At 51.1% G+C, this 144,179-nt stretch overlaps 1 protein-coding gene across 1 annotated transcript; it reads right to left on the bottom strand.

Moving 5' to 3' along the window:
• Nucleotides 1–76,803: 76,803 nt before the first annotated feature.
• Nucleotides 76,804–140,746, bottom strand: LOC144806542 (uncharacterized). Its single transcript, XM_078672881.1, has 4 exons — nucleotides 140,663–140,746; nucleotides 87,955–88,019; nucleotides 86,894–86,946; nucleotides 76,804–83,821 (listed from the first exon to the last, which is right to left on the bottom strand). Exon 4 carries the CDS (start codon nucleotides 82,653–82,655, stop codon nucleotides 80,496–80,498), a length of 2,160 nt encoding a protein of 719 aa, XP_078529007.1. The 5' UTR covers nucleotides 82,656–83,821; nucleotides 86,894–86,946; nucleotides 87,955–88,019; nucleotides 140,663–140,746; the 3' UTR covers nucleotides 76,804–80,495.
• Nucleotides 140,747–144,179: the final 3,433 nt, after the last annotated feature.

Genomic DNA, 144,179 nt, shown 5'->3' with positions numbered 1-144,179 from the left:
GAGTACTTGAATGTAGGAGTGAGGATTTGTAGAATTTTCAACATTTTATTAAGCTCACAAAGGATACCTGTACCCTATGGACTTGTAATATAGAATCCCAAAAGCAGAAATTAAGGTCATATGGACTGGCACCAAACAGGCTTTAAAAAAGAATACTATTAATTAATTTTTAAAGTAGATTTCTGGGACGGGAATTTCCCCTCCACGGACAACAGGTGTTTTCCCCTGCCCTGAGTTACCACCTACTTGTATCTGGTGACCTGACTTTTGAGTTTGGCCTCTGCTGCACGCAAATCTATTGTGTGTTTTGAGGACTATGCCTAGACCTATCCCTCAACTATGTCCAGAGTATGAATCGAGGGCAATGAAATTAAGGCGTGCTTTCATGTGTTTATTTTCTTCCACCTGATTATGAGTTGTTAGGTTTTTCTGAACCAGGATGAACCGGGTGCAGAAAAACAGGACACCATTTTTTTTCCAGACAGAAAAATTAGACTGAAAAGACCCACAAGACTCTGGGTGCCGCAGAAGCAGCCAAGACCTATGCTATGTTTTTTACTAACTGGGGGAAACACACATTTCTTCCCTCAGTTAGAAAATGCTTTCCTCTTCCCTCCCATGCTTCACCCATCTCCCCCCAACCAACCACATGCATATATCTACCACCTGCTTAAAACAAGTGGTAAATAAAAGCAGAAAAACACTATGAAATAATGAATGGCATGCGGTTTAACAGGCAGAAGAATCTGTTCCTCATGGCAACACCCTAGTCCATGGCGTCAAACTTGTAACTGCACATTATTGGGGTAAATATACCACAAAACAATTACATGAGATTTTTCTGCCACCCCAGTAGTGTGCAACTTCTAACAAGGGACTATGAGAGGTCTTGGAGCGGTCCTGTGACCTGGAGTGTCACACCAAGTGTGCCCTTATTTAAGGCAGACGACTGTCATGGGTTTAACAGCTAGAGCGGTGGTGGCAATGCACCATGTTGTAAGGCTCAATAGCCTGATGAGATCTTTGCATCATGGTCAGTGGAGTGGCTTTCACACCCATGTAATGCTTCATTTCTATGCCTGTGCCCAGACTTTGCGCTAACATCAAGTGCGTGTTTAGGGTGTTGGTGTGCGTGGCATAAATGCAATGTGAGAGTGCGACAGAGTAAACCGCATCTCCTGCCTGCCAGTTGTGTATACAAGTGGGACCATCTATCCCTCTTTTATACCCTAGTTCAAAGTCCTCTGTTACCAAGGAATAATGTGCTCTACAAAGTATTCAGGTGCCTGCTGTGCCGTCAGGGATGGTGTCAGCCTGACAGCCTATCTAAGTTGAATGGACATCACCTGCAGGCTTAATTACTTAATTGAGAAGCTGTGTACCTGTCCTGAAGAGCCTAGACGTCTGCCTAGAAGCCTGCCTGTATGGTAAGAAAGGGAAGGGAGTTTGACTATCCAGCAGGAGGACAAGGCTGTCCTGGAAGAAGCAAGGTCCGACACATCCTCGTTATCTGTAGGGCGGGCCAGAAAGCCATCCAGCAGGACCAGCTAGTCTGAGGGACCCCCCAATCCCCGCCAAGACTCTTCCAACAGTTCAAGGCAGAAAAAAAACCCTATAACAACATGATTGTTGAGGCGCAGTTGGATGATTGTGTGCTGCCAACCGGCCCGTTCAAGGTTGCATTTGCCAAATTCCTAACACAACAGGGTCTGAATCTATTGGCTTCCTGGCGAGCCTGTGTTGGGCTTTTAGCTGCTGAATTTCTGACTACTCTGTGTCAGAGGCTCATGAGGGACTACACCTACTCCAGTGTCGAACACCCTGTCTGAGCTTACGCCTGTGGTCCAGCCGGCCACAGTGTGGGCTCAATTGCTGACAGTCAGGCCTCCAGAGGGGCTGCAGTTACCGACAGGCCAGGTTTGACTGCTACCTTGTGACTGCTGATCTTCAGGCAACTGCAAAGAAAAGACAGAATGGATGCCCTACTGAATGCAGCACTATATACAGGACAAAAGCGCTCCACAAAAGCCTGCTGGTGGGTCACTGCTCTCTCGAGTGTTCGAACGTGCCATTCAAGTGCCGGGAAAGAGACCCACACAAGACTGACTCATCCAGTGAAAGGGTAGGACACTTACGACAGAGCATACACGCATTGGGGTGACTGGAGTGACAGGCGGCCTGTTGAATTAACTTGCGAGCTATAGAATTAATTCAAGGCAGTGATTCAAGACCAGACACAAGCCTTGATTGAGAGAATGTTGAAAGAACGTAAATTGAAGTGCGAGGCTCAGGACAGGGAATGTGCTTTCCTGGAGGCTCGCTTGGCATGTGGGGAATCAGTTTCTCTCCCATTACACCATCAACTGAAGCAGCACACATTAAGAGCACTAATGGAAAATAGCGTGCACTCATGCGCTGGCTACTCAGCATGGTCTCTATGATGTCGTTGATAAAGCCAATAAGTTGCTTACATGGCTAAAAAGACGAGACAAAGGGCGGAAGTGGATCCTTGAGGTTATTGACAACAAGGGGACGGAAATACTGGGAGAGACTTCCTGAAAGACCTGACCCTGCCAATGCTAACGAATGAGGAACGAGACGCACTAGAGCAAGACCTGACAGTAGACTAAATAAATAAGACAATAAGAACCTTGCAAACAGGGCAATCGACAGGGCCTGATGAGCGCCCCTTAGAATTATATAAAAGCATGATGGATAAAATCAGGGAGTACCTCCAGAGTAGGTTTTAGACTTGCTGATAGTGAGTGTTGTGGCTGAAATCTTTGAACTAGGTTTTATATAGCATTTATCCTGATGGGATTGGGATGTGCTAGGGCTGTGGAAGTATTCACTGTTGCCCCTAGATATTGGTGCATTGTAGACGGTTGGAGATGGGATTTGTCTAGATGTACTGAGGATCTCAGACTGTGAAGCAACTGTATTGTCCGGAGTGTGTGTTGAACACAGCTGCTGAGGGAGTTTGCTTTTATGAGAAGTGTGGCTCACTGGTTAGAAGCAGCAGACCCTGAAGCAGAGATCAGGCCCGGGACCAGGGTTCAATTCCCGACGCAGCAGGGTCTTGGGCTCAATCTCCCCAGACCTGATAATTCTCGCCTCGGTGCCTACTCTAATCATGGGTCCCTCTCTGCAACTCTGGGCAATAGCTTGCTTAATCTCCACAACGGCCCCAACAGCGCTGGGATGCCTGACTTCACCTTGGGGGTGCCCTAGAGGGGGCATCTCACAGGGAAAGCCGGAAGGGTTCCACAGCGGTATACAGCGCCATGATGCCCCGAGATGGGGCGACAGTGCGCTTTACAAGTATACACACATTTACATTTACACATTTACATTTACACATTTACATTTACATGAGCCAATTGTCTAGGTAGGGGAAGACATGAATTTGTTATCTTCTGAGATGGGCTGTAACTACCGCAAGGCATTTGGTGAAAACCCTGGGTCCTGTGGTGACTCCGAATGGGAGCACCTTGAACTGGTAGTGTTGACCATCTACTACAAATCTGAGATACTTCCTTTGAGCGAGATGTATTGGAATGTGGAAGTAGGCATCATTTAGATCTATAGTGGAGAGAAATTTGCCTTGCTGTAGTAGTGGAAGCACTTGTTGTAAAGTGACCATGTGGAAGTGATCTGATTGAATGTAAATGTTGAGCGGCCTGAGGTCCAGTATTGGTCTTAGAGAGCCGTCCTTTTTTGGGATTAGGAAAAAAGGGAGTAGACTCCTGCCCCCTGATGAATTAGAGAAACCGGCTTTATTGCATCTTTTTGCAACATTGCTAAGACTTCCTGTTTGAGGAGCGTTAGGTGTTCTAATGACATTGGACACGGTCTTGGAGGAATGTTGGGGGGAGTAGAAGTGAGTTCCAGGCAGTAACACCACTGGATAATTTGTCTTACCCACCTGTCTGTTGTGATGGAATTCCAGACAGGTAGGAACTGTGAGATGCGTACCCCGACCGTAGTGGGCTGATCGGGGGGAAGCACAGGGAAGTCACACTTTATTGTTAGGGGAGATGCAGGTGTTATTACCTCTGCCTCTACCCTTATTGTTGTTACCTCTGTAACCTCCTCTATTGTATCCCCTAGAAAATTAGCCCTGGTTGGGACTTTTATAGGATGATGTGGGTGTATAAAAGGAGCGACGAAAGGAGCCTCTGGCAGATGGTGACTGTAAGGCTCCCATAGACTTTGCTGTGTGTGTATTTTTTAATTTTTTCTAGAGATTCGTCAAATGCAGGTCCAAAGAGGTGCTGTTGATCAAATGGTTGATTTAGGATCGTATTTTGCACCTCTTGCTTAAATCCAGATACCCTGAGCCAGGCGTGTCTATGTAGCAGAACACTCGTTTTTATTGCACGTAAGGCGGTGTCAGCTGTGTCAAGCGCACATTTGATTGAGGTATTGGTTATGAGTTTGCCTTCTTGTATAAGGTCATTGGCTTTGTCTTATATTCTTGGGGCAGATGTTGAATGAGCTTTTCCAGCTCATCATAGTGAGCACTATCGTATCTTGCTGGAAGGGCTTGTGTGTTTGCTATTTTCCAAGAATTAGCAGCTTGAGACGCCATACGTTTACCTGACGCGTCTAATAACTTGGATTCTTTGTCAGGAGGTGGTGTGTCGCCTGACCCTTGGGAGTTTGCACGTTTGCGTGCATTGGCAACTACTAGTGAATCTAAGGGAAGTGGGCCCTTAATGTACATAGGGTCACTGGGAGCTGCCTTGTATTTTTATCTACTCTGGGGTTAAGACCCCTAGCAGCTCTAACTGGGTCTTTGAACACCTCAGGAGCATGCCTAAGGAGGCCTTGTAGCATGGGTACGACATGAGTAGATTTTTGTGGTTAGGAAAAAGTCTCCAATAAAAAAATCTTCTTCTACAGGGTCTCAATGAAGCTTGAGCATGTGATATGTAGCAGCTCTGTTGATTAGTTGGGCAAACCCCAGATTGTCATCCGGTGGGGATGGTTTTGAGGGGTAGAAGTCCGGATCATTTGTTAGATCGGGATCAGTACTATAATCATGCCATGGGTCTGGTTCGTGTGGTGAATCCTCAGGATCTAATGGCATTATGTTTTCATCTAATTGCCCATGCCCTTGTGAATTGTCACTATCCTCTGATTCTGGAGAGTATGGTGGCGAAATAATTAAATTAGGTTTAACTGGTGGTGGAGGTGAAGTGTTAGTCGCTGATCTGGTTTCCTCTTTGTAGGTGGCTTGGTGACTATGTGACCAGTCTTTGGGTGAATAAAGATTGTAGTCTGCTTTGGCTCTGGCAAGAAAAGCTCTTTGTTTTTAAAAACAAAAATAATATGCAGGCTTGGTAGACACAACTAAGCACCCCTGGCCATGCTATCCGACAGCTCCACTGCATACTCAAACCCTTGAGGTACTGCTAACCTATGGAGCGTGTAGACACCTAATTATGCATCTTTACAGAACAATGCGATCAGATACAGTAAGCACTACATATGGACCCAAGACGCCTGGAATTTAGACTTTTACCTTCCAATGGAAGATCAAGACTGGCAGCGGGCCTGTGAACTAATACGCATGGTTTCTAGTAATGCCCATTTACGACTAATACATTATAATTTTCTGCAAAGAACCTACTTAACGCCACAACACCTTCATCAAATGGTTGGGTCTTGCCCATATATATGCTTGCGCTGCAACACTGTGGGGGCAGATTTCTTACATTAGCCATGGTCCTGCGATGAAATACACTCCTTCTGGCAACTAGCTGTCGAAGAAATGGTGCATGCCACACACCTAAGTATTGAGCTGACACCCAAATGATGTTTATTAGGCCTCTTTAGATGCCAGAAGAGCACAAGATAACCTATACATTTGGTCAATTGCCTATGGTACTGGCATGACGTAGAATTGCAATCACATGGCTGCTACAGCATGCCCCAACGATTGCGCTCTGGCATAGAGATGGGCCTCTTCTTCTTCGGCAGACACTTCTATCTCGTCTTGGTCAGATTCTTCCCCGAAGATATCCAAAGTGTGTTGAATGCTTTGACGCAGCCTCTCTCGTTGTCGAGCCTGATGATCGGGTAGAGTCCTCTTGGACAAGCGTCGCAGTCTTCCTCCTTGTGCGCTGGAGAGAGGCACAAGTTACAAAGTTGATGTAGGTCAGTGCGAGGGTACTTGGCGTGCCACCCAGGACAGAAATGGAATGGTGTCCGTTCCATTTGCAGATGGCTGACCCTATGCAGCAAGGCCCGACGGTTGCCCTCGAGGTTTTATATTAAAAATGGGGAGTTTGTTGATCTATTTGAAACGCGGAGAAGAGGTAAACGGGTACTGAAACAATACAGTTGAGGGTAGAGTTGGCTGCGCACTGAGGGGAACCCGAAGAGCAGTTTCAGAGCGCAGCAATACACATCCAAACCTGTTTGGGGTAAAAAACAATCTAACAATGGAGTCGATGCCCATGCACACTATCACCGAAAGGTGGAGTCATCTTACTTCATGACTGGAAAGACTTCTTCAAAGAAAAGCAACTTGCAAACATCCGGACCCAACACAAGATGGCAGGAGTATGCAAAGCATGTGCATCTACAGCACTAATGCCTCGAACAGAGGATTAATGGCCTCAAATCCCTGCTGTGGTATCTTGTCATGTCGTGGCTGAGTGTGCCATGTGATGTGGCAAGCTATAGTGCTTGGTGTGATTTGGTCGTTTTTGACAAGGTGGAGTGCTGAACGGTTAGGCAAATTTTGATTTTCTTTGGTTTTGGGATCATGTGTTATAGTGCGGTACCTACCGTATGATGTAAATAAATTACATTGCTAATATACCATAAGGATGTGGGGTGAGTGTTATTAGGGCCGAAGCCTTGCTGATTATATGCAGAATAGCATGTCCGGGAGGTCACTACTGACTAGAGCAGGTTAGCAGCTGGACAGGCCTTGGGCCTTGATCCTATTGAGGATAATATGTGACGGGCACTGGTGACTGGAGCTGGCTAGCAACAACGCTAGCCTCTGGTATTCATTACAGGCAGGGTAACAATACATGTCAATATTGACAGGAAATGGTTGGCAGTAGAGTTGACCTCTGGTTTTGAATATTTGCAGGATTTAAGGTACAGGGGTCACTACTGACTGGAGTTACTTAGCAGGATAATAGGTCTCAGGGAGCCAATACTGACTGAAGCTGGTTAGTATGATCACTAGTCCCAAGGTGCTACTAATGACTCAAGTTGGCTAGAATGATAACAGGTCCCAGGGGGCAGTACTAACAGGAGCTGGCTAGTAGGCTTACATACAGGTCCAACGGGCCACTACTGACTGGAGCTGGCTAAAAGAATAGCAGGCCCAAGGGTGGTGGGGTGCGAGTGGCACCAGTGAACGGAGTTGGCTAGAAGCATTGACGACCTTTGGTATTGATTAAATACAGGATTCCAGGTCACAGGAGGCACTGCTGAATACAGCTGGATAGCAGCAGTGGTGGCCTCTAGGAAGAAGGAATTGAGGAAGCATAACTGGATATACTGGTTTCTTAAATACCGATAATTGTTTACACATCATACATATCACTGTCACAACGTGCATTGATATATTACATTACCAAATTACAATATTCTTATATTAATTTGATGTGACTGTTCGCCTTAATATGCCTGCAAAGTTACATGATTCTATTAGGGCCCAGAACCCTTTTATTTAGTGATATCCATCTACACACTTTCCTGCATCTTGTAGTAAATTGAACATTGACAAACAGAAGTGTTATTTCCAGAAACAGCGAATTCTGCAGCTTGTCTGTGTATCTTTTATCTGCACCTCACGGACTCCTCACATTCCCCTCGAGAGAAGATCCTGCCTCCTACTCATTAGTGTTGTTTCAGTAACTGTTTCTATCACGTGTTCATGTTTCATTGACTGGTATTAGGAGAAAAGCGTATAAAAATACATTGTGTAGCATTAGCATTATATACTCCAACTTGCTTTCGGGTGGATGCTCTCGTCCATTGCAAAGGCAATTGTCACTTGTTAGTTTGCTTGGCCTTTTGCTATTTTTGCATTAAATGTATGATAGATGTGTTGGCCTCCCGGTGTGTTTTGTTTTATTTTACTTAGCACAAGAGATGCTGAGGAAAATGACAGTCCGGTATACACATTCTTCATATAAATCAACTCACAGTATACTGTTCTGGAGGTTCAGTCCCACAGACATTATCTCTAACTGAACGCAGGCACCCTAGGAAGCATGTGCTTTTCAAACCAGTTGCCCTCTGATGCTGCGTCCTCGCTATTGGATAAGTCAGTATGTCCTGAATTTTAGGAGGGTTACCGTATCTAGTGCACTCTGTTAGACAGCGCTCACCTGTGGTAGTAAGATGTTGTTAGAAATGGGATCCCTGGCTGGCCAGGGCTTGCGCCAAAGCCAGTCAGAGACCACCACTCCGAAGTCAGGGCAAGGGAGTTACACGCCAAGATAACCCCTGCTCACCCTCTAGGTAACGTGGCGCGAGCAGCAAGGCTAAACTTGGAGGCGATATGAGTTAAGTATTTGCGCACGCACCCCAGCAACAACACCCAAGGCCCACCACAAAGGAAACTCCACACAAGGTTATATATAAAAATAGCCTTTGTATTACACCAAAACACATTGGATAAAACACACACTTTACAATGTGCCAACAGGCACAGGCAGAATTTACAGGGGATATGTACAAGACAGGGCCTCATGGACCACTGTCAGGAATCAGCACTTTTAGAACTTAGCACTAGGTAGAATAAACACTTAGAACCTAGAATATAGAATGTAAAATCACTTTAGCACCCAACCAGTAACTACTGGTAACCAGGACCTCACTAGCACCACCTGTACTAGGAGAAAAACCACCTAAGTATCACAATACCTGTAGGGGTATAAGCGCATAGCACATGACGCATTAAAACACATTCAGAGGTGCAGGGGAGGAAGACACATGATGCATCAACAATACATTCAGAGGTGCAGGACAACACAATAGCGCAAGAATCACATTAGCCACCACCTGTGGCAGTCCCTAGGCCAACTGGCCTTGTTGGGGCTAGGACGCCCTGTGTCCCAGTGTCAGGGGGCCTAAACGTGGCAGTTGCCCACAAAGTGCTGGGCAACTGGTGCAACAATGGGGGGCCAACGCTGGGGCCTCGCAGGCTCTGGCCACAAGGAATGCCCCCTAGAGCCTCTCTGGGCTCTCAAAACACAGATGCAGCCTCACTGGGCGGGGGGGTCCCTCACGGGGGACCCAGGAACACTTAGGGCGCCTTGAGCCTCTCGGGCTCGCAAAAGCACTGTGGCGCCGTGAGCCACTCGGGGCTCTCTGAATTTAAAAATGTCCCCAGGAGCCTCGGGGCTCCAAATCACAAAGATGCCGCTGCTGGAGTCCCTCACGGGGGACTCAAGCTCACCATTGCCCCCGGGGCCTCTCAGGGCTCGAAAACCAGCAATGCCCCCGGTCGGAGCCTCTCAGGCTCTTCACACTGGAGGGGAGGGGCGGGCACCGGCAATGTGCCCCGACGCCCTCCTCCCCGATGCTGCACACCAGGACCCCACTCACCGGCTCTCTGCTTCCCTGGCGGCTCTGGCTATGGGCTCCCTTCGACGGGCCTCTTCACCGGCAGCTGGCAGGGGTCAGGGGCTCTCCTCTCACTCGGGAGCCTCGGCAGGACATGCAGGCCACTTCCTGCTTCTCCGGCCTGGCCCCGTCACGCTGCAATCCACCTGACTTCCTCTGGGGCCGCCAATGGCAGCGCAGCCCTGGGGGTATGGAGGCGGGACTTCCGGGTCGCACTAGGCAGCGGCCCGGCCACGGTTTCGATGTCCCTGGGCTGCGGCGGTGATTGTCGAGGGGTGGGCTCCCTCTGCCATTAAATCAAAAAGCGAGGTGGGCACTCGATATGGGCCAAACACAGCGCAAGGTCCCTGGCAGGGTGGGCACCTGCCAGGGGACTTTAAAAATCGGCAATAAGCGGCAAATAAGCGGGGTGAGCTCCCGCGCCGCAAATGGGCAAAAAGGGGGATCCCCACGCCGGGGAATCCCTCGAGGGCCGCAATTAAGCGGCCAAATGCCGGGTGGGCACCGGCAGAGAAGGTACAGCGCTCCCAAGCGCTATCATAGCAAATAAAGCGCTTTCAGCGCTTGAGGGGAACAAACAGTCCAGCCAAGTTCCTCAGATGGGCAGGGGGCAAGGCTGGGCCCAGAGCCAGCTCACTGGGTCTCCAGGCAGGGAGACAGTCCAAGTGGCGGTCCTCTGGCCCAGCAACAGCAGCAGCCCCCTCAGGATCCTGGAAGAGAACAACATCTGTGGGGACACAGCCCCATTTTTATACACCACATTCCTTTGTCTAAGGGTGCAGGGTGGGGGAGAAACTGGTTTTGGAGCACTCTTGATGGCTCAACCACCCATTTCATTCACTGGCAGGGCTAGGGTCATCAGTCGCATCACAGGGGGCGGAGCCAGCATTGTCTGGGGAAAACCCAGCCTCATTCAGGACACAGGTACACTCCTCCCCAGCCATCAGCATGCTAATCTCCCACTCACCACCGGGCAGACCCATCCAACCTTCCTGGAGCCAGGCTCGCCAGCCAGCTCCAGCCAATCACACGCCAGGCATATTTTACACTAATATGCCAACTCCTAGAAGTGGCATTTGTACACAAGACACACTCATGCCACATACATCATTGCGAAGCATTCACTCTCACGAGTTCGCACATACCAGATTCGAACCTGTACACCCCACGCATCAGGAACTACCAGGGACATATACATTCCCCATGCATTCCTATGGGAGGGCAGGCCTATCACATGCACTCAGAGTGCGCACGCACTTTCCTCTGGGACACAGTGAAAGTGCGCAGAACCCAAAAATCACCATCACCAGGTCACCATTAAAAGCAAAAAGTTTAGGGGTGAACCTGCCAGAAGAGCCAAGTCCAACAGATGTTAATAGGCACCTTATCACATATGCACGGTGCAGGGCTTTGAGTTACAGAGCTCTTCACGCTGTGGAGAAGATTAGGTCACATTTACCCATTTTCCCATATTTGGTCCTGATGAAATGCCAACAGATTGCTCCATGACTACACAAGGCATGAAAAACGTTGACCTAAAGTATAGACCCCAGCTTACCAGCAGTTCCATAGGTGATCGACACTTTCACACAGGGGCCATTAGTTCCTCAATTTCTCTGGCACTGTTTTTAATCTCAACATGGACCAGGAAGATCACATTAACTATATTGTGGCAACTGGTCGATAGTTGATCTTATATTCAAACTTCACCAATCTCGCATCTTTTGACACAACATCCTCTGTTGTACTATGCTCACCCGGCGTACTTAATAAAAAATCTGCGACAAAGTGCCCTCTTGTGGTGCCCGCCAGGCATTGTAGCGCCGGCCTGGTGAGGAGTATAGCCCAATGATGAAGCATGTCACCTTCAAGTGAGTGAACGCAACTTGCCTTAAAAGCACATGCTTCCTAGGGTGTCTGCGTTCAGTTACAGATAATGTCTCTGGGACTAAACCTCCGGAACAGTATACTGTGATTTGATTGTGTTTTATTTTAACAAATGTACATAGTAAATATTGGTGCTTGCTTGTTTCACAAAAATGATCGGATACCTGCCTCCGAGCGCACTTCTTACAGATGAGTATGGGGTTATCATGTTGCTGCTACAAGCTCCTTACCTGTGTTAGTTATCAGGATCGACAAATACTGAAGAATTAACAGAGCTTCCAAGCTGGTGACCATTACTTAATTGACCCTGAAAATAAAAGACACGTTTTTAGTATTCTGGTGACTCAGGACCATAAAAAACAAAGGTTATAAATTCAATATTGGGTCAAATACTTAAAAAATGGAACTGGATGTGGTGAATCGGATGTTGTCCCAGGTCATGCGTGACACCTTTCACCACTATTGCTTATGGGACTTGTAGTTTTGTTTTTCTCATTAAAAGGATGGGTTCTAAAGTCCCAGTGTTCTAAGCGATGTTAGTTGAAATCAGTGGCCTGAGTGAGGGTGAAGCATGACACTGCTCTGCTTAGCAGTGAGATGAATGACAGTTCCCCAGCCCTTCCATTCTTTGACAGACAGAGGCTCGTCAGCCGTTCATATTGTTTTGCAATGGGAAAGAAACTTTTATTGCAGCTTGTGCCAACTGAAGAGATAAAACCCCTGGGCGTGTTTAATTAACTACTGACAAACATGAACAATCAAGAACATGAGTTTCTGGAAAACTATCAAGCACCCAATCAGAATCAGCCGCCCTTCACACCCAGGAATTCTTGAGGCTTTGGAGAGGATGAATTGCACGTGGTATAAGAGGAACACTACATCGACTCAAAGCTCACTTCTCAGGGATGTACTGAAATGCCAGCTTCATGGCACACTTAGCCAGCTCTTCACCTCCTCCTCCTCAAACTGTTGACCAGCTATCAGGGCAAATGAGCCTGCAGCAAAGCATTGCTGGCTTGGTTCCACACCGGACCAGGCAAGGTGGTCAACTCCATACTCCTCCAAGTCAGCATTCACTCTGGTCGAGCCAGTCCTAACCCCACATGGATGTTCCCCATCACAACAATGTTAATGGTGCTAAAGACTTGGCTCTTCACTCAACCTCGCTAAACTCCCTCACTTCTAACCTCCAGGTCAACTGTGTTCTTCTAGGTCAACTGTGTTCTTCTAGTGCCGGGACACCTCCTCGTGAGATAGCTGTTCGCGCTTTACAAAATACTGTATTATTATTATTATTATTATGTTTCTGCCAAATGTATGAGTCAAAAAGTGAAAGAGTTTACTAGGAAATGCTGAAAGAGAAATCATGACGTTTTTTAATATTTCTGAGTCTGCCACAGTACACAGGAGCATTATTTCTCTACAGCAGCAAATCATGTATGCGCCCTGTAGAAAGCATGTTTGAATGAAACATGGAATGCATTGCAGCCAACAATCTATGCAACATCATAGCAGAGTGCAAGATAACTTGTGTTATTATTCCAGCAGAACGAAATGCCATTCCTAATGTGTATGTCATTTTAAAGACAAACCCAGGAAAATGTACGGTCAGTGTGTTCTTCTGCCAGTTAAAAGACATTCTCCATTAATGTGTCAGGAAATAAAATACTATGAGAAATCCTACTCTATGGCAGGGTAATGCCTGCCACTATATTGCAGGTTACTTATTTATTTTTTTATTTATTTATTTATTTATTTATTTGTGTATTTTGTAAAGCGCACAGCTGCCCCAACGGGGCGTCCTGGCGCTAATGGATCAGGAAGCAGAGGGCGCAAGTTATGGATTATTGGCCCAAGAGGTAGGTTTTAAGGGACTTACAAAATACGAGTTCTGATTGGCATGCGCGAAGGGATAGCGGAAGTTTATTCCAACGCTGAGATGCGCAGACTTCGAAAGTTTTCCCTCCCTTTCGAGTTCTCTTGAATCTGGGGGTTACCAGCAGAAGTTGGGAGTTGGAGCGCAGTGTCCTAGAATTGTGATAGGGGCGGAGGCTGGTTTTAAGATGGGCAGGGCCTTTACCCTGCGTAGCTCTATATGCCAGTGTCATGGCCTTAAACTCACATCTCTTTGCGATGGGGAGCCAATGTAATGTACGAAGATGCGGGGTGATATGATGTCTGGGGGGGATTCCCTCCACCAGACGTGCCGCCGCATTTTGGACAGTCTGGAGTTTGTGACACTTACTAGCTGTGAGGCCAATATAAAGAGCATTGGCGTAGTTGAGATGGGAGGTTATCAGGGCGTGAACTATTGTTTTTCGGCAGTCTGTGGGCAGATAGTTTATCAGCCTTTTTATAGTTCTAATTTTTGCAAAACAGGATGCTGCTACAGCTTGCACCTGGACATCGAAGGAAAGCTGGTTATCCCAACGGACCCCGAGGTTCCTAACTGAGTCTTTGGGTAAAGGGGCTTGACTCAGGTCATCCGGCCACCGAAGACTAGATTCCAGTGGGGCTGTTGTGTTAAAAAACAGGACCTCTGTTTTCCCTGCGTTAAGTCTCAGGGAATTTGAGTCCATCCATTTCGATATGTTCCTTAGGCAGGATTTCATAAGGTCAAACGCCGTGGCAGTAGGCTCATCAAAGGTGAAGAGGAGCTGAATGTCGTCTGCGTATGAGGTAGTTTTAACCCCAGCCAAAGGGGTGAAAAAAACATTAAAAAGGAGCGGACTCAGGGAGGAGCCCTGAGGCACTCCCCATTTAAGTGGCCTGGCCGAGGATGTGTAGGGGGGTATATACCTGCTTCCAACATAATCTGATTTATACATACATATTCCGGGGTGCTGCCAGCTATCGGGTCTGCACACAGCAGTCTTGAGCCACTCAAGTTCTCAGTTGGCCCTAACATTAAATATTTGGGACAAGGTACTGAGGCATAGAGAGCTGATCATATTCCCTCCCCATACACTCTGCTCCAGTTACCGCGCGCACAATCGTACCTGCTCTCGCCCCAGGAAGCTTCAGGATGCATTGGACGCCGGACGCTTGAAGCCGACGTCTTGGATCTCACGCGCATGCGCTTGTATTCGCGTGTGAGTTCCCTTTTGTCAAGGGGATCCTGTACCTGCACCCGCTCCGTTCTTGCTGAACGCCGAGCGAACGCTGAGCGGTGTAGTATTGTGGGATGCAGTCTAGTGGTTGCGGGGTGGAGTCAGAGGGAGGAGCAGGAACAGGAGGAGCCGGGGAATAGGAACCAGGGGACAGTTAGAGTAGGGACGGGGACCTGTGCAGATGCATGAATAAAGAGCTTATAGATATACAAGTCGGTGTCCGTGTGTAATTGGTATAGGACACGACAGCTGGCGACGAGGGTGGGATAGGCATGATCATGGCCTTCAGAACCCAACCGGAGTGCCCTGTCCCCTGCAGCATCAAGTAAAGAATTTGCTGCCTGGGAGTGCTGCCACCTGAGGAAAGAGATTGCCGGGCAGTGTAAGTTGGTAGACACAAGTACGCACCTAGTACAATAAATTGCTAGGCTGACAAACCATTTGTGTTTAGTCACTTGTATTTTTTTTGAAAAAAGATTAAGAAAGAATGCCTTGGCATCAAAAGGATTCACACCGCATTTACAAAGGTTCACAAGTACATTGTTCCTATGTTCTGCACCATTTGATAAATTAATTTATGTGTATCTAGCGGTGGTAAAAACAAGTAGGCTAGTTTGTCACCTCAGCTGTCCACTTGTTTATTTTCATCCAGGATTGGTGCCTCAACAAAGGGATATTTTTGAGGCATCCCACAGTTGTCTATATTTATTGTTATCACAATTGTTATATGTGTATGTTTTGATTTAATGTACTGTTTATGGTTCTTTCAATGTACTTGTGAACCTTTGTAAATGCGGTGTGAATCCTTTTGATGCCAAGGCATTCTTTCTTAATCTTTTTTCAAAAAAAATACAAGTGACTAAACACAAATGGTTTGTCAGCCTAGCAATTTATTGTACTAGGTGCGTACTTGTGTCTACCAACTTACACTGCCCGGCAATCTGGTTTGTTTGTCTCATAAGAGTGGTCCAGCCGGTCAGAGACAGGACCCAGCCTTTCCCCTTTTTTCCTTGTTTTAGAACGGGTCTTCACCCGTAAGGCTTTAAGTCGCTTTACATTAGCTTATAATCACACATTAAGTGTATCCTGGTCAGGAAAGTAAATGGCAGAGAAGGACACACTTTCATTTAGTGAGGAACACATTGAGAAACTCCTCGCTGACTCAACACTGTTTACAACATTCACATTGAGTGGCACAGCAAAGCAGCAAAACGTAGCAGACAAGCTTCTCAGACTTCAAAAAAAGCATATTAGAACGGAGCTGCACGGCCAGTTCCTACTCGCAAATCTAAGAGCTGGTACAATACCGTGGGGCTTACAGATAAAGAACGTACCAGTGCTCTTTACTGACGACCCAGTGTACAAGAAAGGGTTCAGCTGCATTAGTACGAAGTGCAGCAGAGATCTTATGGTCCATACCATTGAGACAGCCCACAGAATCTGCAAAAAAGAGATTGAGGAGATCGAGGAGCAACTTCAGAATATTAAGGATAATCACACAGAGTCGGAGGCTAAACTACTCCTTGAAAAGATAGAGAAGGAGATTACAACATTTAAAGACAATACAATAAACTTTAAAACAACAAAGTTTGAGAAGGATAAAAAAGCGTTCAATCTGGAAGTTGTATATCCATATTTAAAAGAAGATTTCTACACTCGCTCCGAGTCCACTAGATTTCTCAATTCATACCAAGGGAGATCCAAAAAAAGATTTCTTACATTTTCCGAAACTTCATCCGCTGATTCGTCTGCAGAATCTGACCCAGGGGAAGGATCATCGAATAGAGGCCAACAGAAGAGGCCTTTTTTAGGACAGGGCCAGCAACAGCAGCGGACCAAATTCAAACAACCACAATGGGAAATGTCAACACGCAAGCGGAACTACAAGTCTTGAAAGACTCTTCCATTATTAATATCTCCAATAAAATCTTGACCAAGGCAGAGGAAGAACTATTGCAGCTGGGTCTCTCATTTGTACCAGGCACACACATTGATTTCACTAAAGTCAAACTGGAGGTGATCGAATTTTCCCGAAAAATACGTCTCAGATGGTTTTTTAAAGACTCTACTTATGAACCACAAGCGGAGGTATCTGGTCTCAGAAACAAATCTCTCTTCTGCCCCCCAAACAACAACATGGCAAAGAATATCGTCACCTTCGAGCAGAAAGTCTTATCCTCTTTGAATGATCTTGAAAAGAAAAGAAGATACATACCATTGAACCTTTCCAAAGATCAGAGACAAGCCATAACCACCCTGAAGAGCCAGCAAGAAGCTGTGATCAGACCGGCGGACAAGGGCGGGGCAGTCGTCCTTTGGTCCAAGGACCTCTACAAAGCAGAAGGAAGGAAACACGTGTACAACACCAACTGGTACCGCCTTATAACACAAGATCCCACGATTGAGATCACCCATGAAATCTCACGGATTGTCAAAGATGCAAGAGACAATGGGATCATCGGCCCCAAAGAAGCAGAATTTCTTGTCAAACGCTTCCCACGCACTCCACATTTGTATTTCCTCCCAAAAGTGCACAAAGATTCCAGTGTACCACCAGGCCGCCCGATAGTCTCGGGTTGTGACTCTGTGCTGGAGCCAATCTCAAAGTTTGTAGATGTCTTTCTGAAGGAGTTTACCATCAAAGTCCCGTCTTTCCTCCGCGACACCATGGATTTCTTAACCAAGGTTGAGGGAGTTGAATTCGATCCTAACACCCAAATCTTGGTAACAATGGATGTATCTTCTCTATACACCCAAATTCCACAGCAGGATGGAGTGGATGTGATAGAACTGTACCTCAACTCTAGACCTCGGCCGCATAGAGTGCCCACTGAACTCATTGTCAATCTGGCATCTCTTGCCCTCAAAAAGAACTTCTTCATATTCGAGGATGAAATGTTCCTACAGGTAAAGGGATCGGCGATGGGATGTCCCTTTGCCCCGGAAATGGCTATACTCTATATGGCCCAATATGAGGAGAGATTTGTTTATAATAACAATCCGTACGGAGCCCACATTGGGCAGTGGCTCAGGTACATAGATGATGTGTGGTGCATCTGGAATGGCACATCAGAATCCCTTGAAGAGTTCCATCAGTGGCTGAACAATCGCAGTCCAGACATAAAGTTCAGTCTGGCATATGACTGCAGATCCATGCCTTTCCTTGACGTGGAGATTAAATCTACATCAGAAGGCCTGAAATCCACATTATTCCAGAAAAAAACGGATAGGAATAATGCGCTCCACTACGCAAGTTTCCACCCTAAAAGCTTGAAGAACAATCTTCCGTATGGCCAGTATTTACGGGTGAGAAGGAACTGTTCGAGAACGGAAGACTTCACCATCCACGGAGAAAATCTGACCAATAAGTTGAAGGCACGAGGCTATCCGGCTAAACTGTTGAAACAGTCCATGAAGAGGGCAAGATGGACACCTCGGGAACACCTTCTACAAAAACGAGAGAAATCCAACGTCGAGAGAATGGTCTGTGTCTCCACTTTTGGGCCCCACACTAACCCAGTACAGAAAATAATACAAAATAATTGGCATCTCGTTGAGGAAATCCTACCAGACATTGGCAAACCCCTCTTCGCACTTAAAAAAAACAGAAGCATTGGACAACAGATCTCGTCCACAAGAGGTGTCACGAAAAAAGAAGCACAAGGAACCCTCTTTAACATGGGCCCGGTAATGGGCCATCGCAAATGTGGGACATGCTCAGTGTGCAATTTGACAACAGAAGGGACCCTGTTCACGGATGGCAAAAAACACTGGCGTCATAACAACTTCACTAACTGCAAGACTAAGTATGCAGTATACGCGATCACTCGCCCGTGCGGAAAGGTCTACATTGGCAAAACAACCCAAGAGGCGCGCCAACGCATCATCCAGCATCGTTCAAGGATAAACAACAAAGTCTTGACAGCACCCTTGGTATCCCACTTTTTGCGAAAAGAACATTCATCTAATGATCTGAAATGGACGATCCTGGCGAACATTAAGAACACTCCAGGAGCAGGCGGAGATCCAGATGCACGCCTTGCTCAAAAAGAGGCCTACCTTATTCTGAGGTTCAACACTGCCATGGTGGGACTCAATGACCTTAATGAACTCAGTAATCTGTAGATAGCCTGTCCGCAGCGATTGCTTGTCTGTGCTGCTTGCTGCTCATGTGTCTGTACAACTACGTAGTAAATATGCTCATGTGTCTGAATAACTACTTAGTACATATGCCACTCGTAAACCCTCCATGGGGGTCCCCCAGGGGTGTCCCTTCGGTCTCTGAGCCCCCCTCGAAATACCCGAGTAAATATGCGTATGATCTCTAAAAGGAGATCACATATTCCAACCTGAACTCCCAAGCTTGCCTTCGATCTAATATTTCGTTTTATAATTCTCCTGTTTAGTGTGCTCCACCACTCTACCCAGCGGGCACTCGCACAACAATCATAGTACCTACGGAGTGGACTACATGTCCCATCAGGCCATTTTACACGCCTTGCGCGTTAAATACACTTGGACACGCCCCTTCTGTACCCGCGTTGTCAGTTTCATACCGCCCGGGTGCCTGAAGTACAGCTCCGATTTACTCGCCTAAAATGTAAGTCCTCTTCAAACACTTCTAAACTAATTTGGACAGATTGAGTGAGAGCAATCCCAGCTCCTTGCTAATTTCTGTATCCCCTTTGGTTTTCAGTTGCCGAACAACCGCGGCGGCTGCCGCTCGCGTTCGTGCTTTGAATCCAAATTCTGCAAACAAAGGTAGGACCGATTTGGCATTTTTTAGTTAAGAGCATTTTGCATTACGAACAGTTATGTGCCAAGACGCAAATATAGGCATTCAGTTGGGATTGTAATACTTCGTGTTATTTACTTTCTTTAGGCACATCTATCGACTTTAGGCACATCAGCACCCCTTATACGTGCTCGCATTTCAAACATCAAGGTACGTGCCTAAAAGCGAAATCCCCTTTTTTGTACACGGTGGCTCAGAGTGTATTACATACAACAGAGACTAACTAGGGTTTATATCACCTTTTTCATAGGTAGCATCCTGATATTTCCAGCATAAGGTATTTGCTTACTCCTTCATAGTGTTTGAGTTGAAGTGAGGTAGTAGTCAGCTTTCCATTGACACCATGTTTTTTAACTTAATTCACAGCGACAACGACCTCCCCAATCCTTGTCCTGAGGAGAACCCTTTAAACCACTGAACGGGTTCGAAACGCGTCGGCGTCCTGCACCACCCAGATACTGAACTATCAGGGCACAATAGGAATATAATTTACACACAACTCTACATTGTTGCATAGTCTTGTGTCTTCCTATGTTCTGCACCATTTGATAAATTAATTTATGTGTATCTAGCGGTGGTAAAAACAAGTAGGCTAGTTTGTCACCTCAGCTGTCCACTTGTTTATTTTCATCCAGGATTGGTGCCTCAACAAAGGGATATTTTTGAGGCATCCCACAGTTGTCTATATTTATTGTTATCACAATTGTTATATGTGTATGTTTTGATTTAATGTACTGTTTATGGTTCTTTCAATGTACTTGTGAACCTTTGTAAATGCGGTGTGAATCCTTTTGATGCCAAGGCATTCTTTCTTAATCTTTTTTCAAAAAAAATACAAGTGACTAAACACAAATGGTTTGTCAGCCTAGCAATTTATTGTACTAGGTGCGTACTTGTGTCTACCAACTTACACTGCCCGGCAATCTGGTTTGTTTGTCTCATAAGAGTGGTCCAGCCGGTCAGAGACAGGACCCAGCCTTTCCCCTTTTTACCTGAGGAAAGAGGTCAGCAGCCGGTGACCCTGCTTCCTCCCCAGCGATCGGGGGAGCCCAGAGGGAGCCGCCGGATCGAGCGTTGAAACGCTCAGAAAAAGAAAGCTGTTCGCGCTGAAAGCGCGAGTCCCGCCGGATGCGTGAGAATCGGCATCCTTGAAGAAGCAGGAGGCGGGAGCCCACTCCGACCCTGCCCAGTGCCCCAGAGCAAAACAGAGACACCCTGGCGTGGTGGACATCGCCCCACGAAGGTCGGTTGCCAAGCGTGGCTGAGCGCGCTGAGACTGGTGCCCGCTGGAGACTAGAGGTCGGGAAACCTCACACGCGATGCGTGAGCGTTAGCACGCTGTCGGTGCAGAAAAAAAGCGGGAACCGAAAACAAAGAAGAAGAAGAGATCGGGAGCCTACCCCGATTCTGCCGGATGCTCCGGTGACCAGAAGGCGCTTGAGACACCACGGAGGCCCCGTGAATGTGCCCTGAAGTGAGAGCGCTTTTCGCGCCAAAAGAAACGGAAAGTGCCCGAGTGAGGTGAGGGTTAATGTGGACTGAGCGAGGGATCGGGAGCCCAACCCCGACCCTGCCGTGCTGCCTGAGTGTGAGGACACGGAGCGGAGACTGTGAGAGCGCTGTGAGAGGAAGCGCTGCCCCACCAAAAGAAAGTGTGCTGCCTCGATGGAGAACCTCACCCCGAGGCGTGAGAAATGACATGCGGATGATGAAGAATAATCGGGAGTTTGCCCCGATCCTACCTGAGTGTGCTGGAAGCCCAGGAGTGTGTAAAGGCTCAAGAGGAATTGCTGCCCAGAAGGGAATCGGCTGCCGGTGAGTCCTGTGAGTGTCAGACTGAATGCAAGCACATCTCGCGTGATTTGGGCGGCCATCTTGGAGTCAGGCAGCTGGGAAGGACATCCCCTGTGAAATTTGGCGGCGACCATCTTTAAGTCAGGCGAGCAGTGTCTGGGAATAAGCATTGGTAAAGGACAAACAAACAAACATTGGCAAAGACCAAACAATCATTGGCAAAAGCAAGAGACATACAAACAAGCATTGGCAATTGCATGCAAACAAACATTGGCGGAAGTGAATCAACAAGCATTGGTACATGCAAATAAACAAACATTGATACATGCAAATCAACAAGCATTGGTACATGCAAAGACAAGTATTGGCTGAGAGTAAACAAGCACTGGTACATGCAAATAAACAAGCAGTGATACATGCAATTAGACAAACATTGATACGTGCAAATCAACAAGCACTGGTACGTGCAAAGGAACAAGCACTGATCCATGCAAAGAGACACAAGCATTGATACACGCAGATCAACAAGCATTGGATAAATCGCAGCAAAGAAAGAAAACAAGTATTGCTAAAAACCAAACAAGCACTGGCGAACATAACAGAATCAAGCATTAGCAAAGACCAAGCGAGCACTGGCGAAGGCCAAACAAGCATTGCTAACGTCCCAGCACATGACCAGACCGCAGGTTTCGATTAAATAAAGATCAATTACGAAGACGAGAAGACAAATGAACAGCCCGTGCCCTGCGAACATGATCCATCAAAATCCTCCTCTTATGGCGGGGGGAAGAAATCGCACAACAGTTCAATCCCTGCTTTGAAGCACCACCCCCAGGGATGCAGACGGATACCTGGAGTCTGTGTCTCAAACGGAACCAATGGCTGGCCACATTGAGTGATTTCCTGGATGCCAATGGAGAACAAAGAGAGAGGAAGTGCCTAATGCTGCTCCTCCATTTGGTGGGTCCAGAGGGCCGATGCCCAATCGAAACATTTTCCGAAGAAGACACAGACATCTATAAAAGACTCCAAGAAAAGCTATGTGCCCGTCTCTCCGCACAAACGGAAGTGGATCGAGAGCGCATCGCTTTCAACACAGCTCGGCAGGAACCAGGTGAATCACTGCCAACCTTCATCACTCGGTTAAAAAACCTGGTACAAGGCTGCCACTTCAACACCTTTACGAATGAGGATGCAGTTTGACTCCGGATAATTGAAGGCTGCGCAAACCCCGACACGAAGCTCAAGATCTTGCGAGGAAAGTGGTCACTGGAGGAAATCATCAGGAAGGCTGAAATTGGACTGCACGTCAAGGTAAGAGACAAATCAAAGGCCCCGAATCTGAAGGCAAATTACCAAGACGCCAGGACAGATAAACCTCAGAAAACAAACAGAACTGAAAGGAGAGAGAGGGAAGACAGACCAGCAAAAGGACAACGGGAAAGATAAAGTGACAAAGAAAATAACACGGATTACTCAGAGTCAGATTCCTCAGCATCCGACTACTCAAGGTCAACCAAGGACTGCTCGGAGTCAGATGACCCAGAGTCAACCATCCAAAAGACAATTCCAAAAAGTTATTCACCCCCCAGGAGTTCCTCAAGGAGTCATTCAAAGGATGAAGAAAGAGCATCAAGTGGGACAGATCGCACTCCTGGACAAGAAGGCATCCCACACAGCAAGTGGGAGAGAAAGACTAACCATAGAAGAAGGGGTCGCACTGGTCAACACCGGAAGTCGGCGCAGGGACATCAGTCGACAAGCAGTGAAGACGAGTCCAAGGAAACATCTGGCCGGAGAACACATAAACCCCAAATCAGAGGTGTTGGAGCATCAAGCAATTGGGAAGGAGAACCAGATCACACAAGACGGACTGGTCCCTCACAACAACAACAACCAGCAAGAAAAGATCCATGCATTCATGGGCCCCAAAGCATCCATGGGCCCCGCGACAACGAAGAAACAGAGCGTAGATGGGTAACATCAGACGAGAAGGACGAAGAGGCAAAAGCTCGGGATCAAGCACAAGGAACAAGCACGGAATCTTCAAAAAATCTCCCAAATGAGACAGCATTGAAGATATTCCAACAAAGACACATGGAGAAGCTTTTCAAAAACAATTCCGAGGGGGAAAGCAGCTCGTCACGGACTACCCGGTTCCGAAGACCACCTAGTAGGACATTCCCAAATGAACACTCACAGAGGGAACTGACGGAGCACCCCTCTGATTCAGAAAGCACGTCGGTCCGATCTTTTGAGTCGGCAGAGTCATGGTCCCGACAACGACCACGTGCAACATTCTTAAAGAAACATTCTCAGAGGGAAGTGAGGGAGAACTCCTCTGATTCAGACAGCATTTCGGTCCGATCCTTTGAGTCGACAGAGTCGTGGTCCCGACAACTGCCATGGCGCCAAGCACCTGAACACATCAGCGAACCAAGGGACACTCTTCACGTCGAGAGCGACGTGTCCCACACCAATGTCAATGCACACTCGATCACTCCACCAGACAACCTGTCGCATCGAGCACAGGTGCATCGCGACACTAATACCACACCGTCACCCCGGGTAGGGGCAGCAAGGTTGACTCGAAGGCCCTGGTCCTGGTCCTATAAAATGGAATCCGACATCGTGGCCAATAGCACCCAAATAAAAACGGACCAACCAGTCAATCCGCAAAGGAAGCCAGACATGTCAGGAGAACTAAGTCATCATCGGATGAGAACAAGACACGCTAACATTCAGCCGACCCCAGGGTCTGCCTGTTCCAGGCGCGAGCAGGCGTGGGAGAGACAACCCGAGACAGCAAATCAATCTCCAAGTCATACCAAGCTGACCTCCACCGTTCATACCTCACCGGCCGGCATCCCAGACTCGAAACAGGAAGACAGTGTTGTTCTTGACCTGACGAAGCAAAAGGCGGTAAAAATAAATGCGGTGAATGAATTACTGAACCAAGCCAAGACAGTCTCATCAGATAGCACCATACTGTCTGGCATACATGACCCTGAACTGGAGGACAGTGTTGCCTTCAACCGGACAAGACAAACGGAAGCAAAAGTAGATGCGGGTGCTCGGAAGAGGACCAGAACACCATCCACCCATGAAAGAGATCGAGCACCTGAACCAACAGTAGTTACACCACTGGAAAGAGACATGCTGACTGCGGAATGTGAGAGCAGACAGTTCACACGCAACGTGATCAAGAATGCCCTGATTAAGACAACAGAAAGATTGACCAAAGTCCAGCCCACCGCGGATTCGACACTACTGAGGCTTGAAGAACAGGCTGTCCGCCAACCTGTGTGGCGGATTGAAGAACTGCGAACACTGAGGACATTAAGCTCATTTTGTTAAGAAAGGGGGAGATGTAGTATTGTGGGATGCAGTCTAGTGGTTGCGGGGTGGAGTCAGAGGGAGGAGCAGGAACAGGAGGAGCCGGGGAATAGGAACCAGGGGACAGTTAGAGTAGGGACGGGGACCTGTGCAGATGCATGAATAAAGAGCTTATAGATATACAAGTCGGTGTCCGTGTGTAATTGGTATAGGACACGACAAGCGGAGCGTTGAGTGAATAGAGGATCCAGGGGCCTGTGGCGCACTGCTGGAGGCTGAGAATTGCAGCCGGAGGCCAGGGAGGAGGTCCAGACTTTAGCTAAGAAGCTTGAGGCGGCGAAACACTGGCACCCGGCACATTAACCTTAAAATTAAACTTAAAATAAAACACAGGCCCTAAGAAGTGCTGTAGGCACCAGCTGAGTTAGAGTTGGTGGCAGCACCTGGGCAGACAATTAGCCGACGGTAGCATGGGGCAGGAAGAGCGGAGTGCACAGCGGCAAACCGTGAAACAGAGGTAAGTGAGGAGCAGTTGCCCTACATAGGTTTAAAATATGGCAGGGCTGTAATTGTTTTTCTTAATAATCAAGGACATTAAAACTAACCCAAAAGCGATGGCGCTAGTCACACGGGTACAGGTTATTGAATTGGTATTGGCAAAAGGGGCCTCGTTATCTAATCCCAGCGGAGGATTGGAATAGGGAAGTAGCATTTAAAACAGGCTATAAGATTGGTGATCTGAGACCAGAGTGTGAGTACCGAAGAAGGAAATCTAAAAGATGGCACCGTCCCAAGCAATAACCCGTAAGTCTATAAAAACCGGGAAAAAGTATGAGATGAGCATTCCAGTGGCAGTTGAAGGGAGCGGAGTAGGTAAATCAAAAGGGGCGCTGAGTGAGCCAACTGGAAGTAAAAAACAAGTAGCAAGGAATGTGAATAATAATAATAATAATGTTTACCAGGTTTAGGTCACTGTATTAACAACCAGGATTTATTTCAACAGCTGTTATGTGAAAGTATTTTTGTTATTGATTTGTACTCAACAATTACTGAGGTACTCATATTAGCGAACCATTAATTTGAGAGTTGAAAAACGCTTTTGATTTCATAATTTGGTGGTATTAGTATGCTAAACAAAAAAGTTAATGTAAGCCATTATTTCTTTGACAGATCAATCCCTTGAGAAAGGCTCTAGACGCCGAAATGCATTGGGAGAATATCTACATGAGTTAAACATTGATGTTTATCAAGACAAAAACGGAGATGGGAAATAAATGTTAAACATAAAGATGTGAAGCGAACATCTACATTAATGGAAAGATTTTCAATAAAAGAACTATCACAAACAATCAACTAAGCGTTATCTTTTACATGAAACGAGAGCTGGAGACACAGCACATACTGTGCCCAGGGAGACAGACCAGTAACTCGGGTTCTGCTAAATTCCGGACACTCATAATGATACCACTGAAGCTAATATGAACCATTAGAGATAATGCATTCACAGGTAGTAGAAGTTTAAATAATTGCTTACCAGCAAAAAAAGTGACAGAAATGCTTTCAATGCTAGGTGATGTGTTACTAGAACATTGGATGTTAATGACGCAGAGCTGAAAGCAAGAGACATAAAAATGACCACTGTTTGTAGTTCCAGGAAACCAAATAACAAGTGTTGCTAAGGGCAACCTTCTGTAATTTAAAAATCTTAGCTTTATCGAAAGTAGAGCATACCTGAGGCTATGCGATTAAAATGATAACTCAATATCATCCAGATTCAATAGAATTCCTAAAACGAAAATACGAGGCAGAAGTTGCTATACTGCATATAAAAAATAATAATGTGCTCAAAAGATGTATGTCAACCGACAAAATGCCAATGATACCTTCAATGCTGGGAGCTAGTCTGGGAAGTTTTTCTATGAGAGAAACTTGGCAGGCTGTGCTGCATTTAATTTTGGTGGAATATCTAGTTGAAGTACTGGACAGTGTGACCTGATAAGTATAGGCTGCATTATTTGTCTTTAAATTCTCTCTTAAGTGTCTATGCAGGACTGCACATAAAGACAACTTAAGAGATTATTTTTGATTGCTCCGGGGTCCCCGCACATGAGCGGGACTATTCACTAGATTATGACTATAACAGAGATACCCCTACTACAGAACTGGCGTTACGGGTAAGAAACTACTCCTTCCTCTGCAAACCCTAGACTGGACTCACCTCCTCTGCACCCCCTGGACTGACTCACCTCCTCTGCATCCCCTAGACTGGACTCACCTCATCTGCACCCCTTGGACAGGCCTCACCTCCACTGCACCATTCTGGATAGGCCTCACCTCCTCTGCACCCCTGGACAGGCCACACGTCCTCTGCACCACCCTGGACAGGCCACACCTCCTTTGCACCCTCTGGACAGGCCTCACCTCCTCTGCACCCCTGGACAGGCCTCACCTCCTCCGACCCTTCTCTGGACAGGCCTCACCTCCTTTGCACCCTCTGGACAGGCCTCTCCTCCTCTGCACCTCTGGACAGGCCTCACCTCCTCTGCACCCCTGGACAGGCCTCACCTCCCCTGCACCCTTGGGCAGGCCTCAAGTCCTCTGCACCACCTTGGACAGGCTTGTGCTCTTCCTTTATTTCTGTTGTTTATAAGACTGCTGTCAGGCTTACTAGCAGGTTTACTTGCTCTGAGTAGGCAACGACCAGACGTAGACGCCGGTATCTGCATCTTGGTACATGCTTGTTAGCTGGTACGCTTTGTGCGATCTAATGACGCTCTATCTAATTGATTGGTTTTAATAGGGATGTATATCATTCGTTTGCACTTGCATTTTACGTCAGATCATGGATGATTTGCAAAGTGTAGTAGTTTTTATAGTAGTTTTTATATGAACTGTGCTTATGCACCATTCATGTATGTGCTGTAATTATCAATGTTTTTATTGCTATGGCATAAACTGCTGACAATAAACTTTTGACATCAAGTACCATACCTGCAGGAATGCTCAGTGGGTTGTGCGAGGCTACATTTATCCCAGATTCCCTTACTGATGGTGCACTATACTTCTTGTGCCCGTAGTTTCGGTTCGGAGAGAGGATAAGACAAGACACATCATTTGTCCCTTTAAGGTGACAATGCCAATTATTGTTCCCTTCAGCTCTGTATGGGGGAGGATCAGACTAGATACAACTTGCACCCCCTCAATTTGGCAATACTCTTGTTGTGCCATTTGCTCCTGTACGTAATGAGGCTCAGACTAGACACACCATGAACCCCTAATACTAGACAGGCTTCTCAATGGAACTATTGTATTAGAAGTCACCTCAGTTTGTCGGAGACGGGCTCTGGGAGTGGCCTTCATCCTTGCCCTGCTTATCATGCCTGGGCAAAGCTGTGATACATAATAGCTATTTATCAAAAGAAATTCCTTTCTGTGTATTAATCTTTCATATGGTGACCATGAGGCCTACGCATTCAAATCAATACCTATTGCTTTGTGACTATGGTGTTACATAGATATTGGGTAAATATTAGTACTCCACACTAGAAAATCATTTTTGTTACTCTCAAAAATTTATTATAAGGAAACATTTATATTAAATAAAACCATTGTTAAAATTGCAAACAATTAGTATTATAAATTGGGTGCTCTGGTACAATCTTATATACTGTCTAACAATTCCGATTTACGGTATCTATCTCAGAGTCACTCCAAGTTAAAAATCATACACTTTTGTGCTCACAAATTAAGTACAAAATACAAACAAATCATATACATTAAAAGTCCCACTGTCGACGCGTTTCGGTGCGTTGGTTACAATTATGGCACCTTCCTCAGGACGGACGAGTTTAAAACCAAAGATTATTTACTTCTTTCTAAAAAAGAAATGCATATAATTAATACATTGTTCCTATAGAGAGTTCATGCTAGTTGTGGACTAATCTAGTAAAGTTTACTATTTGCATATTAACTGCCCTTACTTGAAGTATAGGGATTGCGGTCCTTCTATTAATTTTCAGGACGACTGTATCTCCTTATGTAGTTGCAGGTAGAATGACTCACTTCGAGGTCTTTTTAGGTCATTGACTTCTACAGAAAAAGGAGCATGGAATTATATACCATACTATAGAGACTTATGGCCTGTTTTTGCATTTTTAAGGACACTTACTCATAAGAATCTGGTTGACACTATATTCAATGGTGTCTGTCAAAGCAGGTGCATTTTTTGATAAGTACTGTCTATTTTGTCTTGCCGTGCCTGTAAAGTACACAAATGTTACTGTCTACTTTGAATAATGGATTTATGACTAGTAGATATGTATAGGGATAGCAAGCTAATACATACCAATTACTTTTACGTCTAATGCTGACAATCAGGCTGTTCTTCCCTTCACCCTCTCCAGTGGTAACTTTGTACCTATGCCGGAATGACATGACATTCATGATTTGATGCGTATATGTGTAGGAATTATAGACACTCATTTCCCTGTCTACTAACTCATTGTTGGTTTAAAGAGGGTTTTATACATACCGATTGAGGGCTGTAAAGTCCCTCTATCGCCTGATCTGCAGCGTTCTCTCCTTTTCATTAAGCGCTGTAAGTCGCAATGTAGGATGGGGGATATTTTCAATTCAATCTTCTCCCAACCTAAGCGGTAAATAAATCATATTTAGAGTGATATCAAGAACCATTCCCAAGATCAAATTTATTGTTACCCGTACGTATTCTTTTAATTCCACTAGTATACCACGCTTGCTTCTAGCAAGTGTGATGTTGCCTAATACTAGTGTGTAGTGGGTGGGCTAATTCTCTTAACTGAGCTTTTTGCACTAGGTCTCTCTCAAAACCCATGTAGATCTATTGCACATGTTACTCCCTCCTTATCACTCTTGGTTTATTAAAGTTATGCCCCTATAGGTTGGGTCATCACATTTGGTTCTTTAGACAGCCCTCTCTGTTACCCCCATAGCATAATCACAACAAAACGCTAAGGGCAAATTGCCGCGTTTACTCATTTAGAATATCAGTAGCATTGGCATACCTCAGTTGGACCCCTAATCACAACAAGGGCTAAAAACAAAATGCCACATATTACTCATTTAGGATATAAATTAGAGTTTGTTCCAGTGCAGCGTAGGGCTGTTCTTACTGCTGGTTAAACTCACAGAGATTCTATCATCCTCTATAGGATGACCCCCCAAAACACCCAGGTCCTTACCTTCTAGACCGGACACTCGGCGAACCTGCTCCTGACGGCTTCCTGCTTTCACCGCAACTGGTGAGAGCAGTAAAACCCGCGGGCCTTAAATACCCATTCAAATTGATAATTGGATGTTAATTGCCCACTTAATTGGTATTTATGCAATTAATTACAGCGCCCTTATGTCAGCGCCATTTTGGTAGTTTTGGATATTGGTCCTATGTGGACTACAAAAACGCGGGTTCGAACCTTGGGCTGTATACTCTTTGAGTCTCTAAATTATATTCACGTCGTATTCCTATTTGATGTTATTATTCACTGCCTGACCCCTACATATTTCGGCGTTTCGTTAATGTTATCGAGCATTCCCACTTGGTTGCAGCGCCCTTATGTGCGCGCCATTTTAGTAGTTCTGAATATTAGTCCTATGGGGACGGCAGAGACGCGGGTTCCAACCTTGGGCTATATAATCATAAATTCTATAAATTATACTCCCGCCGTTTTGTTGTTTATTGTTTGATTTTACTGCATAACCCCTGCAGGTTTCGGCGTTTCGGCCGTGTTTACTTGTTTGCCGTTTAGATATGCGGTACACGTTTTTTAGGCGCCATTTTAGTAGTTCCATTCTCCCATATTTCTGATTAAAGAACTACGAGATTGTGGGATAAATCCTCGTTCTCTTTTGTATGCGCTATTGATGTTTATTATGTTATTCAAAATGCTGTTCGATATAGATTAAACCCAACATACAAGTGTAAGGCTACAAGCAAAGCGTTAGATTTCAGTTATATATAAATGGCAATATTCAACATTCTTTCCAAACTCAAAGAATATATATCCCTGTGTTTATCCTGCACTGCAATTATAGTAGCTGTATCTCAAATGTCTTATACCATTTTTTTCTTTTTTATACGCGTGAGCAATGGCCTAAATACAGATCAACTATGTGATACAGCTTTTTATATCCAGAAAAGGTTAGATCTTCTCACATTTCTTAATATTACATTTAGCACAATTTTCATTAACATCTTTCTTAACTAGATGAGCATGTACTCAAATCATATTCATGCTGGTACACAGTGGGGGTAGTTCTCAGGCATTTTAGTCGCTTATTCTTTATTTGATGTACATATGGAAGGGATAAGTCGCTATTCATTATTTCAGGTGATATACAAAAAGGCAAGGATATACAATATCATCTGAACTTTCTGTCCCATTCCTCACGACCATTTAGTCCTTGGTAGTATGATTTGAATTTGGACATATAAAACTGTTCTCTCTGCTTCCGTTTTCTATTTAAATCACCTCCTCTTACTGAAATCTTAATCTTTTCCAAAATAAACCACTTGATTTCATCAATGTTGTGGTTTTCGGCTATCCAGTGCTCCACCAAGGGGGCATTCCTTCTTTTGTTTCTTATTGCAGATCGATGTTCAGTAAGACGTAGACGCATTTCGCGTCCCGTCTCTCCAATGTAACATTTGTTACACGGACACAGCAACAGGTACACTACATTGGTAGTACGACAGTTGACGTGTTCGTTCATCCAATGGGTTGTACCATTGATTTCTAATTTGTCGGTCTTAATGATGTTCTTGCAGTGTGAGCAAGAGCCACATGGCAAGTTTCCCCTAATGGGACTGTTGTTCACAACATTTCTTTGTCCCCCGCTTTTGGGTTCTTTAAAGGTATGCACTAGATGATTCCTTATGGTCTTATTTCTCCTATATGCATACGTTGGTTTTGCCATAGATATTGTCCCTGCTTTGTTTAGTATGCCCCAATTTTTGTTTATCAGATTTTTTACTTTGTTGCTGAAACCGTTGTAGTCAGATACCATAATGATTCCATCATCGCGGTCATTTGTTTTTGAGGATCCCTCAAACAGACTATCACGGTTATAATACTTGGCGCGCTTATATGCTTGTTTGATAAGGCGCTTTGGGTATCCTCTCTGAGCAAGCTTGGTTTTTAGGATAGCTGCATGTTTTTCATAGCTAGTTCTATCGCTACAGTTACGCCTCACTCGTAGGAATTGGCTGAAGGGTATCCCATCTTTCTGACATTTGGGGTGGTAACTCGTGTGGTGGAGAAGAGTGTTACGGTCTGTAGGTTTTACAAACAAGTCTACATTGAGAACTCCTTCTTTTTCATGGATCTTAATATCTAGAAAGTCTACAGCTGCTTGGCTTTTGTTAGAGGTAAACTTAAGGTTAGGATCCCCACAATTGATCCATTCTAGAAAGGTGTCTAATTCTCTTTCATGACCATCCCATATGAAGAAGATGTCGTCTATAAATCGAGACCAGCACTTCACATTCTCGAAAAAAGGACACATTTCGTTGTAAATATGCTGGGTCTCGAATCTACCTACATATAGGCATGCCAGGCTGGGAGCACATGTGGCTCCCATACTGGTGCCCTTGATCTGGCAATAATAATCGTGTTTGAATAAGAAGATGTTATTTTTTAAAATTATCTCTATACATTCTAAAATGAAGGTATTTTGTGCAGTTAAATCCCCATTTTCATTACCTAGAATATCCTTCATCATTTTCACAGTATCTTCTTGCGGGATGTTCGTATATAATGCTTCGATATCCAAGCACACCAACCATTGGGTATCTCTATTGAATGCTATCCCTTCTATTTTAGAAATCATGTGGGTAGTATCTTTTATATATGAGGGTAGTTGTGTGACCAAAGGCTGAATGAGATGGTCCACGTATTTGCTAAGGGGCTCAGTCAAAGAGTCAATTCCTGACACTATAGGGCGCATTGGAGGGTCTTCCAAATTTTTATGCACCTTAGGCAACCCATATAGTGCTGGGACCTTAGGGTTCTCATTTAATAGGAATCGATATTCTTCTTCACATATGATGTTGTCTTCTTTAGCGAAATTTACAACATCACTGACCTTTTTCTTAAGACTGTTCCATTCTCGCACATTACTAGATTTATAGTGTGACTCGTTATTCAGGAGTTTTAACATTCTCTTTTCATAATCTTCCGTGGTTAAAACGACTATACTTCCACCCTTGTCTCCTGGTTTTATGGTGATTTCATCACTGGATGACAAGGACTTCAATGCCTCCCTTTCTTGCTTGGATAAATTGTTTTCAGTCCACACCTGTGTGTCTAGTAACTTCTCTAAACCAATGGTCACCGCTTTTTCGAAGGTATCTACCTCTGGCCCTACCATCGCTATATTGGGTGTCCATGTGGACGGTGGTTTGAGGCCTGATTTGTTGGTGGTTTCTCTACTCTCTTTTCCCTCAAAGAACTTTTTAATTCTGATTTTTCTAAATAGGTCCCTCACATCCCTCTCTATATTGAATCTACAGCCTGTTGTACTCGGGGCAAAACCCAAGCCCTTTTCTAAAAACACTAGTTTCGTGTTTAGTGAGAATTTTATTGGAAAGGTTAATTATTGGGGCTTTTAGGGCTTCTACCTCTGTTACCAGTCCTTGTCTCGGGGATATAGAGTGCTCTCCCACTATTCCCAATCTTTGTGGCTGCGGGTCCGCATATAGGGTCTCCTTATCGTTCCCCCTGCTTGCTGGTTGCCCTGACGTCCCCTCCCCCGGGCTCTGAAGCCTCTTTGTTGGCGCCTCTGTTGCTGCCCTAAAAAACTGGTTGATATTCTCTGTTGTTTGTCTGGCCTCCTTCTCTTGTATCAGTTCTATTTCTTGGTTCCTGAAGGCTATCTCCTTTTGAATCGGAGCTGTTGTAGGAGGTATCAGAGAATGTGACATTCTTTTTGTGATACCTATTTCCATTGTAGGTGAAATGTTTACCATTGAATTCAGTTGGTGCTGGTTGCTCATAATAGTCTTTTTGAATATATGGATACACAGATTCATTTTTGTAATTAGCTATATCTTTACGTAGCTTGTTGGTTTTTTATTTATCATATATTCTTGGTATCCACTGATGTCCTCCTTTATCTCCTCTAGTTTTTTCTTTGCGTCTTTTAACGCAGTGCTATCGTTTAGTTGTTTTTCAAGGGTCTCTATTTCTTCCCTTTCTATTATAATGATAGCTTGTGCAGTCTCTATTATGAGCAACATCCAGTCGCGACTGCATCTGTTCGTGATTAATGTCCAGCTTTCCTTAAACTTCTCGTTATACACGAATAATGGTCGTGAGGAATGGGACAGAATGATCAGATGATATTGTATATCCTTGCCTTTTTGTATATCACCTGAAATAATGAATAGCGACTTATCCCTTCCATATGTACATCAAATAAAGAATAAGCGACTAAAATGCCTGAGAACTACCCCCACTGTGTACCAGCATGAATATGATTTGAGTACATGCTCATCTAGTTAAGAAAGATGTTAATGAAAATTGTGCTAAATGTAATAATAAGAAATGTGAGAAGATCTAACCTTTTCTGGATATAAAAAGCTGTATCACATAGTTGATCTGTATTTAGGCCATTGCTCACGCGTATAAAAAAGAAAAAAATGGTATAAGACATTTGAGATACAGCTACTATCATTGCAGTGCAGGATAAACACAGGGATATATATTCTTTGAGTTTGGAAAGAATGTTGAATATTACCATTTATATATAACTGAAATCTAACGCTTTGCTTGTAGCCTTACACTTGTATGTTGGGTTTAATCTATATCGAACAGCATTTTGAATAACATAATAAACATCAATAGCGCATACAAAAAAGAACGAGGATTTATCCCACAATCTCGTAGTTCTTTAATCAGAAATATGGGAGAATGGAACTACTAAAATGGCGCCTAAAAAACGTGTACCGCATATCTAAACGGCAAACAAGTAAACACGGCCGAAACGCCGAAACCTGCAGGGGTTATGCAGTAAAATCAAACAATAAACAACAAAACGGCGGGAGTATAATTTATAGAATTTATGATTATATAGCCCAAGGTTGGAACCCGCGTCTCTGCCGTCCCCATAGGACTAATATTCAGAACTACTAAAATGGCGCGCACATAAGGGCGCTGCAACCAAGTGGGAATGCTCGATAACATTAACGAAACGCCGAAATATGTAGGGGTCAGGCAGTGAATAATAACATCAAATAGGAATACGACGTGAATATAATTTAGAGACACAAAGAGTATACAGCCCAAGGTTCGAACCCGCGTTTTTGTAGTCCACATAGGACCAATATCCAAAACTACCAAAATGGCGCTGACATAAGGGCGCTGTAATTAATTGCATAAATACCAATTAAGTGGGCAATTAACATCCAATTATCAATTTGAATGGGTATTTAAGGCCCGCGGGTTTTACTGCTCTCACCAGTTGCGGTGAAAGCAGGAAGCCGTCAGGAGCAGGTTCGCCGAGTGTCCGGTCTAGAAGGTAAGGACCTGGGTGTTTTGGGGGGTCATCCTATAGAGGATGATAGAATCTCTGTGAGTTTAACCAGCAGTAAGAACAGCCCTACGCTGCACTGGAACAAACTCTAATTTATATCCTAAATGAGTAATATGTGGCATTTTGTTTTTAGCCCTTGTTGTGATTAGGGGTCCAACTGAGGTATGCCAATGCTACTGATATTCTAAATGAGTAAACGCGGCAATTTGCCCTTAGCGTTTTGTTGTGATTATGCTATGGGGGTAACAGAGAGGGCTGTCTAAAGAACCAAATGTGATGACCCAACCTATAGGGGCATAACTTTAATAAACCAAGAGTGATAAGGAGGGAGTAACATGTGCAATAGATCTACATGGGTTTTGAGAGAGACCTAGTGCAAAAAGCTCAGTTAAGAGAATTAGCCCACCCACTACACACTAGTATTAGGCAACATCACACTTGCTAGAAGCAAGCGTGGTATACTAGTGGAATTAAAAGAATACGTACGGGTAACAATAAATTTGATCTTGGGAATGGTTCTTGATATCACTCTAAATATGACTTACTTACCGCTTAGGTTGGGAGAAGATTGAATTGAAAATATCCCCCATCCTACATTGCGACTTACAGCGCTTAATGAAAAGGAGAGAACGCTGCAGATCAGGCGATAGAGGGACTTTACAGCCCTCAATCGGTATGTATAAAACCCTCTTTAAACCAACAATGGGTTAGTAGACAGGGAAATGAGTGTCTATAATTCCTACACATATACGCATCAAATCATGAATGTCATGTCATTCCGGCATAGGTACAAAGTTACCACTGGAGAGGGTGAAGGGAAGAACAGCCTGATTGTCAGCATTAGACGTAAAAGTAATTGGTATATATTAGCTTGCTATCCCTATACATATCTACTAGTCATAAATCCATTATTCAAAGTAGACAGTAACATTTGTGTACTTTACAGGCACGGCAAGACAAAATAGACGGTACTTATCAAAAAATGCACCTGCTTTGACAGACACCATTGAATATAGTGTCAACCAGATTCTTATGAGTAAGTGTCCTTAAAAATGCAAAAACAGGCCTTAAGTCTCTATAGTATGGTATATAATTCCATGCTCCTTTTTCTGTAGAAGTCAATGACCTAAAAAGACCTCGAAGTGAGTCATTCTACCTGCAACTACATAAGGAGATACAGTCATCCTGAAAATGAATAGAAGGACCGCAATCCCTATACTTCAAGTAAGGGCAGTTAATATGCAAATAGTAAACTTTACTAGATTAGTCCACAACTAGCATGAACTCTCTATAGGAACAATGTATTAATTATATGCATTTCTTTTTTTAGAAAGAAGTAAATAATCTTTGGTTTTAAACTCTTCCGTCCTGAGGAAGGTGCCATAATTGTAACCAACGCACCGAAACGCGTCGACAGTGGGACTTTTAATGTATATGATTTGTTTGTATTTTGTACTTAATTTGTGAGCACAAAAGTGTATGATTTTTAACTTGGAGTGACTCTGAGATAGATACCGTAAATCGGAATTGTTAGACAGTCTATAAGATTGTACCAGAGCACCCTATTTATAATACTAATTGTTTGCAATTTTAACAATGGTTTTATTTAATATAAATGTTTCCTTATAATAATTTTTTGAGAGTAGCAAAAATGATTTTCTAGTGTGGAGTACTAATATTTACCCAATATCTATGTAACACCATAGTCACAAAGCAATAGGTATTGATTTGAATGCGTAGGCCTCATGGTCACCATATGAAAGATTAATACAGAGAAAGGAATTTCTTTTGATAAATATTTGATACCCAGTCCTTTCTGGTCCCTGGGAAACTCTCTATTTTTGGAGATACATAATAGCTAAACACCGAGAGAAGGTACGCTGTGCGATCCATCTTAAGCAACTGTTATCATACTGGAATCAAGCTGTGACAGAGAATAGCTAAACACCTATAGAAGGTACGCTGTGCGATCCATCTTAAGCAACTGTTATCATACTGGGGCAAAGCTGTGATAGAGAATAGCTAAACAGAGAGAGAAGGTACGCTGTGCGATCCATCTTAAGCAACTGTTATCATACTGGGGCAAAGCTGTGATAGAGAATAGCTAAACAGAGCAAGAAGGTACGCTGTGCGATCCATCTTAAGAAACTGTTATCATTCTTTGGCAAAGCTGTGATAGAGAAAGCTAAACACAGAGAGAAGGTACGCTGTGCGATCCATCTTAAGCAACTGTTATCATTCTTTGGCAAAGCTGTGATAGACAATAGCTAAACACAGAGAGAAGGTACGCTGTGTGATGGATCTAAAGAAACTGTTATACTCGGGCAAAGCTGTGATAGAGAATAGCTAAACACCGAGAGAATGTACGCTGTGCGAAACTATTATCATACTGGGGCAAAGCTGTGACAGAGAATAGCTAAAAAGACAGAGAAGGTACGCTGTGCGATCCATCTTAAGCAACTGTTATCATACTGGGGCAAAGCTGTGACAGAGAATAGCTAAAAAGACAGAGAAGGTACGCTGTGCGATCCATCTTAAGCAACTGTTATCATACTGGGGCAAAGCTGTGATAGAGAATAGCTAAACAGATCAAGAAGGTACGCTGTGCGATCCATCTTAAGAAACTGTTATCATTCTGTGGCAAAGCTGTGATAGAGAATAGCTAAACAGAGCAAGAAGGTACGCTGTGCGATCCATCTTAAGCAACTGTTATCATACCAGGGCAAAGCTGTGATAGAGAATAGCTAAACACCGACAGAAGGTAAGCTGTGCGATCCATCGCAAGAAACTGTTAGCATACCAGGGCAAAGCTGTGATAGAGAATAGCTAAACAGAGACAGAAGGTACGCTGTGTGATCGATCTTGAAAAACTGTTATCATACTGGCGCAAAGCTGTGACAGAGAATAGCTAAAAAGACAGAGAAGGTACGCTGTGCGATCCATCTTAAGCAACTGTTATCATACTGGCGCAAAGCTGTGACAGAGAATAGCTAAAAAGACAGAGAAGGTACGCTGTGCGATCCATCTTAAGCAACTGTTATCATACTGGGGCAAAGCTGTGATAGAGAATAGCTAAACAGATCAAGAAGGTACGCTGTGCGATCCATCTTAAGAAACTGTTATCATTCTGTGGCAAAGCTGTGACAGAGAAAGCTAAACACAGAGAGAAGGTACGCTGTGCGATCCATCTTAAGCAACTGTTATCATACTGGGGCAAAGCTGTGATAGAGAATAGCTAAACAGAGCAGGAAGGTACGCTGTGCGATCCGTCTTAAGAAACTGTTATCATTCTTTGGCAAAGCTGTGATAGAGAAAGCTAAACACAGAGGGAAGGTACCCTGTGTGATGGATCTAAAGAAACTGTTATACTCGGGCAAAGCTGTGATAGAGAATAGCTAAACACCGAGAGAATGTACGCTGTGCGAAACTATTATCATACTGGGGCAAAGCTGTGACAGAGAATAGCTAAAAAGACAGAGAAGGTACGCTGTGCGATCCATCTTAAGCAACTGTTATCATACTGGGGCAAAGCTGTGACAGAGAATAGCTAAAAAGACAGAGAAGGTACGCTGTGCGATCCATCTTAAGCAACTGTTATCATACTGGGGCAAAGCTGTGATAGAGAATAGCTAAACAGATCAAGAAGGTACGCTGTGCGATCCATCTTAAGAAACTGGTATCATTCTGTGGCAAAGCTGTGATAGAGAATAGCTAAACAGAGCAAGAAGGTACGCTGTGCGATCCATCTTAAGCAACTGTTATCATACCAGGGCAAAGCTGTGATAGAGAATAGCTAAACACCGACAGAAGGTACGCTGTGTGATCCATCGCAAGAAACAGTTAGCATACCAGGGCAAAGCTGTGATAGAGAATAGCTAAACAGAGACAGAAGGTACGCTGTGTGATCGATCTTGAGAAACTATTATCATACTGGGGCAAAGCTGTGATAGAGAATAGTTAATCACCTATAGAAGGTACGCTGTGCGATCCATCTTAAGAAACTTATCATACTGTGGCAAAGCTGTGACAGAGAATAGCTAAACACCTATAGAAGGTACGCTGTGCGATCCATCGCAAGAAACTTATCATACTGTGGCAAAGCTGTGACAGAGAATAGCTAAACACCTATAGAAGGTACGCTGTGCGATCCATCTTAAGAAACTGTTATCATACTGGGGCAAAGCTGTGATAGAGAATAGGTCTCCTTATCGTTCCCCCTGCTTGCTGGTTGCCCTGACGTCCCCTCCCCCGGGCTCTGAAGCCTCTTTGTTGGCGCCTCTGTTGCTGCCCTAAAAAAACTGGTTGATATTCTCTGTTGTTTGTCTGGCCTCCTTCTCTTGTATCAGTTCTATTTCTTGGTTCCTGATGGCTATCTCCTTCTGAATCGGAGCTGTTGTAGGAGGTATCAGAGAATGTGACATTCTTTTTGTGATACCTATTTCCATTGTAGGTGAAATGTTTACCATTGAATTCAGTTGGTGCTGGTTGCTCATAATAGTCTTTTTGAATATATGGATACGCAGATTCATTTTTGTAATTAGCTATATCTTTACGTAGCTTGTTGGTTTTTTATTTATCATATATTCTTGGTATCCACTGATGTCCTCCTTTATCTCCTCTAGTTTTTTCTTTGCGTCTTTTAACGCAGTGCTATCGTTTAGTTGTTTTTCAAGGGTCTCTATTTCTTCCCTTTCTATTATAATGATAGCTTGTGCAGTCTCTATTATGAGCAACATCCAGTCGCGACTGCATCTGTTCGTGATTAATGTCCAGCTTTCCTTAAACTTCTCGTTATACACGAATAATGGTCGTGAGGAATGGGACAGAATGATCAGATGATATTGTATATCCTTGCCTTTTTGTATATCACCTGAAATAATGAATAGCGACTTATCCCTTCCATATGTACATCAAATAAAGAATAAGCGACTAAAATGCCTGAGAACTACCCCCACTGTGTACCAGCATGAATATGATTTGAGTACATGCTCATCTAGTTAAGAAAGATGTTAATGAAAATTGTGCTAAATGTAATAATAAGAAATGTGAGAAGATCTAACCTTTTCTGGATATAAAAAGCTGTATCACATAGTTGATCTGTTGCGGTGAAAGCAGGAAGCCGTCAGGAGCAGGTTCGCCGAGTGTCCGGTCTAGAAGGTAAGGACCTGGGTGTTTTGGGGGGTCATCCTATAGAGGATGATAGAATCTCTGTGAGTTTAACCAGCAGTAAGAACAGCCCTACGCTGCACTGGAACAAACTCTAATTTATATCCTAAATGAGTAATATGTGGCATTTTGTTTTTAGCCCTTGTTGTGATTAGGGGTCCAACTGAGGTATGCCAATGCTACTGATATTCTAAATGAGTAAACGCGGCAATTTGCCCTTAGCGTTTTGCTGTGATTATGCTATGGGGGTAACAGAGAGGGCTGTCTAAAGAACCAAATGTGATGACCCAACCTATAGGGGCATAACTTTAATAAACCAAGAGTGATAAGGAGGGAGTAACATGTGCAATAGATCTACATGGGTTTTGAGAGAGACCTAGTGCAAAAAGCTCAGTTAAGAGAATTAGCCCACCCACTACACACTAGTATTAGGCAACATCACACTTGCTAGAAGCAAGCGTGGTATACTAGTGGAATTAAAAGAATACGTACGGGTAACAATAAATTTGATCTTGGGAATGGTTCTTGATATCACTCTAAATATGACAATGTGAGAAGTTGGCCTGGTAGGGGATGTTTCCAATTCTGGAACCACCTACTACCTGACCAAACAATCCCTTATGGTGTCTGGTTGTAAGTCAACCTTATTAGACAAGCTATCCTAGGGGTAGCATGGACTAAGCAGCCTAAAGGCTTAACTTAAGAGGTCGTGTTAAGCGAGCTGTTTTACCACATACAATCCTGTAATACCAAATGAAAGGACACCACACAAGTATATATTATAAAAATATATGTGTTTATTACTAAAAACAATCCCCAGTATTCTTTATGAATAAAGGGGCACAAGCGTTAAATCAAAAGCACTGTTTAAACATACAAAGTTGCACAATTATGGATGAGGGCAGGGGGCCACTCGAACCATATACTAAACAAGTGGTATAAGAGAGGCCACTCGAACAGTGGTTAGGCCTAGGGCCTAGGGAATCGCTGGGAGCAGTCAGGACAAGCAATGCTAAAGTCGGGAATGGCCCTCGGGATTCGGGAGATGTGCGGAAAGCGCACGCACGCACCAATGTTAACCAATGGTGCGTAAAAGTTGTAAAGTTAAAGTTAAAGGACACTTCCGCTGAACCTAGAGGAACAAAACTTAACACACAGACCCTAGAGGTGTGCACCAGTGTGGGAACACCGGCGGAGCAAAGTTACCTCACCCACAGGAAGTGGGTGCACAGGGTCGAAGTGGCGTCGGGTTTTGACTCGCAGGCTCTTGGTGCTTGAAGCTGAAAGGGCTGCAGGCGGGTTAAAGATGAAGTGTCCGGTGGAGTCCAAGGGTGGACTCAAGTTGTAGAGTACCTGAAAGCAGAGGGGACAGAGTCTGGGTCACTCAGCAGTGACCAGGGTGGAACCAGGACGGAACCAGGCAATGTCGGGCGCAATCAGGTGGTCGTCGAGGAGCTTCTCTCCGCTGTCACGTGGGCTCTGGGGCATCTGCGACGTCCAGGAGCAGGTCACGATCTGTCCCACGCAGGCTCTCACCGTCGGTGCAGTCGGCTTCAAGTTTGGAGCAAACAAGCCTTGGTAAGAACAATCCACGCGGGATCGGAAGATTGCTTCTCACTCGGACCAGGAAGGTCAGAGTCGGGGCTCCTTTTCAGGGGAGCTGGTGTGGATCTGGAGCAACCAGATTCACGAGTCTTCTTAGGTAGTTCGTCGACACAGGGACCACTAGCCAGCTGGCAAGTGACCTGGCCAACGCGTTGAGCCAAATAGAGCAGAAGGGCCCCACGCAGCACTCGTCGAGTGTGGAGGGCTGAACTTCGGCTCAAGAGCAGCTCAGGGTGGGGGCTTCTCAAACCCCGGTGCACAGCTTCGAGGATCACTCGTGGGCTGCACGGTCAGCGTCTCGTGGTCAATTCAAGATGGCGTGCCCCACGCTTCCGGTCGCCTCCACGGGTCTCAGCTTTGCAGGGACTGTGGATCGGGCTGTTAGAAGGCAGGCAGGCTTGATCTCGTCGATCTCAGTCGCTCGAGTTCCGGCGGGAACTGCAACTAAGTAGACGTCGAGGGCTGGATGGTGCCTGCTGTTGCAGGGTGGTCACTCCTTGACCACAAGGGAGATTCTTCGGGCTTCCACGTTGAAGTGGAGGTCCAAGGGTCCAGAGTTTCGTTTCAAATGTTTCTTCCAGGAAATCCGATTTGCCTTGGCACTGCTCCCACTCTTATTCGAATCTGGGGGGCGTGATTACCTGCTAGGTCCCCTCCTATGGGTGGGACCCAGGAAGTGGGTGGATACACCCCCTTCCTTTGATCCAGGCCGCCCTGGCACGAGGGCTGGAGTGCCCCAGAACCGGTTTGGCCGGATTATGCAAGGGGCAGCCTTGTGCGCCCCAAGCAGTGTCTGGTTTCTTTTAAACCTCCCTGCTACAATACACTATCTCCTGTCTGGAGGGCGGTGACACCCTCCTGTGACAGGAAACCCTTTGTCCAGGACCCCTTTGGCTGAGTTTCGGTCAGCTCCAGGGGTCCAGACATTTGTCTGTGGCAGAGGCATCCATTTTGTGGATCTTAAGGTCTTTGGAGAAATCAACCGCATTAAACTAAAGTAACATGTCTTACCCCTCTAGAGGGGTGGAATGCCATCCCCGTCGCCAGAACTGGCGAGGGGATGGTATTCCAAAGCGTATGACAACTTACACGACATGTTTTGATAAAGCCAAACCAAAGTTGCTAAATAACCGCGAGGATTATAAGGCACTTAATAGTATATGGTATGGCATTATCCTGAAACAGCTTAGGGATTTGTTCCCGACGGCTGCAGACAGGCTCAGCTCATGCTAGAGCTCCATCTCACATAAAACCACGCACTCAGCCTCCAGGATTGATGAGGCCTGACTATAGGAGTGGCTCACAGGTTTACATGTGTCCAGATATAGGTTTAGACATAGGTATACTATATCTAAGCAAGGGGTGTGTACATCACCTTACCCCAGCTGAGTGATCAGCCAGTTGTGTCAATTTAAGAACCAGCCAGGGGTGGCAAAAGATATGCTGCAGCCCCTGGTAGGCCTTAGTGGCCCCTATGCCCTGTGCACCTATAGTGCATTCTACAGGGGCTGACAAGGAGTCCATTTCCAATTGGTATGTGCCTATAGCACATGTGTCAGTAATTTAGTGAGAGAACAGCAGGCTGGGGGTCTGATCAGCAGGCCCACAGCCTCAGTAGTCGAAAACCAGTGAAGCAAAAAGCAAAAATTTGGGGTGACCATAGGATAGCAGACCCTACTCTCCTACACAACCCCCCCCCAAACGCAGGGACATTAAACTAACCTTGACCAGATAAGTCTTCATGTTCTAAGTGGAAGTACCGGGAGAGACCATCTGCATTACCATGGTTAGTCCCTGGGCGGTGCTCCACTGTAAAGTCCATCCCCTGTAGGGAAATGGACCACCTGAGCAGTTTGGGATTTTCACCCTTCATCCGATTAAGCCACAAAAGGGGCTTATGGTCTGTTTGCACCAGGAAGTGAGTTTCAAACAAGTAGGACCTCAACTTCTTTAATGCCCAAACCACAGCAAAGGCCTCCCTCTCAATGGCTGACCAACGTTTTTCTCTTGGGGTCAGCCTCCTGCTAATGAAAGCAATTGGCTGGTCTTGACCATCTTGATTAAGTTGTGAGAGCACAGCTCCCACCCCCAACTCAGAAGCATCTGTCTGTACAATGAACTGTTTGGAGTAGTCAGGACTCTTTAGGATAGGTGCAGAGCACATGGCCTTCTTCAGGTCTTCAAATGCCTTCTGACAGCTAACTGTCCACTGAACCTTTTTTGGCATCTTCTTGGATGTCAAGTCATTTAATGGTGTCACTATAGACCCATAGTTCTTCACAAACTTCCTGTAATACCCAGTCAGGCCCAAGAAGGCTCTGACTTGTGTCTGGGTAACTGGAGGAGCCCAGTCCTGTATGGCCTGGATTTTGCTCTCCAGTGGCTGAACCTGGCCTCCACCAACTAGGTGGCCCAGGTATACAACCTTACTCTGCCCTATCTGGCACTTAGTGGCCTTGATAGTTAGGCCTGCCTTTTGCAGGGCCTCCAAAACTCTCTTCAGGTGGATCAGGTGATCCTCCCAGGTGGAGCTAAAGACAGCAATATCATCCAGATAAGCTGCACAAAAGTCATCCAACCCAGTAAGGACTTGGTTCACCAACCTTTGGAAAGTGGCAGGTGCATTCTTCAAACCAAAGGGCATTACCACAAACTGATAATGTCCACTAGGGGTAGAGAATGCTGTCTTGGCCTTTGACTCCTCAGCTAGTCTGATTTGCCAGTAGCCAGCTGTCAGATCGAATGTGCTCAGAAACTTGGCAGAAGCCAATCTGTCAATGAGCTCATCTGCTCTTGGAATGGGGTGAGCATCTGTCCTAGTGACAGCATTGAGACCCCTGTAATCCACGCAAAACCTCATTTCTCTCTTTCCATCTTGGGTATGAGGTTTTGGCACCAGGACTACTGGGCTGGCCCATGGGCTCTCTGATGGCTCAATCACTCCAAGCTCTAACATCTTTTGCACCTCAGCCTTGATGCAGTCTCTGACATGGTCAGGTTGCCTGTAGATCTTATTCTTGACAGGCAGACTGTCAAGAATAAGACTGGTGTACCCATGTTGTGGACCAGTGTCCACAACATGGGTACACCAGTCAGTCTGGCTGGGTGTGAGTGAAAACAAATGCCTGTGGGCCTGCAAAACTTGTCTGCAGTCCATCTGTTGCTGGTCAGTGAGGCTGCCTGCCAAGGCTACTCCATCAACTGAACCATCATCAGGGTTCTGAGAAAGCAGGTCTGGGAGAGGGTCACTCTCTTCCTCCTGTTCCCCATCTGTGGCCATGAGCAAGCTCATGTCCTCCCTGTCCACAAATGCTTTCAAGCGATTCACATGGATTACCCTGTGAGGGCTCCTGGGTGTTCCAAAGTCTACCAAGTAGGTGACTTCCCCCTTCTTCTCAATAATAGGATAGGGTCCACTCCATTTGTCTTGGAGTGCTGCTGGAGCCACTGGCTCCAGTACCCACACCTTCTGTCCTGGTTGGAACTCTACCAGCACAGCCTTTTGGTCATGCCAAGCTTTCTGTAATTCTTGGCTGGCCTCCAGGTTTTTGGATGCTCTTTCCATGTACTCAGCCATCCTGGAGCGGAGACCAAGTACATAGTCCACTATGTCTAGTTTGGGCTTTTTGAGAGGTAACTCCCATCCTTCCTTCACCAAACACAATGGACCCCTCACAGGGTGGCCAAACAAAAGTTCAAAAGGGCTGTAGCCAACCCCCTTCTGTGGGACCTCTCTGTAAGCAAAGAGCAGGCAGGGTAAAAGAATGTCCCATTTCCGCCTGAGCTTCTCTGGTAATCCTTTTATCATGCCTTTAAGGGTCTTGTTAAATCTCTCCACAAGCCCATTGCACTGTGGATGATATGGGGTGGTAAACTTATAGTTTACTCCACATTCCTTCCACATTGCTTTCAGATAGCTAGACATAAAATTCGTGCCTCTATCTGATAGTACCTCCTTAGGAAAGCCCACTCTTGAGAAAACTGCAATGAGGGCCTTTGCCACCACAGGTGCTGTGGTGGTCCTTAGGGGAATAGCCTCTGGATACCTGGTGGCATGATTCACTACCACCAGTATGAATCTGTTCCCAGATGCTGTTTGGGGGTCCATTGGACCCACAATATCAATTCCAACTCTCTCAAAGGGGACCCCCACCACAGGTAGTGGTATTAGGGGGGCCTTTGTTGTGCCACCTGACTTACCACTGGCTTGGCAAGTGACACAGGAGCGACAAAACTCCTTGACATCCTCTGACATGTGAGGCCAGTGAAAGTGTGGAACAAGCCTGTCCCACGTCTTGTTCTGGCCTAAGTGTCCTGCAAGGGGAATATCATGGGCCAAGGTAAGGAGGAATCCCCTAAACTGCAGAGGTATAACCAACCTCCTGGTCATGCCAGGCTTGGGGGCTCTAGCCTCTGAGTAAAGGAGTCCATCATCCCAATACACAGTATGGGTACCTTGGGCATCCCCAGCAGCCTCAGCAGCAGCCTGCTGTCTGAGGGGTTCAAGGGAAGGGCAATCTAATTGAGCCTGCCTCAGGTCTGCCCTTGAGGGTCCCCCTGTCCCCAGAAACTCAACCTGGTCAGGTTCAAGCTCCTCAGAGACAGTCTCCTCTTGGACTGCAGAATCAGTTTCCTCTGAAACTTGATCCTCAACCTGGGGCAAGGTGGAAGGCTGGGCCTTTCCTCTCTTGCTCCTTCTCTTGGGTTGTGGCTGGTCTATTGTTTCAAGATCCACCACTGGTTCAGGAAGGCACTTCTTAGCCTGAGCCCTTGTCATGGCAAGGACATGCTCTGAAATCCCTAGCATTTCTGCATGAGTCCTGTACTCCACTTCTGACCATGCTGAGCTTTCAAGGTCATTGCCTAACAGACAGTCTACTGGTAGGTCTGCACTCACCACAACTTTCTTTAGGCCATCAACCCCTCCCCAGGAGAAGTTCACAACTGCCACACTATGGGAAGTAGTGGAGTTGCTTGCATTGGTTACTAGGTAGCTCTCTCCTAGTACAATCTGTCCAGGGTCCACAAAGCCAGGGGTCACCATGGTGACACTAGCACATGTGTCCCTGTAAGCTTGAGCCAGTTTCTCATTTATTAAGGGAGTCTGCCTGTATTTGCCCAGGTTAGTGGGGCTTACTGCAGTGGGCAACTCAATGTCCACATCATACAGGAGAACTGCCTGTGTAGGGATTCTGACTAGGCCAGATCCTACTTCAATACCCAGGGTCAACCCAGCTACACCCTTGGACTGTGTTCCACCACTGCTTACTGTACTTGGGGTTGCAGTTGCTTTAGGAGCTGTAGTGGTGGGAACTGGATTTGCCTTGGTGCACTCACTGCCCCAGTGTGAAACTGATTTGCAGGTATTACACCAAGGTGTCTTTGGACCTTTGTTCTTCTTCTTCTTGTTACCATTTTGGGAACCACCCTCCTTACTATTAGTTTGGGGGCCTGAAGACTTCTGGTCTTTTTCTTTATCTTTCTGATTCTGATTACCACCCTTCTGGTCTGTTTTCTTCTGGTCACCACCTTGGTTCTGGGGTTTCTGCTTAATCCTTGTTCTGACCCATTTGTCTGCCTTCTTTCCCAATTCTTGGGGAGAGGTCAGATCAGAGTCAATAAGGTATTGATGCAACAGCTGGTTTGTACAGTTATTAAGGATCTGTTCTCTCATTATTTGTACAATCCTGTATAGTCTGAAACTTTACTTCCCTGCAACCAACCCTCCAAAGCCTTAGTGGCACACTCAACGAAATCAGTCCAGTCTTGAGTCTGTGCTTTTTGGGTGTCTCTGAACAACAACCTGTATTGCTCAGTGGTTAGGCCAAACCCTTCAATAAGAGCACTCTTCAAAACAGAGTAGTTTTTGGCATCCTCAGGTCTAACTGTGAGGAGCCTGTCTCTCCCTTTCTCAGAAAAGGAGTACCACAAAATTGCAGCCCACTGATTCTCAGGAACCTGCTGTACCATGCAGGCTCTCTCAAGAGCAGTCATCCATTTGTGGATGTCATCCCCTTCTTTAAAGGGGGGCACAATTTTGGTCAGGTTTCTATTGTCATAGGCCCTGTCTTTTTCTCTTGGAAAATTGCTGCCACCAGTGACATCTAAGCCACTTAATTTCTGCTCTCTTGCCAAGGCAAGTCTAGCTTGAGCCAAGGCTACCTCCTCCCTCTCTATCTGGAGTTTGACAGCCCTCATTCTGGCCCTATGCTCTAGCTTTTGAGAAGCACTCATGCCTCTCTGTGATTCTCTGGAGGCACTAGAAATATGAGAGTCCCCTGAGGGAGATCTCACTCTTCTGTTGCCTGGGAGAATCCCATGTTGGGTTCTGGGGAGGTGCTGGCCCTCTCCATTCCCCAGTAGGTCCAAGTTGGCCTGGCTAAGCCTGCCAACTGGAACCTGGCTACCCTGATCCTGTACTTCTAAGTCCTCAACATCTGAGTCCTCATCTAAGTCATCATCATCCTCCTCTTCAGGGGGATCAGTTACAGGGGGGTTCCCTCCATTTCCTGTTTCTAGGGAAGCTTGCTTCGCCTTGTCTAAGTCATCCTGTTCTAGGATTTCTACCAGGATTAGGCAGGTGGGGCTTCTGCCCCTTTTTAACCCTCTTGCTTTGCACAAGGCAATCAAGTCTCTGCGGGTTAACTTGTCATATCCAAAAGTTGCCTGGGTAAGGTCAACTGTCACAGGAGTAGACCCTGAGGCTTTTCCTGTGTCAGACATGGTTACTAGTGAGGTGTAAGTGGTGCACTTACCTACACTAAGTGTTTTCCTACTGTACCTTGCTAGTGAGTTGTAGTCAGGGTGTGCTAATCCCTTTAATCTACAACTACTAAGTTCAGTAGAACTTAATATGCTAAGCTTTTGATTTTATATGTACCTAGAGGTACTTGATGTGATCTTTCAATTTGATATAAAGATTGCAATGGTAAAACAACAGCAAGCTCAAATCCGCACCGCTGCTCACCAATGTGAGAAGTTGGCCTGGTAGGGGATGTTTCCAATTCTGGAACCACCTACTACCTGACCAAACAATCCCTTATGGTGTCTGGTTGTAAGTCAACCTTATTAGACAAGCTATCCTAGGGGTAGCATGGACTAAGCAGCCTAAAGGCTTAACTTAAGAGGTCGTGTTAAGCGAGCTGTTTTACCACATACAATCCTGTAATACCAAATGAAAGGACACCACACAAGTATATATTATAAAAATATATGTGTTTATTACTAAAAACAATCCCCAGTATTCTTTATGAATAAAGGGGCACAAGCGTTAAATCAAAAGCACTGTTTAAACATACAAAGTTGCACAATTATGGATGAGGGCAGGGGGCCACTCGAACCATATACTAAACAAGTGGTATAAGAGAGGCCACTCGAACAGTGGTTAGGCCTAGGGCCTAGGGAATCGCTGGGAGCAGTCAGGACAAGCAATGCTGAAGTCGGGAATGGCCCTCGGGATTTGGGAGATGTGCGGAAAGCGCACGCACGCACCAATGTTAACCAATGGTGCGTAAAAGTTGTAAAGTTAAAGTTAAAGGACACTTCCGCTGAACCTAGAGGAACAAAACTTAACACACAGACCCTAGAGGTGTGCACCAGTGTGGGAACACCGGCGGAGCAAAGTTACCTCACCCACAGGAAGTGGGTGCACAGGGTCGAAGTGGCGTCGGGTTTTGACTCGCAGGCTCTTGGTGCTTGAAGCTGAAAGGGCTGCAGGCGGGTTAAAGATGAAGTGTCCGGTGGAGTCCAAGGGTGGACTCAAGTTGTAGAGTACCTGAAAGCAGAGGGGACAGAGTCTGGGTCACTCAGCAGTGACCAGGGTGGAACCAGGACGGAACCAGGCAATGTCGGGCGCAATCAGGTGGTCGTCGAGGAGCTTCTCTCCGCTGTCACGTGGGCTCTGGGGCATCTGCGACGTCCAGGAGCAGGTCACGATCTGTCCCACGCAGGCTCTCACCGTCGGTGCAGTCGGCTTCAAGTTTGGAGCAAACAAGCCTTGGTAAGAACAATCCACGCGGGATCGGAAGATTGCTTCTCACTCGGACCAGGAAGGTCAGAGTCGGGGCTCCTTTTCAGGGGAGCTGGTGTGGATCTGGAGCAACCAGATTCACGAGTCTTCTTAGGTAGTTCGTTGACACAGGGACCACTAGCCAGCTGGCAAGTGACCGGGCCAACGCGTTGAGCCAAATAGAGCCAAAGGGCCCCACGCAGCACTCGTCGAGTGCGGAGGGCTGAACTTCGGCTCAGGAGCAGCTTAGGGTGGGGGCTTCCCAAACCCTGGTGCACAGCTTCGAGGATCACTCGTGGGCTGCACGGTCAGCGTCTCGTGGTCAATTCAAGATGGCGTGCCCCACGCTTCCGGTCGCCTCCACGGGTCTCAGCTTTGCAGGGACTGTGGATCGGGCTGTTAGAAGGCAGGCAGGCTTGATCTCGTCGATCTCAGTCGCTCGAGTTCCGGCGGGAACTGCAACTAAGTAGACGTCGAGGGCTGGATGGTGCCTGCTGTTGCAGGGTGGTCACTCCTTGACCACAAGGGAGATTCTTCGGGCTTCCACGTTGAAGTGGAGGTCCAAGGGTCCAGAGTTTCATTTCAAATGTTTCTTCCAGGAAATCCGATGTGCCTTGGCACTGCTCCCACTCTTATTCGAATCTGGGGGGCGTGATTACCTGCTAGGTCCCCTCCTATGGGTGGGACCCAGGAAGTGGGTGGATACACCCCCTTCCTTTGATCCAGGCCGCCCTGGCACGAGGGCTGGAGTGCCCCAGAACCGGTTTGGCCGGATTATGCAAGGGGCAGCCTTGTGCGCCCCAAGCAGTGTCTGGTTTCTTTCAAACCTCCCTGCTATAATACACTATCTCCTGTCTGGAGGGCGGTGACACCCTCCTGTGACAGGAAACCCTTTGTCCAGGACCCCTTTGGCTGAGTTTCGGTCAGCTCCAGGGGTCCAGACATTTGTCTGTGGCAGAGGCATCCATTTTGTGGATCTTAAGGTCTTTGGAGAAATCAACCGCATTAAAGTAAAGTAACATGTCTTACCCCTCTAGAGGGGTGGAATGCCATCCCCGTCGCCAGAACTGGCGAGGGGATGGTATTCCAAAGCGTATGACACCTTACACGACATGTTTTGATAAAGCCAAACCAAAGTTGCTAAATAACCGCGAGGATTATAAGGCACTTAATAGTATATGGTATGGCATTATCCTGAAACAGCTTAGGGATTTGTTCCCGACGGCTGCAGACAGGCTCAGCTCATGCTAGAGCTCCATCTCACATAAAACCACGCACTCAGCCTCCAGGATTGATGAGGCCTGACTATAGGAGTGGCTCACAGGTTTACATGTGTCCAGATATAGGTTTAGACATAGGTATACTATATCTAAGCAAGGGGTGTGTACACCACCTTACCCCAGCTGAGTGATCAGCCAGTTGTGTCAATTTAAGAACCAGCCAGGGGTGGCAAAATATATGCTGCAGCCCCTGGTAGGCCTTAGTGGCCCCTATGCCCTGTGCACCTATAGTGCATTCTACAGGGGCTGACAAGGAGTCCATTTCCAATTGGTATGTGCCTATAGCACATGTGTCAGTAATTTAGTGAGAGAACAGCAGGCTGGGGGTCTGAACAGCAGGCCCACAGCCTCAGTAGTCGAAAACCAGTGAAGCAAAAAGCAAAAATTTGGGGTGACCATAGGATAGCAGACCCTACTCTCCTACACCAAGGTTGGAACCCGCGTCTCTGCCGTCCCCATAGGACTAATATTCAGAACTACTAAAATGGCGCGCACATAAGGGCGCTGCAACCAAGTGGGAATGCTCGATAACATTAACGAAACGCCGAAATATGTAGGGGTCAGGCAGTGAATAATAACATCAAATAGGAATACGACGTGAATATAATTTAGAGACTCAAAGAGTATACAGCCCAAGGTTCGAACCCGCGTTTTTGTAGTCCACATAGGACCAATATCCAAAACTACCAAAATGGCGCTGACATAAGGGCGCTGTAATTAATTGCATAAATACCAATTAAGTGGGCAATTAACATCCAATTATCAATTTGAATGGGTATTTAAGGCCCGCGGGTTTTACTGCTCTCACCAGTTGCGGTGAAAGCAGGAAGCCGTCAGGAGCAGGTTCGCCGAGTGTCCGGTCTAGAAGGTAAGGACCTGGGTGTTTTGGGGGGTCATCCTATAGAGGATGATAGAATCTCTGTGAGTTTAACCAGCAGTAAGAACAGCCCTACGCTGCACTGGAACAAACTCTAATTTATATCCTAAATGAGTAATATGTGGCATTTTGTTTTTAGCCCTTGTTGTGATTAGGGGTCCAACTGAGGTATGCCAATGCTACTGATATTCTAAATGAGTAAACGCGGCAATTTGCCCTTAGCGTTTTGTTGTGATTATGCTATGGGGGTAACAGAGAGGGCTGTCTAAAGAACCAAATGTGATGACCCAACCTATAGGGGCATAACTTTAATAAACCAAGAGTGATAAGGAGGGAGTAACATGTGCAATAGATCTACATGGGTTTTGAGAGAGACCTAGTGCAAAAAGCTCAGTTAAGAGAATTAGCCCACCCACTACACACTAGTATTAGGCAACATCACACTTGCTAGAAGCAAGCGTGGTATACTAGTGGAATTAAAAGAATACGTACGGGTAACAATAAATTTGATCTTGGGAATGGTTCTTGATATCACTCTAAATATGACTTACTTACCGCTTAGGTTGGGAGAAGATTGAATTGAAAATATCCCCCATCCTACATTGCGACTTACAGCGCTTAATGAAAAGGAGAGAACGCTGCAGATCAGGCGATAGAGGGACTTTACAGCCCTCAATCGGTATGTATAAAACCCTCTTTAAACCAACAATGAGTTAGTAGACAGGGAAATGAGTGTCTATAATTCCTACACATATACGCATCAAATCATGAATGTCATGTCATTCCGGCATAGGTACAAAGTTACCACTGGAGAGGGTGAAGGGAAGAACAGCCTGATTGTCAGCATTAGACGTAAAAGTAATTGGTATATATTAGCTTGCTATCCCTATACATATCTACTAGTCATAAATCCATTATTCAAAGTAGACAGTAACATTTGTGTACTTTACAGGCACGGCAAGACAAAATAGACGTTACTTATCAAAAAATGCACCTGCTTTGACAGACACCATTGAATATAGTGTCAACCAGATTCTTATGAGTAAGTGTCCTTAAAAATGCAAAAACAGGCCTTAAGTCTCTATAGTATGGTATATAATTCCATGCTCCTTTTTCTGTAGAAGTCAATGACCTAAAAAGACCTCGAAGTGAGTCATTCTACCTGCAACTACATAAGGAGATACAGTCATCCTGAAAATGAATAGAAGGACCGCAATCCCTATACTTCAAGTAAGGGCAGTTAATATGCAAATAGTAAACTTTACTAGATTAGTCCACAACTAGCATGAACTCTCTATAGGAACAATGTATTAATTATATGCATTTCTTTTTTTAGAAAGAAGTAAATAATCTTTGGTTTTAAACTCTTCCGTCCTGAGGAAGGTGCCATAATTGTAACCAACGCACCGAAACGCGTCGACAGTGGGACTTTTAATGTATATGATTTGTTTGTATTTTGTACTTAATTTGTGAGCACAAAAGTGTATGATTTTTAACTTGGAGTGACTCTGAGATAGATACCGTAAATCGGAATTGTTAGACAGTCTATAAGATTGTACCAGAGCACCCTATTTATAATACTAATTGTTTGCAATTTTAACAATGGTTTTATTTAATATAAATGTTTCCTTATAATAATTTTTTGAGAGTAGCAAAAATGATTTTCTAGTGTGGAGTACTAATATTTACCCAATATCTATGTAACACCATAGTCACAAAGCAATAGGTATTGATTTGAATGCGTAGGCCTCATGGTCACCATATGAAAGATTAATACAGAGAAAGGAATTTCTTTTGATAAATATTTGATACCCAGTCCTTTCTGGTCCCTGGGAAACTCTCTATTTTTGGAGATACATAATAGCTAAACACCGAGAGAAGGTACGCTGTGCGATCCATCTTAAGCAACTGTTATCATACTGGAATCAAGCTGTGACAGAGAATAGCTAAACACCTATAGAAGGTACGCTGTGCGATCCATCTTAAGCAACTGTTATCATACTGGGGCAAAGCTGTGATAGAGAATAGCTAAACAGAGAGAGAAGGTACGCTGTGCGATCCATCTTAAGCAACTGTTATCATACTGGGGCAAAGCTGTGATAGAGAATAGCTAAACAGAGCAAGAAGGTACGCTGTGCGATCCATCTTAAGAAACTGTTATCATTCTTTGGCAAAGCTGTGATAGAGAAAGCTAAACACAGAGAGAAGGTACGCTGTGCGATCCATCTTAAGCAACTGTTATCATTCTTTGGCAAAGCTGTGATAGACAATAGCTAAACACAGAGAGAAGGTACGCTGTGTGATGGATCTAAAGAAACTGTTATACTCGGGCAAAGCTGTGATAGAGAATAGCTAAACACCGAGAGAATGTACGCTGTGCGAAACTATTATCATACTGGGGCAAAGCTGTGACAGAGAATAGCTAAAAAGACAGAGAAGGTACGCTGTGCGATCCATCTTAAGCAACTGTTATCATACTGGGGCAAAGCTGTGACAGAGAATAGCTAAAAAGACAGAGAAGGTACGCTGTGCGATCCATCTTAAGCAACTGTTATCATACTGGGGCAAAGCTGTGATAGAGAATAGCTAAACAGATCAAGAAGGTACGCTGTGCGATCCATCTTAAGAAACTGTTATCATTCTGTGGCAAAGCTGTGATAGAGAATAGCTAAACAGAGCAAGAAGGTACGCTGTGCGATCCATCTTAAGCAACTGTTATCATACCAGGGCAAAGCTGTGATAGAGAATAGCTAAACACCGACAGAAGGTAAGCTGTGCGATCCATCGCAAGAAACTGTTAGCATACCAGGGCAAAGCTGTGATAGAGAATAGCTAAACAGAGACAGAAGGTACGCTGTGTGATCGATCTTGAAAAACTGTTATCATACTGGCGCAAAGCTGTGACAGAGAATAGCTAAAAAGACAGAGAAGGTACGCTGTGCGATCCATCTTAAGCAACTGTTATCATACTGGCGCAAAGCTGTGACAGAGAATAGCTAAAAAGACAGAGAAGGTACGCTGTGCGATCCATCTTAAGCAACTGTTATCATACTGGGGCAAAGCTGTGATAGAGAATAGCTAAACAGATCAAGAAGGTACGCTGTGCGATCCATCTTAAGAAACTGTTATCATTCTGTGGCAAAGCTGTGACAGAGAAAGCTAAACACAGAGAGAAGGTACGCTGTGCGATCCATCTTAAGCAACTGTTATCATACTGGGGCAAAGCTGTGATAGAGAATAGCTAAACAGAGCAGGAAGGTACGCTGTGCGATCCGTCTTAAGAAACTGTTATCATTCTTTGGCAAAGCTGTGATAGAGAAAGCTAAACACAGAGGGAAGGTACCCTGTGTGATGGATCTAAAGAAACTGTTATACTCGGGCAAAGCTGTGATAGAGAATAGCTAAACACCGAGAGAATGTACGCTGTGCGAAACTATTATCATACTGGGGCAAAGCTGTGACAGAGAATAGCTAAAAAGACAGAGAAGGTACGCTGTGCGATCCATCTTAAGCAACTGTTATCATACTGGGGCAAAGCTGTGACAGAGAATAGCTAAAAAGACAGAGAAGGTACGCTGTGCGATCCATCTTAAGCAACTGTTATCATACTGGGGCAAAGCTGTGATAGAGAATAGCTAAACAGATCAAGAAGGTACGCTGTGCGATCCATCTTAAGAAACTGGTATCATTCTGTGGCAAAGCTGTGATAGAGAATAGCTAAACAGAGCAAGAAGGTACGCTGTGCGATCCATCTTAAGCAACTGTTATCATACCAGGGCAAAGCTGTGATAGAGAATAGCTAAACACCGACAGAAGGTACGCTGTGTGATCCATCGCAAGAAACAGTTAGCATACCAGGGCAAAGCTGTGATAGAGAATAGCTAAACAGAGACAGAAGGTACGCTGTGTGATCGATCTTGAGAAACTATTATCATACTGGGGCAAAGCTGTGATAGAGAATAGTTAATCACCTATAGAAGGTACGCTGTGCGATCCATCTTAAGAAACTTATCATACTGTGGCAAAGCTGTGACAGAGAATAGCTAAACACCTATAGAAGGTACGCTGTGCGATCCATCGCAAGAAACTTATCATACTGTGGCAAAGCTGTGACAGAGAATAGCTAAACACCTATAGAAGGTACGCTGTGCGATCCATCTTAAGAAACTGTTATCATACTGGGGCAAAGCTGTGATAGAGAATAGCTAAACAGAGAGAGAAGGTACGCTGAGCGATCGATCTTACGAAACTGTTATCATACTGGGGCAAAGCTGTGATAGAGAATAGCTAAACAGAGAGAGAAGGTACGCTGAGCGATCGATCTTAAGAAACTGTTATCATACTGGGGCAAAGCTGTGATAGAGAATAGCTAAACACCTATAGAAGGTACGCTGTGCGATCCATCTTAGGAAACTTATCATACTGTGGAAAAGCTGTGACAGAGAATAGCTAAAAAGAGAGAGAAGGTACGCTGTGCGATCCATCTTAAGCAACTGTTATCATACTGGGGCAAGGCTGTGACAAAGAATAGCTAAAAAGAGAGAGAAGGTACGCTGTGCGATCCATCTTAAGCAACTGTTATCATACTGGGGCAAAGCTGTGATAGAGAATAGCTAAACAGATCAAGAAGGTACGCTGTGCGATCCATCTTACGAAACTGTTATCATACTGGGGCAAAGCTGTGATAGCGAAAGCTAAACAGAGAGAGAAGGTACGTTGTGTGATCCATCTTAGGAAACTGTTGTCATACTGGGGCAAAGCTGTGATAGAGAATAGCTTCACACAGAGAGAAGGTACACTGTGCAATCCATCGCAAGAAACTGTTAGCAAAGCAGTGATAGGGAATAGCTAAACATCGAGAGAAGGTACGGTGTGCGATCCATCACAAGAAACTGTTAGCATACCAGATTAAAGCTGTGATATAGAATAGGTTAACAGAGAGAAGGTATGCTGTGCGATCGATCTTAAGAAACTCGATTTACAGCTTTCTAGTTACTGCTTGAACTAAGTTCTAGCATAGAGCTTGGAAACAGAGTTAGGGTAGCGGGATGATAGAACCTGCAAATCATGTTAGAAATGTTCCTTTTGTTTTAACTGACCATGTCATGCACTACTGCATTTATGTTCACATTCTGTTTAGTTACTGTTCATATTAAATACACTAAGCTTGGGTTTTAGAAGTAAACATTCTTAAGCATATCCCATGCTTCTTATTGCAATTTTTTTTAACAATATATTTTATTGAGTTACATGATATATATCGGGCATTAGCCAGGAGGATACATTTTGATGGATAAATGTGACAATGCATACTTCCAATCGTGATTTCTGCAAAATTAGTATATACAACAAAAACAGCATTGCGCAGCTCGTCTCAGCTTCTTGCAATTTTGAGCGTGTTATTCACTTATGAAAGAGGTTTTGGAGTCCCATTTTATCGCTGACCTCACCTTGTGGGACTGATAACCCGAAAACACTTCCTGCACAGTACTGCTCAGTGGGTGGTGTATGGGTCGCAGTTCAAAGTGGTTTTCTTTCACCTGGGGGTTTGAAATCCAACCCTTGCCGGTCATAAGGTGAGGGCAAGATTGTGACACTTTCATCCTTGAAAGTTTGAACTTTGCAAGCATCACTTGACTATGCTTTCCCACCCACAATAAAAGGCGCATTGATCTGTCTAGCCGATGAGTTATGAGTTAAAAAATTCCGCCTGATGGGCATTAAAAGTAAGCCTGGGCAGAGTTCATGGAAACTCAGCGAAGTGACAAAAAAACTTCTGCTGCGCTACTCAGAGTACTGCGAGTGGCGGAGTTCGTTAGGGTCATGTCGTTCGTGGTGATTTTGAGTGCCGGGTGTTTGACCAGTACTGTAAAATCATTGCGAACAGCACCATACGCAGGGAAAGAGGGCGCATGTAGATTTTCTACTCCAGCTCCAGCTTTCTCAAGACGAACGGAAGGTTTCTCAATGTGAGTGGTCGCGACCTGCCGTGACCACTTGCATTGACAAATTCGACCACCCGTGTTCAGAAATCTCGAAAGGAGGTTGATTTTCCTCGCTCGCGCTCACCAACTAGACCTTGGCGAGCAAGGAAAAAATCTCGCGGGAGGTGGATTCTCGTCACTCACACTCACCAACTTGACGTTGACGAGCACAAGCAAGGAAAAAACTGTGCTCCGTGAAATTCCGCGTGCTCCGTGGAGTGCAGAAAACTCCGCAAACTGAGTGGAGGTCACTGCCCAGGCTTATTTAAAAGGATATTTTCAACCATCTCTGAGTTCCATGACCCTAACTAGGAGCTTTGTCGTCAGCCTCGTTATTCTACATGGTCACAGAACCACTTAGTGACTTGCAATATCTGTATAATGTATGACAGAGGGTACTTTACCCCTTGTGTAGCCTGTCTGCTTTAGATATTCATCACTGGGTGCTATCGGAGACAATCAATATTCGCTGTGCACTAACGCCATAGCATTTATGTATCACAGAATTAGCCTCTGTGGTAACCGGGCGATTTACATAATGAGGATAGGAGCCTGGTTATTCCTGGTCACAGAGTGCCACAATGTTCTTTACATAGAGATGAGAAATAGGAGAGGCTGTTCTCGATTATAAAGGGCGCCACACCTCAGCTTGGTTACTAAAAGTACAATGATTCTGGTTGCAGACGGCACACAATCTTGTTTAAACGGTGGGGAGTCACATTAGCCTGGTGCCTGGAGCTTGTGTACATATGCACAAGTGAGCTGGGCTACAGATGGCACACATGCTCATTTACATACAAGACTGGTGGTCCTGGTTGGAGACGGCACACTAGCGTGCTTACACAGGGAGGAGGATAGGAGCCTAGTGCTCCTTTACATAAGTGGGACATGCAAGCTTGGTCGTGCCTGGTTACAGACGACGCACAGAAGCTTTTAAACAGGGAGAGGAGCTAGGTGAAGAAAGAAAGCCAGGGTCTGGCAATCTGCAGCCTGGTGGATATTCAGTCCAACCGCCATGATACATTATGTTTTACAGAACGTTCTCGCCGCCCCGTTGCCAACCATACTCCTGCTGACATCCGAACCAGGTCATGTGGAGTCTGGTGTGATCTCTGTCCTCTTTCAACGCTCTATATACCGATCCATAAATACCATAGACCCTTCCAGCCACAGCTCCAGCTGGTTACAAGCTCCACACCGAGTAACCGGAAGGCCTTTTAGGAGATCATGTGTCTGACTTATCAGGTCACAACATTGAATTACAAATGGAAACCAGTATACTGAACGTAGCTCCTCACATCACAATGTAAGAGGGATGAGAGCTACTCAAGTGTGAACACGTTTCACCTTATATATACATATATATGTCTTACTAACATACCATGACTATCACTGGAAGGCATCAGAGCTCTGCACATGGTCCAAAACAAAGAGAGTCAACGTGTGATTAACGGGTAGATGGAAATAGCCATTATAATCAATTGATTTTCTAAAGATTGTAACTTCAGGTAAGCTATTCTGCATTGTCTTAAACCCATACTCTTCAAAATTGGTATTAAAAACCTTTTCCTAGGAAATGTATAAATTTAGAATAGAAATAAAATACTATGCATCGTGGTTTGGGTTGAAATGTCATCACATGGACATGGGAGTAGGTTTCTCAACCAGTCATTCATTTCTGGAAAGGTAATCAATCTATGGAAAGTCCAAAAACGAAAGCGAAAAAAGCATGCGGACAAAGCTTCCCTGTACCTGTTCCAAATAGAGTTGTATACCTGGGCGAATTGTCATCAAATGGTTATCCATGACGTTTTTTAAATCTCTTTCTTGAAGCCAACGCTTATTCTCTAGGTAGGTCAAACAATCTGCTTTTACAGCTTGTATAGGGATTGTTACCATGGTCTCCGGTGTTCCAAAGAATTCAGGATGGCCAATTTTGTTCGCCATTTTTTTAATATAACCAGGCCAATGTATAGTAGCAAATCCCCATATACCAGCCCCCTGCATAGCTGTTGATAGACATTTGGATTTGTAAATAGCTAGTAACTCAGGGACAGGTCTGCAGCCTAATTTCCTAGAAAAATCAATCACTGCACCTATTTCTCTGGAAAAAAAATTGTTTTCTTGCCTGAATAGCGGCAGTCCAAGACCCTGTCCGATCAAAGTTAATCCCAAGGTAGGAGAATTTGTCAGTGCTTTCAATTTTATTATTATTAATACAAATTTCATTTTTTTTTGTCATTTTATTCCACAATTCATTGTGTAAGTCTTACTGATATTCACATTTAGACCCCTATCTTGCATAAAATTAACAAAATTAGTGACAGTTCTCCGCAACCCTATTTGCATCTGCGCCATTATAACCACGTCGTCCGCATAAAGTAAAATGGGTCAGTGTATTTTTAATGATCGGACAGTCCTGCCGGTGTCCAATCAAATATTGGCCAAGACTATTAATATATAATGAGAAAAGAAAGGGGGCAAGTACACAGCCTTGCCTCACTCCCTTTCCCATTTGAAACTTAGCTGAACACTCCCCCTGCCTCCCGAACCCTTGCCCCTGCCTCCCTGTACAATTCCTTTATAAATAAAAGCAAAGGTGGATCAACTTCCATCCCTTTAAGAACACCCCATAACTTTTCATGTTTTACGCAGTCAAACGCTGAACTAAGGTCAACGAATGACAAAAATAGTGTCCCCTCCTTTGCTAATGTATATTTACTTATAATCAGGGCTAAATTGAGTCCTTGCTCTATCGTGCCAAGCCCCGCTCAGAACCCATATTGCAGATTAGATCACAGTCCTGTCTCATTGGGCCATAATTGTAGTTTATTTAGAATGACCCTCCCTACTACTTTCAAGAGGGAATCTAACAGGGAAATTGGACAATAGCACCTTGGTTCGTTTCTATCTCCCTTTTTTAAAAATGGCGATCACTATTGCGTCCGACCATGTGGGAATGAAATGTGTCGACTACATCTAGCTAAAACATTAGTTAAAAGTGGGGTCCACAGCTCAATATTAGTTTTATATACAGGAACGCCATCCGGCCCCGGTGCTTTACCAGATGCGCTCTCATTTATGACCCTAGTTACTTCCTCTAAAGAAAAACAAATATCTATGGGAAATACTGTAGTCTGTACACTATCATCAGTCACCGTAACTACTGAGGATGCCTCATCATGTCTGTTGATCTCATCAACAAATAGTTGGCTGCTGACTGTCTCCTCTCTTGTTGTGTTTTGGGCTCTGTTATCTTGGCGCCGGGAAACCCTTTGTGGGTAGCTGCGCGCCTTATAAGTGTTATAAAATAAATAAATAAATCATTATAAAGACCAGTAAAATACTGGACCCATTTATCCTCAGTAATGGCAACATCTACAATGTCAGTATCCCTGTTAGCAAAAAATGGTGCATTAACCGCTTTCCAAAAGCTCTGATTATCTTTCCTTAAACATGCCTGGTGTAGCGTCTGCCACGCCTCCAATCTTAATTGTACCTTTCGCTTTTTTATCGCCTGCCGATATGTAATTCTAGACTGTCTTATTTCCTCCCTATTTCTAATTTCCCTGTGCAATACTTTCTTCAAATGAATGTGCGCCTCACTATATTCCCTATCAAACCAGCCCTGTGTCGTGTGCGTTCCCCGTTTCTGCTCCCTAATTAATCATTTTTGTACCTCTCCGGTAATTTTAAGGAAGGCATTTAGAACATCTTCGTCATCCCTCTCCTCGGAGAGACAAGCTTCAAGATTTTCTCTGGACCTTTATACAAGTTTCTTAATAAAAACCATGGGATCCACTTTTGACCAATTTAAAGAATACCCGTTTGTGCTGGGAAGATTGATATTAAAATTTAGTGTAAACCCTTATTCTTCTTGGTTCTATCATAACTCTCTAAGTTGAAAACATTACTGATTGGATAATGATCACTCATTCTAATACCATGTGTTTCAAAAGTACGGACATTTCTTGAGTACCTATTTGACACTAGAACAAAGTCAATTCAATTCAATTCAAAGAATCTTTATTCGATGATTAAAAATCACCATAAAAGCACATACATAGTTACATGAAATAAAAAGTCATTAAACATTTTCAAGATCCTGATACAAAAATGTTAAAATTAACATGGGACACAGGCGAGGAAAGAGTATTACACTTTAAGAGAGGTAAAATCGGGAACACATCATTCATCTCCCCTAGTAAGCCTTAAACGGACCGCCACCTTGATAAAATTCATTATACAACACTAGAACAAAGTCAATAATTGAATTACAACCTCTAGAATTAAAGGTAGGCTCAAAAGGTACTAAGGGATTACACAACTCGTTGGCATATCCCAAGTCAAACTGAAAAACAATTCTATTTAACAAATCCTCCAGTGTCATATGTGAAAAATGGGCCAGTGTATCTTCTTTGTCTTTTCCTAGGCCACACATACCCCTTTCACTATGTTGGCACAAGAATCAGTCATAATCACCCACCCCCCCCATATAATACACATATCACCAGACATCTTGTCTTCCAAATTACTCAATGCTTGACGTAAATTCAGGTTCAGGTTTTAATGTCTTTATTTCGATATTAAAATCATAAAAGACAGATTTTCAACAGACATTTAAAACAATTTCATCATCCCTACATAAAAGAGAAAATATTATAAAGTAGTTGCTTCTATATAACATCAACAATCTAAACTCTATTTAAAAACCATAATTTTTTAAAAAGTTATTAAACCTTGTTAGAAATAAACAAGACATTACATTTTGACAATTCTTAAAAATTAATTTTATCAATTCTTAAAAAATATATTTGACAATTATTGGAAGGTATTAAACAATTTGCACACTATTATTTAATCATGTGGCGGATGAATTCGATCTTGCCCTGATTACCCATGCCCATCCTAAGTATTTGGCCAGACATATCACAGTGAAATCAGATGTATTTGTTTTTAAGGCCCATATTGCATCCGAGGATTTTTTGCATTTCGTGCGTTTAAAAATGGGTTTTAGCCATTTTAGACGGGGTTCTCTATATTGGGGGCAGGCGAACAAGAAATGACCCTCTGTTTCTTTACACCCGGGGCAATAAATACAACAATTGTTAGTATTATTGCACCAGGATGAAGTAAAGGAATTAAGAGGTAAAGAACCCACCCGAAATTGGTGGAACAATTTTCTGTCCAATGGTCTGGAGATAAGATCCCAATATGTCTCACGTACCGGATCCAATTTGAATCTTAAGAAACGCCCCGTTAAATCATCGAAGCTTGATGCACGTGCCAACGAGTGACGAGTTGAGGCCCAAAATAAACTCTTAAATTCCTTTTTTGAGGGGAAATTGTGAGTACTTGGCGAGACCCATAGGTGACTAAGACCCATATCACAAAGGCTCTTTTTCACCGATTGAAGCCAGGGTATTCGCTCTGAGCGCCCGATTGCCTTCACCTCAGTTAGCTCCTTCGCAAAGAGTGCCAACTCCTCCGTAGTCCACAAACGCCTCCAGGTGGACACTACTCTAAACCTTGCCATGTCCGATATCGGCAGGCAACCCATGTCATGACAAAGAGGGGTCAGTGGAGTTGATTGGGGGAGCCCCACTAAGTTGCGAAGAAACCTACACTGGGTTTTATACAAGTTCGAGAGATCCATAAAACCCCATAACTCGGCCCCATAGAGTGTTGCAGCATTAATTTTAACATCATAAATTTGTAATGCGGGGGCGACCCTTTTGGTAATAGATTTCTTTTGCTCTCGCAGGAGACAACCGGTCAGTTGGGCCAATTTTAGCTGCTGGGTCTCTATTTGTGGCTTCCAAGACAAACGGTAGTCCAGGGTGACCCCCAGATACGTCATCGTGTCAACCTGATCCAGGTTAACCCCGTTAAGTTGGACACTACTACGTATTGGTTTTTTCCTGGAGAAAACCATGAATTTAGTTTTCCCTACATTTATTTGGAGGTCATTTTGGTGACAGAATTCCTCAAAGTGGTTTAGAGCTCTCTGCAGACCCCCCCTCGTCCTCGATAAGAGGAGGGTGTCGTCCGCGAAGATCAACATTGGGAATTTAGTCCCCGCCAGGGACGGTGCATCTGTATTGAAAGTCCCGAAGAATTTCACTACCTGATCTATGAAGAGTAAGAATAGGGTGGGTGCGAGAACGCACCCCTGGCGGACTCCTCGTGATACTCGGAATGAGTCCGTAACTTGCCCTTGTGTCCCCCATCTAACCCTAGCGAAATTGTCTTCGTGTAGTCTAGTAATAATTTCCACTAGTTCCCCCGGCATTCCTAGGTCCCTTAATACCCGCCATAATTTTTCCCTCGGCACCAAATCAAAAGCCGATTTCAGGTCGATAAAAGCGGCAAAAAGGGTACCACCTCCAAGTGTGACAGTCTTCCAAAAAATCATACAAAACCTCAAGACCTGGTCAATGGTACTTATACCAGATCTGAAGCCCGCCTGTAATGGGGACAATATTCCTTCAAGCTCCATCCACCCCAAAACCCTCACCAGAATCATTCGAGCAAACACTTTTTGAAAACAGTCAATTAAACTGATTGGGCGGTAATTCCCAGGGTTTGATCTATCACCCTTTTTATGTATGGGGATGATCTCCGCCCCTTTCCAGGTATTGGGGATGCTAGCACCTCCTGCTATGGTATTGGCTATATTAGTTAGATAGGGTACCCAAAGGCCTATGTTTACTTTGAAAAGGTCTACCGGGATTTGATCCAACCCAGGTGCCTTCCCCCTCTTTGTTAACCCTAGCGCATACTCCACTTCAGCTTCGGTAAAAGACAGGGTCGTAGTACTTGGGATTATTACCGTCAGCATAGAAGGTCTGGGTAAGGGGTCTACGGCTACTGGGCAAAATTGGGTAGAGTAATATTTAATCCAGTCTTCCGGGGATACATGGTTAGACGGAGTGCAAAACTCACCATCCTTTCCACATTTAACTATATCCCAGAATTTAGTCTGGTCATTTGATTTACTGGCATCTAGTAGATCTGACCAGAACTCATCTTCCCAATCCTTTTTTGCCACCCATTGCACCCTTTTATACCTTTTCCTGGCCTCTTTAACTGCACCAGAATCTCTAGATTTAACTTGCTCAATGAGATGTCTATGGGCCTCTTTACATTCTCTATTGTACCATTTTGCTCTTTGGGGATTCGAGTGACCGCTGTTTAACTTACATGGCTTTGATAAAATCATTTTAAGTTTAGAAAAACATTCATCATGTAGGCCCATCATCGTATTTAATTCACCCTGACCCCGCTCAGCTGCAACGGACCTCATATTCTTTATGGTGTTAGTAACAACATTTTCAATGTCGGCCTGTATCATTGCATCGTTAGAAATTAGTGACCACTTCACTCTCCTCCGATCATTTGCCAAGGTTACAACCCCAGGCCCCCTTTGAACAGGTTCTCCTAGGCCTATCTGACCGTACATTTTAAATTTCAAAGACAAGGGATTATGGTCACTTTCTGGACGTACTATAATTTCCATGTCATCAACTATACTCCAATATTCCATTTTTATAAAGATGTAATCAATCCGACTTTTCCTTGCACCATTGTCAAAAGTGGGTTTAGCTTCAATGTCCGATTTGGTGCGTCCATTCACTGCCCGAAGTCCCCATGTAAGACAAAAAGCTGTCCAGTTCAGGGCTGCATCCGTGGCTTTGACTGGAATTTTGTTGGAAAGTTCGGGGATCATCCATGTGGCGTCTTCCTCAAACCCCCAATTGTCCTCCGGCAGATACAATGGCTCAATCGTACAATTGATATCCCCTGCTATAATGATTAGTGAGGCTTTGTTCCAGCCCATTAGTAGCGTATCTAGAGCACCAATCAACCTGGGGCTTCGGCCACCCGGGAGACCTCTGGAATATATATTAATAATGAGCATGTCCTGCCCCCCTGCTATGCTCACCCTAATAGCCAGAATGTCAGGATTATCTATATACAATTCAGCAGCTGAGAAACACCAGGACTGTTTTACCCATGTAGTTAATCCCCCAGATGCCCGCCCCTTTGTACCTTTTATAGCAGGTTTAGAGAAGTTTAAATAACCAGCCAGATAAAATGGAGATGTAGCCCACGTCTCCTGCAACAACACAACCTCATAATTGCCTATAAACCCCAACCAATCCTCCGATTCCAAGCGCGACTTGGCTCCAGCAACATTCCAAGACACCATATGTGAGTTTAGTGAATCTATCTCTGCATGATTGTTACTAACAGGGATAGAAGAATGGGGGCTCAGTGAATCAGTGCCAATTGGACCATTGGCTTCTATATTAGAGGTGGTGATGTTAGTCCCCCCATGCTCCCTCTGCGTCCTAGGATTATGGAGCGTAAGAAGTTGCTCCTTTGCTAGTTGTTGGATATGGGTGGGAGGGGTATACACTTCTTCAACTTCCATAGATCCTGAACTAGGTAGCTGGGTCGTTGCACATAGTCAGTCCACCCATTCTAGGTCTGACAGTGCCTCAAATTGGTTGTGGAGTGGAGGGTAATATTGGGGGTGGTGTGTTGCAGGCTCTCGGGGTCTTCCCCCTTTAACTTTCCATGGGTTGTGGCCCATGTAATTAGTTTGGTGTATATAGGGATAGAAGTAGCCAAGGTTTAAGGTCTGAACGTCACCCAAACGGGCGAATCTTGGTTTCCTCTGGATTCTGTCTACTACCCAGTAATCTCTAAATGAAACCAAAATACAGTCCCCTTCCAGATCTTTTTCACCCTTTCCTACCCATTCTACTCTCCTTACATAAAGGATTTCTGTAGGGGAGGAAGGGGGAAGTGGGCGATGTTTATTCAGCCAAAATGTGACCTTATTTCGCAGATCCATTTGGGATTCTTTGGAACCCTCTCTAAGGGGGGCCACGCCTGTTAGTACAATAGTATATTGTGACGCTTCTGGGGGCAGATTAACTCTCAATGGGTTTCGTGTGGATCTATTATTAATCCTCTTATTCCTGTCGGTATATGGGGTTTTATTATCCCTTCCCAATGCAGGGGTGTAAACCGGGGTGTTTTCCCCCTGATTTGATGCACCATTCCCTCGTTCTTTTTTCCCCTGAACAGTATTAACTGCCAAAGGATGTTTGGCCTTCGGTGTTTCTTTGGCCGGGACTCTACTAACAGGTGGTATTTTTATCCCCGTTTGTTGTTTCTTGTTTGTATTAGTAGTTGGTGTCACCACTGGATTGATCTTGGTTATCCCCGTATTTACAGTTGTTCCCCCATTTGGGTTTGGGCCCCTCAGCTTTATACCAGTGGGTATTAAATTTTGTAAGAGGTCCATATTAATATTAATAGCTGCTTCTAAAACATCTATTTTAGCGGACATTATCCTAGTATTCTCAATAACTGGAAGCAATAAGGATTTAACCATTGCTTCCATTTTTGCCAACAGGGCATCGTCACTGCTAAAACAGGTTGGACAAGTGTTTGACGACCCAGAGTGAGCCAGTGATGGGCAGTACACTACTGGGGGTCCTTGAATAGACTGGGAGTGGGAGGAGCTATTTGCATGATCTAGTTTGATTTGTTTCTGCTCCATGACCCCCTGTGGGCTTGAAACGTGTTTTCTTTTTCGTGAAGCCTGCTTAGGAGTTACAGGTAACGGGACAGGAGTACTGGGTAAGGTAAGGATATGTACTTGCGGGTTTCCTGGCGAAGTACACTTATCATTCTCACTAAGTACGCTATCCCCTTCTATACTAGTCGAACTATAGTCAGGGTTCAAATCCATATTTTCTTGTGGCTTATGTGTTATAGCTTCAACCCCGTCCTCATGGACTATTATGTCAGTGTTTGATATAGAGATACAGTTAAACGCTGCATTGGTTAATGGACTTTTAGCACAGGCCAGAACACCTAGTGAGGAGCGTTTCCCAGTGACTAAGTCCAGGGACAATCTATGCTCGACCTGTTGAATTTCTTTTTCTAATATTCCAGTAGCTCTGGTAATGAAAGCATCTAGGGGGCCTGAAACAACACCCTGTGTAGTTTGAATATGGACCAATCGTTGTTTACCTGATCTCAGGGCCATATTTATATGTAAGTGTTAGAGCCTCTGGGTACAGTTAGACAAAAGTATCTAAATATAATATAAGAAATTAAATGGACCAGGACTTTTGGCCCAACCCAACCTCGTCCTGCCCCGGACGGCCACAGACGGTCCCGCCCTTGTCCCGGGCTTCTCCCGGCGCTACCGCGCGCTACCGCGCAGCGGAAATGGCGGTGACAATTTATATGCAACTGAAGGGGAGGGGGAGGAGCAGGCAGGGAGAGCGGCCCAGGTGATCTCTATTCGGGCAAGCAAGCGCTCCTGGGAGCTGTGGTCCTGCTCCAGCGCCTGCTTTCACTCGCAGCCCCGCCTGACTCACTCCTTCGCCAGACACCGACGTGAAGATCAAGGGTCCAGAATCCACCCCAAGCGCAGCGGGACCCGCGGAGCGGGTACCGCAAGAAGTAGGTTTTTCGTGCAGGGATTAATACACCGTCCTCGCGCTAGCAGCCAAAAGCACAAAATAAGGGCGTCCCGGTGCAGGTCCAGAACACAGGAGTTTTAAAGTCCAGAGGAGGGGGAGGAGCAGGCAGGGAGAGCGGCCCAGGTGATCTCTATTCGGGCAAGCAAGCGCTCCTGGGAGCTGTGGTCCTGCTCCAGCGCCTGCTTTCACTCGCAGCCCCGCCTGACTCACTCCTTCGCCAGACACCGACGTGAAGATCAAGGGTCCAGAATCCACCCCAAGCGCAGCGGGACCCGCGGAGCGGGTACCGCAAGAAGTAGGTTTTTCGTGCAGGGATTAATACACCGTCCTCGCGCTAGCAGCCAAAAGCACAAAATAAGGGCGTCCCGGTGCAGGTCCAGAACACAGGAGTTTTAAAGTCCAGAGGAGGGGGAGGAGCAGGCAGGGAGAGCGGCCCAGGTGATCTCTATTCGGGCAAGCAAGCGCTCCTGGGAGCTGTGGTCCTGCTCCAGCGCCTGCTTTCACTCGCAGCCCCGCCTGACTCACTCCTTCGCCAGACACCGATGTGAAGATCAAGGGTCCAGAATCCACCCCAAGCGCAGCGGGACCCGCGGAGCGGGTACCGCAAGAAGTAGGTTTTTCGTGCAGGGATTAATACACCGTCCTCGCGCTAGCAGCCAAAAGCACAAAATAAGGGCGTCCCGGTGCAGGTCCAGAACACAGGAGTTTTAAAGTCCAGAGGAGGGGGAGGAGCAGGCAGGGAGAGCGGCCCAGGTGATCTCTATTCGGGCAAGCAAGCGCTCCTGGGAGCTGTGGTCCTGCTCCAGCGCCTGCTTTCACTCGCAGCCCCGCCTGACTCACTCCTTCGCCAGACACCGACGTGAAGATCAAGGGTCCAGAATCCACCCCAAGCGCAGCGGGACCCGCGGAGTACCGCAAGAAGTAGGTTTTTCGTGCAGGGATTAATACACCGTCCTCGCGCTAGCAGCCAAAAGCACAAAATAAGGGCGTCCCGGTGCAGGTCCAGAACACAGGAGTTTTAAAGTCCAGAGGAGGGGGAGGAGCAGGCAGGGAGAGCGGCCCAGGTGATCTCTATTCGGGCAAGCAAGCGCTCCTGGGAGCTGTGGTCCTGCTCCAGCGCCTGCTTTCACTCGCAGCCCCGCCTGACTCACTCCTTCGCCAGACACCGACGTGAAGATCAAGGGTCCAGAATCCACCCCAAGCGCAGCGGGACCCGCGGAGCGGGTACCGCAAGAAGTAGGTTTTTCGTGCAGGGATTAATACACCGTCCTCGCGCTAGCAGCCAAAAGCACAAAATAAGGGCGTCCCGGTGCAGGTCCAGAACACAGGAGTTTTAAAGTCCAGAGGAGGGGGAGGAGCAGGCAGGGAGAGCGGCCCAGGTGATCTCTATTCGGGCAAGCAAGCGCTCCTGGGAGCTGTGGTCCTGCTCCAGCGCCTGCTTTCACTCGCAGCCCCGCCTGACTCACTCCTTCGCCAGACACCGATGTGAAGATCAAGGGTCCAGAATCCACCCCAAGCGCAGCGGGACCCGCGGAGCGGGTACCGCAAGAAGTAGGTTTTTCGTGCAGGGATTAATACACCGTCCTCGCGCTAGCAGCCAAAAGCACAAAATAAGGGCGTCCCGGTGCAGGTCCAGAACACAGGAGTTTTAAAGTCCAGAGGAGGGGGAGGAGCAGGCAGGGAGAGCGGCCCAGGTGATCTCTATTCGGGCAAGCAAGCGCTCCTGGGAGCTGTGGTCCTGCTCCAGCGCCTGCTTTCACTCGCAGCCCCGCCTGACTCACTCCTTCGCCAGACACCGACGTGAAGATCAAGGGTCCAGAATCCACCCCAAGCGCAGCGGGACCCGCGGAGTACCGCAAGAAGTAGGTTTTTCGTGCAGGGATTAATACACCGTCCTCGCGCTAGCAGCCAAAAGCACAAAATAAGGGCGTCCCCTTGACGTAAATTCATTAGCACACTCATTGTCTGAATTTTGGGGATATTATTGTAGAAGTTGAGTAACACTGAACAGTGTCCTCCTACCATATTCATTACTAGGATCTGGTAATAATCAGTCTCAATTGTAAGTTTCAAGTTGGTCACCCCAACAGTGTTAGAGACATAAGTACATAATCCACCTTTGTTACGCCCCTACTCACTGATGACTGCCGGTGTATGAAAGGTTCGATAGCCATGGATATGTTTAGGCTTTCCTGTTTTCAGTTTCTATTTTTGGTAAATTCTGGTGGGGTTTTTTCAGTGTTTTCAATATCTTAAAAAACAGTTGTTATCAGTGGTTACACATTTTTGCGCCACTAAAAACAACCGAAAAAGTGTTTTTCCGGTGTTTATGGAACGTTTTGCTTTTATTATTGGTTGCTTTCTGCACTGATAGAACATGGTATATAGACTGTGTACTTATAGTGTATATGAGGTCCAAATATATTTTTGCAAATTAATCTTATTGTAGTACACCATACAATACATCTTCAGTGAGTCTTTGGGTCACGTGCGCTCGCTCTTTCCTTCCCATGTAAACGTCTGTGAAAAGGCCTTCTCAGCATTCATAGCCCCTTGGGCTGAGAACCATCAGCTAAGGGACACAGTTGGGATGACTCTTTCTTTGTTGCCACATAAAGCACAAAATGATAAATATTTGTGTTTTAGTTCCTGTGCATAAGAACACAGTGCACCAGAATGGACTAAAAAGTCAATAGCATCCCTCATTAACTCTGAAGATTGTAAAGATGCTTTCAGCATGCCATCTAACAAGTGGTAAGGATCTCCTACAGGGAATCACTTCAGCTCGGGTATCAATTTTGACAGGTTATCACACAACTTTTTTATATACGTAGCTGAATCACTGTAAATACAAACAATATCACTCCAATCTTTGTTGAACTTGGAAAGAACCTTTTTTGCAGAGCATTACAAGTGACACTGCGTTCCATGTTTTCCAAAAGTCTGGTGTCATGTTTTCACCACTATCCCAGATGCTTGGTGATATATATACTTGTCACTATACCTTGCATTGAATGTTTAAAGCCTGAGGTGTTGACAATTCCCCTACTATCAATACTGACCCAATAGAAACTATGGTCTGATGTATTAAGGGTTTTTACCCATTCTCTGTGGGTAAATGTGATGACACATATTAGGAAAGATTTTTATGAAACCAGGCATTTTACCTATCGGTGAAAGAATCAAATGCAGCCAAAATATCAAATATGAGTTTGATATTTCCTGATTCTCTATAGTTTATAAAATAATTAAACTAGACCTAAAACATGAAACTAAACCCTGCATCTTTAGACCAAAGGCCACAAAACTGAAAAAAGTAAAAGGAAGAAGAAACAATATTTTAGTGGCATCCCTAAAGAACAAAACTCAAGCAGAGTCAGTCTTTCTTACTGCTAGCTTGTATAACAAAGTTACATTGTATTGACCCCTTCAGAAAGAAAAAAATGTCTTTCACTCTGTTTTTTCTTTCTTTGAATGGCATTTAGTTTGTGGTTGTCGAGGTGTTTTTTCAGTGTTTATATGTTTTCACTGGTGAGGGCTATTTTTTGTTTCAGTGGGGTGTTATCAGTTATTATAGGTTTAAACCTAAAACCCCACAGCCTACATATGTTTTTCCTTAGCTGTCCAGGTTTCTTGTAGACAGATTATAGAATATTCTTCTACAAAGGTTAACCTCGGAGGGTCTCTTACTTTTGTGGATAGCCCACCAATATTCCAACAAACTATTTTGCATGCCTTAACTGTGTCTTTCTTTTCCTGTCCCCCTCCTGGGATCTTAATGTTCACTTCTCCGTTGGGGTTGTCCCCACCCATTATTGATGGTACTATATGTTTAGGACTAATTTCAGTATTTACTTCAGAGTTAATTATGTTTATGTCAGAGTCCACACCCTCGTTTATTTGATCTATTTTCAAATTGCAATCTATCCCAGTAACAAATGCAATCCCTTGAACAAGGAGCTGCTCCTGTGAGGTATCATAAAGGAATGGTAGATATTCCAGCCTAGTTTGGCCATCCCCTCTCATATGCTGTACCCTCGGTCAATCTAGATCTTCAAGTCTGGTTAACAAATCAAAACGATTATACAGCGGGACATTGCATGAGCTCGATGTGTCAACATAGGGATCCCTTACATGGCTTTTAAAATGCTTCACAACTGGGGCCTTATAGAAAGCGACTAGGGGTAAGACGTTAATTTCTGTATAATTAATACGTACATTCCCTGGCCTTGTGAGAGCTGCATGAACTAACATAGGGTCGCTAAAAGTCAAAACAATACAATCTCCCTGAAAAAAATTACGCCCATTTCCCACCCATGTAACTCGTCTAACCATTTTGAATTTTTCAAATAATGCATCAGTAAGAACGTTTTTTTACCAAGCCAATAAAGAGATTTAGTTTGAAGACCCTCCCACGTTTCATAGACTGATATGCAGTGAAGGAACATTGGCTAGGATTACTATGTGTGGTGTGGCAGCCGGTGGTAAATCAAGATGATTATATCCTAGGTTCTCTGGGGATTCCCTCGTCCTTATTGGGTGTGCCCCTGTTCTGTTATTAACTCCTTTCTTCTGTATTATTGGCTTTTTATGATCATTATTAACTTGCAAATTATTACAAGGAGGTGTTGATCTGTGTGTGGCCAATCTTGTTGTACAAGACATGGGATCTGTGCTCGAGGTTTCCACGGGTACAATACTGAGGGAATGGTTCCCTACATGTGGGATTAAGAGTGAGCTACGGGGATGGTTAGCATTACATTGTGTATTCACACCCCCAGCGGTAACCCTATTGTCTCTGCTTAATCATCCCTCTATAACAGCCACTCTCTCTATTAATTCCCCCAAAGCACCAATCACATAATTATATAAATCATCAATTTTCCTCGTAATTTCATCAATTTCAAGCGTTTGACCCTCAGTTAGCATGTTCACGGTGGGTCTCCCTGAGCTAACAGACCTTCTAGGTTCGCCTGTTTTTAATTGTTTACCAGTATTTCTCCTTTTCTTAGATACCGTCATTTTACTTAGGCTCACAGGACACTTCCCAGCATGGTTTACTGATTGTACCCCCACAGATACATCAGGGTTCTTACTACGTTTCGAGGATGGTTGGGGATCATCCTCTGGGTCACTCACAAATATATAATCTGATGTCTCCTGTATGCACCCATCCTCAACGCCCTGGGCAGCTTATTTATTTATTTATTTGCGTGCTTGTATAGCGCTATGAATAAACTCCCGAAGGAGTATCTCCGCGCTTGTGACACCTGGCTTACCCATCACATACTCCAGTAAGAGATTTATATAGGGAACTAACACATGTATTACTTGCAGTTAGCGTACCCAACCTGCTTGGGTAAGAGTCTCTAGAACTGTATTTATTTGTTCCTCAATGGTCCCCATTGCACCAGTCAAATAGGTCATCAAGGATTTTAGTCCTCCCACTCTTGGGGCGATAGTGGGTGTGAAGCCTGTCTTCCTTTTACCCATTATTTTACTGTGTCCTTGCAAACAGAAAGGAAAATCAAGATCCCCAAACACAATCCGATAAAAGAAAATAGCAGTCCAACCGGCCTCTGATGGTCTATGACGGGCGAAGCCTGGCCCATCTTGGCCCGGTCTTGACCCGGGCACGCCCCACGCGCTTCGATGCTGCGGGAACGCCACAATGCTTTTAAAGCCCCTCCATGGACTCTCAATAAAGTGCAGAGTGCGTTATGGGCCAGGGGTCAGAAACAGGGTTCAGGGCGTCGTGATTCGGCCTCCCACGCTGTGGGACTGCCACAATGCTTTTAAAGCCCCTCCATGGACTCTCAATAAAGTGCAGAGTGCGTTATGGGCCAGGGGTCAGAAACAGGGGTCAGGGTGTCGTGATTTGGTCTCCCACGCTGTGGGACTGCCACAATGCTTTTAAAGCCCCTCCATGGACTCTCAATAAAGTGCAGAGTGCGTTATGGGCCAGGGACCTGCAGCAGGGTTCAGGGCGTCGTGATTCGGTCTCCCACGCTGTAGGACTGCCACAATGCTTTTAAAGCCCCTCCATGGACTCTCAATAAAGTGCAGAGTGCCTTATGGGCCAGGGACCAGCAGCAGGGTTCAGGGCGTCGTGATTCGGCCTCCCACGCTGTGGGACTGCCACAATGCTTTTAAAGCCCCTCCATGGACTCTCAATAAAGTGCAGAGTGCGTTATGGGCCAGGGACCAGCAGCAGGGTTCAGGGCGTCGTGATTCGGTCTCCCACGCTGTGGGACTGCCACAATGCTTTTAACGCCCCTCCATGGACTCTCAATAAAGTGCAGAGTGCGTTATGGGCCAGGGACCAGCAGCAGGGTTCAGGGCGTCGTGATTCGGTCTCCCACGCTGTGGGACTGCCACAATGCTTTTAAAGCCCCTCCATGGACTCTCAATAAAGTGCAGAGTGCGTTATGGGCCAGGGACCAGCAGCAGGGTTCAGGGCGTCGTGATTCGGTCTCCCACGCTGTGGGACTGCCACAATGCTTTTAAAGCCCCTCCATGGACTCTCAATAAAGTGCAGAGTGCGTTATGGGCCAGGGACCAGCAGCAGGGTTCAGGGCGTCGTGATTCGGCCTCCCACGCTGTGGGACTGCCACAATGCTTTTAAAGCCCCTCCATGGACTCTCAATAAAGTGCAGAGTGCGTTATGGGCCAGGGACCAGCAGCAGGGTTCAGGGCGTCGTGATTCGGCCTCCCACGCTGTGGGACTGCCACAATGCTTTTAAAGCCCCTCCATGGACTCTCAATAAAGTGCAGAGTGCGTTATGGGCCAGGGGCCAGCAGCAGGGTTCAGGGTGTCGTGATTCGGTCTCCCACGCTGTGGGACTGCCACAATGCTTTTAAAGCCCCTCCATGGACTCTCATTAAAGTGCAGAGTGCGTTATGGGCCAGGGGCCAGCAGCAGGGTTCAGGGCGTCGTGATTCGGCCTCCCACGCTGTGGGACTGCTACAATGCTTTTAAAGCCCCTCCATGGACTCTCAATAAAGTGCAGAGTGCGTTATGGGCCAGGGACCAGCAGCAGGGTTCAGGGCGTCGTGATTCGGTCTCCCACGCTGTGGGACTGCCACAATGCTTTTAAAGCCCCTCCATGGACTCTCAATAAAGTGCAGAGTGCGTTATGGGCCAGGGACCAGCAGCAGGGTTCAGGGTGTCGTGATTCGGTCTCCCACGCTGTGGGACTGCCACAATGCTTTTAAAGCCCCTCCATGGACTCTCAATAAAGTGCAGAGTGCGTTATGGGCCAGGGACCAGCAGCAGGGTTCAGGGCGTCGTGATTCGGCCTCCCCTATTCAAAAGTGTGGACTTGCACGCCTGCACACGCTTAAAAGGAGGTGGAGTCATATTTACAAATGTAACTTACTGCATCCAAAGTGGAGCAATAGAAAATGCAGCACCACGCACTGCCAACCACTGGTAATGCAACGCCCTCCCTTAGAAAATAATGGAGGCAGAGACCTAACAAGCATTGACAAATCCAATAGGTCTCGGCAATTCGACAGCTACAGGCGTTTCAATGTGAGTGTCTTTTAGCTAAGGATTTTTCACCTTCTCCTAATTTGAAAATGTGTGTAACAAACATGGTATGAAACAATCTGTACACTGAATTGCATTTATCACACTTTACAAATTCAGACTCAGTAGAATTGTATTTTATTTGGTGCTATAAATAGCTCACCAATTACAGACCACATGCAGTAAGGGACTGAAATGTATAAGAAACACCATGTGATGTCATTCTCTGCGATGTCACTTGGTCAAAGGTTATGTGAGGTCACTGACTCAAAGACCATGTAATGTTCACTTGCTATGATGTTGCTGTGCTCAAAGATCTGCTGGTGTGGCTTCAACCTGCTCTGAAATGTTGATATTCATGTTATATGAAATGTTCTGTAAGAGGCTCGTTGACCCTAAATAGCTGATTTAAGGTGGTTGATAGAATGTTAAAAATGGGATTTCTATTTGGCTGAGGTATGCACCCAGACGAGGCAGGAACCACTGCTCTCTACAGGGTAAGCTAGATACACACTAAAAGATAACACGTGCACACCTTCCGGTAACTTGGGACAGAGCAGTCAGGCTTATCTAAAGATTTGTCCACAACTATCTTCACTGGGAACCAAACACCCCATTGTAGCGCTTGCTTCTCACAGGTTAGCTGGCGGAGCAGTCCAAGGCCTACTCAAGGGAGGTAGTGTGGGCTAGTAATCACCAATCACTGGCACGCAATGACAACACCCAATAACTGATTGTCCAGTCAGTACATTTTCTTTAGAATAAGGAGAAGTATATTTATTACACACACTACTAAATACTACACAATAGTTTACAAATATGTACATTGGCAAATGTAACATACCATAGATGCCATTGCGTAATCACTGGGGACCCCTTAGAGGGTCACCCAAACATCTCACATTTATTCAATCATTTGTTTTGTAATAAACACATACCTTTTGCAAAAATCATTAACATTACTGTGATAAGCAATAAAACATTTGCAATCATAATGGTAACCCCATTAAGAATGTATCAGTAATTAATCTTGTGTTTGTCTATTCTTTCAAGGGTTTGATATAAAAACAACCCATTGAGGGCATCACATTGAAAAAGCATTGCATTGCAACCATATAGTCAGCCCCTAAAGGGCATAAGATCTACATCACATTTGTGGATTTCCAGGCCTTCCAGGTCTGATTAAATGCCATTAAATTACCATACATGTGGTCCCTAGAGGTTGAAACACTACCGGCTGTAGAGTAAAAGCTACAGCTGTGGGAGAGCTCAAAAAGAAACGAAAATCCCGGGGAGGTGATCATTTTGGAGTCCCGCTAACTTAGGGTGATGACTCTGACAGTACCTTTAAAAGAAAGGCTGCGTTGTGTTGACTTTTTGGTGGTGGTCTCGTCATACTGGGACCACCACAAGCAGAGATGGGCCAAAAAAGTGTTTAAACAGCAAGGCCTGAAAAGACATTATGGGGCGATTTTCTGAGAAAGTAGTAAATATGGTAGCAGGGTTTCTCTCGCTGTGCTGGGGACAGCTGCACAAGTTTTGTTCCTTTGTTTTCCTCGTGCTGCACTTCGTTTAAGGTAAAGTAGTCAGCAGATGAGACAGCATCGGACAATTGATCTCAGTCTTCAGTTATTATGTGCATTGTGAGGAGCAAATGCACTGATGGCGTGGGGGTGGGGCGCAGAAAACGGTGTAAGGGACATAATTATCTTAAATTAAGATTTCCCTGCTATAGGCAGGTACCGTCACTGTGCTCGAATACTCTGAACCTGCTCTCTGTCCCCTGATTCGCAAAGTCTCGCCTCGGGGGTAGAGCCTTTTCGGCAAGAACTGCAAAACTGTGGAATGCCCTACCACTTTCTATTCGCAATGCAAATTCAGAGCCCGTCTTTAGGACACAGCTAAAGACATGGCTTTTTAACAAGTAATCTTTTTTTTGTTGCTTTTTTTACCACTCAGTTTATCTTGATGCTTAAAATAGCGCCGGGACACCTCCTTGTGAGGTAGCAGTTTCCGCTATACAAACTTCAGTATTATTATTAAGAGGGACAGCGGCAGAACACAGGTCGGAGCCATTGTATATGAGAGCAGTTAACAGATAAGACAGCATCTGACATTTGATCTCGATGTTTGAATGGACAGCAAATGTTATGAGATAAGAACAAGATTTTCATCCCTGTTTGCAGTGGTGTTCCATAAACCACAAGCGCTCGTCTCAAGTGCTCAAAATGAAAGGAAAAAGTAGCACTGATAACAAATGCTAAAATGGCAGCTGGGGATGGATAGTAGTAATTGGGCCATGCTCTCAGGGAGGGCTAAACGCAGGTAGAGATAAACGAATGCATGCCTTGGACAAATGGGGATAAATATTATCAGATCAATGGTGGAGCCAGCAAATGGTAAGTCTGTGGGTGGGCTGAAGCCCATAACGGAGATAAACATGTCTCTTTGAGACAGCGCAAGCACTGTCTACCTGAGACCCAAAAATAGAACCTCATATGAAATAAAGATAAATTACTATAATGTATTTTGTCTTTTAAAAAAAAAATCAATTAATTCTATACAAAACTTTTTGGAAGTCTGTGTCCCATCTGAACAGAGGTACGTAAGGCAATTTAGTACATAATAAGAAAATACAGTGATTTTACATTTGGTGGGATTTTTTTAACAAATCTTTAAAAAAACGTTTTAACACATTTAAAATCAATTAAATATTTAATTAAAATACAAGTTAATAGTGTTGAAGCATTTTTTTCTACAGGTAAAGTTTATACAATTAATTTACAATAATATTTAACCTAAAAAGATTTATTTTTTAAGTTTAAAAAACTTTCAAAATAGTCCATATATTTTTATACAGGGAGAGCTCCAACCTAGTTGAACATATTAAAGATTATATTTTTTCTTAAGATTAAGTTAAAGGTTTCCCACCTAAAGTAAAATTTTGATTATGTATTAATAATTATTAAATGTGCTGTAGAGAATTAATTTTAACACATGTAATTAGACTTTACTAATAGGAAATGTTATATTAGTGTTTACATTTTAAAAAGTTATTAAAACAATGAACTGTTTTCTTTTAGATATTTTTATCATTAAATGACATTTATTTAAATTTCTTTAAACTAGTTTTAAATATTTAATTTATCATTATTTCCTATGGGTTTTTTTTTTATTTCCCTACCGCCATTATTATTTATGGGTGTGTACTGCAGTTCGAGTGGATGGACATGTGTGATGTTGGACTTACTCCCGCTCTGAGCACAAGTACATTTACGATTGTTTTAGGGACATTATGGCTTAGTGACTTTAGAGTTGTGGTTTGTAAACAGCAATGGGCTTACTCTTTAGTGGGTGAGTGCCTGTCCTTCCCTAAACCCCTCCCTATACGCCTCCTTACTCCTACCTTAACCCCTCCCCTGTATTCATAAGTATTTCCCATTTTACAGCCACTCCCTCTGTCCCTTCCACATTTACTTCTAAAAACTAGACTAACATGTGCGGAAACTATGAAGTCGGGGCAGACAACTTCACACAGAAAAAGATAGGGGAGGCAGAACAACCTCACGTAGTTTGTGAATAGCATTTTGTAGTTCTTTAGTAGTACTAACGATGTACAACTCAGATTATCTGTGAGACTCTCTTGGGTATGTCTGATGTGATTCTAAAGCTTGGTAAACTGTCCTCAGCAGATGGGAAGCAGGTTCCATTCGTAACAAAAAAGGACATGGAAAGAGGCTGCTAAAGCGAATCTTTGTAATACGAGGCCATGTCCCCTTGGAACTGAAGTCATTAGGACTATTTAGGGTGGTGACAGGAATGGTTTGCATATCGTTGGTCTTGTCTTTAGTGGCACAGAGACTGGAGAATGATGTGGTGGGATGTTGCTGAGATTAATGACCTGTCCTTCCATCACTTTTAGTTTTTTTCAATAATCAGTCACAAATTGCATAGGCATGAACAGACGTTGGTCCCATAGATTCCTACAACAAAGGGACTCCTGCCGCAGGCACCTGCTGAGGCTCATTAAGGCTGGATATAGTTTGAGGTTACTTGAATTCCAGATCCTTGGGGGCGTGGCCTCAAAGTTCAGGATCAAATGGACTTGGTGGGTCAGTCATTGCTTATAAACACTCAGGGAGCAAAATACACTGAATGGGATGAGGCCACAAATAGTTACTAAGGAATGAGGTTAATTCACAAATTTCTATCCCTCACTGAGCGCTTTTCTCAGTAAACAGTTTGTTGGACGATAAATTGATTGATGTCTTTGTGGCTGCTTAATGTGAAGGTTTTGAAATGCTGAAAGCTCCTCCTCAGAGCACCTTTTACTTTCCCACATTGTCTCTGTCATGTAGAGAGGTTGCTTTTATAACTGAAGTTTTTGTCACACTGAGAGCACTGATTGTTTTTTTTCTCCTTGTGGATTTTCTCATGTTGAATCAAACTGAGTCTCCAGCAGATGCTTCCCTGGCATTTAGACCAATAACAAGGTTTTGCCCAGTGTGAGTTTTCTCATGTTTAGTGAGACCAGATTTCTGACTGAAGCTTTTGCAGCATTCAGAGCACTGATAACGTGTGTGCCCTGTGTGGGCTCTCCCATGGAGAGTGAGAGATATTTTCTGTCTGAAGCTTTTCTGGCATTCAGAGCACTGATACGGTTTTAGTCCAGTGTGAGTTCTTTCATGTTGAGTGAGACCATATTTGTGACTGAAGCTTTTCCAGCATTCAGAGCACTGATACGGTTTTAGTCCAGTGTGAGTTCTTTCATGTTGAGTGAGACCATATTTGTGACTGAAGCTTTTCCAGCATTCAGAGCACTGATAAGGTTTTTGCCCAGTGTGTATGCGCTCATGTTGAATGAGATTGACCTTACAACTGAAGCTTTGTTGGCATTCTGAGCACTTATACGGTTTTAGTCCAGTGTGAGTTTGCTCATGGTGAGTGAGACCAGATTTCTGACTGTAGCTTTTCAAGCATTCAGAGCACTGATAAGGTGTGTACCCCGTGTGGGTTCTCTCATGGAAAGTGAGAGCTATTTTCTGTCTGAAGCTTTTCTGGCATTCAGAGCACTGATACGGTTTTAGTCCAGTGTGAGTTCTTTCATGTTGAGTGAGACCATATTTGTGCCTGAAGCTTTTCCAGCATTCAGAGCACTGATAAGGTTTTTGCCCAGTGTGTATGCGCTCATGTTGAATGAGATTGGCCTCACAACTGAAGCTTTGTTGGCACTCTGAGCACTTATATGGTTTTAGTCCAGTGTGAGTTTTCTCATGAAGAGCGAGACTAGATTTCTGACTGAAGCTTTTCCAGCATTCAGAGCACTGATAAGGTTTTTGTCCAGTGTGAGTTCTTTCATGAAGAGCGAGACCAGATTTCCGACTGAAGCTTTTGCAGCATTCAGAGCACTGAAACGGTTTTAGTCCAGTGTGAGTTTTCTCATGTTGAATGAGACCAGATTTCTGACTGAAGCTTTTCCAGCATTCAGAGCACTGATAAGGTTTTTGTCCAGTGTGAGTTCTTTCATGAAGAGCGAGACCAGATTTCCGACTGAAGCTTTTGCAGCATTCAGAGCACTGAAACGGTTTTAGTCCAGTGTGAGTTTTCTCATGTTGAATGAGACCAGATTTCCGACTGAAGCTTTTGGAGCATTCAGAGCACTGAAACGGTTTTAGTCCAGTGTGAGTTTTCTCATGTTGACTGAGACCAGATATCTGACTGAAGCTTTTCCAGCATTCAGAGCACTGATAAGGTTTTTGTCCAGTGTGAGTTCTTTCATGAAGAGCGAGACTAGATTTCCAACTGAAGCTTTTGCAGCATTCAGAGCACTGGAACGGTTTTAGTCCAGTGTGAGTTTTCTCATGTTGAGTGAGACCAGATTTCTGACTGAAGCTTTTCAAGCATTCAGAGCACTGATACGGTTTTAGTACAGTGTGAGTTCTCTCATGACTTGTGAGACCAGATTTCTGACTGAAGCTTTTCCTGTATTCAGAGCACTGAAGAGGTTTTTGCTCCGTGTGGGTCCTTTCATGTAAAGTAAGGCTGAATTTCCGACTGAAGCTTTTACAGCATTCAGAGCACTGATAATGTTTTTGCCCAGTGTGAATTACCGCATGTTGTGAGAGAGTAGATTTCTGACTGAAGCTTTTACAGCATTCAGAACACTGATACGGTTTGAGCCCAGTATGAGATATTTCATGTTGAATGAGATGGACTTTCTGACGAAAGCACTTCAGGCACTTAGTGCACTGATAAGGTTTTTGCCCAGTGTGGATTCTCTTGTGTTGAGTGAGCATGCTTAAAAAATGAAAGCTTCTTTGGCTTTCATTGCACTGATAAGGTTTGCACCCAGTGTGGATTCTCACATGTTGAATGAGATCGCTTTTCCAACTGAAGCCTTTCTGGCATTCAGGACACTTATACAGTTTTAGTCCAGTGTGAGTTCTCTTGTGTTTAGTGAGGTGGCATTGATAACTAAAGCTGTTATCACATTCATTGGTCTTATTCGATTTTTTTGTATCTACAAGTTGGGGTTGTTCCTGGATACATGCCATCTTAAGACTGAATCTGAATATGTACTTGTTTATGTTAAAACTCAACATTAACTTCTAAACATCACTGCCGAAGCTCTTCTTCACATTTGCATTTAACTAATTATAGTTTTTATTTGGAGATCAATGTTCTTACCTTTGAAGCCAGCCTATCTAACTTGTCTTATAAACTTTCACTGAGGGGCCCCTTATTTTTATTAAGTTGCCCCTCATGGATTCATTTACTACAAGTTATGCCCACAAGGATTCTCTCAAGTAGAATTAAGCTCATTCTGACTGCAGTTTATCACATTTAATTTAGTTTTAAAAGCACTGACAGGGTCTTTGAGGATTAGTACTTACAAGTGAGGTACATTTTTATACAAGTAATGAACTGGGATTAAAAGATGCTGGGGTAGTTTACGAATTATCAATAGTGTAACACTGGCCCTTTTTAAGATTTCTATTCCGGTGAGGCCCACCATTAACGTTGGAGGTCTGGCACTCTTGGAAACAACATAGATCAACCCAAGAGACAGAGTTGGTGGGAAAAATCTTTCTATGTTGTAGATTTTAGTCTAGTGTCTTTGCTGTAATGACATCTGAGAAGAACATTTTCAGTTATTTTTGAAATACAAGGTTTTCTCTCCTCCGAATCACAGGAGACGGAGATATAAGCGTGCTCGTATTACCTGAGGTTATTAGCCTTCCTGACAGTTCTGTCACATCACGTCACGTCTACGGATACTGATTTGGTGGAAGAGGCTTAGGTCTCTATGGCATTTCTCAGAAATCATCAGACAGAATTTGCAACACTGATTATTCCCAAGTGCTCTCTGTGAGGATCAGTTGTTGCCAATGTTCTTTGCTTGACCAATCGTGAAATGTTTTCTTTAAGTTAAAATATTCTTATAATTAGTAGTTGCAGTAGATTTTCAATTTACTTGCGGGTACAGTTATTATTTCAAAGGTTATTCAATCCCAAACACTGACATCTTGGCAAATGTTCCTGGTCATTGTACTTCAAGGGTTCAACAACAAATAATGATTGTAAGAATGTCGATAAAAGACTTTCACATTCAGCGGTTTCTTCCACACCAAATTCCTCACCATTCCTGGTGCATAGAACTGTTTTCTCTTTTAGAGATCTAGATTGTTTCTACTTTCCTCAAAATAACCCTTTTTAGAAATGTGTCCAACATTACAACATTTCTTTTTCTTTTTGTTGCTTCAGTGACCTGTAAAAATAGAGTTAGAAATTATAAATGAGTTGCAATCCAAGGGGGTAAAACAGTTCATGGATACTGCATAGACAGGGAACTTGGGAACACTGAAACTCAATGTCGTGAGAGCAAAAGTAGTGAATACTTTAGAAAGAAACATAAGTTACACATGCATCATGACATAGATTCTCAGAAGCATCCAACACCAACAATGTACTCTTCCTGTGATGACATCTGGCATCACAGTAAGGTATTTGTACCTCCTTTAATGAATTATCAGATGTTGTGTACTCCCCTGCCCATTTAAAGGACTCTTCTATTCCTTATTTCAGGCATCCATGAAGGGACATTTCATTGAACAAAGGAATCTGCCTTGTTGTAATCACTGCTTTAAATGCCACTGGTGGAGCGTGATTATTTTATTAAGAGTGTTTTGGTCGATCAATTCCTTACCATTGGGTGTGATACTAATACATAATACGTACTTAAGAAACATGACTAACAGTGTGCCTCGTGAAACACGTGAGAGTTTAAAACTGCATCGTAAAAGCATGCAGAAGGGTCACAAACTTGTTTGAGATTAAGTCATTCATGACAGAGAGAGAAACCTACTAATGTGCTATGAAAATAATATGAAAGGTAGTAATGCAGTCTGCAGTTTTAAAACAAAATATGATTATGAGAATGCTCAAGTAAAATTAGACCTGCTTATGTTTTCTTTGAGATGTAAATCCGAGAGAAAGTGCTTGCATGTTTCTTAATGAAACGTAATTAGGCTATGCTTCACAGTATAATGACATGGTGTTTTTATATTATTTCTTATGCATCTCTAGTTCTTTAATGTTTTCAACATTAGCATGTTTTTCTTTAGAAAATAGTGATTTAGTGGTTTTCCATGTAGGCCTCAAAAATGTATTTTGTCTTTCATTATTTCCTTCGAATAGACTAAAAATGTTGACCTGATTGCACAGTAGCAATGAGTATTATCCCTGAAGTTTTTGTCCTACAGTTTGAAAAATGGACATCCTTTCTGATAGAATAAAACTGTATTGACTTTGTTGCAAGCTCAGGAGAGAGCGAGTGGAGTGGAAACGTTGAGTTGCAAATGTATTTACTATTTCTGAAGGGAAGTGATATTGCACATTCTTAAAGAACAATGACCGCTGGCTAAAAAAAAAAAAGAACAATGACCACTGAACAAAGGTATTACATATGGGTTCCAGACGATTTGGGTTAGAGAACGATCACACCACAGTTACACTAAGGATTTTGACCAATGGAAATCATGCAAACTACCTAGAAGTTATTTTGTGGGCAGGAACTGAAATTGTTTGGAGGCATAATTGCCCATTGGGAAAAGGACGGCACGCTGCTATTTTCCCTTACAAATCCTGGGCCTGACCTGCTGTCGGTCTGAACTCTGATTTTTCCCTGAACTGAAATCTCCTGATTACCTCCGCACTTTACCGGCGGGTGAAGTTGAGCAGGCCAAATCTTTCAGTGGAAGAATATATTAACCGCGGGCAATGAACTCAGGTCCGCTAGTGGAGGTTACGCATTACATTGAAAACATGGAGTCCATGCAAAAACTCTGACTCTGCCACGTAGGGACTTAGCAACTACACCCACAACCTTTGATAAAACAACGTTACCTTTACATGCTAAAAAGCATATAACCGTTTCACAATATATATCTTCGAAAAATATCAGGCAATGAGGTGATGATTTTGGGGTCCCCCCAACCTAGGGAAGGGCCAAGCAGATGCCTTGAACACAGAGAGCATATCATGCTGAACGGTTCAGTGGGGGTCCCATCCTCCAAGGACCACCCCAAGCAAAGTTATGGGCAACAATACAATGCTAACCAAAGGCCCAGCCAAGCATTATGGGTCGAGATTCTAGAGTGCAGTGAGTATTATACTATTAGCTCTCAGCTCAGCCGGGAGAGATGCAGCTTGAGGAATGTTTTGATATTGCATACTATATTATTCACTGCACTCTAAAATCTCGTCCCATAATGCTTTGCAGGGCCTTTGGTTGGGATTGTAATTTTGCCCATAACTGACTGTGCTTGGGCTGGTCCTAGGAGGATGGGACCATCATTGAATCGTTCAGCCTGATATGCTCTTTGTGTCTAAGGCTTCTGCTTAGTTCTCTCCTTAGGTTAGGGAGGACCCCAAAATCATCAACTCTCCCATGCTTGCTACATTTTCATTTTCACTTTTGTGAGATGACTATATGCATTTTAGCATGTAAAGATAGAGTTACTTGTTATTTTACCAAAGGTATGCGAGGTTTCTGTTTCATTAATTGGGATGAGACGGGACGGAGTTACGGAGTGGAGTTTCACCGAGTTTTTGTTCAACTCCGCAGAATTCTGCGTAGTGGTACTCCGCCAACTTCGCCTACCCTTAGAATTTATGACTCCCGCTATTGCACGCTGTGCTCTAGCGTTCTACTGGGTCCACCTTGTGTCCTGATAAGTCTACAACCAATTCTTAGTTGGTATGATTCCGAATTGCGTGTTCTATTTTGCAATATGTTTTCTCTCTTTTTCTTTCTTCCTTCCACAGTAGGTGTTATTTGACGATGAATTTGGTCTGAGCTGTGATGTGCTGTGTTTTACCTGTATATAAAAGAATAACCGTTATTAAACGATTCTAGTGTATGTTTGTGCTTTGACCATTCAATCTTGAAGTTTAGATAAAGATAACTTGATAACTATTCCATGTGTTTGTCCTTACTTATTGAGGATTTTATTAATATTGTGTGAATATTATTACCTAGGCACTTCATTATTACAGGTCCTCATAAAGGAGTGGCTTTCCGTCTGTAGTTATCTGAGTCCCTATTAGCTCATACGGAGGACCTTATGATTGTGAATAAATTGTAGAGTTTCTATGGGCCAAACTCTGTGTTATTGTGAATTGTGTTGCTGAGGACTGAGTTTACGATGTGGTGGGTATCCTATATCTGAGCTCACAAATTTTACACCTCTTCCCCTGGATCACCACCGTAGACTGAGGCTGTGTCCAGTTGGCTCAGCGGAATTCACCATTTCAAATTATGTTGAGGATAAGGACTTACCTGGTGGACTGGAACTTGTCACACACCTTTGACAGGACCCAGACACCCAACACCTAAAAAAAGAAAAAAAACAGCATAACGGGAAAGGAAACTAAAATGGGATAAGAAAAGACGAATACTACAGAAACAGAAGAATAATAAAAAAGAGGCTCTCTTCCACTCTTCCTCAAAGAGACCCAGTGTGGCCCTGGGGGTGACAAACAGAACAGGAAAGGGCAGGCTGGGAGGACGCAAAGAGCTGGAAGTCAGATCTAGAGAGAAAGGATGGGGCAGGTATAGACCAAGGAGAGGATAGAATCATGGGGTGTAGAGGAGACAAATGTGTTGACAGTCAAGGGACTGCTTGGGAACATAGGAGGCAAGCGTGCTGATGGCCCAGTGCCTCCCGACCCGAGAAGGGCCCAGACCTGCGCTAGGGCCCCACCACATTCATATTCCTTGAGAATGTGGCTGCATCAGGTGGGTGCCAGGGTTAGTGGAAACTCAAAAATTGATGGGGGAGGTTTGCAGGAACATGGGGTGGCTGCCCACATGCTACAACGACCATGTGTGGTGGCACGCTTTGCCAGATAAACCTTAGTATTTATAAGAGCCCTAAAGTAAGAGGCAGAAAGAATAAAACTGGTATGAAGAGAATACACTGAAAGAGTTCAACAGTTCCTTATTAGCTTCCATACCTTCAGGCCAACAGATGATAGAGCATTCCAAATGTGACAGGACAAAGGGGGAAAGGAGGGTTGTACCAAGTAGGTTAACTATAACAAAAACATCACACAATTTAGGAACCCGAAGATAAAATAGCCTGACCCTGGAGTATACCAACATTTGTACAGAAACACGCTTAAAACAGCTAGCATAAAAACAAATAAGGAAGAGGACTACGTTAAAGCCACGTATTTTTTATATTTTTTTAAGATCATATGCTATCTAGCTAGAGAATGGTCTGGAGTGGGAGTCAAATTCTTGAAGCTGAAGAGAGATAAAAAACAGAGAGAGAGACACAGAGAGAGACTTGAGAATAAATAGAAGAAAAGGAAACAGAAGGCACTAGGAAACGTTACCTGACAGTTATATTGTTTATTCCTCCAAGGGAGGCAGCCGCACCACCTGGCCCGTCCCAGAATACCTTGAAAGGAAGTATAGATTTGCATCAACCAAGAGCTTATTTGCATCAAATATAGATCACACTTCATCTCATCTTGCAAAACAACTGTCCTTAACTTACAAAGGAAAACTCTTATTCTCTGCAAAACCATTGTAAAGCACTGTTGGTCCATGATTAAATAGACATTTTTTGTAACCTTTTTATTCTTCTGGTATCTACGACCAACCCACAACACACAACATCCTCCAAATCCAAACCTTGCACTGCAATGGACACACAATGAACCATGATCACTTGCTGAACATGGTCCGAGTGAACACACAGCCCACCAACAAGCTAAACAAGGTCTGAGTGCTCATACAGCGCACCCACAAGCTGGACAATGTTCGAATGAAGAGACAACGCACCAACAGGCTTAACAAAGTCTAAGTGCACATTCAGCGCACCCACAGGTATAGGAGATTCTGAGTGAACAGACAGCTCACCCACAGGCTGAACAAGGTCTGAGTCAACATACAGTGCACCCACAGGCTGAACAAGGTCTGAGTCAAAATACAGCGCACCCACAGGCTGAACAAGGTCTGAGTCAACATACAGCACATCGACAGGCTGAACAAGGTATGAGTCAACATACAGCACATCGACAGGCTGAACAAGGTCTGAGTCAACATACAGCGCGACCACAGGCTGAACAAGGTCTGAGTCAACATACAGCGCGACCACAGGCTGAACAAGGTCTGAGTCAACATACAGCACATCGACAGGCTGAACAAGGTCTGAGTCAACATACAGCACACCCACAAGCTGAACAAGGTCTGAGTCAAAATACAGCGCACCCACAGGCTGAACAAGGTCTGAGTCAACATACAGCACACCGACAGGCTGAACAAGGTCTGAGTCAACATACAGCACATCGACAGGCTGAACAAGGTCTGAGTCAACATACAGCGCGACCACAGGCTGAACAAGGTCTGAGTCAAAATACAGCGCACCCACAGGCTGAACAAGGTCTGAGTCAACATACAGTGCACCCACAGGTTGAACAAGGTCTGAGTCAAAATACAGCGCACCCACAGGCTGAACAAGGTCTGAGTCAACATACAGTGCACCCACAGGTTGAACAAGGTCTAAGTCAAAATACAGCGCACCCACAGGCTGAGCAAGGTCTGAGTCAACATACAGCACATCGACAGGCTGAACAAGGTCTGAGTCAACATACAGTGCAACCACAGGCTGAACAACGTCTGAGTCAAAATACAGCGCACCCACAGGTATAGGAGATTCTGAGTGAACAGACAGCTCACCCACAGGCTGAACAAGCACTGAGTCAAAGTACAGCGCACCCACAGGCTGAACAAGGTCTGAGTCAAAATACAGCGCACCCACAGGCTGAACAAGGTCTGAGTCAACATACAGCACACCAACAAGCTAAAAAGGTCTGAGTGCTCATACAGCGCACCCACAAGCTGGACAATGTTCGAATGAAGAGACAACGCACTAACAGGCTTAACAAAGTCTAAGTGCACATTCAGCGCACCCACAGGTATAGGAGATTCTGAGTGAACAGACAGCTCACCCACAGGCTGAACAAGGTCTGAGTCAGCATACAGTGCACCCACAGGTTGAACAAGGTCTGAGTCAAAATACAGCGCACCCACAGGCTGAACAAGGTCTGAGTCAACATACAGCACATCGACAGGCTGAACAAGGTCTGAGTCAACATGCAGCGCGACCACAGGCTGAACAAGGTCTGAGTCAACATACAGCGCGACCACAGGCTGAACAAGGTCTGAGTCAACATACAGCACACCGACAGGCTGAACAAGGTCTGAGTCAACATACAGCACGCTGACAGGCTGAACAAGGTCTGAGTCAACTTACAGCACACCCACAGGCTGAACAAGGTCTGAGTAAACATACAGCACACCCATAGGCTGAACAAGGTCTGAGACAACATATAGCACACTCACAGGCTGAACAAGGTCTGAGACAACATACAGCACACTCACAGGCTGAACAAGGTCTGAGACAACATACAGCACACTCACAGGCTGAACAAGGTCTGAGTCAACATACAGCACACCGACAGGCTGAACAAGGTCTGAGTCAACATACAGCACGCTGACAGGCTGAACAAGGTCTGAGTCAACATACAGCACATCGACAGGCTGAACAAGGTATGAGTCAACATACAGCACATCGACAGGCTGAACAAGGTCTGAGTCAACATACAGCGCGACCACAGGCTGAACAAGGTCTGAGTCAACATACAGCGCGACCACAGGCTGAACAAGGTCTGAGTCAACATACAGCACATCGACAGGCTGAACAAGGTCTGAGTCAACATACAGCACACCCACAAGCTGAACAAGGTCTGAGTCAAAATACAGCGCACCGACAGGCTGAACAAGGTCTGAGTCAACATACAGCACACCGACAGGCTGAACAAGGTCTGAGTCAACATACAGCACATCGACAGGCTGAACAAGGTCTGAGTCAACATACAGCGCGACCACAGGCTGAACAAGGTCTGAGTCAAAATACAGCGCACCCACAGGCTGAACAAGGTCTGAGTCAACATACAGTGCACCCACAGGTTGAACAAGGTCTGAGTCAAAATACAGCGCACCCACAGGCTGAACAAGGTCTGAGTCAACATACAGTGCACCCACAGGTTGAACAAGGTCTAAGTCAAAATACAGCGCACCCACAGGCTGAGCAAGGTCTGAGTCAACATACAGCACATCGACAGGCTGAACAAGGTCTGAGTCAACATACAGTGCAACCACAGGCTGAACAACGTCTGAGTCAAAATACAGCGCACCCACAGGTATAGGAGATTCTGAGTGAACAGACAGCTCACCCACAGGCTGAACAAGCACTGAGTCAAAGTACAGCGCACCCACAGGCTGAACAAGGTCTGAGTCAAAATACAGCGCACCCACAGGCTGAACATGGTCCGAGTCAACACACAGCCCACCAACAAGCTAAACAAGGTCTGAGTGCTCATACAGCGCACCCACAAGCTGGACAATGTTCGAATGAAGAGACAACGCACTAACAGGCTTAACAAAGTCTAAGTGCACATTCAGCGCACCCACAGGTATAGGAGATTCTGAGTGAACAGACAGCTCACCCACAGGCTGAACAAGGTCTGAGTCAACATACAGTGCACCCACAGGTTGAACAAGGTCTGAGTCAAAATACAGCGCACCCACAGGCTGAACAAGGTCTGAGTCAACATACAGCACATCGACAGGCTGAACAAGGTCTGAGTCAACATACAGCGCGACCACAGGCTGAACAAGGTCTGAGTCAACATACAGCGCGACCACAGGCTGAACAAGGTCTGAGTCAACATACAGCACACCGACAGGCTGAACAAGGTCTGAGTCAACATACAGCACGCTGACAGGCTGAACAAGGTCTGAGTCAACTTACAGCACACCCACAGGCTGAACAAGGTCTGAGTAAACATACAGCACACCCATAGGCTGAACAAGGTCTGAGACAACATATAGCACACTCACAGGCTGAACAAGGTCTGAGACAACATACAGCACACTCACAGGCTGAACAAGGTCTGAGACAACATACAGCACACTCACAGGCTGAACAAGGTCTGAGTCAACATACAGCACACCGACAGGCTGAACAAGGTCTGAGTCAACATACAGCACGCTGACAGGCTGAACAAGGTCTGAGTCAACTTACAGCACACTGACAGGCTGAACAAGGTCTGAGTAAACATACAGCACACCCATAGGCTGAACAAGGTCTGAGACAACATATAGCGCACCCACAGGCTGAACAAGGTCTGCGTCAAAATACAGCACACTCACAGGCTGAACAAGGTCTGAGTCAACATACAGCACACTCACAGGCTGAACAAGGTCTGAGTCAACATACAGCACACTGACAGGCTGAACAATGTCCGTGTCAACATACAGCACACCCTTAGGCTGAACAAGGTCTGAGTCAACATACAGCATACCCTTAGGCTGAACAAGGTCTGGGACAACATACAGCACACTCACAGGCTGAACAAGGTCTGAGACAACATACAGCACACTCACAGGCTGAACAAGGGTTGAGTCAACATACAGCACACTCACAGGCTGAACAAGGTCTGAGACAACATACAGCACACTCACAGGCTGAACAAGGTCTGAGTCAACATACAGCACACTGACAGGCTGAACAATGTCCGTGTCAACATACAGCACACCCTTAGGCTGAACAAGGTCTGAGTCAACATACAGCATACCCTTAGGCTGAACAAGGTCTGAGACAACATACAGCACACTCACAGGCTGAACAAGGTCTGAGACAACATACAGCACACTCACAGGCTGAACAAGGTCTTAGTCAACTTACAGCACACCCACAGGCTGAACAATGTTCGAGTCAACATACAGCACACCCTTAGGCTGAAGAAGTTCTGAGTCAACATACAGCACACCCATAGGCTGAACAATGTCTGAGTCAACATACAGCAGTCCCACAGGCTGAACAAGGTCTGAGTCAAGGTACAGGACACCCTTAGGCTGAACAAGGTCTGAGTCAACATACAGCACACCCATAGGCTGAACAAGGTCTGAGTCAACATACAGCACACCCACAGGCTGAACAAGGTCTGAGTCAAGGTACAGGACACCCTTAGGCTGAACAAGGTCTGAGTCAACATACAGCACACCCACAGGCTGAACAAGGTCTGAGTCAACATACAGCACACCCACAGGCTGAACAAGGTCTGAGACAACATACAGCACACTCACAGTCTCAGAGAGCATATCCAAACAGCTAAGCCCACTTCTTCATAACCCAATTTTTCTATTTAGAGCCCTTGAAATCTGTTTGACAAACAGCATGTTTAAGTCTTTGTACATATTTCTGCCCACCCTCCATAAATCCGTCAACACTCAGATTTACAGAAACCATGCTCTCTGAGCAACTTTAAGCTGATGCAGTGCCCGACCGAATGCTGAGAAATGGCAGCAACAAGGCATCAATGCATCCAATCCCTGCTCTTAATGTGGACCAGAAGTGGAAGCAAGGCGACCCACCTGAAGGAACAACATGTGAGCCAAATGGCTGGTGGGCAATGTTGGAGTCAAATGAGGGACATTCGAGATGGCAGGACCTGAAGGCCCTCCGTTGTGATGGGAACCAGGAAGCCCATGATCACGTGAAAAAGACACAGATTGGATGATGATGTGAAAATAGTGACCTCTGCCCTGGAAAGGCAAGGGGTGAAGCAGTGCCTTAAACGATGGATGGTCACCCATTCCTTGGCTGGCAATAGTGAATGGAGGGCAGCACGGCTTTCCACCACAGGGTGAGGCAAGTATATGAGCGAACAGGGAAGCTATACAAGGGCCCACTGGTCATGCCAATATGGATGAATCTATATATGTATGTGGTTTTACTATCAAAAGACACACAATTGATGGACGCAATGCAGAACAAATCAAAACATTCACCCCCTGTCAAGAGATCTGGGTTAAATCCATCATTCTTTTGCTCACCATGCCACCCCAAGTTTAGACCTGGCCATTTGCAAATCAGTCTTGACCCTGTGCCTCATGGGAACAGTCCAGCCCGAACTGCTAAGCCAAGTCCTCCCTGGACCGGAAACAAGCATCCTGGGACCGGTTTCAGGGTTTCACACCTCTTCTGCCAGGATGGCTTGAATCCAGTGGCACAGTGAGCCCGGGACCCACGTCTGGGCATACCCGGTACACTTAGGGCGAGGAAGCAAAGACACATAATTGATGGACAAAATGCAGAACAAATCAAAACATTCACCCCCAGTCAAGAGATCTGGATTAAATCCATCATTCTTCTGCTCACCATGTCACCCCGGTTTAGACCTGGCCATATGCAAATCAGTCTTGAGCCACTCTTGACGCTTTGCCTCATGGGAACTGCCCAGCCCGAACTAAAAGCCTGGCTGATGAGGGCTGTTAGCCCGAAACCGGTCCCAGGATGCTTGTTTCCAGTCCAAGGAAGACATGGCTTGGCAGTTCGGACTGGACTCTTCCCATGATGCACAGGGTCAAGACTGATTTGCAGATAGCTATGTCGGAACAAGGGTAGCGAAGTCAGCTATAGAACGATGATGGATTCAACCCAGATCTGTGACTGGGGGTGAGTGTCTGAAAATTTCAGTGCTCCATCCATCATTCCTTGTGTTTGCTTTGTTTGCCCTAAGTTGGCAGGGTTTGCCCAGAAGAGGGTCCCTTGCTCACTTTGCCACTGGATTCAAGCTAGCCTGGCTGATGAGGCCTGTTAGCCCAAAACCAGTCCCAGGATGCTTGTTTCCGGTCCAGTGAAGACATGGCTTGGCAGTTAGGGCTGGACTGTTCCCATGAGGCACAGGGTCAAGATTGATTTGCATATAGCTGTGTCTGAACTGGGGTGGCAAAGTGAGCTAAAGAATGATGATGGATTCAACCCAGATCTGTGACTGGGGGTGTGTGTCTGAAAAGTTTCAGCGCTCCGTCCATCATCTCCTTGTCTTTGCTTTGTTCACCCTAAGTTGGCAGGGTATGTCCTGACGTGGGTCCCTTGCTCACTTTGCCATTGGATTCAAGCTAGCCTGGCTGATGGGGGCTGTTAGCCCAAAACCAGTCCCAGGATGCTTGTTTCCGGTCCAGTGAAGACATGGCTTGGCAGTTCGGGCTGGACTGTTCCCATGAGGCACAGGGTCAAGACTAATTTTCATATAGATGTGTCTGAACTGGGGGTGGTGAAGTGAGCTAAAGAACGATGATGAACTCAACCCAGATCTGTGACTGGGGGTGAGTGTCTGAAAAGTCTCAGCGCTCCGTCCATCATCTCCTTGCGTTTGCTTTGTGGTATTACTATGGCATGAACCCAGCGAAAAAGGCAATGGAGTGCTGTAGATGGCCAAAGACAAGCATAAAACAGGCGAAAATCCAAGACGACCTCGCGGCCATCTCTGAATGGATGATAGTTAACTACTTTCAACTGAAGTCCACCAAGTCAGAAGTGCTCCTGGTGGGCTGAGATCTGTGGCCCTTGGAACCCCACCTCAACCGAAATCCATGGTCAAGAAACTGCGAGTTTTTATGGATGTGCTCTCTCATTTGAGGGGCATGCTAGACAGTGGCTGGCACTTGCTTTGGTGTCTTACATGGCCTGAAACCCATTTGGGGACTTTTTGACGCACCTGCTCGATAGGTGATTGTCCTATCCATCGTGCTGTCACGACTAGACTACTGTAATGGGTTGCTACTTGGTGTTAATTGTGCTGTGACTAAAAGACTTTAATGGGCCCAGAACGTGGCTGCCCGCACACTCTTTGCACTTCCTAAGTACTGCCGTGTTTCAGACCTTCTCCGCCTGCTCCACTGGCTATCTAAAGAACAGAGAGTCTACTTTAAGAATCTGTGTATGACACACAAGATCCTGGGTCCACAAATTTTGGGCGAGCTGTGCTCTCTGTATGTCCCGGCTCGAGCCTTGCACTCTGCGGACCTGCATTTGGCCCGTGTCCCACGAGTGCACAGGACAAGAGCAAAGGGGCGCTCGTTCAGAGCACTGGCACCAGCCCTTTGGAATTCCATTCTTCTTGCTGCCCGTAGCACGCAAGACCATTGAGCTTTCAGGAAAATGATCAAGTAGTGGCTTTTCTCCAACCACTAGCTTCCTCGCCGTCTGCTCTGTCAGATTTAACGCTGGGACGCCCTGTTGTTGGGGCAGCCATTTTCTCTACAAGTGCGTATAACATAACATAAAGTGATAGAAGAGGAGGCAGTTTGTTCACGGTTAATGCACTAGTGATGTAGGGTTCTTTAACGAGATGCATTTTCAACTCTTTCATAAATCGGAGCAGCTTTGGTGCGTCCTGATGGATACGAGGAGGCTGCTTGAATGTGCACTGCTCACCTCTCATCCTTTAGATGAACCTGGTGAAATCTTTTGAGGTGAAACATATTTTTGATGGAGAGACGTTTGTTTGGTGGGAGATCTCCCTGATTTGGGGCCGATTAGAGCACTCGAGGTCAGTCATGTGGGATAAAATATTGGGGCGCTGCTGACATTCTGACAGGTGAGGTCAGGGAATGTACCTGAGAGCTTTGCTTCTGTGCAGCCGCAGCACCGATGGGACTGCACTCGATGGAGAGACTAACAGGAAGTGTCCAGTGTCCACCAGGTGGAAAGGTTCTATTCTGCCTGTAGTTCTTTCAACAGGTGAGCCTGCAATATCTGGAGGGATCAAGAGGGTGGGGTGGGGGAGTGTACACTGGTTTAATATGGACTGAAGGAGGGGCAAAATTAGCAACATTTCTTAGAAGTATTCATGCAGAGTCAGGACAGGCCTCACCCCACCAGAGGACAGGCCTCACCTCTGCTCTGTACCATCTGGACAGGCCTCACCTCCTCTGTACACCGTGGACAGAACTCCCTTCCTCTGCACCCCCTCTGTATTGGTCTCGCCTCCTGGGCATCCCCTCTGGACAGTCCTCACCTCGTCTGCATTCCCTGGACAGGCTTCACCACCTCCTCACCCTCCTGGACAGGCCTCGTCTCTTTAGCACCCCCTAGAGAGGCCTCACCTCCTCTACACACCTCCCCCAACACAAGACAGAACTCTCCTCCTCTGCACCCCCCTGGACAGGCCTTACCTTTTCTGTACCACTTCTGGACAAGCCTCATCTCTTCTGCACCCCTCCTGGCAGACCTAATCTCCTCTGCACCCCTCAAGCCCAGAACAGACTTCACCTACTCTTTATTCCCAGCACAGGACAGGCCGTAGCTACTCTGCCCCTCTGGACAGGTCTCACCTCCCCTTCACCTTTCCTAGACAAGCCTCACCTCCTCTGCATCCCTTGGACAGGCCTCGCCTCCTCAGCACCTGGCACTGGCAAGTTATACGTGAACATCGGGCAGCTACAATTCGAAAAAGATTGGATTATCGGTATTAGAATCAGAAGGTCCAAATCTACCAAACAAATGCTCTTGATCAACGTGGATATTTCACCAAGCGCCAGGGAGAAGAGGCTCAAGTTTGATCACCTGCTCCGGATCACGTGTAACCTATCCAGTGAGTATGAATGTCTGAGAACTGGAGATTACAACACAAACCTCTTTCAAGACTCTCCAGACAAGCACAACGCAAGAAGCCCTCCCATCCTAGAACAAACAAAGCCTATCAGCAACAAATACAGTAAACTTCTCCATGGACAAACTGGTCAAGAACAAATGGCCGCACTTATTCTTTTTTAAACTACACTGTATGCAATAAGGAGATGCTCCCTCTGATCAAAAATAAATTACACCATCGCTGCACGAGGTGATAGTGACCATCGACCCCAAGTAATCATCTTGTCACTTAGTGTTGCTCTGCACGCCATGACACGTCTGACATCAAAAGGAATTTTTACAGAGAACCTTAAAAAGTTAAAATGGTCAAATCCGTTGATAGCAACAATAATGACAGCATGCGGAGCCGAGTTAGCAACAAGGAGCCTTGATGATTCCCCGCTCTCTACATCATCTAGGTGACTTAGTTGGCACCAAACAGGTCATCACGTGCGGCGTACCCCAGGGCTCCTCCCTGTCACCCCACCTGTTTAACCTCTATATCTTTCCCCTAATCCAGGCTCTTAGAGATAAACAGGTGATGGTACTCAATTATACGGACGACCTGCAGCTACTCTTTACAATTGACAACTCGGAAGCATCCATTTCCATCTTTCAGTCAACAATGAGGTTCATCCAAGCTTGGATGGACCAAAATCATTTGAAGCTGAACCCAGGAAAAACCGAGTTGGTTCTCACAGGTGACAGTGTCAAACACTGGGGTTCACATTACTGGCCGACGGACATGGGTCAGGCACAAATCCTTCCTCTTCGGCAAAGACACTTGGTGTCACCTTGAACAGCGACCTATCACTCAAAACACAAGTGGTTCAGGTGGTCTCCAAGTGTCTTTTCCAACTTAGGAAAATACGGAAGGTCCGTCGCCTCTTGACCCTGGAAGCTTTGACACAGGTGGTGATCGCCACTGTGATCTTTCACCTAGATTACTCAAACTCGATCTATCTGGGCCTCCCTCAGTACCTTCTGAAACGTCTTCAGATGGTGCAAAACCAAGCAGCCAGACTGATTTTGAGTCCAGATGGCAATCAGCCACCCCTCTTTTGAAGAAACTTCATTGGCTCCTTGTGGCTCAGCGTTGCACTTTCAAAGTTGGCTGCATGCTTTTTAAAGCGCTTCATTGTAAAAGTCCTAAATTTATTACGAAACTTATTATGAAGCATGCCCCATCCCCTAAATCTGTTACAACAAGGAGCCGTGATGATACCCCGCTCTTTACATCATGGGAGATCTTTTCTAGCCAACGGCTCACAAAAAAACAAAAGAGGCAACTCAACCACAACATCTGCTGAAATTAGGAAATTAAAGCACCTACGTAACTCAGCAGTGTTGTGTGTTGTCGTCTCTCCTTTTCAACCTCTTCATCTCGGATCTATCACAGTCACGTGAAGATGTGAACTCCCTCCCTCCAAAACTCGGGGGAACCAGGGTCAGCAGCCTTTTGTACGCAGATGACTTTATCTTGATTAGTCACGCCAGGATCGGGCTGCAGAGGCTGCCTGCTCAGTTGTTCTCCGACACCACCTCAAATGACCTGGAATTAAATCTATATCAAAGACAAGGGTGATTACCTACGGGTGAAGGAAATAGCAAGGAGGTGGATAGCAGTATGGAAAAAGCATCGAAAAGGCCACCTCAGACAAATATTTAGGGGTCCACATGGATAGGAGGTGCACCTTCTCAAAACCCTCTAATACCTGTTTTGAAGGCCAGAATCTCCAATTATCTTACTTACAGTCAGGAAATTATGTTAGGGAAGGACAACAGTCTGGTGAATAAAATAACAACAAGGATCTTTAAGCAAGTGTTGAGCCTACCAAAATCCTGATCCCCGGCATTGATTCGACTCGAGTTTGGCCTTCAAATCCTCGAGCAGTTGGAGCTGGAGCATTTATCAAGCTGTGCAACAAGCTACGCTCGGCCAGAGAATCGAGCCTGGAGGCCATGATGTGGCAGGAAATATCACTTGGCCACCAGGGACCATCATATCGATACTACTTAGATGATTCTTTACAACTTCTGGAGGCAAAAGAAATCTGGGACACTAATCCTTCTCAACAAGCCTCAAAATGTTGATTAAACCGACCATTCGTTCCAGGTCTTTTCACTCGGACAGAGCAAAACTGGCATATCGTAAACATACTTGGACGGTTTTATCAGGGTTTAAGGCAGGGGTTGAGGCCCCATATCTGTCATTTGCCTATTCAGAGTACTGGAAATAAATACGTTTGCCACAATACAAATGATAACACCATGTGTAGGGGAGCGGGAGTAGTAAGGAACCCATGGAGCACGTGGTATGTCCTTGCCCTGTATTTCTTAATGACCGAAAAATGTTGTTACGGGGCGAATGGAACAAGCTTGGTGTTCGCTCCTGCCGTCAAGCCAGCCTTACATCCATGAGCCCAGAGAACCAGATGCTTAACATCGGTTCACCAGGTTTGTTACAAGCAAAAAGGCTTACTGAATGTGAGAGCCGATGAGCCAACAATAATCAACTAGCACTGGGCTGCTCCAACACCATAAAAATGCTAATTTGCACAATTTCCGGAATCCCTTCAAAGTTGATCTATACTAAATAAGTGGGATTGTTAGTCGGTGTTTAGTAAAGACGAGAGCCTAGCTCCCTTTTTTTAATACGAAGTTAAAATTTAACAAATTATTAGTGACTTTTGGCTGTAACGTAATTGAAACGGTCTTTGGTTTAGAACTCACCTGGTGACGCAGCCCACTTGAAGTAGAATGACCTTAAGAGCCCAAAAGATTTAAACAGGTGCTGACTGGGTTTAATGCAATTATTATTGTTGAATATCATAAGTTTCCACCAACTGCTCTCACACATGACACCTCTAATGGCCCAAGGGCCGCATTTGGATTTTTGCACCCCTGGACAGGCCTCTCCTCCTCTGCACCCCAGGACAGGCCTCTCCTCCTCTGTCCCTGGACAGGCCTCACCTCCTTTGCCCCTCCTCTGGACAGGCCTCACCTCCTTTGCCCCTCCTCTGGACAGGCCTCACCTCCTTTGCCCCTCCTCTGGACAGTCCTCACCTCCTCTGCCCCTCCTCTGGACAGGCCTCTCCTCCTCTCCTCCTCTGGACAGGCCTCACCTCCTCTGCACCCCTGGACAGGACTCACCCCCTCTGCACCCCTGGACAGGCCTCACCTCCTCTACCCCCGAACAGGCCTCACCTCCTCTGTACCCCTGGACAGGACTCACCCCCTCTGCACCCCTCTGGACATACCTCTCCTCCTCTGCACCCCTGGACAGGCCTCACCTCCTCTGCACCCCTGGACAGGCCTCTACTCCTCTGCACCCCTGGACAGGCCTCTCCTCCTCTGCCCCTCCTCTGGACAGGCCACTCTTCCTCTGCACCCCTGGATAGGCCTGTCCTCCTCTGCACCCCTGGACAGGCCTCTCCTCCTCTGCACCCCTGGACAGGCCTCTCCTCCTCTGCACCCCTGGACAGGCCTCTCCTCCTCTGTCCCTGGACAGGCCTCACCTCCTCTGACCCTCCTCTGGACAGGCCTCTCCTCCTCTGACCCCTGGACAGGCCTCACCTCCTCTGCACCCCTGGACAGGCCTCTCCTCCTCTGCACCCCTGGACAGGCCCCTCCTCCTCTGCCCCTCCTCTGGACAGGCCTCTCCTCCTCATCTGCACCCCTGGACAGGCCTCACCTCCTCTGCACCCCTGGACAGGCCTCACCTCCTCTGCACCCCTACAGAGGCCTGTCCTCCTCTGCACCCCTGGACAGGCCTCTCCTCCTCTGCACCCTTGGACAGGCCTGTCCTCTGCAACCCTGGACAGGCCTCTCCTCCTCTGCACCCCTGGACAAGCCTCACCTCCTCTGCACCCCTGGACAGGCCTCACCTCCTCTGCACCCCTGGACAGTCCTCTCCTCCTCTGTCCCTGGACAGGCCTCACCTCCTCTGCCCCTCCTCTGGACAGGCCTCACCTCCTCTGCACCCCTGGACAGGCCTCTCCTCCTCTGCCCCTGGACAGGCCTCTACTCCTCTCCTCCTCTGGACAGGCCTCTCGTCCTCTGCACCCCTGGACAGGCCTCCCCTCCTCTGCCCCTCCCCTGGACAGGCCTGTCCTCCTCTGCCCCTCCTCTGGACAGGCCTCAACTTCCCCTGCCCCTCCGCTGGACTGGCCTCCCCTCCTCCGACTCTCCCCTGGCTGGCCTCGCCTCCTCTGCACCCCTGGACAGGCCTCTCATCCTCTGCTCTCCTGGACAGGCCTCTCCTACTCTGCACCCCTGGACAGGCCTCTCCTCCTCTGTCCCTGGACAGGCCTCACCTCCTTTGCCCCTCCTCTGGACAGGCCTCACCTCCTCTGCACCCCTGGACAGGCCTCTGCTCCTCTGTCCCTGGACAGGCCTCACCTCCTCTGCCCCTGTTCTGGACAGCCCTCACCTCCTTTGCCCCTCCTCTGGACAGGCCTCACCTCCTCTGCACCTCCTCTGGACAGGCCTCTCCTCCTCCCCTCCTCTGGACAGGCCTCACCTCCTCTGCACCTCCTCTGGACAGGCCTCTCCTCCTCCCCTCCTCTGGACAGGCCTCTCCTCCTCCCCTCCTCTGGTCAGGCCTCTACTCCTCTGCACTTCTGGACAGGCCTCTCCTCCTCTGCACCCCGGACAGGCCTCTCCTCCTCTGCACCTCTGGACAGGCCTCACCTCCTCTGCCCCTCCCCTGGACAGGCCTCTCTTCCTCTGCACCCCTGGATGGCCTCTCCTCCTATGCACCCCTGGACAGGCCTCACCTCCTTTGCCCATCCCCTGGACAGGCCTCTCCTCCTCTGCACCCCTGGATGGCATCTCCTCCTCTGCACCCCTGGACAGGCCTGTCCTCCTCTGCACCCCAGGACAGGCCTCTCCTCCACTGTCCCTGGACAGGCCTCACCTCCTTTGCCCCTCCTCTGGACAGGCCTCACCTCCTTTGCCCCTCCTCTGGACAGGCCTCACCTCCTTTGCCCCTCCTCTGGACAGGCCTCACCTCCTTTGCCCCTCCTCTGGACAGGCCTCCCCTCCTTTGCCCCTCCTCTGGACAGTCCTCACCTCCTCTGCCCCTCCTCTGGACAGGCCTCTCCTCCTCTCCTCCTCTGGACATGCCTCTCCTCCTCTGCACCCCCGGACAGGCCTCTCCTCCTCTGCACCCCTGGAGAGGCCTCACCTCCTCTGCCCCTCCCCTGGACAGGCCTCACCTCCTCTGCACCCATGGAGAGGCCTCACCTCCTTTGCCCCTCCCCTGGACAGGCCTCTCCTCCTTTGCACCCCTGGACAGGCCTCTCCTCCTCTGCACCCCTGGACAGGCCTCTCCTCCTCTGTCCCTGGACAGGCCTCACCTCCTCTGCCCCTCCTCTGGACAGGCCTCACCTCCTTTGCCCCTCCTCTGGACAGGCCTCACCTCCTTTGCCCCTCCTCTGGACAGTCCTCACCTCCTCTGCCCCTCCTCTGGACAGGCCTCTCCTCCTCTCCTCCTCTGGACAGGCCTCACCTCCTCTGCACCCCTGGACAGGACTCACCCCCTCTGCACCCCTGGACAGGCCTCACCTCCTCTACCCCCGAACAGGCCTCACCTCCTCTGTACCCCTGGACAGGACTCACCCCCTCTGCACCCCTCTGGACATACCTCTCCTCCTCTGCACCCCTGGACAGGCCTCACCTCCTCTGCACCCCTGGACAGGCCTCTACTCCTCTGCACCCCTGGACAGGCCTCTCCTCCTCTGCCCCTCCTCTGGACAGGCCACTCTTCCTCTGCACCCCTGGATAGGCCTGTCCTCCTCTGCACCCCTGGACAGGCCTCTCCTCCTCTGCACCCCTGGACAGGCCTCTCCTCCTCTGCACCCCTGGACAGGCCTCTCCTCCTCTGTCCCTGGACAGGCCTCACCTCCTCTGACCCTCCTCTGGACAGGCCTCTCCTCCTCTGACCCCTGGACAGGCCTCACCTCCTCTGCACCCCTGGACAGGCCTCTCCTCCTCTGCACCCCTGGACAGGCCCCTCCTCCTCTGCCCCTCCTCTGGACAGGCCTCTCCTCCTCATCTGCACCCCTGGACAGGCCTCACCTCCTCTGCACCCCTGGACAGGCCTCACCTCCTCTGCACCCCTACAGAGGCCTGTCCTCCTCTGCACCCCTGGACAGGCCTCTCCTCCTCTGCACCCTTGGACAGGCCTGTCCTCTGCAACCCTGGACAGGCCTCTCCTCCTCTGCACCCCTGGACAGGCCTCACCTCCTCTGCACCCCTGGACAGGCCTCACCTCCTCTACACCCCTGGACAGTCCTCTCCTCCTCTGTCCCTGGACAGGCCTCACCTCCTCTGCCCCTCCTCTGGACAGGCCTCACCTCCTCTGCACCCCTGGACAGGCCTCTCCTCCTCTGCCCCTGGACAGGCCTCTACTCCTCTCCTCCTCTGGACAGGCCTCTCGTCCTCTGCACCCCTGGACAGGCCTCCCCTCCTCTGCCCCTCCCCTGGACAGGCCTGTCCTCCTCTGCCCCTCCTCTGGACAGGCCTCAACTTCCCCTGCCCCTCCGCTGGACTGGCCTCCCCTCCTCCGACTCTCCCCTGGCTGGCCTCGCCTCCTCTGCACCCCTGGACAGGCCTCTCATCCTCTGCTCTCCTGGACAGGCCTCTCCTACTCTGCACCCCTGGACAGGCCTCTCCTCCTCTGTCCCTGGACAGGCCTCACCTCCTTTGCCCCTCCTCTGGACAGGCCTCACCTCCTCTGCACCCCTGGACATGCCTCTGCTCCTCTGTCCCTGGACAGGCCTCACCTCCTCTGCCCCTGTTCTGGACAGCCCTCACCTCCTTTGCCCCTCCTCTGGACAGGCCTCACCTCCTCTGCACCTCCTCTGGACAGGCCTCTCCTCCTCCCCTCCTCTGGACAGGCCTCACCTCCTCTGCACCTCCTCTGGACAGGCCTCTCCTCCTCCCCTCCTCTGGACAGGCCTCTCCTCCTCCCCTCCTCTGGTCAGGCCTCTACTCCTCTGCACTTCTGGACAGGCCTCTCCTCCTCTGCACCCCGGACAGGCCTCTCCTCCTCTGCACCTCTGGACAGGCCTCACCTCCTCTGCCCCTCCCCTGGACAGGCCTCTCTTCCTCTGCACCCCTGGATGGCCTCTCCTCCTATGCACCCCTGGACAGGCCTCACCTCCTTTGCCCATCCCCTGGACAGGCCTCTCCTCCTCTGCACCCCTGGATGGCATCTCCTCCTCTGCACCCCTGGACAGGCCTGTCCTCCTCTGCACCCCTGGACAGGCCTCTCCTCCTCTGCACCCCAGGACAGGCCTCTCCTCCACTGTCCCTGGACAGGCCTCACCTCCTTTGCCCCTCCTCTGGACAGGCCTCACCTCCTTTGCCCCTCCTCTGGACAGGCCTCCCCTCCTTTGCCCCTCCTCTGGACAGTCCTCACCTCCTCTGCCCCTCCTCTGGACAGGCCTCTCCTCCTCTCCTCCTCTGGACATGCCTCTCCTCCTCTGCACCCCCAGACAGGCCTCTCCTCCTCTGCACCCCTGGAGAGGCCTCACCTCCTCTGCCCCTCCCCTGGACAGGCCTCACCTCCTCTGCACCCATGGAGAGGCCTCACCTCCTTTGCCCCTCCCCTGGACAGGCCTCTCCTCCTTTGCACCCCTGGACAGGCCTCTCCTCCTCTGCACCCCTGGACAGGCCTCTCCTCCTCTGTCCCTGGACAGGCCTCACCTCCTCTGCCCCTCCTCTGGACAGGCCTCTCCTCCTCTGACCCCTGGACAGGCCTCACCTCCTCTGCACCCCTGGACAGGCCTTACTTCCTCTGTACCCCTAGACAGGCCTCTCCTCCTCTGCCCCTCCTCTGGACAGGCCTCTCCTCCTCTGCACCCCTGGACAGGCCTCACCTCCTCTGCACCCCTGGACATGCCTCACCTCCTCTGCACCCCTGGACAGGCCTGTCCTCCTCTGCACCCCTGGACAGGCCTCACCTCCTCTGCACCCCTGGACAGGCCTCTCCTCCTCTGCACCCCTGGACAGGCCTGTCCTCCTCTGCAACCCTGGACATGCCTCTCCTCCTCTGTCCCTGGACAGGCCTCACCTCCTCTGCCCCTCCTCTGGACAGGCCTCACCTCCTCTGCACCCCTGGACAGGCCTCTCCTCCTCTGCCCCTGGACAGGCCTCTACTCCTCTCCTCCTCTGGACAGGCCTCTCGTCCTCTGCACCCCTGGACAGGCCTCTCCTCCTCTGCCCCTCCCCTGGACAGGCCTCTCCTCCTCTGCACCCCCGGACAGGCCTGTCCTCCTCTGCACCCCTGGACAGGCCTCACCTTCCCCTGCCCCTCCGCTGGACAGGCCTCTCCTCCTCCGACTCTCCCCTGGCTGGCCTCGCCTTCTCTGCACCCCTGGACAGGCCTCTCATCCTCTGCTCTCCTGGACAGGCCTCTCCTACTCTGCACCCCTGGACAGGCCTCTCCTTCGCTGTCCCTGGACAGGCCTCACCTCCTTTGCCCCTCCCCTGGACAGGCCTCTCCTCCTCTGTCCCTGGACAGGCCTCACCTCCTCTGCCACTGTTCTGGACAGCCCTCACCTCCTTTGCCCCTCCTCTAGACAGGCCTCACCTCCTCTGCACCTCCTCTGGACAGGCCTCTCCTCCTCCCCTCCTCTGGACAGGCCTCTACTCCTCTGCACTTCTGGACAGGCCTCTCTTCCTCTGCACCCGGGACATGCCTCTCCTCCTCTGCATCCCTGGACAGGCTTCACCTCCTCTGCTCCTCCCCTGGACAGGCCTCTCTTCCTCTGCACCCCTGGATGGCCTCTCCTCCACTGCACCCCTGGACAGGCCTCACCTCCTCTGCCCCTCCCATGGACAGGCCTCTCCTCCTCTGCACCCCTGGATGGCATCTCCTCCTCTGCACCCCTGGACAGGCCTCTCCTCCTCTGCACCCCTGGACAGGCCTCTCCTCCTCTGCCCCTCCTCTGGACAGGCCTCTCCTCCTCTGACCCCTGGACAGGCCTCACCTCCTCTGCACCTCTGGACAGGCCTCACCTCCTCTGTACCCCTGGACAGGCCTCTCCTCCTCTGTGTCCCTGGACAGGCCTCCCCTCCTCTGCACCCCTGGACAGGCCTGTCCTCCTCTGCAAACCTGGACAAGCCTCACCTCCTCTGCACCCCTGGACAGGCCTCTCCTCCACTGCATTCTGGACAGGCCTCACCTCCTCTGCCCCTCCCATGGACAGGCCTCTCCTCCTCTGCACCCCTGGATGGCATCTCCTCCTCTGCACCCCTGGACAGGCCTCTCCTCCTCTGCACCCCTGGACAGGCCTCTCCTCCTCTGCCCCTCCTCTGGACAGGCCTCTCCTCCTCTGACCCCTGGACAGGCCTCACCTCCTCTGCACCTCTGGACAGGCCTCACCTCCTCTGTACCCCTGGACAGGCCTCTCCTCCTCTGTGTCCCTGGACAGGCCTCCCCTCCTCTGCACCCCTGGACAGGCCTGTCCTCCTCTGCAACCCTGGACAAGCCTCACCTCCTCTGCACCCCTGGACAGGCCTCTCCTCCTCTGCACCACTGGACAGGCCTCACCTCCTCTGCCCCTCCCCTGGACAGGCCTCTCCTCCTCTGCACCCCTGGATGGCATCTCCTCCTCTGCACCCCTGGACAGGCCTCTCCTCCTCTGCACCCCTGGACAGGCCTCTCCTCCTCTGCACCCCTGGACAGGCCTCTCCTCCTCTGTCCCTGGACAGGCCTCACCTCCTTTGCCCCTCCTCTGGACAGGCCTCACCTCCTTTGCCCTTCCTCTGGACAGGCCTCACCTCCTTTGCCCCTCCTCTGGACAGTCCTCACCTCCTCTGCCCCTCCTCTGGACAGGCCTCTCCTCCTCTCCTCCTCTGGACATGCCTCTCCTCCTCTGCACCCCCGGACAGGCCTCTCTTCCTCTGCACCCCTGGAGAGGCCTCACCTCCTCTGCCCCTCCCCTGGACAGGCCTCTCCTCATCTGCACCCATGGAGAGGCCTCACCTCCTTTGCCCCTCCCCTGGACAGGTCTCTCCTCCTCTGCACCCCTGGTTAGGCCTCTCCTCCTCTGCACCCCTGGACAGGCCTCTCCTCCTCTGTCCCTGGACAGGCCTCACCTCCTCTGCCCATCCTCTGGACAGGCCTCACCTCCTCTGTACCCCTGGACAGGCCTCTCCTCCTCTGCACCACTGGACAGGCCTCACCTCCTCTGCCCCTCCCCTGGACAGGCCTCTCCTCCTCTGCACCCCTGGATGGCATCTCCTCCTCTGCACCCCTGGACAGGCCTCTCCTCCTCTGCACCCCTGGACAGGCCTCTCCTCCTCTGTCCCTGGACAGGCCTCACCTCCTTTTCCCTTCCTCTGGACAGGCCTCACCTCCTTTGCCCTTCCTCTGGACAAGCCTCACCTCCTTTGCCCCTCCTCTGGACAGTCCTCACCTCCTCTGCCCCTCCTCTGGACAGGCCTCTCCTCCTCTGGACATGCCTCTCCTCCTCTGCACCCCCGGACAGGCCTCTCCTCCTCTGCACCCTTGGAGAGGCCTCACCTCCTCTGCCCCTCCCCTGGACAGGCCTCTCCTCCTCTGCACCCATGGAGAGGCCTCACCTCCTATGCCCCTCCCCTGGACAGGCCTCTCCTCCTCTGCATCCCTGGACAGGCCTCTCCTCCTCTGTCCCTGGACAGGCCTCTCCTCCTCTGCCCCTCCTCTGGACAGGCCTCTCCTCCTCTGACCCCTGGACAGGCCTCACCTCCTCTGCACCTCTGGACAGGCCTCACCTCCTCTGTACCCCTGGACAGGCCTCTCCTCCTCTGCGTCCCTGGACAGGCCTCACCTCCTCTGCACCCCTGGACAGGCCTGTCCTCCTCTGCAACCCTGGACAGGCCTGTCCTCCTCTGCAACCCTGGACAAGCCTCACCTCCTCTGCACCCCTGGACAGGCCTCTCCTCCTCTGCACCACTGGACAGGCCTGTCCTCCTCTGCAACCCTGGACAAGCCTCACCTCCTCTGCACCCCTGGACAGGCCTGTCCTCCTCTGCAACCCTGGAAAAGCCTCACCTCCTCTGCACCCCTGGACAGGCCTCTCCTCCTCTGCACCACTGGACAGGCCTCACCTCCTCTGCCCCTCCCCTGGACAGGCCTCTCCTCCTCTGCACCCCTGGATGGCATCTCCTCCTCTGCACCCCTGGACAGGCCTCTCCTCCTCTGCACCCCTGGACAGGCCTCTCTTCCTCTGCACCCCTGGACAGGCCTCTCCTCCTCTGTCCCTGGACAGGCCTCACCTCCTTTGCCCCTCCTCTGGACAGGCCTCACCTCCTTTGCCCTTCCTCTGGACAGGCCTCACTTCCTTTGCCCCTCCTCTGGACAGTCCTCACCTCCTCTGCCCCTCCTCTGGACAGGCCTCTCCTCCTCTGGACATGCCTCCCCTCCTCTGCACTCCCGGACAGGCCTCTCCTCCTCTGCACCCCTGGAGAGGCCTCACCTCCTCTGCCCCTCCCCTGGACAGGCCTCTCCTCCTCTGCACCCATGGAGAGGCCTCACCTCCTTTGCCCCTCCCCTGGACAGGCCTCTCCTCCTCTGCACCCCTGGACAGGCCTCTCCTCCTCTGCACCCCTGGACAGGCCTCTCCTCCTCTGTCCCTGGACAGGCCTCACCTCCTCTGCCCCTCCCCTGGACAGGCCTCTCCTCCTCTGCACCCCTGGACAGGCCTCACCTCCTCTGCACCCCTGGACAGGCCTCTCCTGCTCTGCACCCCTGGACAGGCCTCTCCTCTTCTGCACCCCTGGACAGGCCTCACCTCCTCTGCACCCCTGGACAGGCCTCACCTCCTCTGCACCCCTGGACAGGCCTCTCCTCCTTTGCCCCTCCTCTGGACAGGCCTCACCTCCTCTGCACCCCTGGACAGGCCTCTGCTCCTCTGTCCCTGGACAGGCCTCACCTCATCTGCCCCTGTTCTGGACAGGCCTCACCTCCTCTGCACCCCTGGACAGGCCTCACCCCCTCTGCACCCCTGGACAGGCCTCTCCTCCTCTGCACCCATGGAGAGGCCTCACCTCCTTTGCCCCTCCCCTGGACAGGCCTCTCCTCCTCTGCACCCCTGGACAGGCCTCACCTCCTTTGCACCCCTGGACAGGCCTCTCCTCCTCTGTCCCTGGACAGGCCTCACCTCCTCTGCACCCCTGGACAGGCCTCTCCTCCTCTGTCCCTGGACAGGCCTCACCTCCTTTGCCCCTCCTCTGGACATGCCTCACCTCCTCTGCACCCCTGGACAGGCCTCTCCTCCTCTGCACCCCTGGACAGGCCTCACCTCCTTTGCCCCTCCTCTGGACAGGCCTCACCTCCTCTGCACCTCCTCTGGACAGGCCTCTCCTCCTCCCCTCCTCTGGACAGGCCTCACCTCCTCTGCACCTCCTCTGGACAGGCCTCTCCTCCTCCCCTCCTCTGGACAGGCCTCTCCTCCTCCCCTCCTCTGGTCAGGCCTCTACTCCTCTGCACTTCTGGACAGGCCTCTCCTCCTCTGCACCCCGGACAGGCCTCTCCTCCTCTGCACCTCTGGACAGGCCTCACCTCCTCTGCCCCTCCCCTGGACAGGCCTCTCTTCCTCTGCACCCCTGGATGGCCTCTCCTCCTATGCACCCCTGGACAGGCCTCACCTCCTTTGCCCATCCCCTGGACAGGCCTCTCCTCCTCTGCACCCCTGGATGGCATCTCCTCCTCTGCACCCCTGGACAGGCCTGTCCTCCTCTGCACCCCAGGTCAGGCTTCTCCTCCACTGTCCCTGGACAGGCCTCACCTCCTTTGCCCCTCCTCTGGACAGGCCTCACCTCCTTTGCCCCTCCTCTGGACAGGCCTCACCTCCTTTGCCCCTCCTCTGGACAGGCCTCACCTCCTTTGCCCCTCCTCTGGACAGGCCTCCCCTCCTTTGCCCCTCCTCTGGACAGTCCTCACCTCCTCTGCCCCTCCTCTGGACAGGCCTCTCCTCCTCTCCTCCTCTGGACATGCCTCTCCTCCTCTGCACCCCCGGACAGGCCTCTCCTCCTCTGCACCCCTGGAGAGGCCTCACCTCCTCTGCCCCTCCCCTGGACAGGCCTCACCTCCTCTGCACCCATGGAGAGGCCTCACCTCCTTTGCCCCTCCCCTGGACAGGCCTCTCCTCCTTTGCACCCCTGGACAGGCCTCTCCTCCTCTGCACCCCTGGACAGGCCTCTCCTCCTCTGTCCCTGGACAGGCCTCACCTCCTCTGCCCCTCCTCTGGACAGGCCTCACCTCCTTTGCCCCTCCTCTGGACAGGCCTCACCTCCTTTGCCCCTCCTCTGGACAGTCCTCACCTCCTCTGCCCCTCCTCTGGACAGGCCTCTCCTCCTCTCCTCCTCTGGACAGGCCTCACCTCCTCTGCACCCCTGGACAGGACTCACCCCCTCTGCACCCCTGGACAGGCCTCACCTCCTCTACCCCCGAACAGGCCTCACCTCCTCTGTACCCCTGGACAGGACTCACCCCCTCTGCACCCCTCTGGACATACCTCTCCTCCTCTGCACCCCTGGACAGGCCTCACCTCCTCTGCACCCCTGGACAGGCCTCTACTCCTCTGCACCCCTGGACAGGCCTCTCCTCCTCTGCCCCTCCTCTGGACAGGCCACTCTTCCTCTGCACCCCTGGATAGGCCTGTCCTCCTCTGCACCCCTGGACAGGCCTCTCCTCCTCTGCACCCCTGGACAGGCCTCTCCTCCTCTGCACCCCTGGACAGGCCTCTCCTCCTCTGCACCCCTGGACAGGCCTCTCCTCCTCTGTCCCTGGACAGGCCTCACCTCCTCTGACCCTCCTCTGGACAGGCCTCTCCTCCTCTGACCCCTGGACAGGCCTCACCTCCTCTGCACCCCTGGACAGGCCTCTCCTCCTCTGCACCCCTGGACAGGCCCCTCCTCCTCTGCCCCTCCTCTGGACAGGCCTCTCCTCCTCATCTGCACCCCTGGACAGGCCTCACCTCCTCTGCACCCCTGGACAGGCCTCACCTCCTCTGCACCCCTACAGAGGCCTGTCCTCCTCTGCACCCCTGGACAGGCCTCTCCTCCTCTGCACCCCTGGACAGGCCTCACCTCCTCTGCACCCCTGGACAGGCCTCACCTCCTCTGCACCCCTGGACAGTCCTCTCCTCCTCTGTCCCTGGACAGGCCTCACCTCCTCTGCCCCTCCTCTGGACAGGCCTCACCTCCTCTGCACCCCTGGACAGGCCTCTCCTCCTCTGCCCCTGGACAGGCCTCTACTCCTCTCCTCCTCTGGACAGGCCTCTCGTCCTCTGCACCCCTGGACAGGCCTCCCCTCCTCTGCCCCTCCCCTGGACAGGCCTGTCCTCCTCTGCCCCTCCTCTGGACAGGCCTCAACTTCCCCTGCCCCTCCGCTGGACTGGCCTCCCCTCCTCCGACTCTCCCCTGGCTGGCCTCGCCTCCTCTGCACCCCTGGACAGGCCTCTCATCCTCTGCTCTCCTGGACAGGCCTCTCCTACTCTGCACCCCTGGACAGGCCTCTCCTCCTCTGTCCCTGGACAGGCCTCACCTCCTTTGCCCCTCCTCTGGACAGGCCTCACCTCCTCTGCACCCCTGGACATGCCTCTGCTCCTCTGTCCCTGGACAGGCCTCACCTCCTCTGCCCCTGTTCTGGACAGCCCTCACCTCCTTTGCCCCTCCTCTGGACAGGCCTCACCTCCTCTGCACCTCCTCTGGACAGGCCTCTCCTCCTCCCCTCCTCTGGACAGGCCTCACCTCCTCTGCACCTCCTCTGGACAGGCCTCTCCTCCTCCCCTCCTCTGGACAGGCCTCTCCTCCTCCCCTCCTCTGGTCAGGCCTCTACTCCTCTGCACTTCTGGACAGGCCTCTCCTCCTCTGCACCCCGGACAGGCCTCTCCTCCTCTGCACCTCTGGACAGGCCTCACCTCCTCTGCCCCTCCCCTGGACAGGCCTCTCTTCCTCTGCACCCCTGGATGGCCTCTCCTCCTATGCACCCCTGGACAGGCCTCACCTCCTTTGCCCATCCCCTGGACAGGCCTCTCCTCCTCTGCACCCCTGGATGGCATCTCCTCCTCTGCACCCCTGGACAGGCCTGTCCTCCTCTGCACCCCTGGACAGGCCTCTCCTCCTCTGCACCCCAGGACAGGCCTCTCCTCCACTGTCCCTGGACAGGCCTCACCTCCTTTGCCCCTCCTCTGGACAGGCCTCACCTCCTTTGCCCCTCCTCTGGACAGGCCTCACCTCCTTTGCCCCTCCTCTGGACAGGCCTCCCCTCCTTTGCCCCTCCTCTGGACAGTCCTCACCTCCTCTGCCCCTCCTCTGGACAGGCCTCTCCTCCTCTCCTCCTCTGGACATGCCTCTCCTCCTCTGCACCCCCAGACAGGCCTCTCCTCCTCTGCACCCCTGGAGAGGCCTCACCTCCTCTGCCCCTCCCCTGGACAGGCCTCACCTCCTCTGCACCCATGGAGAGGCCTCACCTCCTTTGCCCCTCCCCTGGACAGGCCTCTCCTCCTTTGCACCCCTGGACAGGCCTCTCCTCCTCTGCACCCCTGGACAGGCCTCTCCTCCTCTGTCCCTGGACAGGCCTCACCTCCTCTGCCCCTCCTCTGGACAGGCCTCTCCTCCTCTGACCCCTGGACAGGCCTCACCTCCTCTGCACCCCTGGACAGGCCTTACTTCCTCTGTACCCCTAGACAGGCCTCTCCTCCTCTGCCCCTCCTCTGGACAGGCCTCTCCTCCTCTGCACCCCTGGACAGGCCTCACCTCCTCTGCACCCCTGGACATGCCTCACCTCCTCTGCACCCCTGGACAGGCCTGTCCTCCTCTGCACCCCTGGACAGGCCTCACCTCCTCTGCACCCCTGGACAGGCCTCTCCTCCTCTGCACCCCTGGACAGGCCTGTCCTCCTCTGCAACCCTGGACATGCCTCTCCTCCTCTGTCCCTGGACAGGCCTCACCTCCTCTGCCCCTCCTCTGGACAGGCCTCACCTCCTCTGCACCCCTGGACAGGCTTCTCCTCCTCTGCCCCTGGACAGGCCTCTACTCCTCTCCTCCTCTGGACAGGCCTCTCGTCCTCTGCACCCCTGGACAGGCCTCTCCTCCTCTGCCCCTCCCCTGGACAGGCCTCTCCTCCTCTGCACCCCCGGACAGGCCTGTCCTCCTCTGCACCCCTGGACAGGCCTCACCTTCCCCTGCCCCTCCGCTGGACAGGCCTCTCCTCCTCCGACTCTCCCCTGGCTGGCCTCGCCTCCTCTGCACCCCTGGACAGGCCTCTCATCCTCTGCTCTCCTGGACAGGCCTCTCCTACTCTGCACCCCTGGACAGGCCTCTCCTTCGCTGTCCCTGGACAGGCCTCACCTCCTTTGCCCCTCCCCTGGACAGGCCTCTCCTCCTCTGTCCCTGGACAGGCCTCACCTCCTCTGCCACTGTTCTGGACAGCCCTCACCTCCTTTGCCCCTCCTCTAGACAGGCCTCACCTCCTCTGCACCTCCTCTGGACAGGCCTCTCCTCCTCCCCTCCTCTGGACAGGCCTCTACTCCTCTGCACTTCTGGACAGGCCTCTCTTCCTCTGCACCCGGGACATGTCTCTCATCCTCTGCATCCCTGGACAGGCTTCACCTCCTCTGCTCCTCCCCTGGACAGGCCTCTCTTCCTCTGCACCCCTGGATGGCCTATCCTCCACTGCACCCCTGGACAGGCCTCACCTCCTCTGCCCCTCCCATGGACAGGCCTCTCCTCCTCTGCACCCCTGGATGGCATCTCCTCCTCTGCACCCCTGGACAGGCCTCTCCTCCTCTGCACCCCTGGACAGGCCTCTCCTCCTCTGCCCCTCCTCTGGACAGGCCTCTCCTCCTCTGACCCCTGGACAGGCCTCACCTCCTCTGCACCTCTGGACAGGCCTCACCTCCTCTGTACCCCTGGACAGGCCTCTCCTCCTCTGTGTCCCTGGACAGGCCTCCCCTCCTCTGCACCCCTGGACAGGCCTGTCCTCCTCTGCAAACCTGGACAAGCCTCACCTCCTCTGCACCCCTGGACAGGCCTCTCCTCCACTGCACCCCTGGACAGGCCTCACCTCCTCTGCCCCTCCCATGGACAGGCCTCTCCTCCTCTGTACCCCTGGATGGCATCTCCTTCTCTGCACCCCTGGACAGGCCTCTCCTCCTCTGCACCCCTGGACAGGCCTCTCCTCCTCTGCCCCTCCTCTGGACAGGCCTCTCCTCCTCTGACCCCTGGACAGGCCTCACCTCCTCTGCACCTCTGGACAGGCCTCACCTCCTCTGTACCCCTGGACAGGCCTCTCCTCCTCTGTGTCCCTGGACAGGCCTCCCCTCCTCTGCACCCCTGGACAGGCCTGTCCTCCTCTGCAACCCTGGACAAGCCTCACCTCCTCTGCAACCCTGGACAAGCCTCACCTCCTCTGCACCCCTGGACAGGCCTCTCCTCCTCTGCACCACTGGACAGGCCTCACCTCCTCTGCCCCTCCCCTGGACAGGCCTCTCCTCCTCTGCACCCCTGGATGGCATCTCCTCCTCTGCACCCCTGGACAGGCCTCTCCTCCTCTGTCCCTGGACAGGCCTCTCCTCCTCTGCACCCCTGGACAGGCCTCTCCTCCTCTGTCCCTGGACAGGCCTCACCTCCTTTGCCCCTCCTCTGGACAGGCCTCACCTCCTTTGCCCTTCCTCTGGACAGGCCTCACCTCCTTTGCCCCTCCTCTGGACAGTCCTCACCTCCTCTGCCCCTCCTCTGGACAGGCCTCTCCTCCTCTCCTCCTCTGGACATGCCTCTCCTCCTCTGCACCCCCGGACAGGCCTCTCCTCCTCTGCACCCCTGGAGAGGCCTCACCTCCTCTGCCCCTCCCCTGGACAGGCCTCTCCTCATCTGCACCCATGGAGAGGCCTCACCTCCTTTGCCCCTCCCCTGGACAGGTCTCTCCTCCTCTGCACCCCTGGTTAGGCCTCTCCTCCTCTGCACCCCTGGACAGGCCTCTCCTCCTCTGTCCCTGGACAGGCCTCACCTCCTCTGCCCATCCTCTGGACAGGCCTCACCTCCTCTGTACCCCTGGACAGGCCTCTCCTCCTCTGCACCACTGGACAGGCCTCACCTCCTCTGCCCCTCCCCTGGACAGGCCTCTCCTCCTCTGCACCCCTGGATGGCATCTCCTCCTCTGCACCCCTGGACAGGCCTCTCCTCCTCTGCACCCCTGGACAGGCCTCTCCTCCTCTGTCCCTGGACAGGCCTCACCTCCTTTTCCCTTCCTCTGGACAGGCCTCACCTCCTTTGCCCTTCCTCTGGACAAGCCTCACCTCCTTTGCCCCTCCTCTGGACAGTCCTCACCTCCTCTGCCCCTCCTCTGGACAGGCCTCTCCTCCTCTCCTCCTCTGGACATGCCTCTCCTCCTCTGCACCCCCGGACAGGCCTCTCCTCCTCTGCACCCTTGGAGAGGCCTCACCTCCTCTGCCCCTCCCCTGGACAGGCCTCTCCTCCTCTGCACCCATGGAGAGGCCTCACCTCCTATGCCCCTCCCCTGGACAGGCCTCTCCTCCTCTGCATCCCTGGACAGGCCTCTCCTCCTCTGTCCCTGGACAGGCCTCACCTCCTCTGCCCCTCCTCTGGACAGGCCTCTCCTCCTCTGACCCCTGGACAGGCCTCACCTCCTCTGCACCTCTGGACAGGCCTCACCTCCTCTGTACCCCTGGACAGGCCTCTCCTCCTCTGCGTCCCTGGACAGGCCTCACCTCCTCTGCACCCCTGGACAGGCCTGTCCTCCTCTGCAACCCTGGACAGGCCTGTCCTCCTCTGCAACCCTGGACAAGCCTCACCTCCTCTGCACCCCTGGACAGGCCTCTCCTCCTCTGCACCACTGGACAGGCCTGTCCTCCTCTGCAACCCTGGACAAGCCTCACCTCCTCTGCACCCCTGGACAGGCCTGTCCTCCTCTGCAACCCTGGACAAGCCTCACCTCCTCTGCACCCCTGGACAGGCCTCTCCTCCTCTGCACCACTGGACAGGCCTCACCTCCTCTGCCCCTCCCCTGGACAGGCCTCTCCTCCTCTGCACCCCTGGATGGCATCTCCTCCTCTGCACCCCTGGACAGGCCTCTCCTCCTCTGCACCCCTGGACAGGCCTCTCCTCCTCTGCACCCCTGGACAGGCCTCTCCTCCTCTGTCCCTGGACAGGCCTCACCTCCTTTGCCCCTCCTCTGGACAGGCCTCACCTCCTTTGCCCTTCCTCTGGACAGGCCTCACTTCCTTTGCCCCTCCTCTGGACAGTCCTCACCTCCTCTGCCCCTCCTCTGGACAGGCCTCTCCTCCTCTGGACATGCCTCTCCTCCTCTGCACTCCCGGACAGGCCTCTCCTCCTCTGCACCCCTGGAGAGGCCTCACCTCCTCTGCCCCTCCCCTGGACAGGCCTCTCCTCCTCTGCACCCATGGAGAGGCCTCACCTCCTTTGCCCCTCCCCTGGACAGGCCTCTCCTCCTCTGCACCCCTGGACAGGCCTCTCCTCCTCTGCACCCCTGGACAGGCCTCTCCTCCTCTGTCCCTGGACAGGCCTCACCTCCTCTGCCCCTCCCCTGGACAGGCCTCTCCTCCTCTGCACCCCTGGACAGGCCTCACCTCCTCTGCACCCCTGGACAGGCCTCTCCTGCTCTGCACCCCTGGACAGGCCTCTCCTCTTCTGCACCCCTGGACAGGCCTCACCTCCTCTGCACCCCTGGACAGGCCTCACCTCCTCTGCACCCCTGGACAGGCCTCTCCTCCTTTGCCCCTCCTCTGGACAGGCCTCACCTCCTCTGCACCCCTGGACAGGCCTCTGCTCCTCTGTCCCTGGACAGGCCTCACCTCATCTGCCCCTGTTCTGGACAGGCCTCACCTCCTCTGCACCCCTGGACAGGCCTCACCCCCTCTGCACCCCTGGACAGGCCTCTCCTCCTCTGCACCCATGGAGAGGCCTCACCTCCTTTGCCCCTCCCCTGGACAGGCCTCTCCTCCTCTGCACCCCTGGACAGGCCTCACCTCCTTTGCACCCCTGGACAGGCCTCTCCTCCTCTGTCCCTGGACAGGCCTCACCTCCTCTGCACCCCTGGACAGGCCTCACCTCCTCTGCACCCCTGGACAGGCCTCTCCTCCTTTGCCCCTCCTCTGGACAGGCCTCACCTCCTCTGCACCCCTGGACAGGCCTCTGCTCCTCTGTCCCTGGACAGGCCTCACCTCCTCTGCCCCTGTTCTGGACAGGCCTCACCTCCTCTGCACCCATGGACAGGCCTCTTCTACTCTGCCCCTCCTCTGGACAGGCCTCACCTCCTCACCCCTGGACAGGCCTCTCCTCCTCTGCACCCCTGGACAGGCCTCACCCCCTCTGCACCCCTGGACAGGCCTCTCCTCCTCTCCACCCATGGAGAGGCCTCACCTCCTTTGCCCCTCCCCTGGACAGGCCTCTCCTCCTCTGCACCCCTGGACAGGCCTCACCTCCTTTGCACCCCTGGACAGGCCTCTCCTCCTCTGTCCCTGGACAGGCCTCACCTCCTCTGCACCCCTGGACAGGCCTCTCCTCCTCTGTCCCTGGACAGGCCTCACCTCCTTTGCCCCTCCTCTGGACATGCCTCACCTCCTCTGCACCCCTGGACAGGCCTCTCCTCCTCTGCACCCCTGGACAGGCCTCACCTCCTTTGCCCCTCCTCTGGACAGGCCTCACCTCCTCTGCACCCCAGGACAGGCCTCACTTCCCCTGCACCCCTGGATAGGCCTCTCCTCCTCTGCTCCCCTGGACAGGCCTCTCCTCCTCTGCTCCCCACTCAGGCCTCACCTCCTCTGCACCCCTGGACAGGCCTCTCCTCCTCTGCACCCCTGGACAGGCCATGCCTCCTCTGCACCCCTGGACAGGCCTCTCCTCCTCTGCACCCCTGGACAGGCCTCTCCTCCTCTGTCCCTGGACAGGCCTCACCTCCTTTGCCCCTCCTCTGGACAGGCCTCACCTCCTCTGCACCCCTACAGAGGCCTGTCCTCCTCTGCACCCCTGGACAGGCCTCTCCTCCTCTGCACCCCTGGACAGGCCTCACCTCCTCTGCACCCCTGGACAGGCCTCACCTCCTCTGCACCCCTGGACAGTCCTCTCCTCCTCTGTCCCTGGACAGGCCTCACCTCCTCTGCCCCTCCTCTGGACAGGCCTCACCTCCTCTGCACCCCTGGACAGGCCTCTCCTCCTCTGCCCCTGGACAGGCCTCTACTCCTCTCCTCCTCTGGACAGGCCTCTCGTCCTCTGCACCCCTGGACAGGCCTCCCCTCCTCTGCCCCTCCCCTGGACAGGCCTGTCCTCCTCTGCCCCTCCTCTGGACAGGCCTCAACTTCCCCTGCCCCTCCGCTGGACTGGCCTCCCCTCCTCCGACTCTCCCCTGGCTGGCCTCGCCTCCTCTGCACCCCTGGACAGGCCTCTCATCCTCTGCTCTCCTGGACAGGCCTCTCCTACTCTGCACCCCTGGACAGGCCTCTCCTCCTCTGTCCCTGGACAGGCCTCACCTCCTTTGCCCCTCCTCTGGACAGGCCTCACCTCCTCTGCACCCCTGGACATGCCTCTGCTCCTCTGTCCCTGGACAGGCCTCACCTCCTCTGCCCCTGTTCTGGACAGCCCTCACCTCCTTTGCCCCTCCTCTGGACAGGCCTCACCTCCTCTGCACCTCCTCTGGACAGGCCTCTCCTCCTCCCCTCCTCTGGACAGGCCTCACCTCCTCTGCACCTCCTCTGGACAGGCCTCTCCTCCTCCCCTCCTCTGGACAGGCCTCTCCTCCTCCCCTCCTCTGGTCAGGCCTCTACTCCTCTGCACTTCTGGACAGGCCTCTCCTCCTCTGCACCCCGGACAGGCCTCTCCTCCTCTGCACCTCTGGACAGGCCTCACCTCCTCTGCCCCTCCCCTGGACAGGCCTCTCTTCCTCTGCACCCCTGGATGGCCTCTCCTCCTATGCACCCCTGGACAGGCCTCACCTCCTTTGCCCATCCCCTGGACAGGCCTCTCCTCCTCTGCACCCCTGGATGGCATCTCCTCCTCTGCACCCCTGGACAGGCCTGTCCTCCTCTGCACCCCTGGACAGGCCTCTCCTCCTCTGCACCCCAGGACAGGCCTCTCCTCCACTGTCCCTGGACAGGCCTCACCTCCTTTGCCCCTCCTCTGGACAGGCCTCACCTCCTTTGCCCCTCCTCTGGACAGGCCTCACCTCCTTTGCCCCTCCTCTGGACAGGCCTCCCCTCCTTTGCCCCTCCTCTGGACAGTCCTCACCTCCTCTGCCCCTCCTCTGGACAGGCCTCTCCTCCTCTCCTCCTCTGGACATGCCTCTCCTCCTCTGCACCCCCAGACAGGCCTCTCCTCCTCTGCACCCCTGGAGAGGCCTCACCTCCTCTGCCCCTCCCCTGGACAGGCCTCACCTCCTCTGCACCCATGGAGAGGCCTCACCTCCTTTGCCCCTCCCCTGGACAGGCCTCTCCTCCTTTGCACCCCTGGACAGGCCTCTCCTCCTCTGCACCCCTGGACAGGCCTCTCCTCCTCTGTCCCTGGACAGGCCTCACCTCCTCTGCCCCTCCTCTGGACAGGCCTCTCCTCCTCTGACCCCTGGACAGGCCTCACCTCCTCTGCACCCCTGGACAGGCCTTACTTCCTCTGTACCCCTAGACAGGCCTCTCCTCCTCTGCCCCTCCTCTGGACAGGCCTCTCCTCCTCTGCACCCCTGGACAGGCCTCACCTCCTCTGCACCCCTGGACATGCCTCACCTCCTCTGCACCCCTGGACAGGCCTGTCCTCCTCTGCACCCCTGGACAGGCCTCACCTCCTCTGCACCCCTGGACAGGCCTCTCCTCCTCTGCACCCCTGGACAGGCCTGTCCTCCTCTGCAACCCTGGACATGCCTCTCCTCCTCTGTCCCTGGACAGGCCTCACCTCCTCTGCCCCTCCTCTGGACAGGCCTCACCTCCTCTGCACCCCTGGACAGGCTTCTCCTCCTCTGCCCCTGGACAGGCCTCTACTCCTCTCCTCCTCTGGACAGGCCTCTCGTCCTCTGCACCCCTGGACAGGCCTCTCCTCCTCTGCCCCTCCCCTGGACAGGCCTCTCCTCCTCTGCACCCCCGGACAGGCCTGTCCTCCTCTGCACCCCTGGACAGGCCTCACCTTCCCCTGCCCCTCCGCTGGACAGGCCTCTCCTCCTCCGACTCTCCCCTGGCTGGCCTCGCCTCCTCTGCACCCCTGGACAGGCCTCTCATCCTCTGCTCTCCTGGACAGGCCTCTCCTACTCTGCACCCCTGGACAGGCCTCTCCTTCGCTGTCCCTGGACAGGCCTCACCTCCTTTGCCCCTCCCCTGGACAGGCCTCTCCTCCTCTGTCCCTGGACAGGCCTCACCTCCTCTGCCACTGTTCTGGACAGCCCTCACCTCCTTTGCCCCTCCTCTAGACAGGCCTCACCTCCTCTGCACCTCCTCTGGACAGGCCTCTCCTCCTCCCCTCCTCTGGACAGGCCTCTACTCCTCTGCACTTCTGGACAGGCCTCTCTTCCTCTGCACCCGGGACATGTCTCTCATCCTCTGCATCCCTGGACAGGCTTCACCTCCTCTGCTCCTCCCCTGGACAGGCCTCTCTTCCTCTGCACCCCTGGATGGCCTATCCTCCACTGCACCCCTGGACAGGCCTCACCTCCTCTGCCCCTCCCATGGACAGGCCTCTCCTCCTCTGCACCCCTGGATGGCATCTCCTCCTCTGCACCCCTGGACAGGCCTCTCCTCCTCTGCACCCCTGGACAGGCCTCTCCTCCTCTGCCCCTCCTCTGGACAGGCCTCTCCTCCTCTGACCCCTGGACAGGCCTCACCTCCTCTGCACCTCTGGACAGGCCTCACCTCCTCTGTACCCCTGGACAGGCCTCTCCTCCTCTGTGTCCCTGGACAGGCCTCCCCTCCTCTGCACCCCTGGACAGGCCTGTCCTCCTCTGCAAACCTGGACAAGCCTCACCTCCTCTGCACCCCTGGACAGGCCTCTCCTCCACTGCACCCCTGGACAGGCCTCACCTCCTCTGCCCCTCCCATGGACAGGCCTCTCCTCCTCTGCACCCCTGGATGGCATCTCCTCCTCTGCACCCCTGGACAGGCCTCTCCTCCTCTGCACCCCTGGACAGGCCTCTCCTCCTCTGCCCCTCCTCTGGACAGGCCTCTCCTCCTCTGACCCCTGGACAGGCCTCACCTCCTCTGCACCTCTGGACAGGCCTCACCTCCTCTGTACCCCTGGACAGGCCTCTCCTCCTCTGTGTCCCTGGACAGGCCTCCCCTCCTCTGCACCCCTGGACAGGCCTGTCCTCCTCTGCAACCCTGGACAAGCCTCACCTCCTCTGCAACCCTGGACAAGCCTCACCTCCTCTGCACCCCTGGACAGGCCTCTCCTCCTCTGCACCACTGGACAGGCCTCACCTCCTCTGCCCCTCCCCTGGACAGGCCTCTCCTCCTCTGCACCCCTGGATGGCATCTCCTCCTCTGCACCCCTGGACAGGCCTCTCCTCCTCTGTCCCTGGACAGGCCTCTCCTCCTCTGCACCCCTGGACAGGCCTCTCCTCCTCTGTCCCTGGACAGGCCTCACCTCCTTTGCCCCTCCTCTGGACAGGCCTCACCTCCTTTGCCCTTCCTCTGGACAGGCCTCACCTCCTTTGCCCCTCCTCTGGACAGTCCTCACCTCCTCTGCCCCTCCTCTGGACAGGCCTCTCCTCCTCTCCTCCTCTGGACATGCCTCTCCTCCTCTGCACCCCCGGACAGGCCTCTCCTCCTCTGCACCCCTGGAGAGGCCTCACCTCCTCTGCCCCTCCCCTGGACAGGCCTCTCCTCATCTGCACCCATGGAGAGGCCTCACCTCCTTTGCCCCTCCCCTGGACAGGTCTCTCCTCCTCTGCACCCCTGGTTAGGCCTCTCCTCCTCTGCACCCCTGGACAGGCCTCTCCTCCTCTGTCCCTGGACAGGCCTCACCTCCTCTGCCCATCCTCTGGACAGGCCTCACCTCCTCTGTACCCCTGGACAGGCCTCTCCTCCTCTGCACCACTGGACAGGCCTCACCTCCTCTGCCCCTCCCCTGGACAGGCCTCTCCTCCTCTGCACCCCTGGATGGCATCTCCTCCTCTGCACCCCTGGACAGGCCTCTCCTCCTCTGCACCCCTGGACAGGCCTCTCCTCCTCTGTCCCTGGACAGGCCTCACCTCCTTTTCCCTTCCTCTGGACAGGCCTCACCTCCTTTGCCCTTCCTCTGGACAAGCCTCACCTCCTTTGCCCCTCCTCTGGACAGTCCTCACCTCCTCTGCCCCTCCTCTGGACAGGCCTCTCCTCCTCTCCTCCTCTGGACATGCCTCTCCTCCTCTGCACCCCCGGACAGGCCTCTCCTCCTCTGCACCCTTGGAGAGGCCTCACCTCCTCTGCCCCTCCCCTGGACAGGCCTCTCCTCCTCTGCACCCATGGAGAGGCCTCACCTCCTATGCCCCTCCCCTGGACAGGCCTCTCCTCCTCTGCATCCCTGGACAGGCCTCTCCTCCTCTGTCCCTGGACAGGCCTCACCTCCTCTGCCCCTCCTCTGGACAGGCCTCTCCTCCTCTGACCCCTGGACAGGCCTCACCTCCTCTGCACCTCTGGACAGGCCTCACCTCCTCTGTACCCCTGGACAGGCCTCTCCTCCTCTGCGTCCCTGGACAGGCCTCACCTCCTCTGCACCCCTGGACAGGCCTGTCCTCCTCTGCAACCCTGGACAGGCCTGTCCTCCTCTGCAACCCTGGACAAGCCTCACCTCCTCTGCACCCCTGGACAGGCCTCTCCTCCTCTGCACCACTGGACAGGCCTGTCCTCCTCTGCAACCCTGGACAAGCCTCACCTCCTCTGCACCCCTGGACAGGCCTGTCCTCCTCTGCAACCCTGGACAAGCCTCACCTCCTCTGCACCCCTGGACAGGCCTCTCCTCCTCTGCACCACTGGACAGGCCTCACCTCCTCTGCCCCTCCCCTGGACAGGCCTCTCCTCCTCTGCACCCCTGGATGGCATCTCCTCCTCTGCACCCCTGGACAGGCCTCTCCTCCTCTGCACCCCTGGACAGGCCTCTCCTCCTCTGCACCCCTGGACAGGCCTCTCCTCCTCTGTCCCTGGACAGGCCTCACCTCCTTTGCCCCTCCTCTGGACAGGCCTCACCTCCTTTGCCCTTCCTCTGGACAGGCCTCACTTCCTTTGCCCCTCCTCTGGACAGTCCTCACCTCCTCTGCCCCTCCTCTGGACAGGCCTCTCCTCCTCTGGACATGCCTCTCCTCCTCTGCACTCCCGGACAGGCCTCTCCTCCTCTGCACCCCTGGAGAGGCCTCACCTCCTCTGCCCCTCCCCTGGACAGGCCTCTCCTCCTCTGCACCCATGGAGAGGCCTCACCTCCTTTGCCCCTCCCCTGGACAGGCCTCTCCTCCTCTGCACCCCTGGACAGGCCTCTCCTCCTCTGCACCCCTGGACAGGCCTCTCCTCCTCTGTCCCTGGACAGGCCTCACCTCCTCTGCCCCTCCCCTGGACAGGCCTCTCCTCCTCTGCACCCCTGGACAGGCCTCACCTCCTCTGCACCCCTGGACAGGCCTCTCCTGCTCTGCACCCCTGGACAGGCCTCTCCTCTTCTGCACCCCTGGACAGGCCTCACCTCCTCTGCACCCCTGGACAGGCCTCACCTCCTCTGCACCCCTGGACAGGCCTCTCCTCCTTTGCCCCTCCTCTGGACAGGCCTCACCTCCTCTGCACCCCTGGACAGGCCTCTGCTCCTCTGTCCCTGGACAGGCCTCACCTCATCTGCCCCTGTTCTGGACAGGCCTCACCTCCTCTGCACCCCTGGACAGGCCTCACCCCCTCTGCACCCCTGGACAGGCCTCTCCTCCTCTGCACCCATGGAGAGGCCTCACCTCCTTTGCCCCTCCCCTGGACAGGCCTCTCCTCCTCTGCACCCCTGGACAGGCCTCACCTCCTTTGCACCCCTGGACAGGCCTCTCCTCCTCTGTCCCTGGACAGGCCTCACCTCCTCTGCACCCCTGGACAGGCCTCACCTCCTCTGCACCCCTGGACAGGCCTCTCCTCCTTTGCCCCTCCTCTGGACAGGCCTCACCTCCTCTGCACCCCTGGACAGGCCTCTGCTCCTCTGTCCCTGGACAGGCCTCACCTCCTCTGCCCCTGTTCTGGACAGGCCTCACCTCCTCTGCACCCATGGACAGGCCTCTTCTACTCTGCCCCTCCTCTGGACAGGCCTCACCTCCTCACCCCTGGACAGGCCTCTCCTCCTCTGCACCCCTGGACAGGCCTCACCCCCTCTGCACCCCTGGACAGGCCTCTCCTCCTCTCCACCCATGGAGAGGCCTCACCTCCTTTGCCCCTCCCCTGGACAGGCCTCTCCTCCTCTGCACCCCTGGACAGGCCTCACCTCCTTTGCACCCCTGGACAGGCCTCTCCTCCTCTGTCCCTGGACAGGCCTCACCTCCTCTGCACCCCTGGACAGGCCTCTCCTCCTCTGTCCCTGGACAGGCCTCACCTCCTTTGCCCCTCCTCTGGACATGCCTCACCTCCTCTGCACCCCTGGACAGGCCTCTCCTCCTCTGCACCCCTGGACAGGCCTCACCTCCTTTGCCCCTCCTCTGGACAGGCCTCACCTCCTCTGCACCCCAGGACAGGCCTCACTTCCCCTGCACCCCTGGATAGGCCTCTCCTCCTCTGCTCCCCTGGACAGGCCTCTCCTCCTCTGCTCCCCACTCAGGCCTCACCTCCTCTGCACCCCTGGACAGGCCTCTCCTCCTCTGCACCCCTGGACAGGCCATGCCTCCTCTGCACCCCTGGACAGGCCTCTCCTCCTCTGCACCCCTGGACAGGCCTCTCCTCCTCTGTCCCTGGACAGGCCTCACCTCCTTTGCCCCTCCTCTGGACAGGCCTCACCTCCTCTGATCCCCCTGGACAGGCCTCTCCTCCTCTGTCCCTGGACAGGCCTCACCTCCTTTGCCCCTCCTCTGGACAGGCCCATCCTCCTCTGACCCCTGGACAGGCCTCACCTCCTTTGCCCCTCCTCTGGACAGGCCTCACCTCCTCTGATCCTCCTGGACAGGCCTCACCTCCTCTGCACCCCTGGACAGGCCTCACCTCCTCTGCACCCCTGGACAGGCCTCACCTCCTCTGCACCCCTGGACAGGCCTCACCTCCTCTGGACAGGCCTCTCCTCCTCTGCACCCCTGGACAGGCCTCACCTCCTATGCACCCCTGGACAGGCCTCACCTCCTCTGCCCCCTGGACAGGCCTCACCCCCTCTGGACAGGCCTCTCCTCCTCTGCACCCCTGGACAGGCCTCACCTCCTCTGCACCCCTGGACAGGCCTCTCCTCCTCTGCACCCTTGGACAGGCATCACCTCCTCTGCACCCCTGGACAGGCCTCTCCTCCTTTGCCCCTCCTCTGGACAGGTCTCACCTCCTCTGCACCCCTGGACAGGCCTCACCTCCTCTGCCCCCTGGACAGGCCTCACCCCCTCTGGACAGGCGTCTCCTCCTCTGCACTCCTGGACAGGCCTCACCACCTCTGCACCCCTGGTCAGGCCTCACCACCTCTGCACTCCTGGACAGGCCTCTCCTCCTCTGCACCTCCTCTGGACAGGCCTGACCTCCTCTGCACCCCTGGACAGGCCTCTCCTCCTCTGCACCCAATGGATAGGCCTCACCTCCTCTGCACCCTGGACAGGCCTCTCCTCCTCTGCGTCCCTGGACAGGCCTCCCCTCCTCTGCGTCCCTGGACAGGCCTCCCCTCCTCTGCACCCCTGGACAGGCCTCACCTCCTCTGCACCCCTGGACAGGCCTCGACTCCTCTGCACCCCTGGACAGGCATCTCCTCCTCTGCACCCCAAGACAGGCATCACCTCATCTGCCCCTCCTCTGGACAGGCCTCACCTCCTCTGCACCCCTGGACAGGCCTCACCTCCTATGCACCCCTGGACAGGCCTCTCCTCCTCTGTCCCTGGACAGGCCTCACCTCCTTTGCCCCTCCTCTGGACAGGCCTCACCTCCTCTGCACCCCTGGACAGGCCTCTCCTCCTCTGCACCCCTGGACAGGCCTCACCTCCTTTGCCCCTCCTCTGGACAGGCCTCACCTCCTCTGCACCCCTGGACAGGCCTCACTTCCCCTGCACCCCTGGATAGGCCTCTCCTCCTCTGCTCCCCTGGACAGGCCTCTCCTCTTCTGCTCCCCACTCAGGCCTCACCTCCTCTGCACCCCTGGACAGGCCTCTCCTCCTCTGCACCCCTGGACAGGCCATGCCTCCTCTGCACCCCTGGACAGGCCTCTCCTCCTCTGCACCCCTGGACAGGCCTCTCCTCCTCTGTCCCTGGACAGGCCTCACCTCCTTTGCCCCTCCTCTGGACAGGCCTCACCTCCTCTGATCCCCCTGGACAGGCCTCTCCTCCTCTGTCCCTGGACAGGCCTCACCTCCTTTGCCCCTCCTCTGGACAGGCCCATCCTCCTCTGACCCCTGGACAGGCCTCACCTCCTTTGCCCCTCCTCTGGACAGGCCTCACCTCCTCTGATCCCCCTGGACAGGCCTCACCTCCTCTGCACCCCTGGACAGGCCTCACCTCCTCTGCACCCCTGGACAGGCCTCACCTCCTCTGTACCCCTGGACAGGCCTCACCTCCTCTGGACAGGCCTCTCCTCCTCTGCACCCCTGGACAGGCCTCACCTCCTATGCACCCCTGGACAGGCCTCACCTCCTCTGCCCCCTGGACAGGCCTCACCCCCTCTGGACAGGCCTCTCCTCCTCTGCACCCCTGAACAGGCCTCACCTCCTCTGCACCCCTGGACAGGCCTCTCCTCCTCTGCACCCTTGGACAGGCATCACCTCCTCTGCACACCTGGACAGGCCTCTCCTCCTTTGCCCCTCCTCTGGACAGGTCTCACCTCCTCTGCACCCCTGGACAGGCCTCACCTCCTCTGCCCCCTGGACAGGCCTCACCCACTCTGGACAGGCCTCTCCTCCTCTGCACTCCTGGACAGGCCTCACCACCTCTGCACCCCTGGTCAGGCCTCACCACCTCTGCACTCCTGGACAGGCCTCTCCTCTGCACCCCTCAGGACAGGCATCACCTCCTCTGCACACCCGGACAGGCCTCTCCTCCTCTGCCCCTGGACAGGCCTCTCCTCCTCTGCCCCTGGACAGGCCTCTCCTCCTCTGCCCCTGGACAGGCCTCTCCTCCTCTGCTCCCCACTCAGGCCTCACCTCCTCTGCACCCCTGGACAGGCCTCTCCTCCTCTGCACCCCTGGACAGGCCATGCCTCCTCTGCACCCCTGGACAGGCCTCTCCTCCTCTGCACCCCTGGACAGGCCTCTCCTCCTCTGTCCCTGGACAGGCCTCACCTCCTTTGCCCCTCCTCTGGACAGGCCTCACCTCCTCTGATCCCCCTGGACAGGCCTCTCCTCCTCTGTCCCTGGACAGGCCTCACCTCCTTTGCCCCTCCTTTGGACAGGCCTCACCTCCTCTACACCCCTGGACAGGCCTCTCCTCCTCTGTCCCTGGACAGGCCTCACCTCCTTTGCCCCTCCTCTGGACAGGCCCATCCTCCTCTGACCCCTGGACAGGCCTCACCTCCTTTGCCCCTCCTCTGGACAGGCCTCACCTCCTCTGCACCCCTGGACAGGCCTCACCTCCTCTGCACCCCTGGACAGGCCTCTCCTCCTCTGTACCCCTGGACAGGCCTCTCCTCCTCTGACCCCTGGACAGGCCTCACCTCCTCTGGACAGGCCTCTCCTCCTCTGCACCCCTGGACAGGCCTCACCTCCTATGCACCCCTGGACAGGCCTCACCTCCTCTGCACCCCTGGACAGGCCTCACCTCCACTGCACCCCTGGACAGGCCTCACCTCCTCTTCAGCCCCTCCTCTGGACAGGCCTCACCTCCTCTGATCCCCCTGGACAGACCTCACCTCCTTTGCCCCTCCTCTGGACAGGCCTCACCTCCTCTGATCCCCCTGGACAGGCCTCTCCTCCTCTGTACCCCTGGACAGGCCTCCCCTCCTCTGTCCCTGGACAGTCCTCTCCTCCCCTGCACCCCTGGACAGGCCTCTCATCCTCTGCCCCCTGGACAGGCCTCACCTCCTCTGCCCCCTGGACAGGCCTCACCTCCTCTGCGTCCCTGGACAGGCCTCCCCTCCTCTGCACCCCTGGACAGGCCTCTCATCCTCTGCCCCCTGGACAGGCCTCACCTCCTCTGCCCCCTGGACAGGCCTCACCTCCTTTGCCCCTCCTCTGGACAGTCCTCACCTCCTTTGCCCCTCCTCTGGACAGGCCTCACCTCCTCTGCACCCCTGGACAGGCCTCACCTCCTCTGCACCCCTGGACAGGCCTCTCCTCCTCTGCACCCCTGGACAGGCCTTACCTCCTCTGTACCCCTGGACAGGCCTCACCTCCTCTGGACAGGCCTCTCCTCCTCTGCACCCCTGGACAGGCCTCACCTCCTATGCACCCCTGGACAGGCCTCACCTCCTCTTCAGCCCCTCCTCTGGACAGGCCTCACCTCCTCTTCAGCCCCTCCTCTGGACAGGCCTCACCTCCTCTTCAGCCCCTCCTCTGGAAAGGCCTCTCCTCCTCTGTACCCCTGGACAGGCCTCTCCTCCTATGAACCCCTGGACTGGCCTCGCCTCCTCTGCACCCCTGGACAGGCCTCTCCTCCTCTGTACCCCTGGACAGGCCTCCCCTCCTCTGCACCCCTGGACAGGCCACTCCTCCTCTGTCCCTGGACAGGCCTCTCCTCCTATGAACCCCTGGACTGGCCTCGCCTCCTCTGCACCCCTGGACAGGCCTCTCCTCCTCTGTACCCCTGGACAGGCCTCACCTCCTCTGGACAGGCCTCTCCTCCTCTGCACCCCTGGACAGGCCTCACCTCCTATGCACCCCTGGACAGGCCTCACCTCCTCTTCAGCCCCTCCTCTGGACAGGCCTCACCTCCTCTTCAGCCCCTCCTCTGGACAGGCCTCACCTCCTCTTCAGCCCCTCCTCTGGAAAGGCCTCTCCTCCTCTGTACCCCTGGACAGGCCTCTCCTCCTATGAACCCCTGGACTGGCCTCGCCTCCTCTGCACCCCTGGACAGGCCTCTCCTCCTCTGTACCCCTGGACAGGCCTCCCCTCCTCTGCACCCCTGGACAGGCCACTCCTCCTCTGTCCCTGGACAGGCCTCTCCTCCTATGAACCCCTGGACTGGCCTCGCCTCCTCTGCACCCCTGGACAGGCCTCTCCTCCTCTGTACCCCTGGACAGGCCTCCCCTCCTCTGCACCCCTGGACAGGCCTCCCCTCCTCTGCACCCCTGGACAGGCCTCTCCTACTCTGCACCCCTGGACAGGCCTCACCTCCTCTGCACCCCTGGACAGGCCTCTCCTCCACTGCACCCCTGGACAGGCCTCACCTCCTCTGCACCCCTGGACAGGCCTCTCCTCCACTGCACCCCCTGGACAGGCCTCTCCTCCTCTGTCCCTGGACAGGCCTCTCCTCCACTGCACCCCTGGACAGGCCTCTCCTCCTCTGTCCCTGGACAGGCCTCACCTCCTCTGCACCCCTGGACAGGCCTCTCCTCCACTGCACCCCTGGACAGGCCTCTCCTCCTCTGTCCCTGGACAGGCCTCACCTCCTCTGCACCCCTGGACAGGCCTCTCCTCCACTGCACCCCTGGACAGGCCTCACCTCCTCTGCACCCCTGGACAGGCCTCACCTCCTATGCACCCCTGGACAGGCCTCACCTCCTCTGCCCCCTGGACAGGCCTCACCTCCTCTGCACCCCTGGACAGGCCTCTCCTCCTCTGCACCCCTGGACAGGCCTCACCTCCTCTGCACCCCTGGACAGGCCTCTCCTCCTCTGCACCCTTGGACAGGCATCACCTCCTCTGCACCCCTGGACAGGCCTCACCTCCTCTGCCCCCTGGACAGGCCTCACCCACTCTGGACAGGCCTCTCCTCCTCTGCACTCCTGGACAGGCCTCACCACCTCTGCACCCCTGGTCAGGCCTCACCACCTCTGCACTCCTGGACAGGCCTCTCCTCTGCACCCCTCAGGACAGGCATCACCTCCTCTGCACCCCTGGACAGGCCTCTCCTCCACTGCACCCTTGGACAGGCATCACCTCCTCTGCACCCCTGGACAGGCCTCTCCTCCTTTGCCCCTCCTCTGGACAGGTCTCACCTCCTCTGCACCCCTGGACAGGCCTCACCTCCTCTGCCCCCTGGACAGGCCTCACCCACTCTGGACAGGCCTCTCCTCCTCTGCACTCCTGGACAGGCCTCACCACCTCTGCACCCCTGGTCAGGCCTCACCACCTCTGCACCCCTGGACAGGCCTCTCCTCCTCTGCCCCTGGACAGGCCTCTCCTCCTCTGCCCCTGGACAGGCCTCTCCTCCTCTGCCCCTGGACAGGCCTCTCCTCCTCTGCTCCCCACTCAGGCCTCACCTCCTCTGCACCCCTGGACAGGCCTCTCCTCCTCTGCACCCCTGGACAGGCCATGCCTCCTCTGCACCCCTGGACAGGCCTCTCCTCCTCTGCACCCCTGGACAGGCCTCTCCTCCTCTGTCCCTGGACAGGCCTCACCTCCTTTGCCCCTCCTCTGGACAGGCCTCACCTCCTCTGATCCCCCTGGACAGGCCTCTCCTCCTCTGTCCCTGGACAGGCCTCACCTCCTTTGCCCCTCCTCTGGACAGGCCTCACCTCCTCTGATCCCCCTGGACAGGCCTCACCTCCTCTGCACCCCTGGACAGGCCTCTCCTCCTCTGTCCCTGGACAGGCCTCACCTCCTTTGCCCCTCCTCTGGACAGGCCCATCCTCCTCTGACCCCTGGACAGGCCTCACCTCCTTTGCCCCTCCTCTGGACAGGCCTCACCTCCTCTGCACCCCTGGACAGGCCTCACCTCCTCTGCACCCCTGGACAGGCCTCTCCTCCTCTGTACCCCTGGACAGGCCTCTCCTCTTCTGACCCCTGGACAGGCCTCACCTCCTCTGGACAGGCCTCTCCTCCTCTGCACCCCTGGACAGGCCTCACCTCCTATGCACCCCTGGACAGGCCTCACCTCCTCTGCACCCCTGGACAGGCCTCACCTCCACTGCACCCCTGGACAGGCCTCTCCTCCTCTGATCCCCCTGGACAGGCCTCACCTCCTTTGCCCCTCCTCTGGACAGGCCTCACCTCCTCTGATCCCCTTGGACAGGCCTCTCCTCCTCTGTACCCCTGGACAGGCCTCCCCTCCTCTGTCCCTGGACAGTCCTCTCCTCCCCTGCACCCCTGGACAGGCCTCTCATCCTCTGCCCCCTGGACAGGACTCACCTCCTCTGCCCCCTGGACAGGCCTCACCTCCTCTGCGTCCCTGGACAGGCCTCCCCTCCTCTGCACCCCTGGACAGGCCTCTCATCCTCTGCCCCCTGGACAGGCCTCACCTCCTCTGCCCCCTGGACAGGCCTCACCTCCTCTGCCCCCTGGACAGGCCTCACCTCCTCTGCCCCCTGGACAGGCCTCTCATCCTCTGCCCCCTGGACAGGCCTCACCTCCTCTGACCCCTGGACAGGCCTCACCTCCTTTGCCCCTCCTCTGGACAGTCCTCACCTCCTTTGCCCCTCCTCTGGACAGGCCTCACCTCCTCTGCACCCCTGGACAGGCCTCACCTCCTCTGCACCCCTGGACAGGCCTCTCCTCCTCTGCACCCCTGGACAGGCCTTACCTCCTCTGTACCCCTGGACAGGCCTCACCTCCTCTGGACAGGCCTCTCCTCCTCTGCACCCCTGGACAGGCCTCACCTCCTATGCACCCCTGGACAGGCCTCACCTCCTCTTCAGCCCCTCCTCTGGACAGGCCTCACCTCCTCTTCAGCCCCTCCTCTGGACAGGCCTCTCCTCCTCTGTACCCCTGGACAGGCCTCTCCTCCTATGAACCCCTGGACTGGCCTCGCCTCCTCTGCACCCCTGGACAGGCCTCTCCTCCTCTGTACCCCTGGACAGGCCTCCCCTCCTCTGCACCCCTGGACAGGCCACTCCTCCTCTGTCCCTGGACAGGCCTCTCCTCCTATGAACCCCTGGACTGGCCTCGCCTCCTCTGCACCCCTGGACAGGCCTCTCCTCCTCTGTACCCCTGGACAGGCCTCCCCTCCTCTGCACCCCTGGACAGGCCTCTCCTCCTCTGTCCCTGGACAGGCCTCTCCTCCTATGAACCCCTGGACTGGCCTCGCCTCCTCTGCACCCCTGGACAGGCCTCTCCTCCTCTGCACCCCTGGACAGGCCTCACCTCCTCTGCACCCCTGGACAGGCCTCTCCTCCACTGCACCCCTGGACAGGCCTCACCTCCTCTGCACCCCTGGACAGGCCTCTACTCCACTGCACCCCCTGGACAGACCTCACCTCCTCTGCACCCCTGGACAGGCCTCACCTCCTCTGTCCCTGGACAGGCCTCACCTCCTCTGTCCCTGGACAGGCCTCACCTCCTCTGTCCCTGGACAGGCCTCACCTCCTCTGCACCCCTGGACAGGCCTCTCCTCCTCTGCACCCCGGGACAGACCTCTCCTCCTCTGGACCCCTGGACAGGCCTCACCTCCTCTGTCCCTGGACAGGCCTCACCTCCTCTGCACCCCTGGACAGGCCTCTCCTCCACTGCACCCCTGGACAGGCCTCTCCTCCTCTGTCCCTGGACAGGCCTCACCTCCTCTGCACCCCTGGACAGGCCTCTCCTCCACTGCACCCCTGGACAGGCCTCTCCTCCTCTGTCCCTGGACAGGCCTCACCTCCTCTGCACCCCTGGACAGGCCTCTCCTCCACTGCACCCCTGGACAGGCCTCACCTCCTCTGCACCCCTGGACAGGCCTCACCTCCTATGCACCCCTGGACAGGCCTCACCTCCTCTGCCCCCTGGACAGGCCTCACCTCCTCTGCACCCCTGGACAGTCCTCACCTCCTCCCCTCCTCTGGACAGGCCTCTCCTACTCTGCACCCCTGGACAGGCCTCACCTCCTCTGCACCCCTGGACAGGCCTCTCCTCCACTGCACCCCTGGACAGGCCTCACCTCCTCTGGACCCCTGGACAGGCCTCACCTCCTCTGTCCCTGGACAGACCTCTCCTCCTCTGGACCCCTGGACAGGCCTCACCTCCTCTGTCCCTGGACAGACCTCTCCTCCTCTGGACCCCTGGACAGGCCTCACCTCCTCTGTCCCTGGACAGACCTCTCCTCCTCTGGACCCCTGGACAGGCCTCACCTCCTCTGTCCCTGGACAGACCTCTCCTCCTCTGGACCCCTGGACTGGCCTCGCCTCCTCTGCACCCCTGGACAGGCCTCTCCTCCTCTGCACCCCTGGACAGGCCTCTCCTACTCTGCACCCCTGGACAGGCCTCTCCTACTCTGCACCCCTGGACAGGCCTCCCCTCCTCTGCACCCCTGGACAGGCCTCTCCTACTCTGCACCCCTGGACAGGCCTCTCCTCCACTGCACCCCTGGACAGGCCTCACCTCCTCTGCACCCCTGGACAGGCCTCTCCTTCTCTGTCCCTGGACAGGCCTCACCTCCTTTGCACCCCGGGACAGACCTCTCCTCCTCTGGACCCCTGGACAGGCCTCACCTCCTCTGTCCCTGGACAGGCCTCACCTCCTCTGCACCCCTGGACAGCCCTCACCTCCTCTGCACCCTTGGACAGGCCTCTCCTCCTCTGAGCAGGCCTCTCCTTCGCTGTCCCTGGACAGGCCTCACCTCCTCTGGACCCCTGGACAGGCCTCACCTCCTCTGCACCCCTGGACAGGCCTCACCTCCTCTGCACCCCTGGACAGGCCTCACCTCCTCTGCACCCCTGGACAGGCCTCTCTTCCTATTCACCCCTGGACAGGCCTCTCCTCCTCTGCACCCTGGACAGGCCTCTCATCCTCTGCCCCCTGGACAGGCCTCACCTCCTCTGGACCCCTGGACAGGCCTCTCCTCCTCTGCACCCCGGGACAGACCTCTCCTCCTCTGGACCCCTGGACAGGCCTCACCTCCTCTGTCCCTGGACAGGCCTCACCTCCTCTGTCCCTGGACAGGCCTCACCTCCTCTGTCCCTGGACAGGCCTCACCTCCTCTGTCCCTGGACAGACCTCTCCTCCTCTGGACCCCTGGACAGGCCTCACCTCCTCTGCACCCCTGGACAGCCCTCACCTCCTCTGCACCCTTGGAGAGGCCTCACCTCCTCTGTCCCTGGACAGGCCTCACCTCCTCTGTCCCTGGACAGGCCTCTCCTCCTCTGTCCCTGGACAGGCCTCACCTCCTCTGCACCCCTGGACAGGCCTCTCCTCCACTGCACCCCTGGACAGGCCTCTCCTCCTCTGTCCCTGGACAGGCCTCACCTCCTCTGCACCCCTGGACAGGCCTCTCCTCCACTGCACCCCTGGACAGGCCTCACCTCCTCTGCACCCCTGGACAGGCCTCACCTCCTATGCACCCCTGGACAGGCCTCACCTCCTCTGCCCCCTGGACAGGCCTCACCTCCTCTGCACCCCTGGACAGTCCTCACCTCCTCCCCTCCTCTGGACAGGCCTCTCCTACTCTGCACCCCTGGACAGGCCTCACCTCCTCTGCACCCCTGGACAGGCCTCTCCTCCACTGCACCCCTGGACAGGCCTCACCTCCTCCGCCCCCTGGACAGGCCTCTCATCCTCTGCCCCCTGGACAGGCCTCACCTCCTCTGACCCCTGGACAGGCCTCACCTCCTTTGCCCCTCCTCTGGACAGTCCTCACCTCCTTTGCCCCTCCTCTGGACAGGCCTCACCTCCTCTGCACCCCTGGACAGGCCTCACCTCCTCTGCACCCCTGGACAGGCCTCTCCTCCTCTGCACCCCTGGACAGGCCTTACCTCCTCTGTACCCCTGGACAGGCCTCACCCACTCTGGACAGGCCTCTCCTCCTCTGCACTCCTGGACAGGCCTCACCACCTCTGCACCCCTGGTCAGGCCTCACCACCTCTGCACTCCTGGACAGGCCTCTCCTCTGCACCCCTCAGGACAGGCATCACCTCCTCTGCACACCCGGACAGGCCTCTCCTCCTCTGCCCCTGGACAGGCCTCTCCTCCTCTGCCCCTGGACAGGCCTCTCCTCCTCTGCCCCTGGACAGGCCTCTCCTCCTCTGCTCCCCACTCAGGCCTCACCTCCTCTGCACCCCTGGACAGGCCTCTCCTCCTCTGCACCCCTGGACAGGCCATGCCTCCTCTGCACCCCTGGACAGGCCTCTCCTCCTCTGCACCCCTGGACAGGCCTCTCCTCCTCTGTCCCTGGACAGGCCTCACCTCCTTTGCCCCTCCTCTGGACAGGCCTCACCTCCTCTGATCCCCCTGGACAGGCCTCTCCTCCTCTGTCCCTGGACAGGCCTCACCTCCTTTGCCCCTCCTCTGGACAGGCCTCACCTCCTCTACACCCCTGGACAGGCCTCTCCTCCTCTGTCCCTGGACAGGCCTCACCTCCTTTGCCCCTCCTCTGGACAGGCCCATCCTCCTCTGACCCCTGGACAGGCCTCACCTCCTTTGCCCCTCCTCTGGACAGGCCTCACCTCCTCTGCACCCCTGGACAGGCCTCACCTCCTCTGCACCCCTGGACAGGCCTCTCCTCCTCTGTACCCCTGGACAGGCCTCTCCTCCTCTGACCCCTGGACAGGCCTCACCTCCTCTGGACAGGCCTCTCCTCCTCTGCACCCCTGGACAGGCCTCACCTCCTATGCACCCCTGGACAGGCCTCACCTCCTCTGCACCCCTGGACAGGCCTCACCTCCACTGCACCCCTGGACAGGCCTCACCTCCTCTTCAGCCCCTCCTCTGGACAGGCCTCACCTCCTCTGATCCCCCTGGACAGGCCTCACCTCCTTTGCCCCTCCTCTGGACAGGCCTCACCTCCTCTGATCCCCCTGGACAGGCCTCTCCTCCTCTGTACCCCTGGACAGGCCTCCCCTCCTCTGTCCCTGGACAGTCCTCTCCTCCCCTGCACCCCTGGACAGGCCTCTCATCCTCTGCCCCCTGGACAGGCCTCTCCTCCTCTGCACCCCTGGACAGGCCTCCCCTCCTCTGCACCCCTGGACAGGCCTCTCCTACTCTGCACCCCTGGACAGGCCTCTCCTCCACTGCACCCCTGGACAGGCCTCACCTCCTCTGCACCCCTGGACAGGCCTCTCCTCCTCTGTCCCTGGACAGGCCTCACCTCCTTTGCACCCCGGGACAGACCTCTCCTCCTCTGGACCCCTGGACAGGCCTCACCTCCTCTGTCCCTGGACAGGCCTCACCTCCTCTGCACCCCTGGACAGCCCTCACCTCCTCTGCACCCTTGGACAGGCCTCTCCTCCTCTGAGCAGGCCTCTCCTTCGCTGTCCCTGGACAGGCCTCACCTCCTCTGGACCCCTGGACAGGCCTCACCTCCTCTGCACCCCTGGACAGGCCTCACCTCCTCTGCACCCCTGGACAGGCCTCACCTCCTCTGCACCCCTGGACAGGCCTCTCTTCCTATTCACCCCTGGACAGGCCTCTCCTCCTCTGCACCCTGGACAGGCCTCTCATCCTCTGCCCCCTGGACAGGCCTCACCTCCTCTGGACCCCTGGACAGGCCTCTCCTCCTCTGCACCCCGGGACAGACCTCTCCTCCTCTGGACCCCTGGACAGGCCTCACCTCCTCTGTCCCTGGACAGGCCTCACCTCCTCTGTCCCTGGACAGGCCTCACCTTCTCTGTCCCTGGACAGGCCTCACCTCCTCTGTCCCTGGACAGGCCTCACCTCCTCTGTCCCTGGACAGACCTCTCCTCCTCTGGACCCCTGGACAGGCCTCACCTCCTCTGCACCCCTGGACAGCCCTCACCTCCTCTGCACCCTTGGACAGGCCTCACCTCCTCTGTCCCTGGACAGGCCTCACCTCCTCTGTCCCTGGACAGGCCTCTCCTCCTCTGTCCCTGGACAGGCCTCACCTCCTCTGCACCCCTGGACAGGCCTCTCCTCCACTGCACCCCTGGACAGGCCTCTCCTCCTCTGTCCCTGGACAGGCCTCACCTCCTCTGCACCCCTGGACAGGCCTCTCCTCCACTGCACCCCTGGACAGGCCTCACCTCCTCTGCACCCCTGGACAGGCCTCACCTCCTATGCACCCCTGGACAGGCCTCACCTCCTCTGCCCCCTGGACAGGCCTCACCTCCTCTGCACCCCTGGACAGTCCTCACCTCCTCCCCTCCTCTGGACAGGCCTCTCCTACTCTGCACCCCTGGACAAGCCTCACCTCCTCTGCACCCCTGGACAGGCCTCTCCTCCACTGCACCCCTGGACAGGCCTCACCTCCTCTGGACCCCTGGACAGGCCTCACCTCCTCTGTCCCTGGACAGACCTCTCCTCCTCTGGACCCCTGGACAGGCCTCACCTCCTCTGTCCCTGGACAGACCTCTCCTCCTCTGGACCCCTGGACAGGCCTCACCTCCTCTGTCCCTGGACAGACCTCTCCTCCTCTGGACCCCTGGACAGGCCTCACCTCCTCTGTCCCTGGACAGACCTCTCCTCCTCTGGACCCCTGGACTGGCCTCGCCTCCTCTGCACCCCTGGACAGGCCTCTCCTCCTCTGCACCCCTGGACAGGCCTCTCCTACTCTGCACCCCTGGACAGGCCTCTCCTACTCTGCACCCCTGGACAGGCCTCCCCTCCTCTGCACCCCTGGACAGGCCTCTCCTACTCTGCACCCCTGGACAGGCCTCTCCTCCACTGCACCCCTGGACAGGCCTCACCTCCTCTGCACCCCTGGACAGGCCTCTCCTCCTCTGTCCCTGGACAGGCCTCACCTCCTTTGCACCCCGGGACAGACCTCTCCTCCTCTGGACCCCTGGACAGGCCTCACCTCCTCTGTCCCTGGACAGGCCTCACCTCCTCTGCACCCCTGGACAGCCCTCACCTCCTCTGCACCCTTGGACAGGCCTCTCCTCCTCTGAGCAGGCCTCTCCTTCGCTGTCCCTGGACAGGCCTCACCTCCTCTGGACCCCTGGACAGGCCTCACCTCCTCTGCACCCCTGGACAGGCCTCACCTCCTCTGCACCCCTGGACAGGCCTCACCTCCTCTGCACCCCTGGACAGGCCTCTCTTCCTATTCACCCCTGGACAGGCCTCTCCTCCTCTGCACCCTGGACAGGCCTCTCATCCTCTGCCCCCTGGACAGGCCTCACCTCCTCTGGACCCCTGGACAGGCCTCTCCTCCTCTGCACCCCGGGACAGACCTCTCCTCCTCTGGACCCCTGGACAGGCCTCACCTCCTCTGTCCCTGGACAGGCCTCACCTCCTCTGTCCCTGGACAGGCCTCACCTCCTCTGTCCCTGGACAGGCCTCACCTCCTCTGTCCCTGGACAGGCCTCACCTCCTCTGTCCCTGGACAGGCCTCACCTCCTCTGTCCCTGGACAGACCTCTCCTCCTCTGGACCCCTGGACAGGCCTCACCTCCTCTGCACCCCTGGACAGCCCTCACCTCCTCTGCACCCTTGGACAGGCCTCACCTCCTCTGTCCCTGGACAGGCCTCACCTCCTCTGTCCCTGGACAGGCCTCACCTCCTCTGGACCCCTGGACAGGCCTCACCTCCTCTGCACCCCTGGACAGGCCTCTCCTCCTCTGCACCCCTGGACAGGCCTCTCCTCCACTGCACCCCTGGACAGGCATCACCTCCTCTGCACCCCTGGACAGGCCTCTCTTCCTATTCACCCCTGGACAGGCATCTCCTCCTCTGCACCCTGGACAGGCCTCTCATCCTCTGCCCCCTGGACAGGCCTCACCTCCTCTGCACCCCTGGACAGGCCTCTCCTCCTCTGCACCCCGGGACAGGCCTCTCCTCCTCTGGACCCCTGGACAGGCCTCACCTCCTCTGTCCCTGGACAGGCCTCACCTCCTCTGTCCCTGGACAGGCCTCACCTCCTCTGTCCCTGGACAGGCCTCACCTCCTCTGCACCCCTGGACAGGCCTCTCCTCCTCTGCACCCCGGGACAGACCTCTCCTCCTCTGGACCCCTGGACAGGCCTCACCTCCTCTGTCCCTGGACAGGCCTCACCTCCTCTGTCCCTGGACAGGCCTCACCTCCTCTGTCCCTGGACAGGCCTCACCTCCTCTGCACCCCTGGACAGGCCTCTCCTCCTCTGCACCCCGGGACAGACCTCTCCTCCTCTGGACCCCTGGACAGGCCTCACCTCCTCTGTCCCTGGACAGGCCTCACCTCCTCTGTCCCTGGACAGGCCTCTCCTCCTCTGCACCCCTGGACAGGCCTCACCTCCTCTGTCCCTGGACAGGCCTCTCCTCCTCTGTCCCTGGACAGGCCTCTCCTCCTCTGTCCCTGGACAGGCCTCAGCTCCTCTGCACCCCTGGACAGGCCTCACCTCCTCTGTCCCTGGACAGGCCTCACCTCCTCTGTCCCTGGACAGGCCTCTCCTCCTCTGCACCCCTGGACAGGCCTCACCTCCTCTGTCCCTGGACAGGCCTCTCCTCCTCTGCACCCCGGGACAGGCCTCTCCTCCTCTGGACCCCTGGACAGGCCTCTCCTCCTCTGTCCCTGGACAGGCCTCACCTCCTCTGTCCCTGGACAGGCCTCTCCTCCTCTGCACCCCTGGACAGGCCTCACCACCTCTGTCCCTGGACAGGCCTCTCCTCCTCTGTCCCTGGACAGGCCTCAGCTCCTCTGCACCCCTGGACAGGCCTCACCTCCTCTGTCCCTGGACAGGCCTCACCTCCTCTGTCCCTGGACAGGCCTCACCTCCTCTGTCCCTGGACAGGCCTCTCCTCCTCTGCACCCCTGGACAGGCCTCTCGTCCTCTGCACCCTTGGACAGGCCTCACCTCCTCTGTCCCTGGACAGCCCTCACCTCCTCTGCACCCTTGGACAGGCCTCACCTCCTCTGTCCCTGGACAGGCCTCACCTCCTCTGTCCCTGGACAGGCCTCACCTCCTCTGGACCCCTGGACAGGCCTCACCTCCTCTGCACCCCTGGACAGGCCTCTCCTCCTCTGCACCCCTGGACAGGCCTCTCCTCCACTGCACCCCTGGACAGGCATCACCTCCTCTGCACCCTGGACAGGCCTCTCATCCTCTGCCCCCTGGACAGGCCTCACCTCCTCTGCACCCCTGGACAGGCCTCTCCTCCTCTGCACCCCGGGACAGGCCTCTCCTCCTCTGGACCCCTGGACAGGCCTCACCTCCTCTGTCCCTGGACAGGCCTCACCTCCTCTGTCCCTGGACAGGCCTCTCCTCCTCTGCACCCCTGGACAGGCCTCACCACCTCTGTCCCTGGACAGGCCTCTCCTCCTCTGTCCCTGGACAGGCCTCAGCTCCTCTGCACCCCTGGACAGGCCTCACCTCCTCTGTCCCTGGACAGGCCTCACCTCCTCTGTCCCTGGACAGGCCTCACCTCCTCTGTCCCTGGACAGGCCTCTCCTCCTCTGCACCCCTGGACAGGCCTCTCGTCCTCTGTCCCTCTCCTCCGCTCCCTAATCAGTCTCAGCAGCAGGAAGCTGAGCTCTCATGAATGCCAGTGGGGGGGGGGGGGGGGGGGCAGCTCTCCTACCTGAGCAGAAACCTGTCCGGGCTCTCTCCTCCTCCTGGAGTGCTGATGGGGGGCAGATCTGGGGTCTGAGGAGGGGTCTGTAGATGAAGGTCGCTGCACAGACAGACAGGGCTCCTTCCTCCTCTGCAGCAGGCTGCAAACAGGGGGGAGAGATAGGAAGTGATGTCACCACCGCTGCTGGTGCTGTCTCTGCCGCCGCTGACCCGGAAGAGGAAACCCTTCTCCCTTCCATCCCATGTGCAGTTCAGGGGGTTTCATCAGCAGGCGAGGAGTGCCCTCTGGTGTCCGCTGACGGAAACGCTGCCACCAGGCTCCAGGAGTGAATACATTTCACACCAACAAGCATTTATACCTGGAAAGACCTGGGATTTCAGATGTCACAGACGTGAATGTTTTTACGGGTCATACAGTTCAAGTACAGGGCCTCACACTTGGTTGCTGCTGTGGAAAAGTATTTATAGCTTCACTTCAGATGAGCATCTTCAAAACACTGACGTAAAGGACTTGAGAGTGTTTACAGAAAGGTAACAATTGGAAGTGGCAGTCTGTATTTCAAAGAACATATCTGAATTTCAATGAATATAACGTTATTTTAATGAATATATGAGTATTTCGGTCAGTTTTGCAATTAAACTGGGCAGCTTATTTATTCTTTTAAATAATTGATTTGCAGTTTTTCAAATCCACAACGTGCTAGATAGCAAAGTTGTAATGATACTGGTGCACCAGGAAAGACAGGAGGTTTACTCGCCGGAGCGCCGGGACCACGTCTTCACTCTATGCAGTTGGCGCCAGAATAAAATGGCCGCCTTTCACTTCCACTACACCCCTTCCGGTTCCGGTCAACCGAAACACTAGACCGATACCACATATCTCCCCCCTTTATGCATAACAGACATTATTTTGTTTTTAAACTAGAACAATATTACTTGTAGCCGATTTCAAAGTCTTTGACATTCTCCGGGGTTCTTACAGCTCTTCCAGCCCTCGTCTTTATCGCTCCTTCTCTTCTCTGCTCATCAGACCCTTGTCCACCTGTCTCTGTTCCTTCCTGGGTACTTCCCCCCTTTTCTCTCACGGATTCATTCTTGCTTCTGTCCTTAGCTCCATTGGTTTCTCTGACTTCCCCGTCCTCTCCGACTTCACTCTCCTCTACTTGCTGCACGCCTTCATCTACTTGCTCCGTGCTCTTTCCTCTACTTTCTTCCTTGCCTCTCTCGACATTCTCTTTCCCTTCTTCTGGTTCAGCTCCCCAGCGCCGATCTGGCATACGGCTCTAGGACTTGTAGGGGTGGTGTGAATTTACTTTCCCCTTTTTTCTTCAGGGTCGCCACCTTCACTCTTACCCAATCTCCTTTCTCCAACCACACTCCTTGTACGTTTCTCCTCTTATTGAATTGTTCAATGTACGCCTCCTGTGCTCTCTCTAGATTTCTCCTGACCACTGCTGGTGACCATTTACTTTGCACAACCATCTTCCTCCATGCTGTATTGTCTTTGGTAAATGGTTCTCTCCCTCTAAGTACTTTGAAGGGGCTGTACCCTGTGCTCCCTGGTGTGATTCGGTATGCCCACAACATTTTAGGCACTTCCCTCTCCCAGTCTAATCCCTCATTTATGGCTGCTTGAATGGTGCCCATGATCACCCTGTTGAAACGTTCTACTTGTCCGTTACTGGCTGGGTGATATATGAGGGTATGTTTGACCTCTATTCCGTTTCTGGCTACAACGGTTTCCCATTTCCCTGATGTGAACTGCGGCCCGTTGTCACATATGATCGTTTTTGGAATTTCTTCCTTGACGAATATGTCCCTAAGGAAGGCTATCACCGTATCAGTGTCAACTGCCTCCTTTATGACCACTTCGGGCCATTTGGAGTATTTGTCGATCAATACCATGGCGTACTTTTGAATGTCCTCGACGTTCAGAATCGGTCCCATGATGTCGACCGATACCATCTCCCATGGTCCTTCGGGCACCGGGAACTTTCCTAAAGGAGGTCTCAACATGGACTGGGATTTGTCCGCCTTGGCACACGACTCACACTGTCGCACAAAACGTTCCACTTGTGCGTCGATAGCAGGCCACCAGTAGGCTTGCCGAGCCAACGCTTTAGTCTTGGTGATCCCCTGGTGTCCTTCATGTAACAAGGTCATTAGATGTTCGATGACTCAATGGGGAGGAATCACTTTGTCCCCTAGAGATAACTCGTCCCTCACTTCCCAGTATCTCCTTAATGTCTCCTTAAGGTGTCTCTTCTCCAGCCACCCGTGGACCACGTACCCTCTTATCGCCTGCAGGTCCTCGTCTGTTTTGTAGGCCTCCTCCCATTCTGGAGCTCCGATCACCGTCTCCATGTCTTGTCCTGTGGCCACCACATAACTGTCCCACTGTGAGGATTCTTGTCTATCCGCATCTTCCTTTGCTGCCGCTCGGCTCAGGAAGTCTGCTACCTTGTTTTGTGGGCCCGGTATGTGTTCCACTTCATATACAAAATCGAGCAATCGAAGTGTCATCTTGGCTATCCTTGGTGTTGCATGGGCATGGCCATTTGGTGTTAAGACCTTTACCAGGGGTTTGAGGTCGGTTTTGACCAAAAACTTGGCGCCCAACAGATACTGTCTGAACCTTTCCATCGCCCACACGACCGCCAGCATCTCCTTTTCGATGACGCTGAATTTTTCCTCATTGGGTGCCAGAGATCTCGAGGCGAAGCTGACCGTTGATTCTTCTCCCTGGCCTGACCTCTGCATGAGCACCGCCCCCAGGCCTCGATCACTTGCATCTGTAGTAAGGATGGATTCAGCGTCCGGGTCAAACCCTTTTAGGGGTATCGTTTCGCTCATTTCCTGTTTCAATTTGACAAATTCCTCCTGCTCCTCTTTGTTCCATTTGAAACCATTCTATTCTTTGAGTAATTGGCGTAAACAGTATGTTTTGGTGGCAAAGTGGGGTATGAATTTGCTGTAGTATTCGGCCATTCCCAGGAATGACCTGACGTCCTCCTTTTTTTCTGGGGCTGGTGCGTCTAATATAGCTTGCATGTTGGATTTCTTGGGTTCTATGCCCCTTTCGCTGACTTCATGGCCGAGATATGCAACCGACGGTACCCCAAATTTGCACTTGGACCACTCTGCCGTCAACCCATTCTACTGCAGCGTGCGTAGCACTGTGTGTAGCTTTTCGTTGTGTTTCTTGTTTGGACGCACCCATGACCAGGATGTCGTCCTGGAAAAACTGAACGCCTTCTACCTTGCGAAAGAGTCTGTGCATCAGTTTTTGAAATACAGCGGCTGCTGATGCCAGCCCGAAGGGCATCCTGACGAACTTCTAGCACCCGAAGGGTGTGATGAATGATGTGAGGTGGCTGCACGACGGGTGGAGTTTTATTTGGTGGTAGGCGGACAACAGGTCCACAGTCGAGAACCATTTTATGCCCTTGGTCTTGGCCAACATTTCATTGATGCGAGGAAGGGGAAACTTGTCGATCAGGATGTTTTTGTTTAGCTCTCTGAGG

Source organism: Lissotriton helveticus (assembly GCF_964261635.1).
Source record: "Lissotriton helveticus chromosome 1_1 unlocalized genomic scaffold, aLisHel1.1 SUPER_1_unloc_82, whole genome shotgun sequence".
Classification (NCBI taxonomy): domain Eukaryota; kingdom Metazoa; phylum Chordata; class Amphibia; order Caudata; family Salamandridae; genus Lissotriton; species Lissotriton helveticus.
This window is presented reverse-complemented; position numbering and strand designations above follow the sequence as displayed.

What these genes read in the sequence shown, in the direction of transcription:
- LOC144806542 (XM_078672881.1), bottom strand. Translation starts at nt 82,655, where the DNA reads ATGTTGAGTTTTAACATAAACAAGTACATATTCAGATTCAGTCTTAAG.